Source organism: Molossus molossus, unplaced genomic scaffold (genome assembly GCF_014108415.1).
Source record: "Molossus molossus isolate mMolMol1 unplaced genomic scaffold, mMolMol1.p scaffold_m16_p_20, whole genome shotgun sequence".
NCBI classification, from domain to species: domain Eukaryota; kingdom Metazoa; phylum Chordata; class Mammalia; order Chiroptera; family Molossidae; genus Molossus; species Molossus molossus.
In genome coordinates this window covers 29,180,765-29,289,695 of record NW_023425356.1, presented here as the reverse complement: position 1 = coordinate 29,289,695, position 108,931 = coordinate 29,180,765, and the positions used below count along the sequence as shown (strand labels likewise).

General features: G+C 40.0%; 1 protein-coding gene and 2 pseudogenes across 4 annotated transcripts; 1 reads left to right on the top strand and 2 right to left on the bottom strand.

The window, feature by feature from the left end:
* Window positions 1-23,645: 23,645 nt before the first annotated feature.
* On the top strand, window positions 23,646-68,901 carry CD84 (CD84 molecule). Of its 4 annotated transcripts, XM_036271883.1 has the most exons (8): window positions 23,646-23,724; window positions 48,333-48,680; window positions 62,410-62,661; window positions 63,015-63,134; window positions 63,781-63,813; window positions 65,387-65,484; window positions 66,416-66,478; window positions 68,417-68,901. In XM_036271883.1, exons 1-8 carry the CDS (start codon window positions 23,676-23,678, stop codon window positions 68,477-68,479), a joined length of 1,026 nt encoding a protein of 341 aa, XP_036127776.1. In that variant the 5' UTR covers window positions 23,646-23,675; the 3' UTR covers window positions 68,480-68,901. The 4 variants fall into 4 exon arrangements, with proteins under 4 accessions (XP_036127776.1, XP_036127777.1, XP_036127778.1 ...); XM_036271884.1 differs by lacking the exon at window positions 66,416-66,478; XM_036271886.1 differs by lacking the exon at window positions 48,333-48,680 and having other exon boundaries at window positions 23,650-23,724.
* Window positions 68,902-78,100: 9,199 nt separating this feature from the next.
* On the bottom strand, window positions 78,101-84,857 carry LOC118637725 (annotated as a pseudogene).
* A 2,469-nt stretch (window positions 84,858-87,326) lies between these two features.
* On the bottom strand, window positions 87,327-92,086 carry LOC118637724 (annotated as a pseudogene).
* Window positions 92,087-108,931: the final 16,845 nt, after the last annotated feature.

Below are 108,931 nucleotides of genomic sequence, written 5' to 3'. Positions count from 1 at the left end.
TTTCATCTAAGACTCTTTAATCTTATTCTGAACCCATTTTACATCTGTGGCCTCACATTGTCAGGGTCTCTAGCAAAAACTTCCTGTTCCCTCATGCTGAATCTATCCTGAAGTAGACAATTAATGTAGCCCAACAGTTTTAAGTCATTAAATGCTTAATAAATTGCAGGTTGCAGACAGAAAGAGCCTCTTTTCATAAAGTCCTATTCTCTGGCTTTCAGACAGGCCTTATTCAATGGAAGCTCTTCTTTCCGAGAGGTACTTGTATGACCTTTGTGAACACTGTAAGAAAGCACCACCTGTCTTATAATCATAGAACAAGGGTCACCAACTTTCCAGCTCAAAACTCTGAGGTCCTTATTACCTTGTACCTCTTCTGTTCAGTCGATTCGTATTTTAGTTCTGTTGTTTGGTGCAGCCATTTCCTGGTACTGATTTTCATAATAGTGTACTTAGCTGCAGTCAATATAAACTGGTTTGGATTTTTTTTTTTTAATGTAGATAAGGGATCTACTGAAAAGATATTGGTTGGATTAAATAACTGCTAGAAGGTTCTGTTAAACCATGCTTTGAAAATGAGCAGGAAGGCAGAGGCGGTGGCTAGAACCACAGCCCCAGTAATAACACCAGCTCAGGGTGACAGTGCTGAGCACTATTTGCACTGCTGTTGTCCTCCCAGCACTAGATCTGGACTCCACCACTCACTCCCTGTCTCAACCGGACTTGGAAATTTATATTGCTGCTGGCACTGTCTGAACCGAAGTGACTCCTCCAGGATCCCTCCTTCATCTTTCTATCTCCAGTTTCTAATTCAGAGTCTACGACTGAGTGGCCAATCACAGGTCACACATCCATGTTCTACTTTAAGGGAGGCTGAGAACTGAATATCTGGCTTTTTTTTTTTTTTAATTTTAGAGAGAGAGGAAGGGAGAGGGAGAGATAGAAACATTGATGAGAGAGAACATTGATTGGCCGCCTCCTGCATGCTCCCCACGGGGGATCAGGCCACAACATGGGCATGCGCCCTGACTGGGAATCAAACTGGTGACCCCTGGTGCCTGGGTTGGCGCTCAACCACTGCACCATGCCAGCTGGGCATATCTGGCATTTTGTACTTTCTTAATGGTAGGTAGGATCTATCTCTAATGATTTAGGAAAGTCCCCAAGCATGAGCAGTGGAATTCAATGCTGGGCAGGCAAAAAGGAAAAGGAAAAAAAAAATGTCCACTATATCGCCTTTGTCTAACCTTGGGCCCCTTAGCTGTCTGTTAGGAGCACTCTCTCCTTTACTACAACTCAGATGATCCCAGCAGCTCGGTTTCCAACACTTAGGTTTTTCTTGTGGCTAAATTCTACCTGATAGAAGGACAGGGACAAAGAGGGGAAGAAGAGGCTAGTCCCTCAAACTTCCTGTCCCAGGCTCAAGACCTCTCTGGGGAGGGTGGCCATGTCTTGGAGTCTCTTGTGCCGTCTTTCAAATGATTGGGAAAGCAGAGAACCCGTCCGTTTTCCCCAAAGGCGCTGTGAGTGAGCTGGAGCATTCCTTTTCCTCGGGCTTAAACAAATAAAACTGGTACTTGGGAGTCTGATTCCCCTATGTTTCTTTTCTAGCGTTTCCTTCTGACTGAGCATATCTGAATTCCGGAGAACTCAGGAGGAACAAGGCTCACTTTCGGTCTTAAAGGACTGCTATTCCGCAATACAACCAGGCGTAGTCTCAAGCCTCTGTAGGACACTTACTCGAGTTAACTAACAGGATGTGACTGGTAAAGGGTGTGTACGCTGCCTGGGAAACCGGATTACAGTAAGTCACTTCTCTTCTTGCAGGATCCCTGAAAATGAATAAAACACAGACAGTTCATCAAGGAAATTGTACTCCTGTCTTATGATACCTAGAGGATTCATGACACAGAAGCATGCTTCCTGGCTTTGTGTCTCTATAGCTATAGTTATCAAAGGTGGTGGACATGATTTAATAACTGTGAGATTGTCCCTTTCCTAGAGCATGGGCAAGGGTTAGCTCTGCGCCTTCTTCACCAAACTCAGGGGCCACCGTCCACAACAGAGAAGAGACCTGTGTTGAAAGGATTGGTTCATTTTTGTTACTGCCAGAGTAATTGTCTTTCTCAAACTTCTCCAAGCTGCCCTTGTGGAGCAGTGTAGAGTAGGGTTTCTTACTGTAGCACTGCTGACATTTTGGTCCAGGAAGTGTCTGTCATGGCTATCCTGCATGTTGCATGATGTTTAGCAGATGCCAGTAACATATCCCCTGTCCCTGATCATGACCATCAAAAATGTCTCCAGACATTGCCAAATGTTGCCTGGTGTTAAAAAAAAACAAAAAAACTCTTCCCATTGATTGAGAACCATAATCTAGAAACTTGCTGGCCTCCTAGTGATCTTTATGTAGACTAAATATACTTCTATATACCAAGAAGCAGAGCTATCAAAAATCACATTCTTAAAAAAACCTCACTCAAAGAGAGAGGAAGAGAGGAGAGAAACATTGATCGGTTGCCTCCCATATGCACTCTGACTGGGATCAAACATGCAACCCAGGTATGTGCCCTGACTGGGAATAAACCTGCAACTTTTTGGTGTATAAGACAATGCTCCAACCAACTGAGCCACCTGGCCAGGGCCCAAAATTACATTTGAAAGTGGTTACCTGGTTACTGAAGCATGGTGCACACCTGCCAACATTCCCAAACTTATCTAAATATTAGAGTTACCAGGATGGCTCTTAAAAAATACTGATGCCCAAACCCTACTTCACACCCAAGTGAAATCTGGGTTGAGATGTATAGAACCACCAACTTAGAGGCAGTATTTATAACTGGAAAGGATTTTGTGAAGAATTTCATACAACAACCACAAGAGGGAGATGAAGCAATGCGGAAGTCCACCCCACCACAGGCATCCACTACACCACTTCTCTTGCATTTAAAAAATGTGAACTTAGTCACAGATTTGCGGAAACAGGCTGGATTCTTATACGTTCACAACAGTTACAGGCTGGAGAGAGAGTTGAATCCTCCTCTTAGACATAAGGAAATCCAGTGTGGACTGATGACAGACTTTAATCAAAGTTAACTACGATGCGTTTATTTCACAGAAGACTCCTAGTTCTACTCAATGTTTCACTCATCCAACAAATAGTTATTATGTTTCTACTGAGTGTTAGAGCTTGTCATCCAGTAGAAGATTCGGAACACAAGCAATTAAAATGTTATGTAATAGGTGTAAGGTAGCCAGGTGCCGCCGGTGGGAGGTGGGAAGAAACCGAAGAGCCAAAGAGCCGAATAAGCAGAAATCAGGCTTTATTGGGTACACTCCGGGCGGGTTCACAGACTCGGGGGGTCGAGGCCGAGAAGCCGCGCCCGATGCTGGGGTTTGTGATTTTTATATCTGCGCCTGTGGCAGAGGGAACTTGTTGTTAGGGTTAGGTCCTGAGGGGCTATGCATGGGGGCCCCTGGAATGTGAGTCTATTGTCCTGGAGCAAACAGTCCCTGGACTAGGACAGGAGAATGGGACAGGAGTTGATCTATGAGTTTGGGGCAAACAGTTCCTGAAACAGGGAGGGAGTTCAGGTTGGGTAAGCGAGGTAACGGCTGAGCAGTTTGCCTGGTGCCAGTTCCCAGGCTCTCGGACAATAGGTAGACAACCACATGATCTACTGAGGTTTGGCCTACTTGCTACTAAAAGGAGACGCTATTAATAATTACACTGGGGCAATGGCTGGGCAAACCAGAATGTGTAGTCACCCTATTAACAAGAAGTAAAGGATTCCAAAATGGCAGCGGAGTGAACGGAAGCTACACAGACCATCTCCCAGAACCAAATTGGAATTACAACTAAAACACAGATAAATTGATGGAAAAAGCAACAGAAAAGCAGCTTACGGGGACCATATAAAGAGGGACACTGACTCCATCCTGGTAGGCTTGCGAAGGCAAGAGACGGGGGCTGGGAGTCCACAGACAGCAGCGGCATTAGCTGGGAGCAGCACCCTCAGGTTACACCCCCAAGCGGCTCCACAGCGCTGAGCCAAGACAGATGCTAAAAAAGCCACAGCCACTCACCTTGGGCTCCGGCAAAGGGAAGGCAGATTGGACTGGAACTGTGTGGGGACACTCGGGATTTGGAGGGCACTCAGAGCTTTTACTGAGTTGCGGCCACGCAGGATGATGGCCATTTTGCTCCTTCCCAGGGCTCTGGGGAGAGGCAGCAGCCCCTCCCTCAGAGATCCAACCCCACCCTGTGGGTCATTGAAATGCTAATTGAGGCTCATTAACAACAAGAATCTGCCCCCCCCCCAGGGAAATCCCCTTATGCTGAGCACCTGAGGGAGTTTTTCAATCAACTGACAACCAAAACTCTTCAATTAACATCAACTGCTAGCTTACAGGCAAAAAGCTAGAGGATAACAGTACCTTTCCTGGGCAGGAAACTTTAACCAGGAAAGTAAGACTTGACAGTGGTGTTTAACGTGGGTCCACCCTCGCTCATCTAAACCCAGGAGAGGGAGCCACAAACAGCAGAACAGCAACACCCACAGGGAAAACTTGACAGGCTCCAAAGCCCACTGTGATAACCAGAATGGTGAAACACAGAAACAAAAGCCAAATGAAAGAACAAGAGACCCACACCGAACATGAGATCGATGTGGAGCAGTTAGGCAAGTTAACAGAGCTAGAATTTAGAGCCATGATCTTGAGGAAGCTCAACAGCATGAGTAAGGACATAGACATGCTGAAAATAAAACAATGGGAAATTAAAAACCACCAAGAAGAGATAAAAAATGACACATAAGAAATGAAAAACACATTGAAAAGTCTAAAAAGCAGAGTAGAGAAAGCTGAGGACCGAATCAGTGAATTAGAAGACAGGGTAGAAAAAATCAACCAATCAAAAAACCGAAAGGAAAAAACTATTAAAAAAAAGAAAGACAACTTAAGAGAACTGTGGGATGACTGAAAATGTAATAATATTCGCATCATAGGAGTACCTGAAGTAGAAGAAATTGAGCAAGGGTTAGAGAATATATTCAAAGAAATAGTGACAGAAAACTTCCCTAATTTGGTGAAGGAAGAAGGCATTAGACTTAAAGAAGCACAGAGAGCCCCAAGTAAGAAGAACCCAAACAGGCCCACACCAAGACCCATAGTAATTAAAATGCCAAAAATTAAAGACAAAGGGAGAATCCTAAAAGCAGCAAGAGAGAAGCAACAGTTTTCCTACAAAGGAAACCCCATAAGGCTCTCAGCTGACTTCTAGACAGAAACACTACAGGCCAGAAGGGAGTGGCATGAAGTAACCAAGGTCATGAAAAACAAGGATCTGAATCCAAGACTACTCTACTAAGCAAGGCTATCATTCAAAATAGAAGGTCATATTTGCAGAAAACTACAGGTCATTGAAAAAAGAAATAGAGGAAGATATAAAAAAGTGGAAGCACATACCCTGTTCATGGATTGGAAGAATTAACATCATTAAAATGTCCATACTACCCAAAGCAATCTATAGATTCAATGCAATCCCCATCAAAATACCAACAACATATTTCATAGAACTAGAACAAATACTTCAAAAGTTCATATGGAACCAAAAAAGACCCCGAATAGCCACAGCAATCTTGAAAAAAAAAGAACAAAGTAGGTGAGATCACAATACCAGATATCAGGTTATACTACAAAGCGACTGTAACCAAAACAGCCTGGTACTGGCACAAGAACAGGCATATAGACCACTGGAACAGAACTGAAAACCCAGAAATGGACCCAAGGCAATACGCTCAATTAATATTTGACAATGGTGGCAAGAGCATACAGTGGAGTAAAGACAGCCTCTTTAATAAATGGTGTTGGGAAAATTGGACAGCTACATGCAAAAAAATGAAACTAGACCATCAACTTACACCATACACAAAAATAAACTCAAAATGGATAAAAGACTTAAATGTGACCCGTGAATCCATAAAAATTCTAGAAGAAAATGTAGGCAACAAAATTTCGGACATCATACGGAGCAGAATTTTCACTGATACATCACCTAAGGCAACAGAAATAAAGGAGAAAATGAACACATGGGACTACATCAAACTCAAAAGCTTCTGCACAGCAAAAGAAACAATCATCAAAATGGAAAGGCAACCCACTGTATGGGAGAACATCATTGCCAATGATGTATTAGATAAGGGGTTCATTTCCAATATATATAGAGTGCTCATACAACTCAACAAAAGGAAGACAAAGATCCCAATTAAAAAATGGGCAGAGGAACTCAATAGACACCTCTCCAAACAGGATATACAAATGGCTAAGAAACATATGAAGAAATGCTCAACATCACTAATCATCAGAGAGATGCAAATTAAAACAACAATGAGGTATCACCTCACACCTGTCAGAATGGCCACCATCAACAAATCATCAAACAACAAGTGTTGACGAGGGTGTGGAGAAAAGGGGACTCTAATACACTGCTGGTGGGAATGCAGACTGGTGCAGCCGCTATGGAAAACAATATGGTGCTACCTCAAAAAATTAAAAACTGAACTTCCATTTGACCCAGTGATCCCACTGCTGGGAATATACCCTAAGAAGCCTGAAACACCAATCAGGAAGAATATATGTACCCCCATGTTCATAGCAGCACTATTTACAATAGCTAAGATCTGGAAACAGCCCAAGTGTCCACCAGTAGACGAATGGATCAAAAAGCTCTGGTACATATACACAATGGAGTACTATACAGCTGTAAGAAAGAAAGATCTCTTATCCTTTGAGACGACATGGAGGGACCTGGAAAGTATTATCCTAAGTGAAAGAAGCCAAGCAGAAAAAGACAAATACCACATGATCTCACTTATATATGGAATATAATGAACATAACAGTCTGAGGAATACAGTAGACCCAGAAACATGGAAGTAGGGCACAGACTGACATCCCTCAGAAGAGGGGGTGGGGGGTGGGGGGTGGGAAGAGATAAACCACAGAATTTATATGCATGTATGCATGACCAATGGACATGGACAACTAAGCCGAGGATGGGGTGGAGGTGGGGTGGGGTGGGGGGTGCCAATGGGCTCAAAAGGTAAAATATCTGTAACAAAAAAATGAATAAAAATTCATATAAAAAAATAAAATAAAGTAGAAAAAAAAAATAGAAGGTCAAATAAAGAGCTTCCGAGACAGAAAAAGGCTAAGGGAATAGATTAGCACCAAACCAGCACTGCAAGAAATGTTAAAAGGACTACTGTAATTAGTAGGAGAAATAGGAAGAAAAATATAACCACACTAAACAAAAATGGCGATAAACAAGTACATATCAATAATCACCTTAAATGTAAATGGACTGAATGCTCCGATAAAAAGACACAGAGTAGCTGATTGGATAAAAAAGCACGACTTATCTATATGTTGTTTACAAGAGACCCACCTCAACACAAACAACTCGCATAGGTTGAAAGTGAAGAAATGGAAAAAAATTGTACAAGTAAACGGAAAGAAAAAAAAAGCTGGGGTAGCAATACTCATATCTGATAAAATAGATTTCAAAATGAAGGTCATAACTAGAGACAAAGAAGGCCAATACATAATATTTAAAGGATCTACCCAAACAGGAAGATATAACCTTGATAAACATATATGCACCCAATATAGGAGCAACAAAATATATTTAAAATCTTCTGGAGGACTTTAAAGGAGAAATCGACAGCAATACAATCATAGCAGGGGACTACAACACCCTGTTGACACCACTGGATAGATCCTCTAGACAAAAAATTAGCAAGGAAACAGAGACTCTAAATGAAGCACTAGACCAAATGGATTTAATAAATATCTACAGAGAATTACACCCCAAAACTACAGAATTCACATTCTTCTCAAGTGCACATGGGACATTCTCAAAGATAGACCACATGATAGGACACAAACTAAGTCTCTACAAGTTCAAGAAGATTGAAATCATATCAACCATCTTCTCAGATCACAATGGCATGAAACTAGAAATCAATTTCAACAAGAACATGCAAAGACATTTGAACACATGGAGGCTAAATAGCATGTTATTAAACAATGAATGGGTTACCAAGGAGATCAAGGAAGAAATTAAGAACTTCCTGGAAACCAATGAAAATGAACACACAACAACACAAAATCTATGGGATGCAGCAAAAGCAGTTCTGAAAGGGAAGTTCATAGCACTACAGGCCTACCTCAAGAAACAAAAAAAAAATTCTAATTGACTGTCTAACCTAACAACTTAAAGAACTAGAGAGCAAACAAAAAGAAAGCCCCAGAGCAAGTAGAAGGAAGGAAATAGTAAGGATCAGAGCAGAAATAAATGACATAGAGTCCAAAAAATCAATTCAAAGGATCAATGAAACAAAGAGCTGGTTTTTCAAAAGATAAACTAGATTGATGGACCCTTGGCTTGATTCACCAAGAAACAAAGAGAGAGAACCCAAATACACAAAATCAGAAATGAAAGAAGAAGTAACAACTGACACCACAGAAATACAAAAGATCGTTAACAGCTACTATGAAAAACTATATGGCAACAAATTCGACAATCTAAGCAAAATGGAAAAATTTCTAAAAACACAAAGTCTCCCAAAATTGGACTGGGAAGAGATAGAAAACTTGAACAGACCAATAACAACAGAAGAAATTGAAGAGGTAATCAAGACTCTCTCAGTAAACAAAAGCCCAGGCCCAGATGGCTTCACGGGGGAGTTTTACTGAACATTCAAAGAGGAACTAATACCCATTCTCCTCAAACTATTTCAAAATATTCAAGAAGAAGGAAAATTTCCAAACTCATTCTATGAGGCCAGCATAAATCTAATTCCAAAACCAGAAAAAGACACTACAAAGACAGAAAACTACAGGCCAATATCCCTGATGAACATAGATGCCAAAATCCTGAACAAAATACTAGCAAATCGGATCCAGCAATACACCAGAAAAATTATCCACCATGACCAAGTGGGATTCATCCCAGGGATGCAAGGCTGGTACAGTATTCACAAATCCATAAATGTGATACACCATATAAATAAAATGAAGAATAAAAACCACATGATCATATCAATAGATGCTGAAAAAGCCTTCAACAAAATCCAGCATCCATTTCTGATAAAAACGCTCAGCAGTGTGGGAATAGAGGGATCATATCTAGACAGCCAACATCATACTCAATGGGCAGAAACTAAAAACATTTTCCTTAAGAACAGGAACAAGGCAAGGATGCCCACTTTCGCCACTCCTATTTAACATAGTACTGGAAGTCTTAGCCACAGCAATCAGACAGGAAGAAAAAATAAAAGGGATCCAAATTGGAAAGGAGGAAGTGAAATTGTCATTATTTGCAGATGACATGATACTGTACATAGAAAATCCCAAAGACTCCACCAAAAGTTTACTAGACTTAATAAATGAATTTGGCAAAGTAGCAGGATACAAAATTAACGTCAAGAAATCGATGGCATTCTTATACACCAATGATGACCTCACAGAAAGAGAAACTAAGCAAACAATCCCATTTACCATTGCGGCAAAAAAAATTACGATACCTAGGAATAAACTTAACCAAAGAAATAAAGGACCTATTCACAGAAAACTACAGGTCTTTGAAAAAAGAAATAGAGCAAGATATAAAAAAGTGGAAGCACATACCCTGTTCATGGATTGGGAGAATTAACATCATTAAAATGTCCATATTACCTAAAGCAATATATAGATTCAACGCAATCCCCATTAAAATACCAATGGCATACTTCACAGAATTAGAACAATTACTTCAAAAGTTCATATGGAACCAAAAAAGGCCTCGAATAGCCACAGCAATCTTGAAAAGGAAGAACAAAGTTGGAGGGATCACAATACCAGATTTCAGGTAATACTACAAAGCCACTATAATCAAAACAGCCTGGTACTGGCACAAGAACAGGTATATAGACCAGTGGAACAGCATAGAGAACCCGGAAATGGACCCAAGGCAATATGCTCAATTAATATTTGACAAAGGTGGCAAGAGCACAAAGTGGAGTAAGGACAGCCTCTTTAATAAATGATGCTGGGAAAATTGTTCAGCTACTTGCAGAAAAATGAAACTAGACCATCAACTTACACCCTAAACCAAAATAAACTCAAAATGGATAAAAGACTTAAATGTAACTCATGAATCCATAAAAATCCTAGAGGAGACTGTGGGCAACAAAATCTCAGACATCATACGCAGAAGAATTTTTACTGACACATCACCTAAGGCAATAGAAACAAAGAAGAAAATGAACACATGGGACTACATCAAACTCAAAAGCTTCTGCACAGCGAAAGATATAATCATCAAAACGGAAAGGCTACCCACTGTATGGGAGAGCATAATTGCCAATGATATATCAGATAAGGGGTTAATTTCCAATATATATATAGAGTGCTCATACAACTCAACAAAAGGAAGACAAAGATCCCCATTAAAAAATGGGCAGAGGAACTCAATAGACACCTCTCCAAACAGGATATACAAATGGCTAAGAAACATATGAAGAAATGTTCAACATCACTAATCATCAGAGAGATGCAAATTAAAACAACAATGAGGTATCACCTCACACCTGTCAGAATGGCCGCCATCAACAAATCATCAAACAACAAGTGTTGGCGAGGGTGTGGAGAAAAGGGGACTCTAGTACACTGCTGGTGGGAATGCAGACTGGTGCAGCCACTATGGAAAACAATATGGTGTCACCTCAAAAAATTAAAAATTGATCTTCCATTTGACCCAGTGATCCCACTTCTAGGAATATACCCTAACAAGCATAAAACACCAATAAGAAAGAATATATGTACCCCCATCTTTGTAGCAGCACTATTTACAATAGCTAAGATCTGGAAACAGCCCAAGTGCCCATCAGTAGACAAATGGATAAAAAAGCAGTGGTACATATACACAATGGAGTAGTACGCAGCGGTAAGAAAGAAAGATCTCTTATCCTTTGAGACTACATGGAGGGACCTGGAAAGGATCATCCTAAGTGAAACAAGCCAAATAGAGAAAGACAAATTTCATATGATCTCACTTATTTGTGGAATATAATGAATATAACAGTTTGAGGAATTGGGTAGTCCCAGAGACGCAGAAGCGGGGTACAGACTGACAATCCCCTAAGGAGTGGGGAGGTGGGGGAGGGATGAACCACAGAACTTATACGCATGTATGCATGAACAGTGGACATGGACAACAATATGGGGAAGGGGCAGGGAGGGTAGGGGGAGGGGGAAATCAGTGGGGGGAAAAGGAGAATCATCTGTAACAAAAATTAATCAATAAAAAATAAATAAATAAATGGTGTTGGGTAAATTGGACAGCTACATGCAAAAAAAAATGAAACTGGACCATCAACTTACACCATACACAAAAATAAACTCAAAATAGATAAAAGACTTAAATGTGACCCTTGGAATCCATAAATATTCTAGAAGAAAATGTAGGCATCAAAATTTCGGACATCATACACAGCAGACTTTTCATTGATACATCACCTAAGGCAACAGAAACAAACAAACAAAAAATAACACATGGGACTACATCAAACTAAAAAGCTTCTGCACAGCAAAAGAAACAATCATCAAAATGGAAAGGCTACCCAGTGTATGGAAGAGCATAATTGCCAATGATATATCAGATAAGGGGTTCATTTCCAATATATATAGAGTGCTCATACAACTCAACAAAAGGAAGACAAAGATCCCAATTAAAAAATGGGCAGAGGAACTCAATAGACACCTCTCCAAACAGGACATACAAATGGCTAAGAGACATATGAAGAAATGCTCAACATCACTAATCATCAGAGAGGTGCAAATTAAAACAACAATGAGGTATCACCTCACACCTGTCAGAATGACCGCCATCAACAAATCATCAAACAAGTGTTGGCGAGGGTGTAGAGAAAAGGGGACTCTAGTACACTGCTGGTGGGAATGCAGACTGGTGCAGACACTATGGAAAACAATATGGTGTTACCTCAAAAAATTAAAAACTGAACTTCCATTTGACCCAGTGATCCCACTTCTAGGAATATACCCTAAGAAGCCTGAAACACCAATCAGAAAGAATATATGTACCCCCATGTTCATAGCAGCTCTATTTGCAATAGCTAAGCTCTGGAAACAGCCCAAGTGTCCATCAGTAGACGAATGGATAAAAAAGCAGTGGTACATATACACAATGAAGTACTATGCAGCTGTAAGAAAGAAAGATCTCTTATCCTTTGAGACGACATGGAGGGACCTGGAAAGTATTATCCTAAGTGAAACAAGCCAAACAGAGAAAGACAAGTATCATATGGTCTCACTTATTTGTGGAATATAATGAACATAACAGTGTGAGGAATGGCGTAGTCCCAGAGACGTGGAAGTGGGGTACAGACTGACAATCCCCAGAAGAGGGGGTGGTGGGAGAGAGATAAACCACAGAACTTATATGCATGTGTGCATGAACAATGGACATGGACCACAAAGCTGGGGACAGGGCAGGGAGGGAGGGGGAGGGGGGAATCAGTGGGGGTCAAAGGAGAAACATCTGTAACATAAACAAATTAATTAATTAATTTAAATATATATATATATATATATATATATATATATATATATATATATAAAGAAGACCTGAATCAAGTGCCAAAGGGTGATGAAGAAACTAAGGGAAACAGCGGTAGACTAAAACTGATAATATATTTTAAGAAATACAGCTTCAAAGACTTCAATATGTGGTAGGAATCTTAAGTTCTCTCTTTTTTTAAATGTTTTTATTTATTTTAGAGAGAGAGGAGGGAGAGAAACATCATTGTAAGAGACAAACATCAAGTGGCTGCCTCCCTCAAGGGATTGAGCCCTCAACCTGAGCATGTGTCGTGACCTGGAGTTGAACCGTGGCCTTTCTCTGCACGGGATGATCCTCAACCAACTGAGCCACACTGGCCAAGGCTTGAGTTCTCTTAATCTAACCCCTGACCCAATGTAGGTATCCCTTTCAAGTGGATGCACTTCTGCTAGAGTAACATTCCTGACTGGTCCCCCACACCCCATTCCTCACTCACTCTACCTCATGAGGAAAAGTACTTGAGCTGTTTTGTGAATTTGAGAAGATGAACTAAATAAGCTCAATTCAGTCCCTTCTGAGCTTTCTTTCTTGGAACCAATCTGTCTGTAAGATGCACATATTCTTGGCTACTCACTCCTGCTCACAAAGGCAGGATGTCCTCTTATTGGGCATGTATCCTGGGATTGACAGCTCACTGTGGCCTCCTTTTACTCCCCCTTCTCTTCTTTACCCCTGCCCCTCTTCATCATCATTATAATGATACTAATAGCCAACATTTATTGCCTGCTTGCTAAGTACCAGATATAGTCCTGAGTGCCAATCATACATCAGCTCATTTAAAGCCACATTTGCCAATCAGTTTCAGCAGTAACAGAGCTAATCCATTCTTTCCATCTTCACGACTTCTGTCAAAATTGTTTCCAAACTCAGGAGAAGAGCAGGTATCATTTAGTGCCCCGACCCTGAAATTCCAACACTTTCTCTAACTCCCTGGTTAAGCATCCTCTAAGCCTTCCCTAAAATTCTCTCCCATCGTAGTTTTACATATTCTATTGTTAAAGAGCTCCACTGGAAAGTTATTGCACATAAAAATCTTTCTTCCTGATTTTTCTGCCTATTTTCATCCTGATTCTTCTCTATGAATGGTCTAATTCTTCTTCCACATGACCATTTTTCAAATACATGAAAATGACTGTCATTTCTATCTGACCTCTGATTGTGGACAAGTCATTTGACCTCCCAGACTTCATGTCTTCACTAATTTTTTTTTTAATAAATGATGTCTTCATGGAAGTAGGGCACAGACTGACATCCTTCAGAAGAGGGGATAGGGGGTGGGGGGGGGTGGGAAGAGATAAACCACAGAACTTATATGCATGTATGCATGACCAATGGACATGGACAACTAAGCCGGGGAAAAGGTGGAGGGGGGGTGGGGTGGGGGTGCCAATGGGGTAAAAAGGTAAAATATCTGTAACAAAAAAAATAAATAAATAAAATATATATATATATATTTCCCTGTCAAAAAAAATAAATAAATAATGATGTCTTTTTAAAATTAAAAAAAAATTTTTTTTGAGGAAGAGGGCACAAGACTGTCCTGAGACCCCCTTTGTATTTTTTTATCACCAGATAGAGTGGGAGGGAGGGAGAGAACGAGAGAGAAGAAGAGAGAGAAACATTGATGTGAGAAGGACACATTGATTGGTTGCCTCCCACATGACCTAACCAGAGCCGGGGATGAATCACAACCAAGGTATGCGCCCTTGACCAGAACTGAACCCATGACTCATCGGTTCATGGAGTGACGCTCTAACCGCTGAGCCAAACTGGCCAGGACATATCTTCATTAGTTTAAGTGAAGTGGTGGGAAAGTGAACAAAATCATTTCTAAGGTCTCCTTTTCCTCAGTTATCAAATATATAACACATGCCCCTACATGCCCCTCCACTGTCCTGACTGCTTTCCTCTGAACACAATCAGGTTTGTCAATTCTTTTTCAAATCTATTTAACTATAGTTAGTAGACCATATTATATTAGTTTCAGGTGTAAACATGGTGATTCAACATTTATATGCCTTACGATGTAATCACCACACTAAATCTAGAAATCGTCGGTCACTGTGCCAACTTATCACAATATTATTGATTATATTTCACTTGACCTTTTTCACCCATCCCTCTACCCCTCCCCTCTGGCAACCACTAGCTGAGAAAGACAAATACCATATGATTTCACTTATATGTAGAATCTAAAAAAGAAAAAACAGACTCATAGGAACAGAGATCAAATTGTCCATGCTTTTTAAAATTTGCTACTCAAGACAAAACTCTGCTTCAAACATTAAATGCACCAATGAAGACAAGAGTGGAATTATCTTCCATAATATGAGAAATACACAACCTTTTTTGTATTTAAGTTGTACTCCAGGTCCACAAAAATGGATTGGTACAATTAATAGTATTCCTCAATTCATAGTATATGATCAGAACTGGTCCATGTTTCATTTTTATTTTATTCTTATATTTTCTCCCTTCTCACCACATCTCTGTTCTCTTTCTGCTCCTGATTACCATGTCCCCAAATAAACATATTCTCATCTATCTTGTGTCTGCCCTTTTAATCCATTATTTATACCATTATTTATTTTGGAGGGGGTATATACATTTATTTGGGGGGGTATATGCATTTATTTTGGAGGGGGTATATACATTTATTTTGGAGGAGGTATATACATTTTGGAGGGAGTATATACATTTATTTTGAAGGGGGTATATACATTTATTTTGGAGGAGGTATATACATTTTGGAGGGAGTATATACATTTATTTTGGAGGGGGTATATACATTTATTTTGAAGGGGGTATATGTTTAAAAGTATATATGGATATCTAGAATTGTTTTCAAGTTATATATATGTGTGTGTGTGTATATATAAATGTATATAAATATATATGTGTATAAATATATATATATATATACACACACACACACACACATTCTGCTTCTCAGTTTTGTTTTGAGTTTATTGCCCAATATTGTATTTTTTAGATCTTTCCAGGTTGATATTTGTAGCTTTAATTCAATTCTTTCGACTACTCTATAGTATTACATCCTACAGATAGGCTACATTTTATTTATCAATTTCCTTGTTGATAGATATTGAAGTTTTTCTAATTGTTTGTCATTACAAACAATGCTATGAAGAACAATGTTGTATCGGTCTTTTTGTATCTCTTTTCTACCCTTGTAAGTGATTCTCTGAGTAGTTTTCAGGTTGGAATTGCTGCATCAAAAACTATGTAAATACTCAATTCTGTAAATGTATGCAATTGTTCTGAAAATTTTATACTTCCACTGACAGTACATTAAAGTTTCTTTTCACCCCTTCCTCAATAACATTTGATATTATCTGATATTTTTGGCCATTCAAGTATGTGACATAGCATAATTGTTTTTATTTTTACTTCTCTTATTCCTAATGAAGGATATTGCATCTCTCCAGATGTTTATTTGCTGTTCCAGTTTCCACTTTTATGAATTGCATATGCATATTATTGACTCATTTTCACACTATATAATCAGTTTGTTCTGGATAATGTGCAGGTTTTTCCTGTATATTTGAGATATTAAGTCTTAGTTGGTTACATATATCTCTCTTTTAACACTGAGCACAGTGTCTTTTATTAAACAGAAAACTTAATTTGATGTAGTCATCAATTCTTCCTTTTATTATTTGTGATGTTTTTTATATCTTGATTTAAAAAGTTTTCTTACTCTCAAGGTTATAGAGATATTCTTCTATATCATTATCTAATAGTTTTAGTATACCAATTCATTTTTCACTTTACATTACATCATTTTTTATTTTTTAATTACAGTTGACATACAATATTATATTAGTTTCAGAAGTACATCCCAGTGATTAGACATTACATAAACTTACTAAGTGATCATCCCGACACCATACATAGTTATTAGAATATTTTTTACTGCATTCTCTATTCTGTACTTTATATCCCCATGACTATTCGGTAACAACTAATCTGTATTTCTTAATCCCTTCACCTTTTTCACCATCCCCCCCCAACCCCACTCCCATTTGGCAACCATCAAAATGTTCTCAGTGTGTATCTATGAGTCTCTTTCTGTTTTGCTTGTTATTTTATTTTGTTTTTAGATTCAATTGTTAATAGAAATGTATTTATGGCAGTTTCATATGTTCTTTTTTCTCTCCTCCTCCTCCTCCTCCTCCTCTTCCTTCTTCTTAAAGAAGACCCTTTAACATTTCATATAATGCTGGTTTGGTGGTGATGAACCTCTTTAGCTGTTTCTTGTCTGGGAAGCTCTTTATATGTCCTATCAATTCTAAATGATAGCTTTGTTGGGCAGAGTAATCTTGGTTGTAGGTCCTTGCTTTTCATCACTTCAAATATTTCTTAACAATACCTTAAGGTCTGCAGTTTCTTTTGAGGAATCAGCTGACAGTCTCATGGGAGCTCCCTTGTAGGTAACTAACTGCTTTTCTCTTGCTGCTTTTAAGATTCTCTCTTGTTTTTTAACCTTTTTCATTTTGATGATGATGCGTCTTGGTGTGGGCCTCTTTGGGTTCATCTTATTTGGGACTTTCTATGCTTCCTAGACTTACATGTCTATTTCCTTCACCAGATTAGGAAAACTTTCTATCAGGAATTTTTCAAATAGGTTTTTTAGTTTTTGCTCTCTCTTCTCCTTCTGGCATTCCCATGATGTGAATGTTTGTATGCTTGAAGTTGTCCCAGAGGCTCCTTACACTAACATCATTTTTTTTAATTCCTTTTTTTTTTTTCTGTTCTGATTGGGTGTTTTTTGCTTCCATGTATTCCAAATAGATGATTTGATTCTTGGCTCTATTTACTCTATTGTTGATTCCCTGTAAGTTATTCTTTATTTCAGTTAGTGTATCTTTCATTTCTGATTGTTTTTCTTTTATGATTTCTATGTTTTTGTTTTATGCTGTTGATGTTCTCATTAAGTTCCTTGAGCATCTTTATAACCATTGTTGTTGTTTTTTGTTGTTGTTTATGTTAATCCTCATCCAATGATATTCTTTCATTAATTTTAGATAGAGTGGAAGGGAGGGAGGGGGAAAAAGAGAGAGAGAGATCAATCGGTTGCCTCCCACATGACTCTAACTGGGGCTGGGGATCAAACCTGAAATCCAGGTATGTGCCCTTGACCGGGAATTAAACCCACAACCCTTCATTCCTCTGGCTGATGCTCTAACTGCTGAGTCAAACTGGCTAGGGCATAACCATTGTTTTGAACTCTGCCATTTAGTTCTTTTTCTGGAGAGTTCTCCTGTTCTTTCACTTGGGACATGTTTCCTTGTCTCCACATTTTGGCTGCTTCCCTAAGTTGGTTGCTATATATTAGGTAGACCTGATACATCTCCCCAACTTGGTAGAGTGGCCTTGTGTAATAGGTGTCCTGTGGAATCCAGTGGTGCAGCCTCCCCGGTCACCAAGCTGGGCACTCCAAGAGTGTCTCTGTGTGTGCTATGTGTACTGTCCTATTGTAGTTGAGCCTTGATAGTTGTTGGGATCCCTGGGAGGGATTTACATACCGGTCAATTGGCTGCGAGGACTGGCTGCAACGACAGTGGAGGAGCTGTTAATGTGAAAGTTGACTGTAAAGAGCAGGACTTGCTTCAGTAGGGCTTTAGTGCTCACTGAGTTCGCCCCTTTGGTATGTCGCTCATAGAGGTGGTAGGGTTGTAATTTGTCATGGTATGAAACTGTACACTGGGTGCACTGGCTCTGGGGCTTCCTGGGAGTAAGGTCAGCCACTGCCTGTGCCCTGCCTGGGGCCACTTAATACAAGCTACAGAGTGATCTGCAGATGGCTGCTATCTATGCTAGGCTGAAAGGTGCCCAGGAGAGGCCAAGCTATGAATCAAGGTCAGCTACTGCTGTTGCCCAGCCTGGGGTCACTTAGCAAGAGGTACTGGGCACATCAAGACCAGATACTGCTTGTTTGAAATTTGTGAACCTTTGAGAGATTTTAGAAAAATCCACAGCAGGAGCCAAGACAAGCTAGTTTGTATGGAAAGCCATTGGAAACAGCTTGGGTGGGCCCTCATGTAGGATAGGTTGGGGTCTCAGAAAATCACCAGGGTGGGGCGAACAGTGTGAGCAAGGTTGATGGAGTCTCATATACAGTGCCTGCCTGCTGGCTCTGTATGTTGGGGCGGGGGTCTAAAAAAGGAACAATGGCCTCTGCCAGCACTTTTGTTGGGTTGAAAGCTGCCCCTCCAGCACTAGTGCTGATGCCAGATGATTCCATTTCTTCCTGTATGTCCCTGGTAACTCTTGAGCCCCATGCTGGAGCTCAAAGGGCGCAAGCCCAAGTAAGTCTGTGTGTAGGCCCTTTAAGATGAACTGCCTGAGACTCTAGAAGCCTCCATCTCACTCAGCCATACTCCCTGCTGGTTTTTATAGTCAGAAATTACGAGGGCTTCTCTTCCCGGCACTGAAACCCTGGGCTGGGGGGCCTGTTGTGGGACTGGGACCCTTTGCTCCTCAGGGGACACCTCCACAGCCAAGATATCCCTCCTGATTTTTATTCAGTACACATGGGTGTGGGACCAGCTCATTCTACATCTCTATCCCTTCCTGTCTTCTTGATGTGATTTCTTCTTTAAATCCATAGTTGTAGGACTTCTATTTGGCTAGACTTCAGGCAGTTCTGAATGATGGTTGCTCTGTAGCTGAGTTGTAATTTTGATGTGGTTGTGAGTGGATTCTAGTACCACATTTACCTATACCACCACCTTAACCAGAAATCCCTCCAATTTGTTATTTATTTTTAATATTTATATATATATTTATTTCTAGATAGAGAGAGGAAAGGAGAGGAAGAGAGAGAGAAAAACATCCATGTGAAAGAGAAATATCGACTGGCTGCCTCTCATATACCCCTTACTGGGGATCAAGCCTGCAACCCAGGCATGTTCCTGACAGGGAATCAAGCCAGCAACCCTTCAGTGCATGGAACAACATCCAACCAACTGAGCCACACCAGCCAGGGCACCATTTAATTTTTAATATATTCAAATTATCTGTTGAAATTTTCTATCTTTTCATTTATTGTATATATTCGTACCTCTATTTTATTCAAAATATTAATCATAGTTCATTTTAAATCTTTATATCTTAATCTATATCTGCAGGTCTGTTTCTAATGTTTATTTTTTCTTGATTATCAATCATATTTTTGTCTGTCTGGAATTTTTTTAATTTAAAACTGTACATTGTATATGAAAGAGCCAGAATGACATCAAATTATGTTATCTTCTAACAGAGAGGCCCCCCCCCCCTCCATTTTTCTAATAGGAAGATAGGGATGATCATCTCAATGTATTGGGGGAGTTAGCTTGTTTAGGCTGGGCTTCAATTTAAACAAGATTTCATTCACCTCCACTTCACTTTGTTACTTGAGTGTCTCCCTTATGGACCTTTGATTAAGGAACTGTCAAGCATCCATATCCTCAGATCTGAAAGACAGCACTGCAGGACTGGGAAAGATTTTACTTTGCGTTTAGAAGATGTCAGTCCAAACATTTCCACAGCTCTTTGATGCCTTTAAAAATAAAACTTTTGTGGATTCCAAAATGGTGGCAGAGTGATTGGAAGCTACACAGACCATCTCCCAGGACCAAACTGGAATTACAATGAAAATAAAGACAAATCATCAGGAAAAAGCAACAGAAAAGCAGCTTGGAGGACCACACAACCAGGGGTACTGACTCAATCCTGGTAGGCTTGTGGAGATGCCAGAGCGGGGCTGGGAGCCCAGGGTCAGTCGGCAGTGGCCTTAGCTGTCAGTAGCAGCCTTAGCTGTGAGCAGCGCACACCAAGACACATAGTAATCAAAATTCCAAAACTTAAAGACAAAGAGAAAATTATCTCCCAGCAAACAAAAGCCCAGGGCCAGATGGCTTCACGAGGGACTTTTACTGAACATTCAAAGGAGAACTAACACCCATTCTCTTCAAACTATTTCAAAAAATTCAAGAAGGAAGACTTCCAAACTCATTTTATGAAGCTAGCATAATTCTAACTCCAAAACCAGAGAAAGACATTACAAAGAAAGAAAACTACAGGCCAATATCCCTGATAACATAGACGCCAAAATCCTGAACAAAATACTAGCAAATCGGATCCAGCAATACATCAAAAAAATTATTCACCATGACCAAGTGGGATTCAACCCAGGGATGCAAGGCTGGTACAATATTCGCATATCAATAAACATGATACACCACATAAATAAAATAAAGAATAAAAACCACACGATCATATCAATAGATGCCGAAAAAGCCTTCGACAAAATCCAGCATCCATTTCTGATAAAAACTCTCAACAATGTGGGAATAGAGGGATCATATCTTGACATAATAAAGGCCAAATATGAAAGACCTACAGCCAGCATGATACTCAATGGGCAAAAACTAAAAGCATTTCCCTTAAGAACAGGAACAACACAAGGATGCCCACTTTAACCACTCTTATTTAACATAGTACTGGAACTCTTAGCCACAGCAACCAGACAGGAAGAAAAAATAAAAGGGATCCAAATTGGAAAGGAAGCGAAACTCTCATTATTTGCAGATGACATGATACTATACGTAGACAATCCCAAAGACTCCATCGAAAATTTTCTAGACTTAATAAATGACTTTGGCAAAGTAGCAGGATACAAAATTAACATCAAGAAATCAATGGCATTCTTATACACCAATGATGAACTCACAGAAAGAGAAACTAGGAAAACAATTCCGGTCTCCTGCCCCAGGTTTTGAGTTATTTAGCTCTCTGCTTATCTACAAAGGACGCATTTCTCCCTGCAATTCAGTTCATCAAGGGTTTCTTACATACACTATTCATTTCGTATTCCATGGAAAAGTATAGTTTTTATTTTAGTTTTCTTATTATTACCACAGAACAGAAGGACTTTCATATTCTTCTACATCATATCAAAGAAGTATCAAAACCTAGTATCTTCTTCATAAGCAGTATAAGGCTAAACGACAGACATAGGACACGGGTCTAGGCTCAACAGGAAATAAATTCTTGAGTAGGATATTAATTTCAGATTTCTAAAGGCACAGACCAAGCAAGAGATTCAAATAGCAAGGGAAGAAGGAACATTCCTACAAAGAAAGAAGAAGGAAGAAAGAGAATACAAAGTCAGGTTTTTAGCAGCTCCTCGCAACTTTATATTCTTTCTTCTTTTTCCCTTCTCTGTGAAACTAAAACATGAAATATGCTTGTTTTTTTCACATGTAGTAATTACTCATTTTAGGAAGACATGCTTGCTAAAAATGTGAAAGTAATATGGTTTAATCTTTTGAAATGAAATAACTAATTCGGAAAATTCCATTTTTATTTTCAATTCTTCTTTGGTCCCAAACAGCTGCCTATACCTACATAAAGGCACTCAACTATGCTATACTAAACAATTATATATTTGGAGAATGATGAGCAGGATTGTATAGTGACCCCAGAGGCTCGGGTTGCCTAGAAATGGGCTCTCTGGATGAGGACTCTTCTCAGTGCTAAAGGCTTACAAAATCTTCTTCCCCCAGGTCTCAGGGGCTAGGTCCTCAGTTTCCTCAGCATTCCCCTGAAACAGATGGGTTCCAGTTAAAATTGCTTGGTTTGGGGACCCAAATTTTTATATCTCTTACCACCCTGACACCCTACACATATACAAGGCCCCTGATATCTTCTAACAGGGAATGGTATGCCTCTACTAAAGAATAGTCCTGTGTTTCATTTATCCCATTCATAATAGAATTATAATAATTATAGTATATGTAGTATATACATAATTTGTATAATATATAATATAAAAATATATAATAAGTCCAGCTGGTGCGACTCAGTGGTTGAGCATCAGCCCATGCACCAAGGGGTCTCCAGTTCGATTCCTGGTCAGAACACATGCCCAGGTTGTGGGTCAAATCCCCAGTGGGGAGCATGCAGGAGGCAGCCAATTGACGTTCTCTCTTATTGATGTTTCTCTCTCTCTCTTCTGCTCACTTCCTCTCTCTCTAAAAAATCAATAAAGAAAAAATATATATAATAACATAGAATATCATTATTATACAAAATAATTTGGGAAATTATTAAATTTATATAAAATAATTAAATATAATTGTATAAATGATAAATATAATTATATATAATTACATATTCTATTATATTAATATGTGACTGTAATTATGTTTATTATAACTATAATTTTTGTTTAAAATAATTATATATAATTTTATAAATGTATATAAAATATAAATATATGTTTTATAAAATATATGTATAAAATATATAAAAGATTATATATAATTTTATAAATTATATATGAAATAATTATATATAAAATATAAATTTATGTTTTATTAATTGCATATATTTTTATTATATATAAAATGTTACTGTAATTATATAATATTAGTTGTTATCCTTTATTAAGCTCCTATCATGTCAATATATTCTTCCTGTTCTTTATCCCCCACCACCTTTTGCTTGATAATGCTAACTTATCCTTCACATCTGTCTCAGCTTGGTTGTCAGTTCCTTCAGAAAGCCTTCTCCACATTGTCTTAGTCTGGGTTAGATGCCCTCTCTGTTTCCCATATTTTCTCTGTTAAAACATTTATCACACTATATTGAAATTGCCTGTGTCATTGTTTATTTCTGCAATAAGTGAAGAGATCAATTGCTTTGTTGTTCATTATATCGCCAGTGCCCAGAATAGAGCCTGACACATCATAGGCATTCAATAAAAATTTGTTAAATAAATTACTTATTTAACAAAAAAAATGTGTTAAATAAATAAGTATAACACACTTTATGTTATATAAAAGGAAAAAAGATAGCGTCAAAATACGTAGACCAATGTTTCCATAATCAGCTATCTCATACTTCCGTTCCAAAAGCGGCTATAAAAAGCTGTGTTAAAGTGGAACTACTAGAAGAGTGTTGTTCTTAGAACAGTCGATAATACTCTGGAGGATGATGGCTCAGCGCTATTTATGGATCTTGCTCCTTTGCCTGCAAACCTGTGAGTTCTGACCCTTGGCTGATCTACTAGTTTTCTATTAAGTTTTAGAGAGTGCCCAAAGGAAGACATTGAATGACCTTTTAGTTTTTAACACAAACACCTGGGTATCAAAGGAAACCAACTTGTTCAAGAGAAACTTAGTTTCAAACTTGTTTTTCAGCTTTGAAGTTTGAATTCCTAACTTTTGTCTGTGTTTAGTCTCCAAACAGCTCAGGAGAGTCAGCACTTGGTAGATTAGCCAAAAGTCCAGAAAAAGGAATAAAAAGTCCAAAATCTTGAATAACTCAAAAGCTATTTCTTTTTGGTATTATAATGTGTTATGTAGTTTTTGACAGAGATATGCCTTTCTCAATTTTATTTCATTGCTCTGTCAGGTTGAAATGGTGCATGACCATAATTATCATTATACAAACTTTCTCTCTAGATGCCCCTTTATTTTCAAAGCAGAACTATTATTCTGCTCCTATCTTCCAAAAACTCTCTGAAATAAATGGGAAGAGGTTATTACTATTTTACAAATACGTCACTTTAAAAAATGAAGAACTTGAACTAAAAACTGTTTTTCTTACTTATGCTTAACAGTAAATTATAAAAGACAGATGAGTATTTTTTGTTGTTGGTATGAAGAAAACTATGTAACATTAACATAGCTCTGAATGTGTTTTATCTTGCATATATTATTTAATTAAATCCAAACAATTGCCTTGTTTATATAAAAATTGACTTTGTGTGGCATTTTAAATCTACTTTTATTATCTCTTGCCAGCTCTAAAAATGCACTATAAAATTTGTGACATGAGTTAGACTACACAAAATCTAGTGGGTTGGAATTTCCTGAAAAGGTAGAATAAATGCACCGTGGTCTCTCTGGTTCTATGTAAAATTGTGGCTCCTTCCATTTGAGTTTTACAGAGATTGCAACCACTAGGCAGGCCAAGTTTGTTTTTTGTTTTTTTTAACTTTTTTTATTAATTAATTAATTTTTGTCACAAATGTTTATCCTTTTTCCCCTGTAGACACCCTCCTCCCCATCCCGCCCCCTGCCCCAGCATTGTTGTCTATGTCCATTGGTTACACATACATGCATGTAAGTGCTGTGGTTTATCTCATTCATCCCCCTCGCCCCCCTCCTCTGAAGTCTATCAGTCTGAACCATACTCCTTTCTATGTCTCTGGGTCTATCTGTTCATCAGGTTTTTTTTGTTCATTATATTCCACAAATAAGTGAGATCATGTGGTATTTGTCTTTCCCTGATTGGCTTATTTCTCCTAGCATAATATTCTCTAGGTCCCTCCATGTCATCACAAAGGATAGGAGATCTTTCTCACAGCTGCATAGTGTTCCATTGTGTAAATGTACCACAGCTTTTTTATCCACTCATCTATTGATGGACACTTGGGCTGTTTAGTAGTGTAATCCAAACTAAAAGCATTGAAATAAGAAAGGTAGATATCATTATGCAAAAAAAAGTATAAACTAAGATTCAGGTTAAACAAGTCACCTAAAGTTTCACAACCTAAAACTGGTAAAGCTGAAAATGGACATTGGTTCTTCTAATCCCAAGGCCATAGCTCTGTCTGCTCCACACTCTTTCTGACCTCCTCACTCATTAAGTTTTTAAATCCTTGATGCTCTTCAAAGGGCTAACACATTGTAAGATAAAAGGTAGCTGTATGATACACTTGCCTCATCTACTGAACCTGAAATCAAGTTGTCAAATCAGCTAGTAATGAATCATTCATCCATTAGTTTTGTGATTTTGGTAAAGTTATATAAACTCAACCTGTTGTTTTGACTTCAAAATGGAGAAACATTTTTATTCCAGCAGTTGATATTTAGCACAGGGTTATTTTGAGAATCAAAACAATAATTCATGTATAACATTTGCCATAGGACCTGCATAAGTAAGTGCTTAACAGATACAGCTAATGCTGTTGTTATTACATGGTATTAGGAAGGGCCGGGGCTTTCCCGCACAGAGATTCTGGGCAAGTCTTCTATGTTTGGGATGATTCAAGCAATGTAAACATGGGGAAAGGTGGGGGAATGTGAGCTAAGGTGTGGGCTGTTGGGGCTCTGGAGAAACCAAGGCTAAGATATTTATTTTCTCAGGGACCCATAACATCAAGGGTAGAGGCTTGCTTTTATAGAAGTAGAACCAGAAGTGTTTTCACATACCACTTGCCTTTGCTGAATAGATCTGTTGGCTGCTTAAAAGTTATTTCACAAAGTGATTTTAGTTAGTTAGTTAGTTAGTTAGTTAGTTAGTTAGTTAGTTAGTTAGTTAAGAAGAACAGCCTGGCTGATATAGCTCAGTGGATTGAGTGTTGTCCCATGGACTGAGAGGCCTCTGTTCAATTCCAGGTCAGGGCACATGCCCAGGGTGGCAGGTTCAATCCCCAGTAAGGGGTGTGAAGAAGGCAGCCAGTCAATGTTTCAGCTGACATTGATGTTTCTATCTCTCTCTTCCTTCCTCTCTCTCTAAAAAATAAATAAATAAAAATATATTAAAAATAAAGACACATCAATAAAAGTACTTTTGTTAATTTATAAAAGGAGTAATATCTGACTATGTCCAGGGACTGTTATTAAGTTAATGCTATGGAAATATTGGCTGACTTGATTTGGCAAATAGTTAGAACTCAGGGTCCACAAAATGATTTTCTTAAAAATTTTAATTAAAAAATGAAATAAATAAAAATACATTAAAAAAAAGTTATTCCACAAACATTTTCTGAGTGCAAAAATATATCCTAAATTTCTCCTACTGCTGTTCCTGGCAAAGGCAGATCCTTATATTTCACTATGAATCAACTGATTTTATGTACTTCCCTGCAATTTCGAGAAGTTGAAGAAGCTGGGAAGCAGTAAAAAAAAGGAAGTTAGAAATCCCCATTTTATCTTAAAATCACTGAAATAAGATAAGTCTGAGTGTGTGAACTCATGACTCTATCATGTGGAAAATTTTTTTGTAAGAGCCAAGATTCATAGCCTTATGTTCTGATCTCAACTTTGTAATGATGTCTTGTGAGCCCTGTGACTCTGGCTATCCCTGGAAGTATCCTACTAGCCACCCACCTCTGGGGTAGAAGACAAGAGAGTCCACCACTTTTGCTCTAGGTCCATTTCTTTCTACATGTTTGTGGGTTGGGTTTTTTTTCTTTTTCTCACGTAATTTTAATTCTTCCTTTTCTCTACAGCTTTCTTGTTTCAAACCTCTCCCCTTGCTCCCTTCTCCTATCTCTCGTCAATAATAGTAATAACTAACTATTTATGGAGCAATCACTACATGTCAGGCATTACTCTAAGTAGTCTACTTTACTATTTTATTCAATCCTCACAGTACCCTACAAGATGAGTACTATTAATATTTCAAGTTTACAAGTGAAAATATTGAGACAGAATTCTAGAGGTAATTCGGCCAAAAAGTGGATAAAGTAGGATTTGACCTCCAATGACTTCAGACTTAACGACTAAGCCATAGTACCTTCACCACTTTGATGCTGAAGTTGAATAAAATACCGTATCTACTATTAATTGTTATGTTTTGGTATTTGTCAGTAAAGAGTGGTGATTCATTTCCTGTAAGACATGATTATTAAAGGAGAGAAAGAACCTGTTTCTACACCCACCTATAGAGGAGAGTGGGGGTTGGTGGGCAGGCCTTTGCCAATAGCCAAAGTTTAATCAGGCCAGCAAGGCAGAATATCCAAGAAAATGACTACTATTTCTAAACATTGTTCAAGTACCATTTACATCAATATGATTTGGATTGACTTGAATTTGCTTCTTAAAAACAAATAAGGATTCAATATCAATAAGATCTTGATGTCCTGTTGAATGTAAAGCATAGTCATGGGATATTCCAGCAGAGGCAAGTGGGCCCATTTTGATATCTGCTCATGGATAACTAGGTCACATCCATTATCCTTAGGGTTAAAGACAGGTTGTTTTGGTGTGTGTGCCTGGAGAAGAGTCCTGGCAAGAGCCATATGCCACTTGTCCAAAGTCCTTCAAGATAAAGATAAAGTTTCTGCTCTAGAAAGAGATTTGAGCAGACCACTACCACAGATACTCGGAAATAGCTCAAAGGTAGAAACCCAGTTATAGAAATAGAAAAATATATTCTGCACTGGGAAAACTAAGTATTAGCTCAATAATCTGGTTTCTAAATAGAAGCTGGAAAGCTGAAAATTTGTGATAACACAGAACTCCAGTAGGGGGGAGTAGAAATGAACTGCCTCAGCCTAATGGGCTGAAACAGCTCTGGAGATTAATATGGTGACCAACAAAGCAGCCAGAGTGCCTTCACAATGGAAGCACAAATGTCAGTCCCTGGCCACTCGGGCTACTCAAGTATTTCCTGAGTCAAACTGTTCTTGACTTGAACTTCAGAGAGGTGTGAACCTGCAAGTTTGGGGTAATTGGGCTCATGTACGTGGAATTTGGAAAAGAAAGAAATATGAGCAATCAGGTGGGGGGCTGATGTTGATAGAAATTATTCCCATATTTTCTTTGCTATGCTCAATGTTTAATTATACACTAAGAGAAGGGAATGGACAAAACAATGGTTGGCAAGGTACTTATCTCTGTTTTGAGAATTTGTGTGTGAGTTTGAGAAGTGTATTCAAGTTAACCCAGATCCCATTAAAAATGACATTAAAATGCAGCAGAATATACTATTGTATGAATGCTAGTTTTGACTTCCAGTCAGGATGGCAGCATAGGTAAACGTGGTACATGCTTCCTCCCACAACCACATCCAAATTAAAACTAAACTACAGAATAACCACTGTGCAGAACTTCCTGAAATTGAGCTGAATGTAAGTCCTACAACTACAAAATTAAAGAAGAAGCTACATCGACATTGGTAGAAGGGCTCTCTCATACAAGCAGCATCTGTCCTCAGCAAGCCCTGTAACTCTCACTAAGTGGCCCTAGTACCATCACTAGGAGCAGCAGGCCTTGGTTCACAGGTTGGCCTTGCCTGGGCACCTCCTAGCCGAGTACAAGAATCAGCCATCTGCAGATCACCTTGTAGCTTATGCCTGGTTGCCCTGGGTAGAGCACTGGCAGTGTCTGGCCTTGGTCTGTGCCTCCCAGGAGGCCTTAGAGCCAGCACATCCAGTGGACATCTTCAGATCACATAAAAGTACCACCACCCAACCACCTCTATAAGCAACACACTCAAGGGGTGAACTCAGTGGGTACTAGAGCCCTGCTGAAGTAAGTTTTGCTTTGTGTAGTAGGCTCCTGCATAGCTGATACTCCAAGGTGGTCAGAGATCAGTGGTCAGTGGAAACAGCCAGTCCTTGCAGCTGATCAGCCTGAGTAAATCTCTTCCATTGACATGCCAACAGCAATCAACATTCAATTACAAGAAGGGTGTACAGTCCACAGGGGGTGCACCTCCTGTGCCCAGCTGGAGTGATCAGGGAGGTTGTGCCATTGGACCCTAAAGGCCACCTACCACAATAAGCCACCCTACCAAGCCTAGAAGATATAACAACTCTACCTAATACATAAAAACAAACACAGGGAGACAGCCAAAATGAGAAGACAAAGAAACATGTCCCAAATAAAGGAACAGAACAAAACTCCAGGAAAAGAATGAAACAAAAGGGAAACAAGCAATGTAACAGATACAGAGTTCAAAACACTGGTTATAAAGATGCTCAAGGAACTTAGTGAGGACTTCAAGAGCATAAAGGAGGACCAGTCAGAAATGAAGGATGCACTAACTGAAATAAAGGACTATTTATAGGGAATCAATAGTAGAGTGAGTAAAGCCAAGAAGTAAACCATTGATTTGGAATATAAGGAGGCAAAAAACATCCAAAACATCCAATCAGAACAGGAAGAAGAAGAAGAAGAAGAAGAAGAAGAAGAAGAAGAAGAAGAAGAAGAAGAAGAAGAGGAGGAGGAGGAGGAGGAGGAGGAGGAGGAGGAGGAGGAGGAGAGGGGAGGAGATGAAGAGAAAATTGAAATCATATCAAGTATCTTCTCAGATCACAGTGGCATGAAACTAGAACTCAATTACAATAAAAACACACAAAAACATTCAAACACTTGGAGGCTAAATAGCATGTTATTAAACAATGAATGCGTTACTAACAAGATCAAGGAAGAAATTTAAAACTTCCTGGAAATTAATGAAAACAAACACATGACAACAGAAAAGCAGTCCTGAGAGGGAAGTTCATAGCACTACAGGCCTACCCCAAGAAACTAGAAAAATTCCTAATTGACTTTTTTACCCTACAACTTAAAGAAATAGAAAGTAAACAAAAAGAAAAACCCAGAGCTAGTAGAAGGAAGGAAATACGACATAGGGACTAAAAAAAACAATTCAAAATATCAATGAGACAAAAAGCTGGTTCTTTGAAAAGATAAACAAGATTGATGGACCTTCAGCCAGACTCGCCATGAAACAAAAAGAGAGAAACCAAATAAACAAAATCAGAAATAAAAAGAAGAAGTAACAACTGACAGCACAGAAATACAAAGGATCATCGAAACATACTATGAACAATTATACGCCAACAAATTGTAAAATCTAGGAGAAATGGACAAATTTCTAGAAACACAAAGCCTCCCAAAATTGAACCAGGAAGAGATAGAAAACTTGAACAGACCAATAACAACAACAAAAATTAAAGATGTAATCAAGAAACTCCCAGCAAACAAAAGCCCAGGCCCAGATGGCTTCACAAGGGAGTTTTACCGAACATTCAAAGCAGATCTAATACCCATTCTCCTCAAACAATTCCAAAAAATCCAAGAAGAGGGAACACTTCCAAACTTATTTTATGAGGCCAGCATAATCCTAATTCCAAAACCGGATAAAGACACTACAAAGAAAGAAAACAACAGGCCAATATCCCTGATGAACACAGACGCCAAAATCCTTAACAAAATACTAGCAAATTGGAGCCAGCAATACTTCAAAAAAATTATTCATCATGACCAAGTGGGTTTTATCCCAGACATGCAAGGATGGTACAATAATAGCGAATCAATAAATGTGATACACCACATAAACAAAAGGAAAGATAAAAACCATATGGTCATAGCAATAGATGCTGAAAAAGCATTTGACAAAATCCAGCACCCATTTTTGATAAAAATGTTCAGCAATGTGGGAATAGAGGGATCATATATCAACATAATAAAGGCCATACATTACAAATCTATAGCCAACATCCTACTCAATGAGCAAAAACTAAAAGCATTCCCCTTAAGAACTGGAACAAGACAGGGAGTCCCACTTTCACCACTCTTATTTAACACAGTATTGGAAGTCTTAGCCACAGCAATTAGACGGAAGGAAAAATAAAGGAGATCCAAATTGGAAATGAGGAAGTGAAACTGTCATTATTGGCAGATGACATGATATTGTACATAGAAAATCCTAAAGACTCCATCAAAAATTTACTAGGCCTAATAAATAAATTTGGCAAAGTAGCAAAATACAAAATTAACATCAAGAAATCAACGGCACTCTTATACACCAATGATGACCTCACAGAAAGAGAAACTAAAAAGACAATCCCATTATCCATCACAGCAAAAAAAAAAAAAAATTAAGATACTTAGGAATACAGTTAACCAAAAAAGTAAAGGACTCCTTCACAGAAAACTACAGGACATTGAAAAAAAAATAGAGGAAGATATAAAAAAGTGAAAGCATATACCTTGTTCATGGTAAGAAAGAATTAACATTATTAAAATGTCCATACTACCCAAAGCAATCTATAGATTCAATTCAATCCCCATCAAAATACCAACAACATACTTCACAGAACTAGAACAAACACTCCAAAAGTTTCTATGGAACCAAAAAAGACCCCAAATAGCCACAGCAATCTTGAAATAGAAGAACAAAGTAGGAGGGATCACATTACTAGATTTCAGGTTATACTACAAAGTCACTGTAATCAAAACAGCCTGGTACTGACACAAGAGCAGGCAGATAGATCAATGGAACAGAATAGAGAACCCAAAAATTGACCCAAAACAATATGCTCAATTAATATTTGACAAAGGTGTCAAGAGTTTACAGTGGAGTCAAAACAATCTCTTCAATATATGGTGTTGGGAAAATTGGACAGCTACATGCAAAAAAAAATGATGCTAGAACAACAACATACACCATACATGAGAATAAACTCACAATGGATAAAAGAGTTAAATGTAACTCGTGACTCCATAAAAATTCTGGAAGAAAATGTAGGCAAAAAAATCTCAGGCATCATACACAGCAGAATTTTCACTGATACAACATCTAGGGCAAGAGAAAAAAGGAAAAAATAAACCCATGGGACTACATCAAACTAAAAAGCTTCTGCACAGCATAAGAAACAACCATAAAAACAGAAAGGGATCCAACTATATGGGAGACCATAATCACCTTTGATGCATCAGATAAGGGGTTAATTTCCAAAATATATAGTGCTCATAGAACTCAACAAAAGGAAGACAAAGAACCCAATTAAAAAATGGACAGAGGACCTAAATAGACACCTCTCCAAACAGGACATACAAATGGCCAAGAGACATATGAAGAAATGCTCATCACTAATCATCAGAGAGATGCAAATTCAAACAACTATGAGGTATCACCTCACACCTGTCAGAATGGCCACCATCAACAAATCATCAAACAAGTATTGGCGAGGGTGTGAAGAAAAGGGGACTCTTGTACACTGCTGGTGGGAATACATACTGGTGCAGCCACTGTGGAAAACACTATGTTGTTACCTCAAAAAGTTAAAAATTGAACTGTCACTTGATCCAGTGATCCCACTTCTAGGATTATAAGCTAAGAAATCTGAAACACCAATCAGAAAGAATATATGTACACCTATGTTCATAGCAGCACTATTTACAATAGCTAAGATCTGGAAACAACCCAAGTGTCCATCAGCAGAAGAATGGATTAAAAAGCCATGGTACAGAGATTTCAGGGTACAATACAAAGCCACTGTAATCAAAACAGCCTAGTACTGGCACAAGAACAGGCAGATAGACCAGTGGAACAGAACAGAGAACCCAGAAATGGACCCAAGACAATATGCTCAATTAATATTTGACAAAGTGGGCAAAAGCATACAGTGGAGTAAACACAGCCTCTTTAATAAATGGGGTTGGGAAAATTGGACAGCTACATGCAAAGAAATGAAACTAGACCATCAACTTGCACCCTACACAAGAATAAACTCAAAATGGATAACAGACTTAAATGTGACTCATGAATCCATAAAAATCCTAGAAGAAAATGTAGGCAACAAAATTTCAGACATCATACACAGCAGAATTTTCACTGATACATCACCTAAGGCAACAGAAACAAAGGAGAAAATGAACACATGGGACTACATCACACTAAAAAGCTTCCGCACAGTGAAAGAAACAACCATCAAAATGGAAACGCAACCCACTGCATGGGAGAGCATAAATGCCAATGATATATCAGATAAGGGGTTAATTTTCAATATATAGAGAGTGTTTACACAACTCACCAAAAAGAAAACAAAGAACCCAATTAAAAAATGGGAGAGGAACTAAATTGACATCTCTTTAAACAGGACATACAAATGACCAAGAGACATATGAAGAAATGCTCAACATCACTAATCATCAGAGAGATGCAAATTAAAACAACAATGAGATATCACCTCACACCTGTCAGAATGGCCTCCATCAACAAATCATCAAACAACAAGTGTTGGCAAGGGTGTGGAGAAAAGGGGACTCTAATACACTGCTGGTAGGAATGCAGACTGGTGCAGCCACTATGGAAAACAATATGGTGTTACCTCAAAAAATTAAAAATTGAACTTCCATTTGACCCAGTGATCCCACTTCTAGGAATATACCCTAAGAAGCCTGAAACACCAGTTAGAAAGAATATATGTACCCCCATGTTCATAGCAGCACTATTTACAATAGCTAAGATCTGGAAACAGTCCAAGTGTCCACCAGTAGATGAATGGATAAAAAAAAAGCTGTGGTACATATACACAATGGAGTACTAGGCAGCTGTAAGAAAGAAAGATCTCTTATCCTTTGAGACTACATGGAGGGACCTGGAAAGTATTATCCTAAGCTAAACAAGCCAAACAGAGAAAGACAAGTATCATATGATCTCACTTATTTGTGGAATATAGTGAACATAACAGTCTGAGGAATGGGGTAGTCCCAGAGATGTGGAAGTGGGGCACAGACTAACAATCCCCAGAAGAAGGGGTGGTGGGGGAGAGATAAACCACAGAACTTATTATATGCATGTATGCATGAACAAAGGTCATGGACAACAAAGCTGGGGACAGGGAGAGGAGGAGGGGGAGGGGAAATCAGTGGTGGGGGAAGGAGAAACATCTGTTATAAAAATAAATTAATTAATTAAAAAATAAAAATAAATTAAAATTAAAAATAAAAAAAGCTGTGGTACATGTACACAATGGAATACTATGCAGCTATAAGAAAAAACATCTCTTATCCTTTGAGATGGCATAGAAGGGCCTGGAGAGTATTATGCTAAGTCAAACAAGCTAAGCAGAGAAAGATAAATATCACATGATCTCACTTATTTGTGAAATATAATGAATGAAACAAACTGCTGAACAAAATTAACCCAGAGACACAGAGGTGGGGTACAGACTGACAAGCCTCAGAAGAGGAGGGGCTGGGGGAAAGAGATAAACCACAGAACTTACATGCATATATGCATATCAATGAACATAGACAATAAAGCTGGAGATGGGGCGAGGGGGAAGGGGAGGAAGGTGTCAATGGGGGAAAATGAGAAACATCTGTAACAAAAAGAAATTAATAAATAAAAAATTAATTAATTAAAAACTAAAAATAAATAAAATATGGCAAATAATACATATCTATCAACAATTGAATCCACAAACAAAATGAGCAAGCAGAACAGAAACAGATTCATAGATACAAAGAACTTTTTGTTGCTTGCCAGATGGGTGGGGGTTTGGGGGATGCGTGAAAAAGATTAAGGAATTAGGAAGTACAAATTGGTTGTTAGACTGATGAACCTCAATGGAAAAGGGGGAGAGAGGGTAGGATGAGATAAACCAAAGAACTTCTATGCATATATGCCTAACCAATGGACACCGACAATAGTGTGGGGAAGGCAGGAGGGGACGGGAATGGGAAGGAGAGGATCAATAGGGAAAAAAAGGAGAAACATCTGTAATACAATAAAGATAAATTTAAAAAATAAAATAAAATATAAAAATACAGTATAAGGATCCTGTGAAACAAATTCAAGCACACCAACATTTGCATCATGGGGGTGCCAGAAGGAGAAGAGAGAGCACAAGAAATTGAAAACCTATTTGAAAAAATAATGACAGAAAACTTCTGTAACTTGGTGAAGAAAACAGACATAACAAGTCCTGGAAGCCTAGAGAGTCCCAAACAAGATGAACTATAAGAGGCCCACACCAAGGCACATCATCATCAAAATGCAGAAGGTTCAAGACAAAGAGAAAATCTTAAAAACAACAAGAGAAAAGCAGTTAGTCTACAAGGGAGCTCCCATAAGACTGTCAGTTGATTTCTCAAAAGAGACTTTGCAGGTCAGAAGGGTGTGGCAAGATGTATTCAAAGTGATGAAAAGCAAGGACCTACAACCAAGATTACTCTGAAGGACATATAAAAAGTTTCCCAGACAAGAAAAAGCTAAAGGAGTTCATCACCACCAAGCCAGTATTACATGAAATGTTGAAGGGTCTTCTTGAAGAAGAAGATCAAAAATATAAACAATAAAATGATAATAAATATATATCTCTCAAGAATCTACAAACAACATGAACAAGTAGAACAGAAACAGACTCATAGATACAGAGAACTTTTTGTTGGTTGCCAGATGGGAGGGGATTGGGGGGATGGCAAAAAAAGTGAAGGGATTAAGAAGTACAAATTAATTGTTAGACTAATGAACCTCAGAGGGCAGGTTGAAGTAGGGGCAGGAAGAGATAAACCAAAGAATGTCTATGCATAACCAATGGATACAGACAATAGTGTGGAAAAGCAGGGGGGGAGGGAGAGCAGGGGGAGAGAGTCAATGGGGAAAAAATGGTGGAACATCTGTAATACCTTCAACAATTAAGATAAAAATTTTTTAAAGTACATCATTATTTCTTTTTTATTTTAATCCTCACTTGAGGACCTTTTTCCATTGATTTTTGGAGAAAGTGGAAGGAGGGAGGGAGAGGGAGTGAGAAAGAGAGAAAAAATATTTTTAGAAGAGTGGTAGTTTTATTTCCTTAAAACCTCATGACCAAGGATTTTCCAGCCTCATGGAGAATGACACAAACTAGCTGCTCATCCTTTTGCTTCCTCTTTTCCTCTACTTTCTTCCCTTCACTCCATATGGCCAGTTTTAACCAACTGTCTTTTGAATGCCACAGGGTGCAGCTATCTCTAAATTGCCCTTCCAGGCCTGCAGTAATCATGGTGGTTCCACCATAATTCATTAATCTAGGAGGCAGTGATTAAAAGAAGAAGAGGGAAGATTAACTAGTGCCCCTCATGCCCCCCCGCCAATAATAAAAAATGCTTGTTTGAAAGATCCTTAAAAAAAGAAATGGGGATTAAGTAGCTGTTAAGCAACAATACACTCTTCCTCATTTCCACTCTCATTAATAGCTACATGTTTATCCTAACATCTCCACAACACAACTCTTCTTTGTCCCTTAATAGTGCTTGGGAGTCTTATTTTAATCTCTGTAACAATGCGTTTTTATTTTGTATAACAAACACATAGAGCCTAGTATATGCCAGGCGCTTTTCTAACAGGTTTAAAAGTATTAACTCATTTGACACTCATAACACTTCCATCAGGTAAGTGCTTCTGTTAGCGTCATTTAAAGCTGTTAGTCCAGCTGGTGTGGTTCAGTGGTTGAGCATCGACCCATGCACCAAGAGGTTGCCAGTTCAATTCCCGGCCAGGACACATGCCCAGGGGTGTGGGCCCAATCCCCAGTCAGGGGCATGCAGGAGGTAGCCAATCGATGTTCTCTCTCATTGATGTTTCTATCTCTCTCTCCCTCTCTCTTCCTCTCTCTCTAAAAATCAATAAAGGAAAAGAAAAAAAAAAAAGCTGTTAGAAGTGAGGTACTAAAAGATCACTAATTTTCACAAGGTCTTATTGCAAGTGCCTGATGGAGCCAAGATGCAAATTTTGGGCCATCTGGCTCTTTCTCACTAAGTCGTGGTGCCTCATATGGGAACAGAGAAAGGGTGCTCCTCATGGCAAGACCATTTGAGGTCTCTATATTCTTCTCCTTTGGTATACACACTTGAGAGCACTTCATTTCATTCAATCCTCATAACTCCTCAAGTGGCAGGGTATATATTTTTCATTTTATTTACCAATTAGAATCCTGAGACGTAACATGTAAGTGACTTACCTATGTCATTTAGCTAGTCTGCAGCACAACCTTCACTAGAATATATTTCTTAATCTCTAGTTCAGGATACTTTATAAAATAAATCTTTATTGTTGAAAGTATTACAGATGTCCCTTATTCCCCCCGCATTGATTCCTTCTCCCCACTACCCACCCCGCAACCACCTTTACCGCACTGCTGTCTGTGTCCATTGGTAATGTATATATGTGTATAAGTTCTTTGGTTTATCTCTTCCCTCTGAGGTTTGTCAATCTGTTCCCTATGTCCTAGTTCAAGGCACTTTTACTAGCCATTCTGTAAAACCCCATCCTGTAGATATTCTCAATATCATGAAAATATTGGAGTGACAGAGTCTCAAAAATAAAAATAGTTTAAGGAAGAAAGAAGTTTATTTCCTGTTCATTAAAAAAAAAAACAAAAAAACGGAATTGACAGCTCCATTGGTAGAATAATTTACAAGGTCATTATTTAGAATAATTCAAAAGGATCCACACCTTTTCCATCTTCCTAGTACTTCCACCATTCTTAGTACTTGGCTTCACCTTCTTGATCCAAATGTGTATCTGAGATCCAGCTGTCCTGGTACTCAGCCTGCAGAAAGCAAGAAAGAGATGAAGAAAGCCAAAGTGCCCTCTTCTTAAAGACATAGAAATTATATACAACACTACCACTTTCATCCTTTTGACCCGAACTTAGTCATATGACCAAATTTAGCTAGCAGAAAGCCGGACAATATAGTCACGAAAGTGACTCTGTGCCCTGCTACAAATTACGGATTCTATCACTACAAATGAAGTGCTGAGAGAACAAATATTGGAAACAACAAGAAGCTTCTACCATAGCTCCACCCCAAACAGCACTTTAAGCCCATTCTCTCTCCTTATTTTCCATTCTTCCAGCTTCTTACTTAGATGGTCCCTCATCATCTCAAATTCAATATTTCTAACACTGAACTTGTCTTCTAGTTTTGACTTCCTTCCAAAATAAACTGAAATGGTTTTCCACTGATATAAAGTAGACACTCAAAATATATTGTTGCCCTGGCTGGTGTGGCTCATTTGGTTGGAACGTCATCTCATGCATCAGAAGGTTGCTGGTTCAATTCCCAGTCAGGGCATATGCCTAGGTTGCAGGTTCAATCCCCAGTTGAGGCTCCATACAGGAGGCAACTGATCAATGTATCTCTCCCACATCAATGTTTCTCTCTCTTTCTCTCCCTTACCCCTCTCCAGGTGTGGGCAAAAGTAGATTTACATAATACAAGTAAATAATATAATAATTAATAAATAGTAATAGAAGAATAAACTCTGTGTTTCACGTTTTCACAACTATAAACCTACTTTTGCCCAACCCTGTGTGTGTGTGTGTGTGTGTGTGTGTGTGTGTGTGTGTGTGTGTGTGTTTGAACAATTGAATTCTATTAGATGTCCTTATTCCCTGCCTCTCTTTGTGCTATCTCTCAAAGCTCTTTCTTTCTATTCCCCTTATCTTCCTCTGGTTAATGCCCAGATGGCTACTATAGTCTCTGAAATGGTCTCTCAAACCCAGCTTCTCTTTCTTCTTATTTTTTCTATACATCATTACTATATTGCTATGACCCTAAAAACATCATTTTAATCTTCATCCTCAAAAACTTCAATAGCTCCCCTCTGTGGTATAGACCTTAAACTCAAGACTGTCCCAAATCCAAGCCATACATTTATATCTCCAGCCTTACCTCTCTCTACTGTTATTCCAATCTATACTCATTTAAATACATTACATGTTCTCCTGCTTCTAAACTTTTGTTCATAACCCAAGGACCCAAGGTGCCCTTTTTCTCTCCTTTCAATCCAGTGAAATTGTACTTGCTTCAGAGTCCCTGTCCAATTCTACTTTCTTCGATCAGTCTTCTCTAACGTCTATAGCTCAAAGTGGTCTCTCCCTTCTTTGAATTCCTACTACAACTACTGTCTCTACCATTCACTTGAACTTATTATTTACTACCTCATATTGCAAAGTAAAGTTATATAAGTGTGTGTGTTATTTTCCCAACCAAATATAAAATTTCTGAAAAAGTCAGGGAAACTCTCTTGTTCATAGACTTGATAGTGTATTTCACAATAAGTCCTCAAGACATGTTTGTGCCACAAGTTCTCTCTGAAGTTGGGTTTTCCCAAGGTCCTCTCCAACACTAATATAATGTTTAAGTTCTTTCAGCACCTAAAAAATAAATATTGGACTGGTTGATACTGAGATTTTTTGGGGAAAAAAAAAAAAAAACAGGCCCTGGCTGGTTTGGCTCAGCGGTTAGCGCATCGACCCACAGACCGATGAGTCACGGTTTCAATTCCAGGCAGGGGCATGTACCTCGGTTGCAGTTTGCCCCCGGCCCTGATCAGGTCATATGGGGGGCAGCCAGTTGATGTGTCTCTCTCACATTGATGTTTCTCTCTCTCCCTCTCTCTCTTTCTTTCCCTTCCTCCAATTCTATCTGGTGATAAATAAAAATATATCCTTGGCTGAGATTTTTTTAAAAAAGAATAAAAACTGAACTTTTTAAAAGTCCACCTGGTAAAGTGGTACCTAAAACTATACCCCAGGGTTTTACTTGAATTACCCCTTAATAATTGTTCTAATCCAGGAGAGACAACCTCACTCAGACACCAAGTAATTTTGAATATTAGGAGCTTTATTACCTGCACAGGGACTGCAGCCAACCTACACAGAGGAGAACTGCAGCCCTGAGCTCAGGGGGGGGGGTTGCTTATACAGGACAGGGGTTACTTAAGAGTTTAGCAGAGCAAGCAAGCTATGTGTACAGAAGTGGATATCAGCAGTTAGTAACTGTGCAAGTTGTTTATTTTATATTTCTTAACATTTACTAGACCCTAGCCTTGAATGTCTCATTGCCCCACCTGGCATCTCCTGATTAGTTAAGCTCATGGTCAATACCCTTGTGGTCATGGCTGATGCATACCTTCCTCTTCAAGAATTTTTGCAAAAACAACTCGGGTTCAAGGGACCCAGGAGAGGTTCCTTCTTCTAGCGGATGGAGAATTACTGGATTATAACATTCCCCACTGGTTTTATGTACAGATCAAATCTTTGATCTAATGGCAACCTTTCGTAATGAGAGGCCAGGACTAATAATTTGACAGATTGGACCCTCTCTCTTATGAAAGCTATTAATTTGTTTATTATTATAGGTCCACAGAAATAGTCCTAGAAATAGGAGTATGAGGGGACCTGCTAGAGCAGAGAGAAGAGTAGTGAGCCAGGGGGACCAGTTATAAAGGCCTTCGCACTAGCTACTAGAGGCCTCTTCGCTTCTGGCCTATTCTGCGGGGCGCTTCCTAAGAACCTGAATACTCCCTCTGATGACTCCTATCTATTGGCATAAAAACAGCAAGCTTCCCTTAGTGCTCTAAATGCTGTAAGGTGTCAGCGAGATAACTAGAGACGCACAGCTGAATTGTAAAGGAGCACTTTATTACTTGGGCGGGCTGGGGGGCATTCCCCAAATCCTCAGCAACCTGCCTTCATTGTTGCCTGCTTTTAAAGGCACAAACTACAGAAAAAAACTACATTCTCTTGGCACCGCTTTTGGCACCGTTAAGGGGGGGCTGATACAGAGAAGGGGGAGAGAGGAGCTTGTTAGGTCAGGGCAATTATTAATCTCTTTTTTCTCATGGTTCCTCTGAGTTCCCCAAGGCCATTATTAACCCCTTATCTTTATATTTTTCTTTGGGTTTCTCAAGGCCCTTATGTTTACAAAGAAAGTCTGCTAGGGTGTGTATGTGTAGTAACTGAGGGTCAGAATGGAGTTATTACATCCCCTTTGTGGTGACATTTTTGTTGTTGTTGTTCAGATAGAGCGGGAGGGAGAGAGAGGAAGAGAGAGAGAGAGAGAGAGAGAGAGAGGGAGAGAAACATCGATGTGAAGGGACACATCGAGTGGCTGCCACCCGCACGACCAACCAGGGTCGGGGACAAACTGCAACCGAGGTACGTGCACTTAGTGGGAACCGAACCCGGGTCTCTCTGTACCGCAGGTCGATGCTCCAACCACTGAGCTAAACCGGCCAGGGCTGTAGTGACATTTTTTATGATTTCCCCTAATATTCCATTTCTAAGTTCCCAGTTCTATTGGGGTCTAGATTTATAAAGATTCCCCTGTACAGTTATAATTAGAAAAATTAGAGTCCTGATAAATGCAAAAGTCTCATTTTTAAGGGATCTGGAGAGGCCTGCACTGTCCATTCCGCTTTTTCCGCCTTCAGCCAGGAATGGTGCAGCTAGACCAGGATGCCGTTGACCTTGACATCTGTTGGTGCAGGCAGGATGACAGTGTATGGTCCCTTCCAGGCCAGAGTTAGTCCCTGGGTGGTGAATTTCTTTACCTATATTGAGTCCCCGGGCTGGAAAGGGTGCACAGGGTTTGAGGTGGGCACAGAGATGGCATCGCAGAAGTGTTTATGGATGGCCTTCTGGGAAGACTGCAGAGCCTGTAAGAACTGTAAGAGGGCGAGGGGGAGCAGAGTGGTCCAGTTTTCACCGGTTTCTAAAGTAGATTTGGTTAAGGTTTCCTTTAAGGTCCTGTTCCTGTGCTTTACCTGCCTGGAACTCTGTGGGCGGTAAGCACAATGGAGCTTCTAATTTATATTTAATCCCTTAGAGATATCCTGTGATATCTTTGATATCAAGGTGGAGCCATTGTCTGATCTAAGGGTCAGGAGTAGCCTAAACCTGTTACTCCCTTTATTATATCCCACACTGTCATTTGATTACTAGGGTCAAGCTCTCCCTCTCTCAGTGTCCTATTTTTTTCCCTTCTTGAGTATTCCTCCAATGTCCTGTCTTCCTGTAATATGTATGTCCCTTTCTTTTATCCTTCCTTGTCTTTTTATTTCCTCTGCATAATCCTTCTCTTTTTATTTCTTCCCTGCCTATAATCCTTCTTCAGCTTGCTGATAGACCCTCTACGACTTACACAATTCTTCTTCAACTTACACAGACCCTCTGAGACTTTTTTATTCCCTCCCCTGACGTAAACCTGAGAGCCTGCTCAATCTATCTGCTGTCTGCAGATCCCCTAGCTTTTCTCCTTCTCCTCCCTACTTAGACCTACACATGCCTGCTTCCCTTCTGCCTTCTCCTATTCCCTGTGACCTTACTGGACATTGCCTGCCTCTCAGGAGTTCAGTAAGCTTGGTGTAACCTAAGTGGGTAGTCTGGTGCAGCTGGTTGACTAAAGTCCGACCTAGAACCTCTGGGATTAATAACCTCCCATCAGGCAGTGTCTACCATCTGTTGCTTTTCTTCATGGCTTGTTTCTGCTTGGCTAAGTCATTTTCTGACCCAGTGTAAGTAGGAGTCAGAGGCAAACTTGGGTTTGGCATAGTGACTGATATCTAGAGAGGTCCCCACCTGTCGAGCTTCCTTATTTGCAGCACAGTTTCCCCTTGTCTCATCAGAGAGCCTAGATTAGGGCTATGAGTTCAGCCCCTTGGGCTGAAGTTCCTCTGTTTAATGACTGAGACCAAATGACACTATCCAGAGTTACTGCTGCCCCAGCATACCTGATTTCTTCCTGGACATAGCTGCTCCCATCCGTGAACAATACCTCATCTGATGATGGCAGTGGGTCATCCCTGAGGTCTGGGCGGATGTCTGCAGTGTCGATTCCCTCCAGGCAGTCCTGCAGAGGTTTCTCCAGGTCATCATCTGGAGGCAGGCTGGCAGGATTGACGGCAATATCCTGGGGAACTTGATGCGAGGGCTGGCCTGGAGAGGCAGTGGCCAGCAATTGAATGATCTCTGGAGGAGATCACGTCCTAGTAGGGAATATGGACATTCCAGCAGGAACAGAAACGAATGAGTCACAATATTTTTCCCAAGGTCTATAGTCCTCTTTGAAGTCCAGGGGTAGGTTAGGGTCCCATTGGCTCAGTCAGGACTGAGTCTGCTGCACCAGTATCTACCAGGAAACTAACTAGTTTTTCCCCTATTGTCTTATATTATTCTGGGCTCCAGAGGGCTCAGCTGGAAGGAGCCCTAGCCCTGTCATTTTCCTAAATTAAGGACGGCTTTTCATTTTGTTCCTCTACACCTGACTTTGCCCTTGTCTTTTCTATTCCTAATTGAAACCTAGACCTGTCGTTTTGACCCTTCCTCATGTTTCCCTTCCTAGGGTGACCCTATTCCGTGTGCCCTGTTTCCCTTAAGTCTGCTACTACTACCTTTGCTAATTCAGCCAATTGGGCCAATAGGCCTAACAGGAGAACATGGTGAAAAGTGTCTAAGGAAGCCCTTCCCCCAACAGTGTTTGGGTCCTACCGCAGTCAGAGGAATGGGAACATTTCCCCTGACCCCAGGTTTACAAAAGGATGCAGGAAAGGGGAGCAACATCCTAACACACGTTTATGCGGGGCAACGTGTTTTTTAACTCTCTAAGAGCACTTTGCACCCGTGCCTGGGATCCCTATATTTAACTCCCTAAAGTTCAGAGAAGCCTGTTGGAAACTAACTGCTACTAAACCCGCTGCAGAGGAGCAGCCCAGGCTGGCATGGAAAGAATATGCCCCTTTCTGCAGCTGGACCGTGCTGGCACTTAATGGTTAAACACTTTGCCTGTGAGAATGTTAATAAGCCTTGCAGAGAGGCATTGAGATCTCACTACAAAAAAGCCAGTACATCCAAATACATCTATATCTATTTAGACATTGGGTTAGATCATTAACAGATCCAAATTCATCTTCTAGCTTTTCTGTAATAAGAACCCAAAGTAGGCAAACTCAGGTTTAGTATATCCTCAAGAGGGGTCCTGAAGGACAAGATAGAATTTCCTTGGGGGCTGGGAGGAGTTAACTGTCCTTCAGGGCAGGGTGCGGCATTGTTAACAAAACTGTTTTTACTTTCATTTGAACCTCTGGACACTGACATTTCTTACTATAATTGGGTTTGTCAGTAGTGATAGCAATCCAAATATCAATATATGGCATTTGTTCCAGGTGACCAAGGCTCCTGTATATTTCCTGATGGACCGTAAAAGCCAATTGCAAATTGAAACTACCTTCGGGTGGCCAATTAACCCCTTAGGCAGGCTATTCAAGTTCACAGAGTGTTCTCAGGAAACCAGGATTGCAGGCTTTTTCATAGTCACAGGAGCGCTTAAAGAAATCAGAAAAGTTAGCAAGCACCCATTCCAGGGGAGTCTGGGGGGAAGAACTTCCTTGTCCCATCCTGGAAGGCAGAAGGCAATAAAAACACAAAACAAGAAACACAGAAACACGAACAGACAGACAAAAATTACACCACACCCGTGGGACCAAACCAACTCGGTACTGCAGATCAGAACCAAAACAACAGCCAGAAAACAGCGTCCTGTTCTGACCAGGGGTATGCAGTTGGTGCGGCGTCCCACCTGCAATTCACCACCAATTCAAATGCCTCTGAGGCTCGAACAAACAAACAAAAGAGGATTCCCCTTACCTACGTCCCCACGTCCCTGGAGGAAACAGAAAGCTCCAAACTGAATTGAAAGCCAAATGTAGCAGTGGAGGATGTGGAGGTTCCCTCCATCTATTCCGAGGAGGTCAACCCCTTAGAGTGGGGGACCTCGTGGTTGATCTCGCTGGGGCCTCCAAATGTTGTAATCCAGGAGAGTCATCCTCACTCGGACACCAAGTCATTTTGAATATTAAGAGCTTTATTACCTGCACAGGGACTGCAGCCAACCTACACAGAGGAGAACTGCAGCCCTGAGCTCAGGGGGAGGGTTGCTTATATAGGACAGGGGTTACTCAAGAGTTTAGCAGAGCAAGCAAGCTATGTGTACAGAAGTGGATATCAGCAGTTAGTAACTGTACAAGTTGTTTATTTTATATTTCTTAACATTTGCTAGACCCTAGCCTTGAATGTCTCATTGCCCCGCCTGGCATCTCCTGATTAGTTAAGCTCATGGTCAATACCCTTGTGGTCATGGCTGATGCATACCTTCCTCTTCAAGAATTTTTGCAAAAACAACTCTGGTTCAAGGAACCCAGGAGAGGTTCCTTCTTCCAGCAGATGGAGAATTACTGGGTTATAACAATAATGGCTCTTTATACATTCTTCAGTATGGTGTTGGTGTTACAAAGGCCATCATAGGAATAGAGTAGGAAAGCCTTCAAGGACAGGTACCAATTATTAAGGTGATAATAAAGATAATGATGAGGATGATTCTTATCCTCATTATTATCATTATTAACCTCGGAAATAACTAATATGTATTTTGCCTTTATGGTTAATGAAGCATTTCTACTCATTATATGATTTGCTAATCATTAATTAGGTAGGGCAATTTTACAGCTATTATTTTTATTCTGTGAATGAAGAAACTGAGACTCAGAAAGGTTTTGTGATTTTATTAAGGTTGCTCAACTCATAAGTATAAGTACTAGAACCTACATCTTCAGCCTCCCTATTTTTCCACATGCTATGGTTTTACAGCTGCCTCTCACATACAGTTGGAACATTTGAAGGTGGCAGCATCTTTATTTTATGCCTGTACAAACCCTATTCCATTTATTAGCAAGCCCAGAATTATCATCAACACCAGCAGCACAAAGAGCAGCAGGACTTCCCCCAGCTTCTTCTATCTGCCACCTACCCTGCCTCATTATACTTTGACACCCAGTACCATTTCCTGAATAACTTGCAATGGAAGATAAGACATCATTTCAAAGACATCCTCACACGCCAACCGTTTTGTGGCTACACAGCTGCTCTAATACTAAAAATGTCTCCGCCTTAGCAAACTGCCTACACACTTCCTGGGGTTTGATAAAAGATCCACCAAAATGAGTCTCTGGCACTCACCCCTCATCCATCTCCTCACACCTAACCTGAATCCAAAGTGCAGAATTAGGTATTAGGAGCCTGATTTAAATCAATAAATCAATAAAGTCATAAGACAGACATGAGAGATCTGTTACCAGGACCAGCTGTATCATTTGCAGAACCCAGTGCAACATGAAAATGTGGGCCTCCTTGTTCAAATAATATGAAGAATTTCAAGGTGGCACAGCGTCTTTAAACCAAGTTCAGGGTTCTTGTGAGCTCAAGGCTCTGTGAGAATGCCCAAGTCACATACCTATATCTGGGACATCCAGGGGTTCCGGCTGGGACACTCCACATGCTCTTCTACCAGATGTCATCAGCCCAGTTAAACAGTTTACCTGGAGAGAATTAATGTTTAAGAGAATGGATTTTGGTAAACTATGACTCCTACCACTGAAGACAACCTTAAAATATCTCCTTGGTCCCTCAGTGGGGGTTCCTGGTGCTCTTACCACATGTCACATTGCATTACTTTACACTTGTATACATGTCTGTCTTCCCCGTGACTGCAGCCATGTCCTATTCATCCCTGAGCTTCTAACACAGCATCTGACACATAGTTAGCACTTAATAAATGTTTGTAAATGAGGGTCCTTAGTATCTTTCTCCCCCCAGAGCCCTGTTACATATCCTACCCCAACTAAGTCATCAGGTCTTGCCTGGAATAGTCTTCCTAAGGGAAAATGTTGGTTGGTCTGAAAGAAAAGAGGTTTATATTTGCAGCCCCTGGGCTCATTCTGGAACTACTGAGTGGAGGACAAAACCAGCCTTAATGAGAGAGCCTCATCAGGTTAAAAAAAAAATCCCTTTGCCTTTTTGACCTGTATTCTCAGTGACCCTTATTCTTGCTCTCTTTATGCCAAGCCGTGGATAAATTGTAGACTCAGCCTGAACCCACTTATGTGGAAAACTGATGCCCTGCTCTTTGGGGCTTACATGCAGCCAATACTTATCAGAACAGCCCTGTATCCATTGGTTTTAAAATATTTTTAGTATAATCCATGGAGGCTCAACACACTATTTCTCACTAAATAGAGCTCAGTGAGAATATCAAAGCGATGAAAGAAGAGGAAGAGATGAGAAAATAACATAATTATATTGCCTTTTCATTTTATAAACTATATATTAAATCAATTTATCTTTATTAGATGATGGAGGGAAAGAAAGTGAACCTTTCATTTTTTTTCTCATGTTAGATTTTAAAAGCACTCATCCTTCAGAGTTTACTAGAAAGTGTTCCTGAATTCCCAAAACAGAGCAAGTTCCCCTTTCTATGCTCTCTCAATCACCATTATACTTACATATTTCGTATCTAACCATTTGTGGTTATCTGATCCACACTGGTCTTTTTATTTAACTGTTATATTCCGGAAGAAGGCACTATATCTATTTTTATCCACCACTGTATCCTCAACTCCTTACATAATGCTTAGAAGATTATATTAGCTATGTAATCTTCCATTAACAGTTTGTCTCCTGGCCTGACATTTCTTTTCTAATGCTTGAAAGAGTAGTTTGCTCAACAAACATTCATTTTATAGATTACATTAATAAATACCTGCCATGGTATCCAAAACAAACCTGACCTTGAATAAATATATGCATTCATTAATAAATATATGCATGAATAAATGAACTTTACTTCAAAAGTTGTTCCAAGAGATTCTAGGCAACACATAAGTGAAATCCATTTATTAATTTATCCCAGAAATATTTACTAACCACTCATTATGTGTCAGGTACTCTTCCAGGGACTGGAGATATAGTAGTTAACAAAAAAAGATACCCTCCCAAATTATCAACTTGGGGAGTATTTACTCCAGAGCTTCTAAAGCACTGTGTCTTCCAATAATAGAGTGGTAAATGTAACTTTTTTTTTTTTTTTTTTTTGCAAAGACCACAGTAGCCATCCCAGGCTCTTGCCCCAGCTCTCCTACCACTTGTAAATGACATTGGGAAAGAAAGACACTTAATATCTCAGTCCCTTGTGGAGGCTTATGGTCCTCATCTCTCATATCCCTTTTAGCTCTCAGAGTCTGTAAGTCTAGATAAACATGTTTTTAATGAAATGGATCTCTGGAAATTCACTGGGAAACTTAGTTTTTGAATGAGAATTATTTAGAAAATTTAGCAATTATAACATAGGAGATATCTCTAGAGCAGAATGCCAAGTCAAAAAGGCATTCTCAAGAAACTGGATGACCTGCGTCCATGGGAGCTCCTGGGGGAGTCTCAGGCCTAGGAAGACAGGGAACTCTAAAAGGTGCAATAGGCAAATGGCTACAATTTTCTATTTATGTCCTCAGGTCTGGAAGCAGCTGAAAAAGACACAGACATTCTCACTGTGAATGGGATTCTGGGGGAGTCAGTTATTTTCCCTTTAAAGGTCTCAGAATTACAGCAAGTTGAGAACATTGCTTGGACGAATTCCAAAACATCTGTTGCTCTTGTAACACCAGTCCCAGGAAAAGCCCCCATGGTTACTGTGACCCACCAAAATTATTATCAACGAATAAGTGCCCCACATCAAATCTACAGCCTGGAGATCAGCAATCTGAAGATGGAAGATGCAGGGATCTACAAAGCTGACATAAATATAAATGTCTCTCAAAAGATGAGCACCATCACCAGGAGCTACAATCTTCAAGTCTATAGTAAGTTGTCAGAAGATAGAGGGCTTGCTTTTTATTTTTACTTTGCAAATTTGGTATTAGAGAACACCTGAATTTCTGCTATCAGGTTCCCTAAATCATTTTTATACTTATAAATACTAATATAAATATATTTAATACTTTTCAAGAGAGTGTGGCTTTACTTGCTTTTATCTGTGTAATCTTCTATTAGAAGTTTGCCCCATGGTCTGTTCCTTTTCTATAAAATGTGAATAATCATACTACTCACTTCCCAAAGTTATTGTGATGATCAAATGAGACAGCATGTGCAATGTACTTTAAAAGAAACTTTTTATTTTGAAATAATTACAGGTGCATGGAAAGGGGTAGGTTCTGTGCCTATTGTACCCAGTCTCTCCAAATGGTAACATCTTATATAACTGTAGTATAATATCAAACCAGGAAATTGACATCAGCACAACAGAGAGAGCTTACTTTGTATTTCACCAGTTACACAGGCACTAATTTATGTGTGAGCGTGTGTGTCACTTTGTATAATTTATTCACATATGTAGCTTCACGTAACTGCTACCACAATCAAGATACTTAACCATACCATCACCAGGAGTTCCTTATCCCTTTATGGTCACCCATTATTGCCCCTTGCCCCTCCTAAACTCCTGGAAGACATTAATCCATTGTTCATATCTATAATTATATTATTTTACAAATGTTTACATGAATGGAATCACACAGTATGCATGCTTTTAAGACTGGCTTTTTAAATTCAGCATAATTTTTTAAGAGTCATCCTAATTATTGCAAGTATAGTTTATATCTTTTATTACAGAATAGCCTTCCATGGCATAGATACACTAGTTTGTTTAACCATTTACCTATGGAGTAATATTTTAGTTGTTTCCAGTTTGGGCCTATTGCATTAAGGTGCTATGAATATCTGTATACAAGTTTCTGCCTGAAATAAGTTTTTGTTTCTCTGAGATAAATGCCCAAGAATGCAGTCACATAGTAAAACCAGTTTTTCTTTAAAAAATGTATTGTGATGCCCTGGCTGATTTGGATCAGCAGTTAGAGCATCTGCCCATGGACCGAAGGGTCACAGGTTCAATTCCCACTCGAGGACACACACCTGGGTTGCAGGTTCAATCCCTGGCCCAGTTGGGGTTGTGCAGGAGGCAATCAATCAATGTGTCTCTCTCACATGGATGTTTCTCTCTCTCTCTCCCTCCCTACCTTCACTCTATCTAAAAAAATCAATGAAAAAATGTCCTCAGGTGAGGACTAACAACAACAAAAAGTATTATGGCATAACAGAATATTAAATGGCACAACATTTAATATTTTAACCATTTTTAATTGTACAGGTAAGTGGCATTAAGAACATTCACATTGTTGTTTAATCATCACCGCTATTCATCTCAGAATTTTTTCCCCCATTTTAAATAGATTATATATTTTAGAACCGTTTAAGGTTAGATTGAGTAGAAAGTACAGGGGGTTCCCATATGTACCCTGCCCCCATTCACTCATAGCCTCCTCCATTATCAACATTCCTACCAGAGTGGTACATATGTTATAACAGATAATGTATATTGATGCATCATTATCACAAAGTCCATAGTTTACATTAGGTTCACTCTTAGTGTTATATGTTCTGAGATTTGACAAATATTTAATGACATTTATTCATTATTATAGTATCATACAGTAGAGTTTCACTTCCCTAAAAACCTGTGCTCTGCTTATTTATCCTCCCACTCCACCCTGGCAACCACTGATCTTTCACTGTGTCCATGATTTAAGTTACCTCCATGACTTTTCATGGCTTTATAGCCCTCTCCAGATCTCAAAACATTAAGAATCATTTTCAGTTTTCAAAGAATTGCCAAACTATTTAAATTCCTGGCAGCAATGTATGAGTGATCCAGTTTTTCCAAATCCTCACCAGCATTAAGTGTTATCACTATTTTTCATTTTGGCCATTCTGATGAGTGTATAGTAATACCTCATTTTGGTTTTAATTTGAATTTCAAAATGCTTTTGAAAATTAAAATATTAGCACTATCATCATCATTAAAAGCTCTACAGTTCACTAGGAGATGTGCGGGGTGTGTTATGCAACACTATTCAAAGTACTGTGGTCTGTGTCATGGCTACATCAGCATCACTTGGGAACTTGTCAGAAATGCAAACTCTCAGGCTCCACCTCTTACCTTTGATGGTGAAGCCCAGGAATCTGTGTTTTAACATTCTCTGGACTATTCCTATGTGTGCTAAAGTTTGAGAAGTACTCATCTAGAACTGCATTGTCCAATATGGTAGCCACTAGCCGTATATGGCTCTTGAGTATTTGAAATGTGGTATATGTTTACATTGAGATGTACTGTAAATGTAAAACACACCAGATTTCAAAGTCTTAGCATCAAAAAAACCATAAAATACATCATTAATAATTTTATATTGGTTACAGGTTAAGATAATAGTATTCTGGATATATTCAGCTAAATAAAATACATTATTAAAATTAATATCACCTTTACTTTTACTATTTTTAATGTGGCTATTAGGAATTATATAAATTATATAAGTGACTCATTTTATTTCTATGGGGTAGCACTAATTTCTAGCATAGAGAAATATTTGAACCATGACTCAAGTATTTTACCATCCATCTGCCTCACTGGAGAAAAACTACAGAAATGTGATTAATCTATATTTTTACAGATAGAACTCAAGTTAATCCACTGAAATTCAAGCGCCATAAAGGCAAGGCCTTTGTATATGAAATTCATCACTGAATCCCCATCACCTATACTGTCTGGCATATAATAGGTGCTTCAGAAATATGGGGGAGGGATTAAATTCTTAACTTTTATCCTGAAATAATTTCAAATTTGCAGAAAAAGTCGCAAGAATAGAACAATGAATTCCCATAAGCCCTTGACCCAGAATCACTCAATTATATATTGCTAACATTTGCCATATTTATTTTAAAATTATTTTTCTCACTGGGGGTACCAAACACACAATACAATATACAGATGATTATAGAATTGTACACCTGAAACCTATATATATTTTTGTCTTTATTCTTGAGAGTATTACAGATGTTTCCTATTTTTTCCCCCAGTGACCCCCCTCCTCCCGGTTCCTGTCTCACCCCATTACCTTGCCATGCATAATGCATATATGCATGTAAGTTCTTTGGTTAATCTCTTCCCACCCCCCACTCCCTCCACTTCCCTCTGAAGTTCATCAGTCTATCCCATGTTTCCATACCTCTGTTTCTATTTTATTTATCAGTTTATTTCATTCATTAGATTTCACATATAATTAATATTATGTGATGCTTATCTTTCTCTGATTGGCTTATTTCACTTAGCATAATACTCTCCAGGTCCCCCAGTGCTGTCTCAAAGGGTAATGGATCCTTCTTTTTCACAGCTGCATAGTATTCTGTTGTGTAAATGTACCATGAATTTTTTTATCCATTCCTCTACTGCTGGGTAATTGGGCTGTTTCCAGATCTCAGCTACTGGGAATAGCACTGCTATGAACATAGGGGGTACATGTATTCTTTCTGGTTGGAGTTTCGGGATTCTTAGGATATAGTCCTAGGAGTGGGATCACTGGGTTAAACAGTTTAATTTTTAATTATTTTAGGAAATTCCATACTGTTTTCCAGAGTGGTTGTACCAGTCTGCATTCCCACCAGCAGTGTGCTAGAGTTTCCTTTTCTCCATATCCTTGCCAGCACTTGTTGTTTGTTGATTTATTGATAGTTGCCATTCTGGCAGGTGTGAGGTGGTACCTCATTGTCATTTTAATTTGCATCTCTCTGGTGATTAGTGACCTTGAGCGTTTTGTTCATATGTCTCATAGCCATTTGTATGTCCTGTTTGGAGAAGTGTCTATTCAGGACCTCTGCCCATTTTTTAATTAAATTGTTTGTCTTCCTTTTGTTGAATTGTATGAATAATTTATATATTTTGGAAATTAACCACTTATTAGATGTATCATTGGCAAATATGTTCTTCCAAGCAGTGGGTTCCCTGTTTATTTTGATGCCTGTTCCTTTTGCTGTGCAGAAGTTTTTTAGTTTGATGTAGTCTCATTTGTTTATTTTTTTTCCCTTTGTTTCTTTTGCCCTAGGTAATATATTGGTGAAAATTGTGCTATGTGAGATGTCTGAAATTTTGCTGCCTACAGTTTCTTCTAGGATTTTTATGGATTCATGAGTCACAATTAAGTCTTCTATCCATTTTGAGTTTATTCTTGTGTATGGTGTAAGTTGATGGTCTAGTTTCATTTTTTTGCATGTAGCTGTCCAATTTTCCCAACACCATTTATTAAAGAGGCTGTCTTTACTCCACTGTATGCTCTTGCCACCTTTATCAAATATTAATTGAGCATATTGCCTCGGGTCCATTTCTGGGTTCTCTGTTCTATTCCACTGCTCTATAGTCCTGTTCTTGTGCTAGTACCAGGCTGTTTTGATTGCAGTGGCTTTGTAGTATAACCTGAAATCTGGTAATGTGATCCCTCCAACTTTGTTGTTCTCTTTCAAGATTGCTGTGGCTATTTGAGGTCTTTTTTGGTTCCATATGAATTTTTGAAGTATTTATTCTAGTTCTGTGAAGTATGTCGTTGGTATTTTGATGGGGATTGCATTGAATCTATAGAGTGCTTTAGGCAGTGTGGACATTTTAATAATGTTAAATCTTCCAATCCATTAACAAGGCATGTGCTTCCACTTTTTTATATCTTCCTCTATTTCTTTTTTCAATGTCCTGTAGTTTTCTGCAAATAGGTTGTTTACTTCTTTAGTTAAGTTTATTCCTAGGTATCTTAATTTTTTTTGCCACGATGATAAATGGGATTGTTTTTTGAGTTTCTCTTTTGGTGAGTTCATCATTGGTGTATAAGAATACCATCGATTTTGACGTTAATTTTGTATCCTGCTACTTTGCCAAATTGATTGATTTATTTTTATTTTTTATTTTTTTTATCCTCACCCGAGGACATTTTCCCATTGTTTTGTTCAGGTAGAGTGGGAGAGAGAGAGAGGAACAGAGAGAGAGAGAGAGAGAGAGAGAGAAACATCGATGTGAAAGGAACACAACGAGTGGCTGCCACCCTCACGACTGACCAGGGCCGGGGACAAACTGCAACCGAGGTCCGCGCCCTTAGCGGGAACCGAACCCGGGTCTCTCAGGACCGCAGGCCGACGCTCTAACCGCTGAGCCAAACTGGCCAGGGTGCCAAATTGATTTATTAAGTCTAGTAGATTTTTTATGGAGTCTTTAGGGTTTTCTATGTATAATATCATGTCATCTGCAGATAATGACAGTTTCACTTCCTTCTTTCCAATTTGAATCCCTTTTATTTTTCCTTCTTGTTTGATTGCTGTGGCTAAGACGTCCAGTACTATGTTAAATAAGAGTAGTGAAAGTGGGCATCCCTGTCTTGTTCCTGTTCTTAAGGGAAATGCTTTTAGTTTATGCCCATTGAGTATTATACTGGCTGTAGGTCTTTCATATATGGCCTTTATTATGTCGAGATATGATCTCTGTATTCCCACATTGCTGTTTTTATCTGAAATGGGTGCTGGATTTTGTATAATGCTTTTGCAGCATCTATTGATATGATCATGTGGTTTTTATTCTTAATTTATTTATGTAGTGTATCACATTTATTGATTTACAAATATTGTACAAGCCTTGCATGCCTGAGATGAATCCCCCTTGTTCATGGTGAATAATTTTTCTGATGTATTGATGGATCCAATTTGCTAGTATTTTGTTCAGGATTTTGGCATCTATATCATCAGAGATATTACCCTGTAGTTTTCTTTCTTTGTAAGGTCTTTTTCTGGTTTGGGAATTAGAATTATGCTGGCCTCATAAAACAAGTTTGAAAGTCTTCCTTCTTCTTGAACTTTTTGAAATAGTTTGAGGAGAATCAGTGTTAGTTCTTTTTTGAATGTTTGGTAAAATTCCCCTGTGAAGCCATCCAGACCTGGGCTTTTGTTTGCTGGGAGAGACTTGATTACCTCTTCAATGTATTTAGTTGTTAATGGTCTGTTTAAGTTTTCTATCTCTTCCAGGTCCAGGTTTGGGAGACTATGTGTTTCCAGAAATTTGTCTATTTTGCTTAGATTGTCAAATTTGTTGTCATATAATTGTTCATAGTAGTTGTTAACAATGTTTTGTATTTCTGTGGTGTCAGTTGTTACTTCTCCTCTTTCATTTCTGATTTTGTGTATTTGGGTTCTTTCTTTCTGTTTCTTGGTGAGTCTAGCTAAGGGTCTATCAATCTTGTGTATCTTTTCAAAGAACCAGCTCTTTGTTTCATTGATCCTTTGAATTGATTTTATGGACTCTATGTCATTTATTTCTGCTCTGATCTTTACTATTTCCTTCCTTCTACCTACTTGGGATTTTCTTTTTGTTTGCTTTCTAGTTATTTAAGTTGTGAGGTTACATAGTCTATTATAAATTTTTCTTGGTTCTTGAGGTAGGCCTGTAGTGCTATGAACTTCCCTCTCAGAACTGATTTTGCTGCACCCCATAGATTTTGTGTTGTTGTGTGTTCCTTTGCATTGGTTTCCAGGACGTTTTTAATTTCTTCCTTGATCTGCTCGGTAACCCATTCATTGTTTAATAACATGCTATCTAGCCTCCATGTGTTCAAATGTCTTTGCATGTTCTTGTTGAAATTGATTTCTAATTTCATGCCATTGTGATCTGAGAAGATGCTTGATGAGATTTCAATCTCTTTGAATTTGTAGAGGTTTAATTTGTGTCCTATCATTCGGTCTACCTTTGAGAATCTCCCATGTGCACTTGAGAAGAATGTGAATTCTGTAGTTTTGGGGTATAATTCTCTGTTGATATCTATTCAATCCATTTTGTCTAGTGCTTCATTTAGAGTCTCTCTATCCTTGCTAATTTTTTGTCTTGAGGATCCATCCAGTGATGTTAGCAGGGTGCTGAAGTACCCTGCTATGATAGTGTTGCTGTTGATTTCTCCTTTGAAGTCCTCCAGAAGATTTTTAATATATTTTGTTGCTCCTATATTGGGTGCATATATGTTTATCAAGGTTATATCTTCCTGTTGGATAGATCCTTTCAATATTATGTAGTGGTCTTATTTGTGTCTAGTTATGGCCTTCATTTTGAAATCTATTTTATCAGATATTAGTATTGCTACCCCAGCTTTTTTCTGCTTTCTGTTTGCTTGAAAGATTTTTTTTCATCCCTTCACTTTCAACCTATGTGAGTCTTCTGTTGTGAGGTGGGTCTCTTGTAAACAACATATAGATGAGTCATGCTTTCTTATCCAATCAGCTACTCTGTCTTTTTATCAAAGCATTCAGTCTATTTACCTTTAAGGTGATTATTGATATGTACCTATTTATTGCCATTTTTTTTAGTTTGGTTATATTTTTTTTCCTATTTTCTCTACTAATTACAGCAGTCCTTTTAACATTTTTTGCAGTGCTGATTTCGTGCTAACGTATTCCCTTAGCCTTTTGTTGTCTGAGAAGCTCTTTATTTGACCTTCTATTTTGAATGACAGCCTTGCTGGGTAGAGTAGTCTTGGATTCAGATCTTTGTTTTTCATGACCTTGATTATTTTATGCCATTCCCTTCTGGCCTGTAGTGTTTCTTGTGAGAAGTCAGCTGATAGCCTTATGGGGGTTCCTTTGTAGGTAACCTGTTGCTTATCTCTTGCTGCTTTTAGGATTTTCTCTGTCTTCCATTTTTTGACATTTGAATTACTATGTGTCTTGGTGTGGGCCTGTTTGGGTTCTTCTTACTGCGGCTCTCTATGCTTCTTGAACTTGAATGCCTTCTTCCTTCACCAAATTAGGGAAGTTTTCTGTCACTATTTTTTTTTAATATATTCTCTATCCCTTGCTCATTTTCTTCTTCTTCGGGGACTCCTATTAGGTGAATATTATTATGTTTCCAGTTGTCCCACTGTTCTCTTAAGCTGTCTTCTTGTTTTTTAATTATTTTTTCCTTTTGGTTTTCTGATTGGTTGATTTTTTTCTACCCTGTTTTCTAATTCACTGATCTGGTCCTCAGCTTTCTCTACTCTGATGTTCAGACCTTCCAATGTGTTCTTTATTTCCAATGTGTCATTCTTCATTTCTTCTTGGTGGTTTTTAATTTCCAGTTGGTTGATTTACAACATTTCTATGTCTTTACTCATGGTGTTGATGACCTTACTCATGCTGTTGAGCTTCCTCAAAATTATGGCCCTGAATTCTGGCTCTGTTACCCTGCTTAACTGCTCCTCATTTTTCTCAACTTCAGTAGAGTTCTCTTGTTCTTTCATTTTGCTTTTGTTTCTGTGTTTCACCATTTTGGCTATCACAGTGCACTTCAGAGCCTGCCAAATTTTTCCTGTGTGTGTTGGTGTTCTGCTGTTTGTGGTTCCCTCTCCTGGGTTTGGATGAGCCAGGGAGGACTCACATCATACACCACTGTCAATTCTTACTTTCCTGATTAGAGTTGCTATCCCAGGAATGGTTCAGTTATTCTCTAGCTTTTTGCCTGGAGGCAACAGTAGCAGTTACTTGAAGAGCCTTGGGTTCTCAGTTGAATGAAAAACTCCCTCCTGAGGGTGAGGCAGATGCTGAATGTTAATGAGCCTCTATTTGCATTTCAATGGCCCACCTGGGTGGGGTTGAATATTCAAGGGAGGGGCTGCAGCCTCTCCCTAGAGCCCTGTGAAGGAGTAAGATGGCCACCGTCCTGCATGGCTACAAGTCATCAAAAGCTCTGAGTGCCCTCCAAATCCAGAGTTCCCCACACAGTTCCAGTCCAGTCTGCCCTTCCTCTGCTGGTGCCCAAGTTGATTGGATGTGGCTATTTTAGTATCTGTCCTGGCCCTGGGCTGTGGAGCCACTGAGGGTGTTGCTCACAGCTAAAGCCACTGCTGTTTGTGGGCTTACAGCCCCCTTCTCGCACTGCCACAATCCTACCAGGATCGAGTCAGTGTCTCTGGTTGTATGATCCTCGCAAGCTGCTTTTCTGTTGCTTTTTCCTGATGATTTGTCTTTATTTTAGTTGTAATTCCAGTTTGGTCCTGGGAGACGGTCTGTGTACCTTCCATTCACTTTGCTGCCGTTTTAGAATTCTCTTAAGATTATTATTGATAGGTACTTATTTGTTGCCATTTTTATTCTTTATGCCTGTGTTACTCTATCTTACAATAGTCCCTTTAGCATTTCTTCTAGTGCTCGTTTGGTGGTAATGAACTATAAACTCCTTCAGCTTTTTTTTTTTTTTTTTTTGTCCAGTCTGTGTAGCTCTTTATTTTACCTTCAATTTTGAAAGACAACTTTTCTATATATAGAGTCTTGGGTTTAGGTCCTTCTTTTTCATTACTTTGTATACTCCATGCCACTCCCTTGCGGCCTGAAGTGTTTCTATTGAGAAATAAGCTGACAGTCTAATGGGAGCTCTTAGGTAACTTTCTGTCTCTCTCTCTCGTTTCCTTTATGATTCTTTCTTTGTCTTTAATGTTTGCCATTTTAATTGTTATTTGTCTTAGTGTGGGTCTTTTGGGTTTCATCTTGATTGGGACTCTGTGTTTCCTGAACTTGAGTGACTTTCCTTCACCAGGTTAGGGGCGTTTTCTCTCATTATTGCTTTAAACACGTTATCTACTCCTCACTCAGATTCTTCTCCTTCTAGTACCCCTATGATGTGAATGTTGTTCCATTTCATATTGTCCCAAAGCCCCCTTAAACTACCCTCCTGATTTTATCTTTTTTTTCCTTTATTGATTTTAGAGAGAGATGGAAAGAGAGAGAGAGAAACATCAATGAGAGAGTACATCAATTGGCTGCCTCTTGCATGCCCCCCAGTGGGAATGGAGCTCACAACCTGGGCATGTGTTCTGACTGGGAATTGAACTGGCAACCTCTTGGTGCATGAGTTGATGCTCAACCACTGAGCCACCTTTGCCGGACTTTTTTTTCTATTTCCTACTCCGATTGGGTGGGTTTTTTTCTACCTTATCTTTAATTCACTGATTTGGGCCTTAGCTTCTTCTAATCTACTATTGAATTCTTCCAAGGTATTCTTTATTTTAGCTATGTCTTTCTTCATTTCTGATTAATTCTAATTTATGGCTTCTACCTCCTTTTTCATGCTAATGTAGTTACCACTGAGTTCCTTATAGTTCTCATTAAGTTGCTTGTAGTTCTCACTAAGTTGTTTGAGCACCTATTAAACAATTACTTTGAATTCTTTATTTGACAAATTGCTTGCCTTCATTTCATTTAGTTCCTTTTCTAGTGATTTCTTCTTGTCTTTCATTTGGGGGTTAGTATTTGTTGAATGAAAGAATAAATGAATCATAATAGTCTGAGGTTCTCACAGTGCTTAATGATTGTAAGTGCTTTATTAATATAGCAGGTTCTATCTGGATGTAAGGCCTATAGTAGAAAGAACATTAATGTTGGAATTAGACCTTTTGCCAGCTGTGTGACCTTGAGCAAGTTGTTTATCCTCTTTGGGCCTAAATTTCCTCATCTATTTAATGTAGATTACAATAGGTAGAGTTAAATAAGATAGGGTTAGTTGAGCTCCTAGTACAGTACATGCTGTAAAGTAGATGCTCAATAACTAGTAGTCATTATTAATTTTCAACCCTTAGCCCCCTCTTAAATTGCATGTATGAAGGACTTTCTAGATGAAAAAGGCTCTGAATTGGGCATGAGTGACATAATCAAAGAACCATACCCAATTGTAGACACTTTAGAAAATATTTGACTCATTTAAGAACTTTTGTGAAGAAAATAAAAAGAGCATTCAATTTTAAGATATTCATTTTTATCCCTTTATGTATTTAGTTTTACCTACTCAATCTTTGGAAGGCATTGTATTGTCTGTAAGTAGGAAAGACCACTATAAAGTCTGAGAGAAAGCTGTATTGCCCATACAACAAAATGTGTATCTTTTGGGTAGTTAGCTGAGAAGATAGAGAAGGAAACTGACATTTATTGGACACTATGTGTCTGGCATTCTACCACCTAATTTTTAAAAATATATAAAGATGATACCAATTTAGGCAATATATGCACAAACCGAGCAACAGATAATACAGTGAAATGCAATTCTCCTTTCTCAGAGGCAGTCACTTTTACCAGTTTAATTTGCCTCTTCCATAAAGATTAATGTACATACAATTGTAGAGGCATGATAGATGGATAGATAGAGATGATAGATTGATGATAGATAGATAGATAGATAGATAGATAGATAGAGCAGATGGATATTAAGTGGTCGTTATATGTATATAATAGCCCATTTAATCCTCACAACCCTAGCAGGAGAACTTTGTTATCCTTATGTTATAATTGAGGGAACTAAAGCTCAGTGAAACTTCATATCTTCTCCACTGTCCTACAATTAGAGGGTAGTGAAGCCTGTATTCTGAACCAAGTCTTCAGTGGTTTCCACACTCTTTAGTTTGAGAGAATGAGGTCTGCCTGCTACAACTATGACCTTTTCTGCCCAGCAGCTTTGTGCAGGTAATGTCTCTGTACCTAACGAGAAAAAAGTAAGATGGAATCTTATTCATCGCTTCTGTTCTTCACCTTGACACCCCCTCCCCTTCTCACACACACAAAAGTCTTTCTAAAATAAGCAAATACCAAGCAGAGTCTTAAAAATTCTTGTAAATTAAGTTTCTAGACAAACACACACACACATGCAATTTGGTTCATTTTATACTACACATATCTATCTGTAGCTGTTCTAGCTAATCAAGGTCTTAATTCCAACTTGTTTAGAATTATTTTATTTTTATTTTTTTGCCAAGTCATCGCTAATTCTAATCCAGAATAGATCCCTCTAAGAGACTCTTAAAAACAGGGTTTCTGGTTAAGAAAAATAAAAAATCTTTACAGCTTCTTACTTCTCACGTTCTCCTCCTTCACAAGTACAGACAAATGGTTCCCGTACATATTTACCCTGTGGAATGTATTACCTTTATAAACTCCACGTTAATTAGAAAGTAATACGCCAGTTCCTTCTGATTCTTCTATTTCCTTCCTCACACAGCTGTAGTGGATGGGACAAACCCCAACATAGCAGCTTTGACAAGAATGAAGTAAACTTATTAACACTGAATTTGGTCATTTTTTATCTCCTGGTAAAAGAAAAAATCTTCCCCTTCTTTCTGTCTAGTTATTACCTCAACTTAAATATTATTGTTCTTTAGTAACACTTTACCAGCCTACAACTTTTACAGTTTACCTTTTGGTTGCTTTAGTGAAAACATTTTTGTAAATAAACTTTTAAAGATGTTTCAGCTTCTCACCATGAGTATTTTAAAACAAAACAACAAACTTAAAGCAAACACACATACACCAGAAAACAAAGCTAATTTTTTTTAATATTGTTTCATGAGTGGTATACTGATAAATGCTCAAATATGGTTCTTCATGGTGTGTTTGTTTGTGTATGTAATATATATATATGTATGTATGTATATATATATATATGTATATATGATAAGCTTTATTCACATAAAGAATGTGTGGCACACAATTTTATAATTGATAATAAAGTATACAATAGTCTTTCTTGTAAATGCCAAATAATCAATTGTTCTCACAGCATGCTTTTATTGAATTTTGCTGAATATTTATATCCCTGTCCAACCTATGGTTGCAATCAATGAATGAACCAGCATGACTATTAGTTGATATTTTCATTTAACTAATCAGAAAAAGTGATCCAATAAAGATATATATATATGTGTGTGTGTGTGTGTGTGTGTATATATATATATGAACTTTACTTGTTTGTCAATGACATGAGCAACTTCTTTGCTTATAGGATTTTGGTTTTCAAATACTGGAAGAATATTTCCTAGTTTGTTTTGATTTATATTTTTTGTTTTGTTTTGTTTTGTTGCTATTCACAATGTAATGGCTACAGACAGCATATACTTTTAAATTTAATCTGCTTTAGTAACCTTTCCTCCATTGCTTTCTTAAGTCCAGAGCAACTATCAACAAAGCAGTAAATCGAGTCCAAGTTTGTAGCACTTGCCAATTCCTGTGGTATAAATACTCCCTCCATGGCCTATTTTTAAAATTAAATTTAATGAGGTAACACTGATTAATAACATTATATAAATTTCAGGTGTATATCTTTATAATACAACATCTGTATACAATATTGTGTGCTCACAACCCAAAGTCTATTTTCCTTCTGTAGTATATTTGACCCTCTTTGCCCTACCTCTATACCTCTTCCCCTTTGGTAACTTCCATTCTGATGCCTGTGTCTTAGTTTCTTTTTGTTTTGTTTTCATAGTTTGTTTGTTACTTTTTGTTTTATGTTCCACATATGAGTGAAGTCACAGTTTTTGTCCTTTTTCATCTGGCTTATTAACATTATACCTTCAAGATCCATCAATGTTGTCACAAACATGCAGAGTTGGAAAAACTTTGTACATCATTGCAAAAGACAGATACATAGATATAAATAACTTCTAGATGGTAAATTGTCAAAAATAGAAAGTGATGCATTTTGAATATTTATTAGGTTTGTATTTAATATGATTTATTTTATTGTAAGTTTTTATACTTTGCTTTTTCTTGATGGCTGTGTTTAATAAACATTTGAATATTTGTTGAAAATATAGCAGTTGGCTCTTATAAGCTGGTATAGGCCGACACCAGTTTACCACTGGCTAATGTGTTTTTTCCTCATAGGTAGGCTTGGGAAGCCGAAAATTACTCAGAGTTTAGTGGCATCTGTGAATGATACCTGTAATGTCACACTAACATGCTCTGTGGAGAAAGAAAGAGAAAATGTGACATACACTTGGAGTCCCCTGGGGAAACAGGGTAGTGTCCTCCAAATCTCCCAGACTCCTAAAAACAAAACACTGACTTACACATGTACAGCCTGGAACCCTGTCAGCAACAGTTCTGACTCTATCTCTTCCCAGCATCTCTGTGCAGGTAACCAGCTCTGTCCATCTTTCCTAGGGTCTCACAAATTACTCTGAAGAGCTGTTAGGGCTGAATGTGGGCCTCATTCTCCAGGGGGATATGCCTCCCTTATGCTAGGCCTGGTCCCAAGAGGCATCTCCTCCCAGGAAGCCCCGGAAACTAGTCCAGAGACTTCTAATGGATGTTCCCTGATCCAGTTTCTAACCCTGACCTTAAATAGAAGAAAGTACAGTTTACCTCAAAGCTTTGGTACTCCCCTGGAGGACACCCAGTTTTGACAGTGCCCCTTGAATGAAGACAAGCCTTCCCAGCATCTTGAGCCTATTTTCTGAGAGTTGTCTTACTGCATCTTCCATTTTCAGATATCACAACTGGCTTCCATATTCACCATCCTCGGCTGCTGAGTGTGCTCGTTTTGTTGTTTCTGCTTGTATTCATTCTATTTCCAGTGCTTTTGTTCATCTTGTGGAAGAGAAGAAAAGGTAGGATTTTCCCAATGTGGAGTTGCACCTTTCTTCTTCTTAGGACTGAAGTCATTTATCCAAGGTGGTGTGGAGAGGTCATTTGTTCCAGGGAATCCACATTTCTGCACACCCCACCCCACCACCACACAGTCTCCCAGACTGATGGCCCTGAGTATATCATATCACTCTGAATGATCTTCATAATCTGTTCATGGGATCACCAGTATCTAGTGGGTCCAGAGCTTGGGTTCAAGTTTAGCACTGCCATTAATAAACTGTGGCTCATTAAACATGTACCTTTACCTCTCTGGCTCAGTGTTCTCACATGTGAAGCAAGGTTTGGACTAGAGGATCTTCAGAGTCACTTTCAATTCCATTATATTTTTTAACTATGACCTTTGGAGAGTCATTGAGGAACATGTATCAATTTTATATTCCATAGTTGTCACTAGATTCTTCTAGATCCCTCCAGATCTTTTGTATTTATGCTATTCTCAATTCAGAAAACCTGACTTTAGCACCCTAGAGGATCATTACACCATGCTATTCCTCCTAAACTCACGTCCACCCAAAATTTCCCCTTTGCTCAAATTGTAAACCTGTATATAGAGAGACTCTCCCTCTGCTTCCACGTTCTTGATTCTCCTGTGGTCTGATTCCTCAGGTTCCTACGTGAAGACCTTCAGTAAGAAACCTGGTAAGTTCTCAGCTACAAATTTCTCTGGATGACTACTGGGAGAGATGAATTCACAGCAGAGTGGTTAATACTAAGCTTATGCTTTAGCAAGATAGTCTAGGGTGAAGGTTCCATCTTGACCACTATGAACTACCAGTTATTTTATCATTGTAAGTCTCAGTTTCCTCAATAATAAAACATGTATAGTAATAGGGTTGCTGCACATATTCATTAAATGGGTTAAATGGAATTAAACATATAAAACACTTGGCCTAGTACCTGGTACATAGTAAGTATTCAGTAAAAGTTAGCTACCATACTTATAATTGATAAGTCCTGGCTTGGCCCATGATGAAAAGTCATGCAACCTGCTCAGGTGATCTTCAGCGTTCCTCAAAAACAACAACAGAAGAAAAATATCTGTCTTCAATCCCTTATGGCCTACTGGGAAAGAAGAATGGCTAAGTTTTTCATTTACAAGTGAGACAAGAGAGCACTCAGTCTACCTCACTCATCAAGTCTGAGGCAAGAGCTGAATAGGATTAAACTCTTAAATGTGGGATCCTTCTGACATTGTTTAGCTCAGACCTGTTATATGTGGATATGTCAGTGCCCTGGAACATGAAGACCCTAAATTCTGGTTATATCTTTTCAACTTGACCCTAAAATGTTCCATGTTAGGATCAAAGAAAATTGGTACACTAGGATCACTTCTTCCAGCCAATAAATTATTACTTTTTTTCAGTCCTCACACAAGGATATTTTTCTATTTATCTTCAGATAGAGTGGGAAAGTGGGAGGGAGGTAGAGAGAGAGAAACATTGATGTAAAAGAGACACATCGACTGGCTGCCTCCTGCACAACCCCAACCAGGGCCAGGGACCAGTTGCAACCGAAGTACACATGCTCTTCACCAGAATCAAACCCTTGACTCTGGTCCTCGGGTCGATGCTCTAACCACTGAGCAAAACTGGCCAGGGCCAGCCCATAAATTATTAAAAGTATGGCTATATCTCTCCTGTTTTTGCTTCTGTACAGCCTCACGCAGAGCCTGGCACATAGAGAGAGCTTAATGAATGTTTGTGTGAGTCAATCAAGCCACTGTTAGTGGAGCAGTTGCTATGTGTTTAACATTGAGGCAGTAACAGCGATCTATGTACCAGAATACTCTAACACAGTATGTAACTAGAGAGACTCAATCTAGCTGAAAAAACAAGAGCCTCTTCATTAAAAAAACAACTAGCCATTCAAGGCTGTCAATTCTAATTGCCAGAAACACTAAGAAGACCCTGGATAGAAAGGCTACTTTGCCCACACAGAGACTGAGGAGAGTGTCTTTAGCCTAATGCGGACTCTAGAGTAGAAAAGAATTACCACTGAGCTCTGGGTGAGACTTGAGCCAGGTGCCTCCCATAGCACATGTAAACCCTAGGAGAAGAAGAGACAGTCCAAGCACCCATCTCAAAAGGAGGGAGCCATTTAACCTCATAGGGCTTCATTTCTTCCTCTTAAAAAGAAAACATTAGGATAGACCATCTCTAAAAAAGTCATCCACCTTTCACATACTGTGTTTCTGTCTTTATTTGTGACACAGATGCTGTCTCAAAGAACACAATATATACATATGCCACCATTCCAAGAGGTGCCCGACCAGCAGAGCCCAGAATCTATGATGAAATCTCCTCATCCAAGGTGACCTAAAGTGACTCATGGATCCTCACCAGCACCCCCAGGACAGGGAGTCACAAGTGGCAGGCCTCTGTTTACTGCTGCCTAGATAGAAGCCATGGCCAAGAATCTGGAGATCCGACCAGGAAGTACCATATCCGGGGAATGATGCCATGATTCTCTCTATGAGGACAGGAATGTGGTCAGTTGTTCCCCCATGGCAGCCTCCAGGATTGAGGCCCTAAACTTCCACATGGAGCCTGGCTCAAGGTCAGATGAGTGTCATGATTAGGAGTGAAGTACCTGATAGAGGGGACAAGACACAAGAGAGCCCCTGGTGTTAGGTGGGGGCGGTTATGTAGCCACTAACATGTGAACAGGTTGCTAAGAGGGCTCCAAGGGCACCGAAGTGAGAGAGAGCCTTTGGACTTGATTAATTTGTATGGCTACAGCAACAGTTTACTTTCCTCAGGCTCAGAGTCACTCTGTCCTATGCATTTTCTTCCTTCCTGCCTTTTATCTTCCTGCCCCTCCCTCACCTCCACCCTGATTCAATATTCTACATGGTATCACCTTCATCTGTGCCTCCATCGGCCTGCTCCCCTGAAGTGTGCAAGGAGTGAAGGGGAAAACTGATGTCTGCCTGGTGAATTGAGCACTGTGCGTGGATTGATAGGGCAGCTGGGTCCATAAAGCCCATGGAAAGCTAAAACCCTGACTGAGCAAAACTCAGTCTGAACCATGCAGACTCTCTTCTTGAGGTTTTGGCTGAAATGCAACTCACCCTCCCACCACACCCTCATCTGAAGCTGATCTTCTCCAAAGCTGGGCGGAAGCAGAGATGAGGCCTGGAGTACTACCAGGGAGGGGTGATGGGCAGGGGGAGAAGTAGAAAGGGGGATTCAAAACATTGTGCCAGGGTTCCTTTACTGAGTGAATGATGGGTGTTTTATAGGTGCTCTCCACGAAAGAGAAGCCAGTAGACCCAATTTATTCTATATTGCAGTATTCTGATAAGGTAAATTCTTTCTGACTTTTTATCCCTGTTGTCCTATCTGTTCCAAAAATTCTGCTATTATACCCTGTCTATCCAACAAGGAACCAGCTGGTTTCCTTGGGGCTTCTCTCTAGACTCCCCAGGGCTAATCGCTGAGGGCTTTGGGCTAAGGTACTTCCACACATGCCCAGAGCACTACTCCCCAGGTCAATGGTTATCCACAGGCTGGAGTGCTGATCCCACCCTGTAAGTGTTGGATGCCTTAAGTCCCCGAACATAGCGTGGAAACTAACTCCAGCCTCTATCATACCCTGGGCCACTGTTAGCTCACATTGTGAAAATAAGAAAACAGGTGCCTCCCAGTGGGTCCACATCAGGTGTACAAACTGGCAAGTAGAACACAGGCTGACTCTTCGTTCCCCTTTGCTCCATCAGCTGAGCTTTACAGTATGCAAACTTCACAGCCATTTGTAGTGATCTAGTGACAATCTCAAGTTCCTGTGGTTCAATGTCCTTCTCTGGAGTATGCAGAGGAACCATAAACCCTGTCCTTTAAAAGGATTTTCAGCCCTGGCCGATTTGGCTCAGCAGTTAGAGCAGCCACCCACGGACCAATGAGTTGCGGGTTCGATTCTGGTCAAGGGTACGTACCTCGGTTGCCATTCATCCCCAGCCCTGGTTGGGTCATGCGGGAGGCAGTCAGTCAGTGTGGCTCTATCACATTGATGTTTCTCTCTGTCTCTCTCTCTCTTCCTCCCTCCTACTCTATTATTTTCTATTATAAATAGAAAAATATCCTCAGGTGAGGAATAAAAATTAATTAATTAATTAAAAGGATTTTCAGTTTGGGGGATCCATTGAGGGGTTGTCACTATCTGAGTGCCCTCATTTCTGCTATAGTCAGGACAGCTTGGTGAATCACATGTTTTGTAAGTGTTCCTGTTTAATAGCTGAGCTAATATTGCAGGAAACTACTCATGAAAGATAAATTTGAATCCAGGGATCTAGAGAAATGGAAAAATAATGATAATAAATGAATGGTGGGAGGATATATTGGGAACTAGAAATGGAATGTAAATGAATCCATAAATAAGAAGTAAGAGCTGATTCTGTAAGGTATCTGTGAGCTGCACAAGTAGGAAGGTTTTTAAGAAACTGAGTGCATAGGATGGTTTAATTGAAAAGATAAGCCAAGTGTCCTGGAGAAAGAGACAGAGGACAATTTTTTCCTCAGTGAGTATGAGCAGGAAGGAAGGGAAGGAAAAGGAGAAGAGTGAGGAAAGGGGAAGAAGAAGCAAGAAGTGAGGGGCAAGGTGCTTGAATGTTTGAGCCAGGACCTGAAGGACAGTGGAAGGAAACGGAGAAGGAGATAAAGTTGTAAAGGACTAGATTTGAAGAATTAATCCGGGAGTCCTGGATTGAGATATCTCAGAGTGAATCCTCTGAAATGTTGTATCCTTCTGAATGACAATTATTCATTGGTCAGTATGTATTTTAAAATCAAAGACTCCTCAAGCCAATGGGAAGGTTGTGTGCAGTGTTCTAAACTAGAGCACATGAAATGATAGCACAGGTAACTCACCACTGTGAATAGGTGAAGGTACAGTTATTGGGGTACAGAAGGAACTAGGGCTCAACTAGGAACAAGGGAGGCAAGTAGTTTGAGCCTGATGTTGCCTCAAGCCTATAATCAAAATCAATGCAAGTGCCCTCATTCCCTCCTGCTTTTCTCTGAGTGAAGAAGTTGAGGACCCAAGGGCTTCCAAAATGGGGTGGGTGGAGCAGAGGGGAAGACTCAGCAAAGGCCAGGCCCTGCTACCCAAGATTTCCCCATTTCTGGGGAAATCTAAGGCATCTCCCTGTGCCATTTGCATAACTCTCCTGGGTTCCTCATAGGAAATAGAATTCCCCAGCTTCACCTTTCAGTTAACATGTCATCCATCTCCCTCTTGAGCGCAGATGGAACAAAGCACTCAGGACAGCAGACCTCCTGGGACTTCAACCTATGAACGTGTGATCTAGGCTGCCAAACAGCATTCTGTCCATGGAAACTAACGTACAACCATAGATAACGGCAGATGTCCTAGACCCAGATTTCCTCTGCCCAGATCTTACCTGCAGATTGCAAATCATCACATCCCAACATGAAAAACAGGAAACCCTCTTCTGTTGGACATAGCTTGTGCTTAAATAAACAGATGGACATGTGACCTTTTTGAAATGCCTGCCTTCTGGATGAATGATAAGCGAAGTCCCTTGGCATAGTGCTTCCCACTCTTCTTTACATCACAGCACAAGTTGAAAGTATTTTTGTGGCACAATGGGGTAAAGAACCAAGATTGCGAGGTATCACCTCACACCTGTCAGAATGGCCACCATCAACAAATCATCAAACAACAAGTATGGGCGAGAGTGTGGAGAAAAGGGGACTCTAGTGCACTGCTGGTGGGAATGCAGACCAGTGCAGCCACTATGGAAAACAATATGGTGTTACCTCAAAAAATTAAAAATCGAACTTCCATTTGACCCAGTGATCCCACTTCTAGGAATATACCCTAAGAAGCCTGAAACACCAATCAGGAAGAATATATGTACCCCCATGTTCATATCAGCACTATTTACAATAGCTAAGATCTGGAAACAGTCCAAATGTCCATCAGTAGACAAATGGATAAAAAAGCTGTGATACATATACACAATGGAGTACTAGGCAGCTGTAAGAAAGAAAGATCTCTTATCCTTTGAGACGACATGGAGGGACCTGGAAAGTATTATCCTAAGTGAAATAAACCAAGCAGAAAAAGACAAATACCACATGATCTCACTTATATATGGAATATAATGAACATAACAGTCTGAGGAATATGGTAGACCCAGAAACATGGAAGTAGGGCACAGACTGACATCCCTCAGAAGGGGGTTTGGGGGGATGGGAAGAAATAAACCACAGAACTTATATGCATGTATGCATAACCAATGGACATGGACAACAAAGCCGCGGACGGGGTGGGGGGGATGGGGAGGAGGGCGTCAATGGGGTAAAAAAGGAGAAACATCTCTAACAAAAAAATATAATAAAAAATTAATAAAAAAATAAAATGGAAAATGATAAAAAAAATGAACCAAGATTGCTCATGTCCAGAGACTGCCTGTGACTAGAGGCTTCCTGTGATTGTAGGTAATGACCCTTCCTAGCAACTCCAAACATAGAAAGGATCAGTATTTTGCACACCTGTAATATGCTATGTCACACCACCTAGGATGCTCTGCTTATACTCAATGTATGTGAGAAGCCCTGGTGCCTGGCTTAGGCAAATTAGGCAAAGGCCCCCTTTTCCTGAGGCAAATGCAGCCCCTCACCCTAGTGCATGGCTTGGTGAGTAGAATGTGGGCTGCAATTCAGCCTCCACTTGGTCTTTTGCCCAGAAACCTTTGTTCAAGTTACAACTGGCTGGACCAGTGCAATTATACATGTCCGTATGACATGAGAAGCCATCAGAGTTGTGACTCTAAGCAGTGCAGACACACTCCCCAAATAGTGTGTTAAGTAAGCATTTGGTTAGGCATTACTCAAAGTGTGTCTGTGATAATATTTCTAGATGAGATTAACATTTGATTTTGTAGACTAAGTGAAGCAGATTAATCCTGTTTCTCCTGGGTAGGCATCACCAAATCCATTGAAATCTTGACTAGAACCAAAAAGGTGGAGTAAGGAAGAATTTACTCACCCTTTGCTTTACTGTCTTTGAGCTAGGACATTGGTCTTCTTCTGCCTTTAGACTTGGACTTGGACTGGAACTTATACCATCTCCATTTTGCTGACTATGGATCTTTCTCAGTCTCTATAACAACATGTAACTATTTCTCAATAGTTCTGTTTTTTTACATAACCAGACTAATACGCAATCCAAGCAGCCTCAGCAATGAGAAGAAACCATACCCAGTACCCTATTCTTCAAAAGGAATTGACAAGTTATATTTTTAGCACTTTAGGGGAACTAAGTGTAACCCAACTGTCAAAACAGGAGACATTGAAAGAAGTAAAGTCATTCCTCAGAGGGAACTTGAGAGATGTTGCAGATTATAAAACTGATTACACCTCAGTTCCAAGGCTCCACTCAGAGAGCCATGGAGCTCAGCTGGGGGTTAGGTGCTCCTACCTCTCAACCTCTCCCCCACCACATCTGAGTGGAACAGTCAAGTGAGTGTTAAGAATGTCTTCCCAGCTCTGGCCAGTTTGGCTCAGCGGTTGAGTGTCGGCCAAGAAAAGACCTTATGGGGGCGGTGGGGCTGAAATTGAGACTTGAAAGATGAATGGGATTTGGCAGAGATTGAAGAAGACAGAGGGCATCCATATGAGGAAAGGATAAACAAACAAACAAAAGCAGAGTCCTGGATCTGCATGGTATATTTGAGCACCTCCCCAGATACACCTTTGGGACTCAGGACTACCATGTTCTTGTCTCTTACTTTCTTTTCTATGAATCTTCTGATTTATTAGATTCTCCTTCTGTGAAATGACTGTGTAAATATATGGTGGCAAAATGAGACTCTATTTTGGGTAGTAAGCACACAATACAAAATACAGATAATGTATTATAGAATTGTATAATTGAAATCTATATGATATTAGTAACCAATGTTATCCCCCAAAATGTAATAGAAATAAATAAATAAATAATAAAATGAGTGTGATCTTATTTCCCCCTTCACAGCTTTTCAGATGAACTAGATTGTGATGAACAGGTCTATAAAATAAAAATATTCTTTCACACACCTGTCAGAATGGCTGCCATCAACAAATCATCAAACAACAAGTGTTGGCGAGGGTGTGGAGAAAAGGGGACTCTAATACACTGCTGGTGGGAATGCAGACTGGTGCAGCCACTATGGAAAACAATATGGTGCTACCTCAAAAAATTAAAAATTGAACTCCCATTTGACCCAGTGATCCCACTGCTGGGAATATACCCTAAGAAGCCTGAAACACCAATCAGGAAGAATATATGTACCCCCATGTTCATAGCAGCACTATTTACAATAGCTAAGATCTGGAAACAGCCCAAGTGTCCACCAGTAGACGAATGGATAAAAAAGCTGTGGTACATATACACAATGGAGTACTAGGCAGCAGTAAGAAAGAAAGATCTCTTATCCTTTGAGACGACATGGAGGGACCTGGAAAGTATTATCCTAAGTGAAATAAACCAAGCAGAAAAAGACAAATACCACATGATCTCACTTATATACGGAATATAATGAACATAACAGTCTGAGGAATACAGTAGACCCAGACACATGGAAGTAGGGCACAGACTGACATCCCTCAGAAGAGGGGATGGGGGGTGGGGGGGTGGGAAGAGATAAACCACAGAACTTATATGCATGTATGCATAACCAATGGACATGGACAACTAAGCCGGGGACGGGGCAGAGGTGGGGTGGGGTGGGGGGTGCCAATGGGGTAAAAAGTTAAAATATCTGTAACAAAAAAAATAAATAAAAATTCATAAAAAAAAAATATATATATATATATATATATATATATATATATTCTTTCAGCCCTGGCCAGTGTTCTCAGTGGTTAGAGCGTCAGCCCACACACTGGAGGGCCACGGGTTCCATTCCCAGTCAAGGGCACGTACCTGGGTTGCAGGTTTGATCCTCTGCCCCAGGCGGAGCGTGTGCAGGAGTCAACCGACCTATGTGTTTCTCTCTCTCCCCCATCCCCCCACTGCTACTCTCTCTTAAAATCAATGAAAAAAAATCCTCAGGTAATGATTAACCAAAAAATTTTTTTCAATGAAACAGCATTTTGTATCAAACCAAAGATGTGTCAGTTTTGTAAAATGTACTTGAATTTGAAATCTCAGGGACAGGGCCCTCTAGTGGAAGATGCCGGTAAGTCAAGATAATAAGGTATGGGCTTTATCAGGGAACTGAGAAAATCTTGCAGCTCATGCTTCTCTGAAAAAGAAAGAGAAGTTGATTTAAAATGTGTTTTTTCACAGGCAGTAAACTCTCGGACATTTCTTATAGCAATATTTTTTCTGATATATCTTCTTGGGCAGTGAAACAAAGACAAAAAATAAACAGATGTGACTACATCAAACTAAAGAGTTTTTACACAGCAAAGGAAACCAGCAACAAAATGAAAAGACAACCCACTGAATGAGAGCGCATATTCACCAATGATACATCTGATACAGGATAAATATCCAAAATTTATAAAGAGCTCATACAACTCAACAACAAACAATCCAATTTAAAAGTGGACAAAAGGCCCTGCCCAGTTTGGCTTAGTGGTTAGAGTGTCAGCCCACGGACCAGAGAGACCCAGGTTCAGTTCCCGCTAAGGGCACGTACCTGGGTTGCGTGTTTGTCCCCGGCCCCGGTTGGGATCGTGTGGGTGGCAACTAGTCGATGTGTCTCTCTCACATCAATGTTTTTCTCTTTCTCTTCCTCTCTCTCTCCCTCCCACTCTATCTGAAGATAAATGCAAAAATGTCCTTGGGTGAGGATAAAAAAAATTAAAATGGGCAAAAGACCTGAATGGACACTTCTTAAAGGAGGACATACAAATGGCCAATAGACATATTAAAAATGCCCAACATCACTATTTATCAGGGAAATGCAAATTAAAACCACAATGAGATATCACCTCACACCTGTCAGAATGGCTATAATCAATAAATCAATAAACACGTGTTGGTGAAGATGTGGAGAAAAGGGAACCCTAGTGCACTGTTGGTGGGAATACAAATTAGTACAGCCACTGTGGAAAGCACTATTGAGTTACCTCAAAAAATTAAAAATGGAACTGCCTATGACCCAGTGATCCCACTTCTGGAAATCTATTCAAAGACACCTGAAACACAAATTTGAAAGAACATATGCACCCCTATGTTCATTACAGCATTATTTACAAGATTTGAAAGCAACCCCAGTGTCCATCAGTAGATGAGTGGATAAGAAAGCTGTAGTACATTTACACAACACAATACTACTCTGTCATAAAAAGGAAGAAAATTTTACCCTTTGCAATAGTATAGATGAACCTGCACAGTATTATGCTAAGTGAAATAAGCCAGTCAGAAAAATAGAAATACCATATGATTTCACTCATTTGTGAAATTTAATGAACAAAATGAACTAACAAGTAAAATAGAGAGATTCATAGATAGAGAGCAGGCAGACAGCTCTGGTGGGGGATGGAGAGCTTGAGCAAAAAATAAAAATAATTACATAAAATGTAATTTTTGCCCTGGCCGGTTTGGCTCAGGGGTTCAAGCATCTGCCCATGGACCAGTGAGTCATGGGTTTGATTCTTGTCAAGGGTATGTACTTGTCATCCCCAGTCCTGGTCGGTGTTGTGCAAGAGGCAACCATTCAATGTGTCCCTCTCACATCGATGTTTCTCTCTCTCCCACTCTATCTGAAGATAAATAGAAAAATATCCTCAGGTGAGGATTAATAACGATAATAGCAAATAAATAAAATAAAATTTGGTTTTTCAAAAAGTTATAGAACACTCTAGACGACCCAGCCCACAAGAGAAGAGCTTAGCTGGGCCATGTCTGGACTGGAAATGGCAAGGATGGAGCCTCACTGGTCCAGGCTGTGACAAAAGAGAACACTCCTTACCTTCTGCCTGGAGAAAAGAAATGGCTGGGCTGTTTTCTCCCAGATCCAGTGCTTTTCTTCTGTTTGAATTTTCCATAAATTTCCCTTGATTTTTATTATTTTCTCAAGAATAATTAATGACAATCTCTACAAGTTGTAAAATTAAGCTTGGAGAAGGGAACTATAGAAAGAAGTGTGATGAGAGTCACAAATGTGGGCTCTGAAGCTAAGTACCTGGTTTGAATCCTGGTTTCTTAGCTATGTGACCTTGGGCAAATTATTTTGACCTCTCTGTGCCTCAGTTTGTCCATCTATAAAATAGGGATATCAATAGTTTCTACCTTGTACAGATTTAGTGAGGTGTTACATACCTGCACGTGGTAAAGCCCTGGATCACTGTATTGGCTGTTCTTATAGGCTTGAAAACTTCATAAGATACTAAAATAAACTCAACTAAGGTTCTTTCAACAGAAATATATCTGATAGTATGTTACATTAATGTTGCATATTAAGCTTTTAGCTGTTAATCCCCCTAACTCAATGTCTGTTTGTTCTATTATCTCACTTACCACACTACAATCTAACCACCTGCTATACCTGTCTCCCAACTAAACTGAGAGAAAACGGTCTGTGTCTGAATAATAACAATAATGAATATGAAGAGCTCCTCGAGGACAGGGAGCCAGCAAATAATTAATTGAGGGCTTACTTTGTATACCAACTGCTACACTAGGTGCTTTATACATTATTGTCAATACCCCCAACAGCCCTGTAAAGTAGAAATTAATTCTTATCATTCCCACTAGACCGAGGGAACAAATATCTTAGCAAAGTCAGAAAGCTTGAGAAGATAGGATTTAAACTCAAGATTCTTGTCATCAAAGACCATGCACTTGCACTCGACCATGCTGCCTCTCTTTGCCAATGTGGATTCCCAACACCTGGCACTTCACTTCAGGTATAACCCACACCTGGCACTTTGCTTGACCCACATCAAGTGGACCACAAGTATTTGTTGAATGAATATAATCACATAATAGTCTAAAGACACTAAAAGCAGCTAAAAATAAATGAATTTGTATGTTAATTCAGTGTTATCTGAATAACCAACTTTTCTGTTGGAAACATCCATTGAAGAAGTTTAGGTAGAGCCCGGCTGGCGTAACTGGTTGAGCATTGACCCATGCACCAAGAACTTGCCAGTTCGATTCCTGGTCAGGGCACATGCCCAGGTTGTGGGTCAAATCCCGGGGGGGGGGGGGGGGGGGCGGGGCATGCAAGAGGCGGCCAACCAATGTTCTCTCTCATCGATGTTTCTAGCTCTCTCTCCCTCTGACTTCCTTTCTCTAAAATCAATAAAGAAAAAAAAAAAGAAGTTTAGGTAGAGCTCTGTGTCTGCATTTTAGTCAGACCTGGTTTCACAGCAAATGCGGGATTCAGGACATAAGCTTTTTTCAATGAGCTGTTACGAAATGAGACAAATATAGTGTACATTTCCACTATTTATATCACAAGACTAACAGGAACAGAAGAAGAAGTTAAGTATTGGGGAGCTGTGCTACACTATTTAGTGGTTAAACAATAGCTCTGTGTATGTAGATTTTAACGAGCCCCCACCCAAGTGCGAGGAGCTCTTGATATTATTCAAATCATGTTAAAGCATTAGTACATTTTGGAAAAGGACTATTTGTAAAAATCCTGAAGTTCTAACTTGTGGGAGCAAAACAGTGATCACTACATTCTCTAGAGACTTGGAGACTCTGATAAATGTGTGTTGAGAATGCATTGTCACTCTTTGGATGACAGTTATTCACTCTTGCTGGCTGATTGCCCAGACAGTTCTGAACAGCTCTATGCAAGTCTCCGGGTTTGGGCTGCATCAACTATGAGACCTAAAAATGGCCGTATCTTTGTAAGTAAGGAACAAAGACTTTTCTTTTTTCTTATTTTCTTTTCTTTTTTTCATCTTAGAGGTTTCCAACGCATTTGATTTTGCAGACCACTGGTTTGCAGCTTTTGAGGACCAACATTTGTATAAATCCTTATAAAATGACCAATTAATTTCAGTTCTATAGCAGCCTCTCAGGTACCACCCACCATCCTCGTGGCTTGAGTTCCAATGCCACATGCCAGACAGGCTGACCTCTGACTCCTGCTTTCAGGGGCTGTCTACAGTAAAGCCTCTTCCAGGGATTTTCTCTCCAAGTATTGGTTTCCTCTGGCAAGAAATTGATAGTTCACAAGGCTTTAAGCCGTAAGCATTTTGAAACTTACAGTGATGTGGTGCTTTTTCTCATATGCAGATACTTGAGGGTTCAGTACACTTGTGCTTAATCACAGGAATCCCTCCAAATTGCTTAGTAGGTTGCAGTATAAGAAAGCCTCTGTTTCAAACACAGATAAACACCATTGTAGATCGCCTATGTGCTCTAGAACTACAAAATTTAATTCAAGGAAATATAGGTCCCATGAAAAACTTAAAAGTTTCATAAAAGTAAAATCTAGTTTCCCCCAATGCATTGTACTTTAGCCAAAAACCTCCCAATGCTTCAAAAATAACACTGAAAGGGGCATCTAATTTTACAAGAACAATAATGTATGGTAAATGGAAACATGGGCCCCTTCCCATGCGCCAACCCCGCCTCCCACTCTGTGGGAAAAATACTGAGATGCCATCAGTAAGCAGCCTGGGAGATCTTGGGAGTCTGGCCAGCTCCTCAGTCAAGAAAACAGCGTTTTGATCACACACAGCTTTCACATGTCTCCCTCCCCTGCATGCTCTGTTTTTCTCTGTTTTCTGTACTGGATAAAACCTGGTGTGAGAAAAGTCTGAGTGGTGGCAAAACAATAGCACCTCACTGCTCCATGCAGCCTGTCTGCAGGCTGGATGGGACATAGCAATTCACCTTCACCTGTGGTGGCCCATGTGGCAGCAAATTTCACCAGTCACCTGCCACCAGTGCACATGTAAGTCCTAATAAACTCACATCTTTCAGAGCCAGTCCTTGGGTTATTTCTTTGGGAATCCAAGGACAATATGCTGAGGTTTTCTGGGCCCTCAGTACTTTACATAAAAAAATTAAATATTTATTTAAATAACAAGTTTAAGTTCAAGCTGCAATGTTGGCAATGTAGACCTTTTTTTTTTTCTTTTGCTCTTTTAAGAAAACAATTTATTATAATAACACATTACAAAGGTTTCTTGGAAAACAGGAAAATCATTGAATTGTGATTTAAATGAGAGAAATAGTCTCTTGTATCATTGAAACCATTGAAAGTTTATGCAAAAGGATTTATTAGCATCAATGCCATTCATGAATGTTCCTCATCATGCAAGACTGAAGGAGGAAAAATATTGGCTTAGTGGTGATTTAATCGGGTGCAAAGGAATGACAACTTGGCAAGCTGAGAAAGCAACAGACAAGATGGGGTGCTAAGAGGAGCGATTCAGTGGCTTCCAAATCTACTGAGGACACCCTGAAGCTGGCAGTTTGGTCATTCCCCAAAATCATTTCCAGACCAGCTCAGCCTGCAGCTGATCCAGAACTCACACAAAAAGCAAAGGGAATGTGCTCAACTTTGGAAATGGTCCATTATAAGATGCTCCTAGTAGGACGGTTTCATGCCTACCTCCAAGCCTTAGCCATCGAGTAGCATCATCCTGAACTTCAGAGCCATTCCTGGAGATGAGACAGGAAGAGTGCTGGAAAGGGCCCTCGACAGCAGTGCGGAGCACATTGGCCACTTCCCTTCTCTACCTCTGGGGCAGCTGCATGGTTCAACCTGGACTACGCTCCACAGGTCCCTCTGTTCACATCACATTGCTAGTATGGCTTATGCAGCAACAAAGTCTAACAAAAATGTACAACTTTAGGATGACACCTTTCTTCTGAGACATTCCATACTTTCCAAGGCTTTGAACGTTAACCTGAAGCTACTCCAGGTGTATGGAGAAATGGAGAAAAACCCCTGATGAAGAGGTTGGTGGAGGGGCAAAAGGGGCAAGCCACAGGCATCTGGTTAGGCTCCAGCACACCTGAACTTGAGGCCCAGCAGAGGAGAGCAAGTTAACTTGATAAGATTTCTCATGATACTGAGGGAGGACCCTCTATACCCTGATCCAAAATGATTTCAGTGGTTCAAATATTGGAAGAGCTGATACAGCTTCAGGAGCTTCTCAAACCCAGGGGCCTTGGGGCTCCTTTTGTGGTGGGCAGAGCAAAAGGAGCTCCTAAAGTCCCCAAACATGCTGGCTATTGCCAGATCCTATTCTGAGTGGCCATTGAAAGAAGTTGGGTCAAAAATGATGGGCACAGAAAAATGACAGTGGAGTGAATGGAAGCTACACAGACCATCTCCCAGGACCAAACTGGAATTACAACAAAGATAAAGATAAATAGTCAGAAAAAAGCAACAGAAAAGCAGCTTGGAGGACCATATAACCAGGGACACTGACTCAATCCTGGTAGAATTGCATAGGCGCGAGAGGGGAGCTGGGAGCCCACTGACCGCAGCGGCCTTAGCTGTGAGCAGCGCCCTTGGGGTTACACTCCAAAGCAGCTCCATAGCGCAGAGCCTAGACAGACACTAAAATAGCCACAGCCACTCACCTTGGGCTCTGGCAGAGGGAGGGTGGACTGGACTGGAACTGTGTGGGAACACTAGAGATTTGGAGGGCGCTCAGAGTTTTTGCTGAGTTATAGCCACAAAGGACAGTGGTCATCTTACTCCTTCCCAGGGCTCTGGGGAGAGGCGGCAGCTCCTCCCTCGGAGATTCAACCCCACCCGGTGGTCTCTGAAATGCAAATTAAGGCTCATTAACAACCAGCATCTGCCCCACCATCGGGAAATCCCCTTATGATGAACACCTGAGGGAGTCTTCATTCAACTGAGAACCCAAGGATCTTCAAGTAAACATGACTAATAGGCTCCAGGCAAAAGCTAGCAGATAACTGAACCATTCCTGGGCTTGAAACTCTGCCCAGTAAAGTAAGACTTGACAGTGATGTTTAACGTGGGTCCTCCCATGCACCTCCAAACCCAAGAAAGGGAGCCACAAATAGCAGAATTCCAATAACCACAGGGAAAATTTGGCAGGCTCCAAAGCCCACTGAGCTAGCCAAAATGGTGAAACACAGAAACAAATGTCCAATGAAAGAACAAGAGACCTCTACCAAAGATGAAATAAATGAGGTGCAGTTAAGCAAGTTAACAGAACTAGAATTCAGAGCCATGATCTTGAGGAAGCTAAACAGCACGTGTAAGGACATGAGACCATGAGTAAAGACATGGAAATGTTGAAAATCAACCAGTAGGAAAGTAAACACCACCAAGAAGTAAGAAAGAATGACATTTCAGAAATAAACAACACATTGTAAGGTCTAAACAGCAGAGTACAGGAAGCTTAGGATCAGATCAGTGAATTAGAAGACAGGGTATAAAAAATAAACCAATCAGAACACCCCCCCCCCCCCAAAAAAAAAAAAATACAATTAAAAAACAGGAAGACAGCTTAAGAGAACTGTCGGACAACTGGGAACATAATAATATTTGCATCATAGAAGTCCCTGAAGAAGAAGAAAATGAGCAAGGGTTAGAGAATATATTTGAAGAAATAGTGACAGAAAAATTCCCTAATATGATGAAGGAAGAAGGCATTAGAGTTCAAGAAGCAAAGAGACACCCAAGTAAGAAGAACCCAAACAGGCCCACACCAAGACACATAGTAATCAATGCCAAAATTAAAGACAAAGAGAGAATCCTAAAAGCAGCAAGAGAGAAGCAACAGGTTACCTACAAAGGAACCCCATAAGGCTCTCCGCTGACTTCTCAACAGAAACATTACAGGCCAGAAGAGAATGGCATGAGGTAATCAAGGTCATGAAAAACAAAGATCTGAATCCAAGACTACCCAGCAAGGCTATCATTCAAAATAGAAGGTCAAATAAAGAGTTTCCCAGACAAAAAAAGGCTAAGGAAATACATTAGCACCAAACCAGCACTGCAAGAAATGTTAAAATGATTGCTGTAATTAGTAGGAGAAATAGGAAGAAAAACATAACCACACTAAACAAAAATAGCAATAAAGAAGTACATATCAATAATCACCTTAAATGTAAATGGATTTAATACTTTGATAAAAAGACATAGAGTAGCTGATTAGATAAGAAAGCATGACTCATCTAAATGTTGTTTACAAGAGACCCACATCACAACAAAAGACTCACATAGGTTGAAAGTGAAGGGATGGAAAAAAATATTCCAATCAAACGGAAGGGAAGAAAAAGCTGGGGTAGCAATACTCATATTTGATAAAATAGATTGCAAAATGAAGGCCATAACTAGAGACAAAGAAGGCCACTACATAATATTGAAAGGATCTATCCAACAGGAAGATATAACCTTGATAAACATATATGCACCCAATATAGGAGAATCAACATATATTAAAAATCTTCTGGAAGACTTCAAAGGAGAAATTGATAGCAATACAATCATAGCAGGGACTTCAACATCCCACTGACATCACTGGATAGATCCTCTAGATGAAAATTAGCAAGAAAACAGAGACTCTAAATAAAGCACTAGACCAAATGGATTTAAAAGATATCTACAGAGAATTACACCCCCAAACTACAGAATTCACATTCTTCTCAAGTGCACATGGGACATTCTCAAAGATAGACCACATGTTAGGACACACACTAAGTCTCTACAAGTTCAAGAAGATTGAAATTATATCAAGCATCTTCTCAGAACATGATGGCATAAAACCAGAAATCAACTGCAACAAGAACATGCAAAGACATGGAAGCTAAATAGCATGTTATTACACAACGAATAGGTTACCGAGGACATCAAGGAAGAAATTTAAAACTTCCTGGAAACCAATGAAAGTGAACACACAACAACACAAAATCTATGGAATGCAGAAAGAGCAGTTCTGAGAGGGAAGTTCATAGTACTACAGGCCTACCTCAAGAAAAAGGAAAAGTTTCTAATAGACTATCTTATCTCACAACTTAAAGAACTAGAGAGAAAACAAAAAGAAAACCCCAGAGCAAGAAGAAAGAAGGAAATAGTAAAGATCAGAGCAGAAATAAATGACATAGAGTCCAAAAAAACAATTCAAAGGATCAAGGAAACAAAGAGCTGGATCTTCGAAAAGATAAACAAGATTGATGGACTCTCACCAGGAAACCAAGAGAGAGAACCCAAATACACAAAATCAGAAATGAAAGAGGAGAAGTAACAACTGACAACACAGAAATACAAAACATCCTTAACAACTACTATGAACAATTATGTGGCAACAGATTCAACAATCTAAGCGAAATGGACAAATTTCTAGAAACACATAGTATCCCAAAACTGGATCTGGAAGAGATAGAAAACTTGAACAGACCAATAACAACAAAGGAAATTGAAGATGTAATGAAGACTCTCCAAGAAAACAAAGGCCCAGGCCGGGATGGCTTCACAGGGGAATTTTACCGAACATTCAAAGGAGAACTAACACCCATTCTCCTCAAACTATTTCAAAAAATTCAAGAAGAAGGAAGCCTTCCAAACTCGTTTTATGAGGCCAGCATAATTCTAATTCCAAAACCAGAAAAAGACACTACAAAGAAAAAAAACTACAGGCCAGTATCCCTGATGAGCATAGACACCAACATCTTGAACAAAATACTACCAAATCAAATCCAGCAATATATCAGAAAAATTATTCACTATGACCAAGTGGGGTTCATCCCAGGGATGCAAGGCTTGCACAATATTTACAAATCAATAAACATGATACACCACATAAATAAAATGAAGAATAAAAACTACATGGTCATATCAGTAGACACCGAAAAATCCTTCGACAAAATCCAGCATCCATGTCTGATAAAATCGCTCAGCAATGTAGGAATAGAGAGAACATATCTCGACATAATAAAGGCCACATATGAAAGACCTACAGCCAGTATGATACTCAATGGGCAGAAACTAAAAGCATTTCCCTTAAGAAGAGGAACAACACAAGGATGCCCACTTTCACCACTCTTATTTAACATAGTACTAGAAGTCTTAGCCACAGCAATCAGACAGGAAGAAAAAAGAAAAGGGATCCAAACTGGAAAGGAGGAAGTGAAACGGTCATTATTTGCAGATGACATGATATTTTACATAGAAAACCCCAAAGACTCCATCAAAAATTTACTAGAGTTAATAAAAAATTTGGCAAAGTAGCAGGGGACAAAATTAACGTCAAGAAATTGATGGCATTCTTATACACCAATGATGAACTCACAGAAAGAGAAACTAAAAAAAAATCCCATTTACCATTGCGAAAAAAAAATTAAAACACCTAGGAATAAACTTAACCAAAGAAATAAAGGACCTATTTGTAGAAAACTACAGGTCATTGAAAAAAGAAATAGAGGAAGATATAAAAAAGTGGAAGCACATACCTTGTTTATGGATTGGAAGAATTAACATCATTATAATGTCCACACTACCCAAAGCAATCTATAGATTTAATGCAATCCCATAAAAATACCAATGACATACTTCACAGAACTGGAACAAATACTTCAAACGTTCATATGGAACCAAAAAAACACCTCAAATAGCCCCAGCAATCTTGAAAAAGAAAAACAAAGTTAGAGGAATCCCATTACCAGATTTCAGGTTATACTACAAAGCCACTGTAATCAAAACAGCCTGGTACTGGCACAAGAACAGGCATATAGACCAGTGGAACAGAACAGAAAACCCAGAAATGGACCCGAGGCAATATGCTCAATTAATATTTGACAAAGGGGGCAAGAGCATACAGTGGAGTAGAGACAGCCTCTTTAATAAATGGTGTTGGGAAAATTTGACAGCTACATGCAAAAACATGAAACTAGACCATCAACTTACACCATACACAAGAATAAACTCAAAATGGATAAAAAACTTAAATGTGACTCAGGAATCCATAAAAGTTCTAGAAGAAAATGTAGGCAACAAAATTTCAGACATCATATGCAGCAGAATTTTTACTGATACATCACCTAAAGCAACAGAAACAAAGGAGAAAATGAACACATGGGACTACATCAAACTCAAAAGCTTCTGCATAGCAAAAGACACAATCATCAAAATGGAAAGGCAACCCACTGTATGGGAAAGCATAATTGCCAATCATATAGCAGATAAGGGGTTATTTTCCAATATATATAGAATGCTCATACAACTCAACAAAAGGAAGACAAAGAACCCTATTAAAAAATGGGCAGAGGAACTAAATAGACACCTCTCCAAACAGGACATACAAATGGCTAAGAGACATATGAAGAAATGCTCAACATCACTAATCATCAGGGAGAGGCAAATTAAAACAACTATGAGGTATCACCTCACACCTGTCAGAATGGCCGCCATCAGCAAATCATCAAACAACAAGTGTTGGCAAGGGTGTGGAGAAAAGGGGACTCTAGTACACTGCTGGTGGGAATGCAGACTGGTGCAGCCACTATGGAAAACAATATGGTGTTACCTCAAAATTTAAAAATTGACCTTCCATTTGACCCAGTGATCCCACTTCTAGGAATATACCCTAAGAAGCCCGAAATACCAATCAGAAAGAATATATGTACCCCTATGTTCATAGCAGCACTATTTACAATAGCTAAGATTTGAAAACAGCCCAAATGTTCATCAGTAGACGAATGAATAAAAAAGCAGTGGTACATATACACAATGGAGTACTATGCAGCTGTAAGAAAGAAAGATCTCTTATCTTTTGAGACTACATGGAGGGACCTGGAAGATATTATCCTAAGCGAAACAAGCCAAATGGAGAAAGACAAGTATCATGTAATCTCACTTATTTGTGAAATATAATAAACATAACAGTCTTAGGAATGTGGTAGTCCCAGAGACGTTGAAGTAAGATACAGACTGACAATCCCTAGAAGAAAGGGTGGTGGGGGAGAGATAAACCACAGAACTTATATGCATGTGTGAATGAATAATGGACATGGACAACAAAGCTGGAGATAGGGCAGGGAGGGAGAGGGAGGGAGGAATCGGTGGGGGAAAAGGGAGAAACATCTGTAACAAAAAGAAATAAATTAGTTTAAAAAAAAAAAAATGATGGGCCCACAGGAACCCGCTGCTACATTTCCCCCCCAAAGGTCTTTGTGGAGCAGGGCTGGAACAATGTCCAGATCAAGAAACAGGTCAAGGATCTTCAACTGCAGAGCAGACCAGAGCTGGAGGGCCTGTCTGTCCCCAGACCCCTTCTCCACCATGTCCATCGGGGGCTAATGCACTGCTGGGCATAGAATACTACCCAGTCCTTCTGCCAGTCATTCACCTGGGCGAGATATCCACCGCACGTCAACATGTCACCCCAAATTGGTCTATGAAAGGCCATTCTGCCTGTATACTATGTCGGCACCCTTCTGTAGCATCTCTCCAAACTTCTTGTTCTCTAGGTGCAGATCTGCTAGCTGGGCTCCAAGTTTCACAGCATGTCTGCTCAGATACCTCATGTCCACATGTCCTATCACTAGCTTACTGCCGCCTCCAGGGCATCAAAAACCTTGATGTGTTTGGGCACTTGCACTGTGTCCGTTTTCAGGATGGTAGTTAAAACTTGCCATCTCACCCTCAAACATCCTTTTAGCCTCTGTCTGAGCATTCCCTTTCACAAACACTCACCCTCTGTCCGTGTCGTAACTCTGGCCCTGGCTAATGCACCCTCCCCACAGTGGCCTGTGGCCTGGACAGAGCTGCAGCCCAACTCTGCCCCAGTAGCTCCTTCATGTTCCCTCTGCTGGGACTGCAGATCTCAGCAATACAGACTTTTAACACATCACAAAAAGCATGCACAAAAAGTACTAATGCAAAAGACAATACAGTGCTCAGAGTTAGGCTAAATCGCTGCTGATTTTCAGAAAACAAAAGGCCTGAAATCCCCAACAAAACATAAAATGTATTAAGCACTACCATCCACAGAACAGTCTTTGTTATTGATTCTATTTAAAAATTATTTGTATAGTTAATTATATATTAAATTGTAAATGAATATGATATATGAACCCCCTTTCAGAAGGCAATTCCTTGTTGCTCTATAGAACATCTAATTACACTGCAAAACGTATCCTTTTTTACTATTGACAAAAAAACAGTTGATGATATTATTGTAAATATTAGGAAGGCTACAACAAAATAAAAGAAAAGAAAATTTATTTTGTGTCTTCCAAGTGCACAGTTGGTACAGAAGGCAACCCATCGATCTCTCTCTCTCTCTTTTCTTCTCTCTCTAAAATCAATTTTTAAAAAAAATCATATCCTTACGTGAGAATTAAAAAAAAATCAAACTGCTGATAGATGTACATGAAATGAAAGACGCAAACTGCAATTTGACAGCATGATTGGTAATATCTGTGCTATGTGAAGCCACCTTCAAAAAGAATGTATACAGCAAGAGATCATGTCTAAAGATTGCAAATGAATAAACAGTACTGGATAACATAATTTCCAACTTAGAAGCTGACTCAAGATCAGGTTCATCTTCAGTTAATGCAACAGGAAAAAAATGCAATGGATTTTTTTTCGTTAATTACATCTATTCACAAATTGACCTCAGTTCACCAGATGTGTAGACACAATGAGATTTCTGTTGTTGTTTATAGTCATTAATTGAAATGATGATAAAAGAAATAGATCTATTTGAAAACAAAACTAAATAGTTATTTCAGAAATAAATCTATTTGCAAACAAAACCAACTAGTTATTTCGGTAGCACCAGGTGCAGGATCCACCTGGTGACTTTGAGTGGCCACCTATGGTATGACTTCAATTATGCAGGGCTTGTCTATGAATCTGGCTCTATAGTTGCCCTTCTCTACGGTCCCAATAATCCATGTTTGGTGAACTTCACCATATTTGGGGAACTTTATCTCTGCATAGAACCAAGCTGCTGCCCTGGCCAGTTTGGCTCAGTGGTTGAGCATCGGCCTGCGAACCAGAGAGTCCCAGGTTCGGTTCCCACTAGGGGCACATACCACCCAAAAAAAAAAAGAACCAAGCTGCTTGCTCACATAGCAAATGGATTAGAAGGCCTCCTGAGACGTCTCAGGGTAGATCCCACACATGAGTTCAAACATGTTTCTGTTACTAGACAGGGACCAGCTCAGAGAGGGTTAGCCTCGGGCCAGGCTAAAATGTGTGGTTTCTTGACTATGTGTAGGAAAGATTTCACAACAGGAGTCCAGGTGGGTTTGAGAGTATGTTTATTAAAGCTGGGAACAGTAAAACAAAGGAAGGAGGTAGGGTAGAAAAAACAACAGGGGAGAGCCTGGGCAGTGTTCTGTTTTGGCTCTCTAGAAATGTTGTAGGAAAGAAGGGAGCCAAGGTGGGGCTGCTTTAGCTCACTGGGAAATCAGAGAAAAGGGATGCTTTAGAGACAGGATCAGGGGGTGAGCCCATGTCGAGCTGCCAGCCCGCTGCTCCCCTGATTGCAAGTCTCATGGGGATCCTTGCAGTTTAGGAAGACATAAAAAGTTCATGCCCGGCCCCACCGGTGTGGCTTAGTGTAAGCATCGTCCCACAGATGGAGAGTTCCTGGTTACATTCCCAATCAGGGCACATGCCTGGATTTCGGGCTTGATCCCCAGTAGGGGGTGTGCAGGAGGCAGCCAATTGATATGTCTCTCTCATCAATGTTTCTATCTCTCTCTCCCCCTCCATTCCTCTCTCTCTAAAAATCAATAAAGCCTGGCCAATATGGCTCAGTGGTTGAGTGTCGACTCATGCACCAAGAGGTCACCAGTTCAATTCCCAGTCAGGGCACATATCCAGGTTGTGGGCCAAATCCTCAGTGGAAGGCATACAGGAGGCGGCCAATCAATGTTCTCTCTCACTGATGTTTTTATCTCTCTCTCTCCCCCTTCCTCTCTCTCTAAAATCAATAAAGAAAAAAAAATTTTTTAATCAATAGAAACAGTTTTTAAAATAAATAAATAAACCATTCACTCTCAAGTGTCCTTGGTTTAGGGGAGATAAGGTCTTGTGATTTACCAGCTGGCTGTCAATTGCCCAAACTGTTTGGCTGTTTAATTTTCTTGTCTCAGTTTCCCCATTCCACTTGCCCAAGAATTTTTCTAACTTCTTACTGTCCTGCCACCTTTCCACAGGTCTTGCTCACAGCAGCTATCTTGGTCAGGACAAGGAGGCTACGAATCATAGCGAACAGACATACCTATTACGTCCCCAGGGCCTGGGTTAGCATAAGCACATCCCCAGGCACTGGTTATCTGGTGTGATGAATTCATTAGGCTGGCAGACAGTTGTAGCCACTCCTCCCAAAACAATCCAGCGGTTTAACACTGTTTAGCAGACAACCCTGCCAAAAGACCTGTTACAGACATTTCTGCCTCCTCTGCTGCATCTTTAAAATCCTGTTTAATTAAGAGCTCATTTTGTCCCTTTCTCTGTTGGTCATTTTATTACTGATTCCATGGAGCATCAGCATACTGTCATATTCTGTGACCCCCTCAATGCATCGAGGACGTTGGCACGTTATGCTGCCCATCATGTAAGTGTAATCAACGATAGGATTAATGTAGTTCATGGTTTGCACCAAGGAATGACTGTCATGCTTCAAAGGAACGACACCAGCCTTGACATCACTGCTCCCAGAAACTGTTCATCTTTTTGGAAGTGGTTCTCTTGTAAGGATTCCAGCAATTTCTGCCGGACATCTTGGGGCACTTTGCAGTCAGTGGCCTTGAGTTTAGTAAAGTGAATCTGGTTATCCAGAAGCTGTTGTCCAATTCATAATTTTCCAGGTTAAAGGAGTCCTGCTAGACATGATTCCTGGGGCCACACACCTCACAGTAGCGCTCCTCCACTCTTCCTCCCAGTCAACTGGTTTCTTTATATCCACCGGTTTGCTTTGCGCCCTCCAGCCAACAAGCCACTGCTGCTGCCACAGTGCACCAGGAGCACGGGGCTCCCTTAAGCATCCCCTGAATAAAAATGCTGCTTCCACAGCAGCACAGCAGCACAGAATGAGCGGGGAGTGGATGGGAGGGTGCGAGAGGGTCTGGGTCCAGCTGGGTCTCGGGAGGGATCATCAGCCTCGACGGTCCCCTGTCAGGAACTGCGTTGCTGTGCTCTGCCATGCACAGCGACTTTTCTTATGAGGGCAACAGAGACTTTTATTATGAGATCTTATTGTAGTGAAATAATTACTACATTATGTGTCAGATATCTTTTTTAAAAAAATAATCTCAACCATTTTATTTATTACCTATATTTCCTATTGCTTATGGGTCATTTCTAAATGAATATCAGAAATCACCCTAAGTTCAATGTGCCCAAAGTTTAACTCATAAGTCTTTCCTTGACCTCTCCAACTTGTTTCCATGTGTTTCCCCTATGCTAATTAATGGCCATCGTAATCATAATAGCTAACACTTATTGAGTGTTTTCTGTGTACCATTACCCACCCTAATGTTTTACATGTACTAATTCTTTTAAAACCCATAAAAATATTAAATATTTCTACCCCTTGAAATAAAAGCAATCATCCTCCATTTTATAAATTAAGAAACTGAGTCACAGAAAAGCTAAGTAACTCATCTAATAAATAAACCACATTTAACTCCTTACCTACCAGTTTTAGCAGCTATGTGCTAAAGTGCTATTCACTGCTTCACCAACCACAACTACAAAGGGCAGACAATTCTTTTCCTCTTGACTCCTCCTTCTTTCTTCATGTCACCCCAGCTCCCCAACACATCTAATCAGTTATTGGGTCCTGTCAATTCCAACTCAATATGGCTCCTCTAAGTATGTCCCCTCAGTCTAATTCTCAATGCTCATTCTCTCTGGTCATTCCTTTATGTTACCCGAGATGCTATCACATAAAGAGCGATCTTCTTAAAACACAGAACTTACCACTTCATTTCCTACTGAATTTTTTTTCCAAAGAGACCAGACTCCTTAGCAATCTGATCCATCAGATCTTCAATGCTCCTCTCCTGCCTGCTCCCTAGGCTCCAGCCACATGGAAATACCATGGGTCCATAAACCCATCAAATTCTTTCCCACTCCCATGCCTTTGCACGTGCTGTGTCCTCTGTCTGGGATGCCTTTCTCTCCCTTCCATCCCTGGCTCTTTTATACTTCAAGCATCAGACTGTTATTGGTGGTGAGAGGTCCTCTTCCCCACCAGTTGCTCATGGAGGTGGAATTCTTGCAATATCCTGAGAAAAAGAATTTTCTGAGACTCACACAGGAGGATGAGGTATTGTAGAAAGCTTTATTTCTGTGGAATCAATCCCCTGAGTTTCCGATGTTTCATTTCCCTCAGTCCTGCCATGGAAGAAATCCCATTTTGCCTTTAGCCTGGCCAGAGCCAGTGTCTAGAATTTCCTTTCTGTATTTGCACACTCCAGTCCAGCATCAGGCTAGCTCAGTTTCTGTCCCTAGCTATAATCCACTAGTCCATTGTGTGTGGGGTCCACATAATTGTGGGCCATACGGACAAATGCAAGGAAGCAGGCACAAGAGAGCCCCATGAGCCAAGAGTTGAGAGAGTAACAAGAGCATGAACTCCTTTGCAAATTTTCATACACTTGCACTGGCCACACCCATTCTAGCTAATAATCTCTGTTCCCAGGTGTGAACGACAGACAAGCACCTTCCACCTACATCACCACAACTTCGGACATGTGTCTATCGCCCCTTTGTTGGATCCCTTCCCCCAGTGTTTTGCAGGGAATAGATTGATAGTTCCCTGGGAAATGCAGAGTTGCGGCTTCCTGGTGACACTGCCCAAATGACATGTCTATAATGTCTGGTTTTCCCCTTTGATCCTTTCCTATTATTAATAATTAGCTAATTACACTAGTATCAGTCTCCCCTTTAGAGAACTTAAGCCTTATAATTTCACAAGAGTAAATGGACAAAGGTTCCCGTCTTCTTGTAACTGCTAATGCTGTCAGAGGGGTGTAGTTCTGCCTATCCCAAGGCTCAGAGTTTCTCCCTATCTGACAGAGGAAGGATAAGCAAAAGGGAAGGGAAGTACTCATGCAGGGAAGAGGGATTCTGTAGAATTCAGGTCAGTCTGGTGTCCCTGGGAATTGACATAGGCAATGTCCAGAGGTTGATGCATTGGACAAGCTAGAATTTTGTTGTATTCTAGAAATGATAAACTTGACAGGAAGGTTAAAAGGCATAATTCAAAACTGAGGAGACTTATATCAATTAAAAGTCTGGTGAGAGGTTAAAAAACAAACAAACATGTGATAAAGGGAAAGACTAATTTACAGTGTTACAGTGTTAACTTACAGTCCCAAATTAGGTAGGAGGAGTAGCTTCTCTGGAGGCAGGTATGTCATACCTGTCTGGAGCCCTTCTGTTTACCATACTTAACTCAAATTAGCCTGACGAAAATATTTTAAGACTTCCTCCATGAGAAACAGTGGGCCTTTTCTGTAAACCATTTGGGCAGACAAATGAAAGCACTCTTTGGAAATAGAAGAATACAAAACCCAAAGGTTAATACACACACAAAAAAAAATCATAAACTAGTCGAGAACACTTCCAGATGCAAGGATTTTGCTGGAATGAAAGCAATAGTGACAATCTGATAGATAGTCTGTGGTTAGAACATCTTTGGTGATGTCATCAGGTGCTAGTTCTGTATGGCATACACAGACAGAACCTTAAAAAAAAGAAAAAGAAAGAAAAAACTTTGAAGACATTTAACTGTACTGGAGTTCAATATCCATAAATGGACAGTGTGGTTTCCATTGAAACACAGTTTTTCTTCCTGAGATTTACCCTCCTTTTCAAAAAGATTGCATTAAGTCCAATTTTAGTTTGGCCTGATTATTTGAAAAAACACAGCAAGAACAGTAACTGATCAAATAGATCACACAGGTTTTTTAAATCTGCTTTGCTGGAATCTTTCACAAGGAATGTTTAAGTTGAGCTATAGTCAGCCCACCAGGGTAAAGAAGCCAAGCCATAGTTGCCATCAGGCTTTGTCTGCAATACCTGTAGGTTTGGGTAAGTTCCACATGTCCTTCAGGTTCCCAAATGTCTTGAGGTTCCTTCCTTGCCATTTTTCAGAAAAGCAACCTTCATTTCTTGTCTGGAAAGACTGCCATGAACCACATGACCAACCAAGTTATCAGACCATTCTGCAATGAACTTGATTGACTTTGGAAGTAAATCTAAATTCCTTAAGGCTTTCTGGTGATACCCAGAGTCTATTCATGTCCCTCTTAGACATGGCATACTAGTCAGAGTCTTCGTTAATAAGACCACAAGTGAAAACTGGTTTTATTGAATTTATACAAAGAAATGTATTGCCATGAATCACTAATTAAGAATTGCCAAATTATTGCCCTGGTTGGTTTGGCTCAGCAGTTAGAGCATCAGCCCATGGACCAAAGAGTCATGAATTTGATTCTAGTCAAGGGCATGTACCTCAGTTGCAGTTCAGTCCCCAGCCCTGGTAGGCATTGTGCGGGAGGCAACCAACTGATGTGTTTCTCTTATGTCAATGTTTCTCTCTCTCCTTCCCATTCTTTCTGAAGATAAATGGAAAAGTATCATCAGATGAGGATTAAAAATAAAAAAAGAAGATTTGCCACATTATGCCCTGGTCATTGTTGCTCAGTGGTTAGAGCATCGGCACATGCACTGAAGGGTTGCAGGTTTGATTGCTGGTCAAGGGAACATACCTAGGTTGCAGGTTCAATCCCTGTTCCCCTCTCTCTCTCTCAATATTTCTCTCTCTCTTTTTCTCTGACACTTCCAAGCAATGGAAAAAATATCCTCAGGTGAGGATTAACAAAAAAAAATTTACCAAATTCTGGAAGGATAAGGTAGGGAGAAAAAGCAAAAAGTAAATAATTAGCATTTTCAAGATTGGCAAACATGTTCCAATACTTTTAGAAACATATACTCCTTTAATGGCAAACACACTGACACTTTAGAAGACATACTTCCAGGATTCCAAAATGGTGGAAGATTGAATGGAAGCTATACTGACCTTCTCCCAGGACTAAACTGGAATTACAGCTAAAATATAGAAAAATCATACTGAATAACCAACTGAAGATTAGCTGGAGAGAACACTTGTAACAAGGATATAAAGAGGAACCCATATCGCCCTGGCCGGTTTGGCTCAGCGGTTAGAGCGTCCACCTGCGGTCCAGAGAGGCCCGGGTTCGGTTCCCGCTAAGGGCATGTACCTCGGTTACAGTTTGTCCCCGGCCCTGGTTGGTCGTGCGGGTGGCAGCCACTCGATGTGTCCCTTTCACATCAATGTTTCCCTCTCTCTCTCTTCCTCTCTCTCCCTCCCACTCTGTCTGTACAAAAAATGGAAAAATTGTAAGGAATTGGGGGCGCCGCTGAATAAAACAGAGAAGAGACTGGAGAGCCAATCAGCCGAATAAACAGGGATCAGGCTTTATTGGGTACACTCCGGGCGGGTTCACAGACTCCGGGGGTCGAGTCCTAGAAGCCGCGCTCAATGTAGGGGCTCGTGTCTTTTATATCTGCCTATTGTAGCTGGAATTTGTCCCTTAGGGTTTGGCCCTGCGAGGGTTATGCATGGAGCCTCTGGAATGTGAATGGATAAGAGCAAGATGGGAGTTAATCTACAAGCTCGAGGCAGGCCGTTCAGGGTGGGAGGCAAGGCTGAGCAAGCAAGACAATGGTCTGGTCGAGCACTTTGCCTGGCGCCAGTCCCCAGGCCATCAGACAAAAATGTCCTCGGATGAGGATTGAAAAAAAAAAAAGAGGAACCCATATCAAGACCGGTAGGAAGTTCAAAGGTGTGAGATGGCTGGCTGGTCTCACAGGAAGCAACTAAGGTTCCAGAGGGATATCTAAGCTGTGGAAGTTTCCTGTTGAGAAATCTTGTGCCTAAACCTAAAGCTGGGCTCCCAAGCCCAGAGTAATGAAACCAGAGTAATGCCCACATAACACCTGGCTGTGAAAAGCACCAGAGGTTCCACCCAGCAGGGACAGGAGACTGGAAACACAGGCACCCACACAGGCCAATGCACTAAATTTTGCTTGCAGCCACCCACCTTGGGCTCTGGCAGAGAGAGGGCAGAGTGGGCTAGAGCTGTGTGCAGAGATTCTGGGTTCATGGCTCTGGGGAGAGTACTGGGAAGGCTACTGCCTGGATACCTGTTCAGAGTCATTACCCCACATTGCAGAAGCCATCTTTCTCCGGCAGAGTTTTCCCATCAAAGCAGCTTTATCCGGAGGAAAGCAATTGCCACACCCATTGGAAATTCTTTCACCCTGCCTGCCTCATGGAGTTAATGCCTGACAGAGAACTACAGCCTGAGGCTCATTAAGTAACTGAGACTAAGGGTCAGCCTGCAGGCATGGGTGGATCTCTGGGTGCTTTGAGTCTTTGCCTCTTCAGCTCCTCTGCCTGAGGCTTGTAAAAGCAGACCTTGGGGAGAGGAAAAATGGCGGCAGAGTGAACGGAAGCTACACAGACCGTCTCCCAGAACCAAACTGGAATTACAACTATAACACAGACAAATCGACGGGAAAAACCAACAGAAAAGCAGCTTGCAAGGACCATATAACGAGGGACACTGACTCCATCCCGATAGGTTTGCGAAGGCGCGAGACAGGGGCTGGGAGCCCACGGTCGGCAGCTCGGCAGCAGCCTTAGCTGGGAGCAGCGCCCTCGGGTTACACTCCCAGGCGGCTCCACAGCGCAGCTGGGACAGAGGCTGAAACAGCCACAGCCACTCACCTTGGGCTCCGGCAGAGGGAGGGCGGACTGGACTGGAGCTGTGTCGGGACACTCGGGGTTTGGAGGGCACTCAGAGCTTTGGCTGAGTGCAGCCACTCAGGACGGTGGCCACATTGCTCCTTCCCAGGGCTCTGAGAGAGGCAGCAGCCCCTCCCTCGGAGATCCAACCCCACCCTGTGGGCCATTGAAGTGCTAATTGAGGCTCACTAACAACCAGCATCTGCCCCACCCTCGGGAAATCCCCTTGTGCTAAGCACAAGAGGGAGCTTTTCAATCAACTAACAACCCCCCAAAAAAGCTAGAGGATAACAGTACCTTTCCTGGGCTGGCAACTTTAACCAGGAAAGTAAGACTTGACAGTGGTGTTCAACGTGGGTCCTCCCTCGCTCATCTAAACACAGGAGAGGGAGCCACAAACAGCAGAACACCAACACCCACAGGGAAAACTTGACAGGCTCCAAAGCCCACAGTGATAGCCAAAATGGTGAAACACAGAAACAGAAGCCAAATGAAAGAGCAAGAGACCTCCACCGAAGATGAGATCAATGTGGAGCAATTAGGCATGTTAACAGAGCTAGAATTCAGAGCCATGATCTTGAGGAAGCTGAACAGCATGAGTAAGGACATAGAGACACTGAAAATAAGCCAATTGGAAATTAAAAACCAACAAGAAGAGATAAAAAATGACATATCAGAAATGAAAAACACATTGGAAGGTTTAAAAAGCAGAGTAGAGGAAGCTGAGGACTGGATCAGTGAATTAGAAGACAGGGTAGAATGACCCGTCCCGCAGGTCGAGCAACGAGGACTCTAGAGGGGGAGTGAGGATGAGGAGGGACAAGAGACACGAGAAATGGAGACAAGACAGGGCTCTGATCAAGTCTCGTTTATTCTGGGGAGATCCACAGTATATATAGGGCAAGAAGCAGAAAAACAAGAACATTTGTTGCCAAGCATGTCTGTGGTGACCACCCCGAAGCAATTTCAAGTAAATATCATGTAAATATCACAGGTGGAACAAAAGACAAACAGCATAACTGGCTGAGTAAATGGTTACTTAAAGGAATGCAGAAACATTGTATGCAGAGATGCAGACAGAGATATCCTGCCTTGGGGCAGGAGATGGCAGAGCAGATTTTTGCAAAATGGATGCCATGCAAACAGTCTCCCACAGGTCCCCCCTTTTTTTTTTTCCTAAGGCCGAAATAATACCTTGAGGGGACTGTGCCTGTCTTAGGTCAGGAAACTTGCACACGGTGCCAACCTGTCCGAACCCGTCATTGGAATAGCAAGGCAGCATAAGGCCTTGTTCCTGTCTTAGGTGGTGGTTGGTGATGCGTGTGAGTTCCAGTTGCCCGTCTCTGGCTATCCAGTCCAGCGCACCAAGGTGACAAGGTTTTTGAGACTATTTGCCATCTCGGGCATAGTCATAGCTTACTGATTCACAGCTAGAGTGAGCTTCTCTGTCGGCCATTTCAAGTTTATGATAATGGACCTGTATAGGTTGCATCTTAATGGCATCTATCTGCTGCTTGATGAAAGCTATCACCTTATTGAAGAGGAAGGGTCCTAGTGACACAATCAGTAAAAGGCCAAGTAAGGGGCCCAACAGAGGGAGAAGATATACCCCATTTAGCCCGCTCCAAAGGGGGTTATTGAAAAGTTCTTTTAAGCAGCAGCATTCCTGCAAAAGCAACACAGTCGCATGGGGGGCCAAATAAGGTCCTCAGGAGCTCGTCAGGGTGTGGAGGAGGCCCCAACCTCCTTCCACAAGCAGGCAAAGATGCAATAGTATCCCTGCAGTAAGATTTCAGCATTCCGGTCCATTCCTGAAATAAAGAAAAAACAGAAAAAGCCTCTCAGGGCGAATTTTCGTCCCTGGAGTTATCTATATGGTTATCTGTTATTCCTTTAACTTGATCAATCTGTTTAACCAAACGCTCTGGTAGCCATCTGGCAGATTTCATTTTCTTAGAGTAAATGCATACAGAACCTCGGCCCCAGATGAGGACTGGGTCTGGGCCATGCCAAGAGTTGGTTAGCGGATCTTTCCATTGTACTGAGGCAAATTGTTTTTGAGTTTCTGTATGCCAAAAGCGATTAGCAGCAGATTGCCCATTAGTGTCCAAATTTTAAAAATTGAGGATAAATAAGGCATGAGAGAGAATATTTTTGGGTGACCCCCTCGTGGGATACCATTCTCCCTTTTTTATTTTATTAATGGTGATCTTTAAAGACAGACGTGCTCTCTCTACAATCCCTTGGCCCTGAGGGTTGTAAGGTATACCTGTTATGTGTTGAATATTGAGGCATTTGCAAAATTCGGAGAAGGCTGAACTTGTATAGCCTGGGCCGTTATCGGTTTTCAATTGCTGTGGGCATCCCAGAACTGTAAATGTGGTTAGCATGTGACTGATCACATGTTTTGTGGCTTCACCAGTTTGGAGGGAAGCATAAATGAATCCACTAAAGGTATCTATAACATGTACATATTTAAGATTTCCAAATTCAGAGATGTGAGTAACATCCATCTGCCATAATGCATTAGGGATTAGTCCCCTTGGGTTTACTCCAAGGTGGGGGACAGGCAAATGAGTGGCACATGAGGGGCAGTTTTTAACAATTTGCCTAGCTTGTTCCCTAGTAATCTGATGCATGAGGCGAAGCGTTTTAGCATTGAGATGATGTAATCGATGACTGTTCTGTGCTAGGATGATCTTATCAGAGCTGTTATCAATGGTTGTAAACACTTGATTAGAATCCTGGAGGCGAGTAGCTAGGTCAGCTTTTTGGTTTCCCTCAGCAAGAGGTCCTGGCAGCCCAGAATGGGCGCGTAAGTGGCCTACGTAAAATGGGTGAACTCTTTTTGTAATTAGTTTCTGTAACTGCCTAAACAAATTTCCTGCATTGGATATGTTTTTTACCCGTCCAGCTGTTTCTAATAGAGGTATAGAATGTGCGATGTATGCACTATCTGTGTAAATATTGAGAGATTGATCTGGGAAGGCAGAAAAAACAGCAACAATGGCTTGCAGTTCCATTAGTTGAGCAGATGTGCTGCTGGTCATAAATGACACAGTTTGGTCTAGATAAGTGTAAGCAGCTCTACCCGTCGAGGACCCATCAGTAAATACTAGTAAAGCATTTTCTCAGAGGCTTAGATGCTGTGAGTATAGGAAAGGTAAACTCATGCTTGTTGGCAAAATCAATAAGTTTGTCTGGTGGATAATGATTGTCTAGAATCCCCGCATAAGAGGCTAGGGAAATGGGCCAAAATTCAGTATTTTACATGAGCCATCTAATTTGGTCCACGGTATAGGGTTGTATAATAATATCTGGCTCCTTACCAAAATAACATTTCCCTTGTTTCCTACCCATCGTAATGAGATTGGACACTGCCTGATAATATGGCTCAATGACCTTTTTAGGTGTGGCAGGCAAGTGAATCCACATTAAGGGTGCTGTCTGCCAGAAAACAGCGGTAGGGGAGAGAGCAGTCTTACAAATAATAAACTTTAAAGGTTTAGTGTAATCCATAAAGGTGGTTATTTGAGAATGGATAGCCTGTTCGACTTTGCGTATAGCCTGTTTTCCTTCTAACGTAAGTTCACGGGGAGAAGTAGGGTTGGCATCTCCCTGCAATATATCATACAGGGGTTTAAGTTCTCCTTTACTGATTTTTAAATAGGGCATAAGCCAATTAATGTCCCCTAGCAGTTTTTGAAAATCATTTAGGGTTTTAAGCTTGTCTAATTTTAGTTCTAATTTTTGAGAGAAAATTAGGGACCCTCGTATTTGAAATCCAAGATATGTATAAGGGTCTGTGAGTTGGACCTTGTCAGGGGCTATTTCCAGGCCTTTGTCTCTTAAGGCAATGCGCATCATCTCATAGCATTTCAAAACCTCGCTCCCCTCTTCTCCGGCTATGAGGATATCATCCATGTAATGTATAATGTACATATTTGGCCAATTGTCTCTAACTAATTGTAAGGCTGAGGCTACAAAGGATTGGCATAGGGTAGGGCTATTAGCCATTCCCTGTGGCAGAACACGCCATTGGAATCTTTTCATAGGCGCTTTGAAATTTATAGCTGGTAAGCTGAATGCAAATCGCCTCTGATCATCTGGATGCAGAGGAATCGTGAAAAAACAATCCTTTAGATCAACAATGACTTTGAAATAACCCAGAGGTATGGCAACAGGTGAGGGAAGTCCTGGTTGTAAGGCTCCCATTAGTACCATAGTCTTACAGCTCTTAAGTCTTGCAATAGCCGCCATTTGCCAGATTTCTTTTTAATGACAAAAATAGGAGTATTCCAAGGGGAGTTACTAGGGACAATGTGGCCAGCATCAAGCTGCTCCTGTACCAGCTGTTGTGCAGCCATCAGTTTTTCTGCTGTTAGAGGCCATTGATCAACCCACACCGGCTCCTCAGCCATGTGATCTTTTCTGCATGGGTCACAGGAGTGTCGATGGCCCCTATGGAAAATGGCCTAATCCTGCCCTATCAGTCTTTGGGGAGGGCTCTATGGGTTCTGTTATACCCATATTATTTTTTCCCAGCCCTTGGCCTGGTAGATATCTGGTTTTCAACATTTGGGTAGTAATAACAGCATTCGGGCTGCCCATTATCAATCCTAATTGGAATAAGAGGTCTCTACCCCAAAGATTTATAGGCAATCCAGAACAAAATCTGCAAAAGGCTCATCAGGTCCTTGTTTAATGTTAGTAAGGGAGGAGCTCATGTCGCCTTTGGTGGGCAGTTTCCTCCATGCCCTAGTGCCTGCAACCTGAACTTGAGCAAAAAGACCTGCATCATATTGCATTTGGGCATCACTATTGGCATAATTTCCTTCTCCTATTAGCATATCGAAATTCCATCCATTACCAGCCTGCACATTGCGTTTAGCAATGTCCCTGCAGTTCTCTACATATTCTGATTTCCACAGGAGATAGTCTCCTCCAGCAAGTGTCGCTCAGCCAATCCCCAGGCGTAAGCCAATTCTCGGCTACTGATTCTAAAATTGCCGTAGTATATGGGGCTGTGGCTCCGTATTGTGCTACAGCGGTCTTTAACTCCTTTATTAATTTAAAATCAAACCCACTATGGTGACGCCAAGACTGTCCTTGCGCGTCCACTGTTTCTGTTACTGGAAAAGCCTCTATATCATCTAGCTCTGGTGTAAGTTGCAAGCGGGGAGGGATCTTTGGGGCAGCTCCCCTCATGGGTGGTTTTTGATTACCGAGGACTTCTGATCTTACTCCACTCTCCTTTTTAGATTTTCCTACTTTTAGTCCTTCTAATTGGGCTATGAGATCTTGGTGCTCCTTTTCCAGTTTTATTTGTTCTTTGAGGTGTTCAATTTTATCTCTAAGTTCTTTTCTAGGTTCAAGGGCTGGACATGCCAGCGGGGGAGCACTGGGATTATTATTATAAGGTGGAGGGCATTGAGAAACAAGCGGCCAGTCAGAGTTACGATATCTGGCAACTTCATCCGCCAATTCATCCCAATTAACTTCCCCTCCGTCAGGAACAGTCTCCAAATATTCTGATAGGTCAAGATAAATCTTTGTCTTGGATTTGATTATTTCCTCTGGGGCAACACTAGTTATTGTTCTTTTGATTTCTCCACCCTCTCTCTCTGTTAGTTTTTCTTGTCTCCCCATATGAGAACTTTTAGGCATAATTTTATTCCAAGTGGGCTCAGTTTCTTCTTCCTCATTATCACTATCGAATGACATGAAGTCCTCACATTCTTTACTTTCATTTTCATTCCCTTTTCTTTCTTTCTGTAATATACCCTCGCCATATTCTACTACATTGACAACGAGAGGATCAGAATGTCTCTGAGATAAAATCTCCTCTATTAAATACCAATAAGAAAAAGCAGTTACCGGGACCTTCTCAGGTCCATAAGTCTTATAGTAATCTCTAAGAGCATCACGAACTATTTTCCATCGTTTTTGATCTATAATTCCTTGACCCATAATCGCCGTTCACTTACCTGAGGGGTGCAGACGCAGCAGGTTCCCACGTTGTTCCCTATTTTTCCTTTCTGCCAGCCACTCGAACGGCGTCCTTCACTGGATCCCCCGTGCTGGAGCCCCACGTTGGGCGCCACTTGACCCGTCCCGCAGGTCGAGCAACGAGGACTCTAGAGGGGGAGTGAGGATGAGGAGGGACAAGAGACACGAGAAATGGAGACAAGACAGGGCTCTGATCAAGTCTCGTTTATTCTGGGGAGATCCACAGTATATATAGGGCAAGAAGCAGAAAAACAAGAACATTTGTTGCCAAGCATGTCTGTGGTGACCACCCCGAAGCAATTTCAAGTAAATATCATGTAAATATCACAGGTGGAACAAAAGACAAACAGCATAACTGGCTGAGTAAATGGTTACTTAAAGGAATGCAGAAACATTGTATGCAGAGATGCAGACAGAGATATCCTGCCTTGGGGCAGGAGATGGCAGAGCAGATTTTTGCAAAATGGATGCCATGCAAACAGTCTCCCACAGTAGAAAAAATCAACCAATCAGAAAAACAAATGGAAAAAACGATTTAAAAACAGGAAGACAGCTTAAGAGAACTATGGGACAACTGGAAACGTAATAATATTCGCATCATAGGAGTCCCCGAAGAAGAAGAAAATGAGCAAGGGATAGAGAATATATTCAAAAAAATAGTGACAGAAAACTTCCCTAATTTGGTGAAGGAAGAAGGCATTCAAGTTCAAGAAGCACAGAGAGTCCCAAGTAAGAAGAACCCAAACAGGCCCACACCAAGACACATAGTACAGTGATACCTCGGTTCTCGAACGCCTCGGTTTTCGACCAAATCGGTATTCGACCAGGAGATTCGAGAAACTTTTGTCTCGGAATCCGAACAAATATTTGGAACTCGAACTTCCGAGATGAGCCGAGTTGAGCCGAATGGCGTTCATTCGGCCCAGCGCGCCTTGCTTGCGTCATCAGTGTGAGTGCAGAGAGAGAGTCACGCTTTGTGGAGTCACGCTTTCCTATTGGGTTTCACTGCTTCGGTTCTCGAACAATTCGGTTCTCGACCGTCCTCCTGGAACGAATTATGTTCGAGAACCGAGGTATCACTATAATTAAAATGCCACAAATTAAAGACAAAGACAGAATCCTAAAAGCAGCAAGAGAGAAGCAACAGGTTACCTACAAAGGGAACCCCATAAGGCTCTCAGCTGACTTCTCACAAGAAACACTACAGGCCAGAAGAGAATGGCATGAAGTAATCAAAGTCATGAAAAACAAGAATCTGAATCCAAGACTACTCTACCCAGCAAGGCTATCATTCAAAATAGAAGATCAAATAAAGAGCTTCCCAGACAAAAAAAAAGGCTAAGGGAATACATTAGCACCAAACCAGCACTGCAAGAAATGTTAAAAGGACTGCTGTAATTAGCAGTAGAAATGGGAAGAAAAATAGAACCACACTAAACAAAAATGGCAATAAATAAGTACATATCAATAATCACCTTAAATGTAAATGGATTGAATGCTCCCATAAAAAAACACAGAGTAGCTGATTGTATAAGAAAGAATGACTCATCTATATGTTGTTTACAAGAGACCCACCTCTCAACAAAAGACTCACATAGGTTGAAAGTGAAGGGATGGAAAAAAATTTTCCAAGCAAATGGAAACCAAAAAAAAGCTGGGGTAGCAATTCTCATATCTGATAAAATAGATTTCAAAATGAAGACCATAACTAGAGACAAAGACGGCCACTACAAACATTGAAAGGATCTATCCAACAGGAAGATATAACCTTGATAAACATATATGCACCCAATATAGGAGCACCAAAATATATTAAAAATCTTCTGGAGGACTTCCAAGGAGAAATCGACAACAATACAATCATAGCAGGGGACTTCAACACCCTGTTGACACCACTGGATAGATCCTCTAGGCAAAAAATTAGCAAGGAAACAGAGACTCTAAATGAAGCACTAGACCAAATGGATTTAATAGGTATCTACAGAGAATTACATCCCAAAACTACAGAATACACATTCTTCTCAAGTGCACATGGGACATTCTCAAAGATAGACCACATGATAGGACATAAACTAAATCTCTACAAGTTCAAGAAGATTGAAATCATATCAAGCATCTTCTCAGATCACAATGGCATGAAACTAGAAATCAATTGCAACAAGAACATGCAAAGACATTTCAACACATGGAGGCTAAATAGCATGTTATTAAACAATGAATGGGTCACCGAGGAGATCAAGGAAGAAATTAAAAACTTCCTGGAAACCAATGAAAATGAACACACAACAACACAAAATCTATGGAATGCAGCGAAAGCAGTTCTGAGAGGGAAGTTCATAGCAATACAGGCCTACCTCAAAAAACAAGAAAAATTTCTAATTGACTGTCTAACCTCACAACTTAAAGAATTAGAAAGCAAACAAAAAGAAAACCCCAGAGCAAGTAGAAGGAAGGAAATAGTAAAGATCAGAGCAGAAATAAATGACATAGAGACCAAAAAAACAATTCAAAGGATCAATGAAACAAAGAGCTGGTTTTTCAAAAAGATAAACAAGATTGATGGACCCTTAGCGACACTCACCAAGAAACAAAGAGAGAGAACCCAAATACACAAAATCAGAAATGAAAGAGGAGAAGTAACAATCAACACCACGGAAATACAAAAGATCATTAACAACTACTATGAACAACTATATGGCAACAAATTTGACAATCTAAGCGAAATGGACAAATTTCTAGAAACACACAGTCTCCCAAAACTGTTCCCGGAAGAGATAGAAAACTTGAACAGACCAATAACAACTAAGGAAATTGAAGAGGTAATCAAGACTCTCCCAGCAAACAAAAGCCCAGGCCCACATGGCTTCACGGGGGAGTTTTACCGAACATTCAAAAAAGAACTAACACCCATTCTCCTCAAACTATTTCAAAAAATTCAAGAAGGGAGACTTCCAAACACGTTCTATGAGGCCAGCATAATTCAAATTCCAAAACCAGAGAAAGACACTACGAAGAAAGAAAACTACAGGCCAATATCCCTGATGAACATAGACGCCAAAATACTGAACAAAATATTAGCAAATCGGATCCAGAAATACATCAAAAAAATTATTCACCATGACCAAGTGGGATTCATTCCAGGGATGCAAGGCTGGTACAATATTCGCAAATCAATAAACGTGATACACCACATAAACAAAATGAAGAATAAAAACCACATGATCATATCAATAGATGCTGAAAAACCATTCGACAAAATCCAGCATCCATTTCTGATAAAAACGCTCAGCAATGTAGGAATACAGGGATCATATCTCGACATAATAAAGGCCATATATGAAAGACCTACAGCCAACATCATACTCAATGGACAGAAACTAAAAACATTTCCATTAAGAACAGGAACAAGACAGGGATGTCCACTTTCGCCACTCTTATTTAACATTGTACTGGAAGTCTTAGCCACAGCAATCAGACATGAAGAAAAAATAAAAGGGATCCAAATTGGAAAGGAGGAAGTGAAACTGTCATTATTTGCAGATGACATGATATTATACATAGAAATCCCTAAAGACTCCATCAAAAATCTACTAGACTTAATAAATTTATTTGGCAAAGTAGCAGAATACAAAATTAACGTCAAGAAATCGACGGCATTCTTGTACACCAATGATGAACTCACAGAAAGAGAAACTGAAAAAACAATTCCATTTACCATCGCGCCAAAAAAATTACGATACCTAGGAATAAACTTAACCAAAGAAGTAAAGGAACTATTTGCAGAAAACTACAGGTCATTGAAAAAAGAAATAGAGGAAGATATAAAAAAGTGGAAGCACATACCTTGTTCATGGATTGGAAGAATTAACATCATTAAAATGTCCATACTACCCAAAGCAATCTATAGATTCAATGCAATCCCCATCAAAATACCAATGACATATTTCATAGAACTAGAACAAATACTTCAAAAGTTCATATGGAACCAAAAAAGACCCCGAATAGCCACAGCAATCTTGAAAAAAAAGAACAAAGTAGGTGGGATCACAATACCAGATATCAGGTTATACTACAAAGCGACTGTAACCAAAACAGCCTGGTACTGGCACAAGAACAGGCATATAGACCACTGGAACAGAACTGAAAACCAGAAATGGACCCAAGGCAATACGCTCAATTAATATTTAACAAAGGTGGCAAGAGCGTACAGTGGAGTAAAGACAGCCTCTTTAATAAATGGTGTTGGGAAAATTGGACAGCTACATGCAACAAAATGAAACTAGACCATCAACTTACACCATACACAAAAATAAACTCAAAATGGATAAAAGACTTAAATGTGACCCGTGAATCCATAAAAATTCTAGAAGAAAATGTAGGCAACAAAATTTCGGACATCATACGGAGCAGAATTTTCACTGATACATCACCTAAGGCAACAGAAATAAAGGAGAAAATGAACACATGGGACTACATCAAACTCAAAAGCTTCTGCACAGCAAAAGAAACAATCATCAAAATGGAAAGGCAACCCACTGTATGGGAGAACATCATTGCCAATGATGTATTAGATAAGGGGTTCATTTCCAATATATATAGAGTGCTCATACAACTCAACAAAAGGAAGACAAAGAACCCAATTAAAAATGGGCTGAGGAGCTGAATAGACACCTCTCCAAACAGGACATACAAATGGCCAAAAGACATATGAAGAAATGCTCAACGTCACTAATCATCAGAGAGATGCAAATTAAAACAACAATGAGGTATCACCTCACACCTGTCAGAATGGCCGCCATCAACAAATCATCAAGCAACAAGTGTTGGCGAGGGTGTGGAGAAAAGGGGACTCTAATACCCTGCTTGTGGGAATGCAGACTGGTGCAGCCGCTATGGAAAACAATATGGTGCTACCTCAAAAAATTAAAAATTGAACTGCCATTTGACCCAGTGGTCCCACTGCTGGGAATATACCCTCAGAAGCCTGAAACACCAATCAGGAAGAATATATGTACCCCCATGTTCATAGCAGCACTATTTACAATAGCTAAGATCTGGAGACAGCCCAAGTGTCCACCAGTAGACGAATGGATCAAAAAGCTCTGGTACATATACACAATGGAGTACTATGCAGCGGTATGAAAGAAAGATCTCTTATCCTTTGATACGACATGGAGGGACCTGGAAAATATTATCCTAAGTGAAAGAAGCCAAGCAGAAAAAGACAAATACCACATGATCTCACTTATATACGGAATATAATAAAGATAACAGTCTGAGGAATACAGTAAATCCAGAAACATGGAAGTAGGGCACAGACTGACATCCCTCAGAAGAGGGGGTGGGTGGTGGGGGGGTGGGAAGAGATAAACCACAGAACTGATAGGCATGTATGCATGACCAATGGACATGGACAACTAAGCCGGGGACGGGGCGGAGGTGGGGTGGGGTGGGGGGTGCCAATGAGGTAAAAAGGTAAAATATCTGTAACAAAAAAATAAATAAAAAATTCATAATATAAAAAAATAAAATTAAAATAAAAGCATACCTTGGTGTTTAGCTTGGTCCTTTCTATACACATTGGCTCCAGCAGAGGGAGCTACAAGCAGCAGATTGCTGATGTCCACAGGGAGATGTTGGCAGGCTTCAAAACTTGCTGAGGTGAATTTATGCTTCACATGATAAGCAACTGCATGCTGTGCTGGGGGTTGAGCATCACTGACAGCCAGCTGGAGGGTTGATCCCATGCATGAATGGGCCAATAGCAACCAATACTTTATTACAACAGGAAGGCCCACAAAAAAGCACACAAGAGACATTATTACAGCACCTAGGTCTTGTGATCAGGGAAACTGTACCACTGGGTCCCACAGGTCACCTACTACATAAAATCACCCTACCCAGACTGGAAGTCATAGCTGATCTACCTAATACATGAAAACAAACAGGCAGCCAAGATTGGGAAGCAAAGGAACAAGCCCCAAATGAATTATCAAGAGAATTCTCCAGAAAAAGAGCTAAATGAAATGGAGATAAGTAAATTATCAGATAGAGGTCTGAATAATGATTATAAGAATGCTCAACAACATGAGAAAAGATATAGAAACAATAAAAAAACAACCAATCAGAAATGAAAAACAACAAATTGAAAATGAAGAATTATATACAGAAATAAAAAATACACTGGAAAAAATAAACTACAGATTGAGGAAGGCGAGGATCAGATCAGCAAATTAGAAGACAGGGTAGCTCCTCTCTCTTTTCCCCTCTCTCCTCCTCTTCCACACCTCTGCCCCCTCCGTTTCCTCTTCTTACTCCTCACCGCCTCTTCCTCCACCTCTCTTCTCCCAACCCTTTGTGTCCCCTTCCTTTCTTCCAGCATTTCTTATCTTCCTCTTTCTACCTCTCCCTTCATACACAACTTCTCTCTTTCCCCTTTTTTCCTCCAGAAAGTGGGCAAGGATTAGAGAACCTGTTTGAAGAAATAATGGCAGAAAACTTTTCTCACATGCCCTGGCTGGTTTGGCTCAACAAAAAGATAAATTGTAAAATGTAAATAATAAAATAACTCATAGAAATAATTTTAAAAAGGAGGAAGATGGCAGTGGGCAGGACCACAGGGAGGGTGAGTGTGTGAGAGAGTGAGCGAGTGTGTGAAAGAGTGTGAGTGGACGTAAAGTTGGATGACCAAACCCAAGCAGAGCAGAGCTGCGGAACAGAAAGTTCCTGTGCTGTTGACACAAGCAACTGGCTACAGTGGTAAGTGGTCCTTCAGGGCGCTTCTCCCTGTGCCGTGGGGAGGTCCCACCATTTTGGAAGATCCCAGGTCTTCCCTGGGAGGAGGCAGTGGGACTAGCTAGGACCCAGCAACCTGAGCCCACCAGCACACCTGGGAAGAGATAGAAAACCAATAACAACAAAAGAAATTGAAGATGTAATCAAGACTCTCCCAGCAAACAAAAGCCCAGGCCCAGATGGCTTCACATGGAAATATTACCAAATATTCAAAGGAGAACTAATACCCATTCTCCTTCACACTATTTCAAAAAATTCAAGAAGAAGGAAGACTTTTAAAGTAGTTTTATGTGGCCAGCATAATTCTAATTCAAAACCAGAAAAACACACTACAAGGAAAGAAAACTACAGAACAACATCTCTGATGAACGTAGGTGCCAAAATCCTGAACAAAACCCTAGCAAATCAAATCCAGCAATACATCAAAAAAATTATTCACCATGTCCAAGTGGGATTCATCTCAGGGATACAAGGCTGGTACAATATTCACAAATCAGTAAATGTGATACACCACATAAACAAAATGAAAGATAAAAATCATATGATCATATCAATAGATGCTGAAAAAAGCATTTTACAAAATCCAGCACCCATTCCTGATGAAAACGTTCAACAATCTGGGAATAGAGGGATTATATCGTGACATAATAAAGGACATATATGAAAGACCCACAGCCAACATCATACTCAATGAGCAAAAACTAAAAGCATTTTTTTAAGAACAGGAACAAGACAAGGATGCCCACTTTCACCACTCTTATTTAACATAGTACTGGAAGTCTTAGCCACAGCAACCAGACAGGAAGAAAAAATAGAAGGGATCCAGACTGGAAAGGAAGATGTGAAACTGTCATTATTTGAAGATGACATGATACTATACATAGAAAACCCCAAAGACACCATCAAAAATTTACTAGAGTTAAGAAATGAATTTGGCAAAGTAGCAGGGGACAAAATTAACGTCAAGAAATTGATGGCATTCTTATCCACCAATGATGAACTCACAAAAAGAGAAACTAAAAAACAATCCCATTTACCATTGCGGCAAAAAAATTAAAACACCTAGAAATAAATATAACCAAAAAAATAATGGACCTATTCGCAGAAAACTGCAGGACATTGAAAAAAAAGAAATAGAGGAAGATATAAAAAAGTAAAAGCACATACCTTGTTCATTGATTGGAAGAATTAACATCATTGAAATGTCCATACTACCCAAAGCAATCTATAGATTCAATGCAATCCCCATCAAAATACCAACAACATACTTCACAGAACTAGAACAAATACTTCAAAAGTTCATATGGAACCAAAAACAGACCTCAAATAACCACAGCAATCTTGAAAAAGAATAACAAAGTTGAAGGGATCACATTAAAAAAATGTCAGGCTATACGACAAAGCCTCTGTAATCAAAACAGCCTAGTACTGGCACAATAACAGGCATATAGACCAGTGGAACAGAATAGACAACCCAGAAATGGACCCAAGGCCATATGCTCAATTGACATTTGACAAAAGTGGCAAGAGCATACAGTGGAGTAAAGACAGCCTCTTAAATAACTGGTGTTGGGAAAACTGGACAGCCACATACAAAAAAATGAAACTAGACCATCAACTTACGCCATACACAAGAATAAACTCAAAATGGATAAAAGACTTAAATGTGAGTCATGAATTCATAAAAATCCTAGAAGAAAATGTAGGCAACAAATTTTCAGACATCATATGCAGCAGAATTTTCACTGATATATCACCTAAGGCAACAGAAACAAAGGAGAAAATGGACACATGGGACGACATCAAACTCAAAAGTTTCTGCACAGCTAAAGAAACAATCATCAAAATGGAAAGGCTACCCACTGTATGGGAGAGCATAATTGCCAATGATATATCAGATAAGCAGTTAATTTCCAATATATATAGAGTGTTCATATAACTGAACAAAAGGAAGACAAAGAACCCAATTAAAAAATGGGCAGAGGAGCTGAATAAACACCTCTCCAAACAGGACATACAAATGGCCAAGAGACATATGAAGAAATGCTCAGCATCACTAATCATCAGAGAGATGCAAGTTAAAACAACAATGAGGTATCACCTCACAGCTCTCAGAATGGCCGCCATCAACAAATCATCAAACAACAAGTGTTGGCGAGGGTTTGGAAAAAAGAGGACTCTAGTACACTGCTGGTGGGAATGCAGACTGGTGCAGCCACTATGGAAAACAATATGGTGTT

What these genes read in the sequence shown, in the direction of transcription:
- CD84 (XM_036271883.1), top strand. Translation starts at nt 23,676, where the DNA reads ATGATGGCTCAGCGCTATTTATGGATCTTGCTCCTTTGCCTGCAAACC. An exon ending in TTCCCAGCATCTCTGTGCAG is followed by an intron (nt 62,662 to 63,014) that starts GTAACCAGCTCT and finishes TTCCATTTTCAG; the next exon opens with ATATCACAACTGGCTTCCAT. An exon ending in TATTGCAGTATTCTGATAAG is followed by an intron (nt 66,479 to 68,416) that starts GTAAATTCTTTC and finishes TCTTGAGCGCAG; the next exon opens with ATGGAACAAAGCACTCAGGA.